General features: G+C 40.5%; 1 protein-coding gene, 1 long non-coding RNA gene and 3 pseudogenes across 6 annotated transcripts; 1 reads left to right on the forward strand and 4 right to left on the reverse strand.

Annotated features, from left to right (window-relative positions):
* The first annotated feature begins 22,791 nt into the window (after nt 1–22,791).
* Nucleotides 22,792–66,298, forward strand: LOC100347451 (uncharacterized). Of its 5 annotated transcripts, XM_051829754.3 has the most exons (7): nt 22,792–23,061; nt 23,674–23,828; nt 26,328–26,361; nt 56,768–56,825; nt 58,489–58,615; nt 58,858–58,950; nt 61,196–66,298. In XM_051829754.3, the coding sequence occupies exons 5-7, from the start codon at nt 58,489–58,491 to the stop codon at nt 63,061–63,063; spliced, it is 2,088 nt and encodes a 695-aa protein (XP_051685714.1). In that variant the 5' UTR covers nt 22,792–23,061; nt 23,674–23,828; nt 26,328–26,361; nt 56,768–56,825; the 3' UTR covers nt 63,064–66,298. The 5 variants fall into 5 exon arrangements, 4 of the variants coding, with proteins under 4 accessions (XP_051685714.1, XP_051685715.1, XP_008249486.1 ...); XM_051829755.3 differs by lacking the exon at nt 26,328–26,361 and having other exon boundaries at nt 23,674–23,851; XM_008251264.5 differs by lacking the exon at nt 26,328–26,361.
* On the reverse strand, nt 65,360–102,626 carry LOC149120028 (uncharacterized). Its single transcript, XR_016226666.1, has 3 exons — nt 102,488–102,626; nt 89,544–89,609; nt 65,360–65,496 (listed from the first exon to the last, which is right to left on the reverse strand). It is a non-coding gene; the product is annotated as an uncharacterized LOC149120028 (long non-coding RNA).
* Nucleotides 102,627–120,994: 18,368 nt separating this feature from the next.
* Nucleotides 120,995–122,759, reverse strand: LOC149120029 (nucleolar protein 56 pseudogene; annotated as a pseudogene).
* Nucleotides 122,223–122,340, reverse strand: LOC149120030 (small nucleolar RNA SNORA51; annotated as a pseudogene).
* Nucleotides 122,760–132,200: 9,441 nt separating the features above from the next.
* LOC100344037 (eukaryotic translation initiation factor 2A-like) lies at nt 132,201–133,388 on the reverse strand (annotated as a pseudogene).
* Nucleotides 133,389–144,179: the final 10,791 nt, after the last annotated feature.

The following is a 144,179-nucleotide window of genomic DNA, read 5'->3' on the forward strand; positions in this document are numbered from 1 at the left end:
AAGCTTATCCACAGCTTAACCTTGTCTTGACTTCTATCAACAGATCAGTTTTGCCTGTTTTTGCAATTACATACACAGACTCATAAAGCATGGAATTATTTTGTATCTGTTTTCTTTCATCAAAGTTATATTTGTGAGATTCACCTACACTGTTGCTTAAAATTGTACTTGATCATGAATTCTTCATATTTACTCTGTATGGTATGTTTGTGGATGAATATGTCACATTTTCTTCCTCATTCATCTCTTGATGGGTGATTGTGAGTCATCCAATTTTGGACTGTCAAAAATAGTGTTACTCAGGACCAGCACCATGGCTCACTAGGCTAATCCTCCGCCTGTGGCGCTGGCACCCCAGGTTCTAGTTCCGGTCAGGGTGCCGGATTCTGTCCCAGTTGCTCCTCTTCCAGTCCAGCTCTCTGCTGTGGCCCGGGAAGGCAGTGGAGGATGGCCCAAGTCTTTGGGCTTTGCACCCGCAAGGGAGACCAGGAGGAAGCACCTGGCTCTTGGCTTCGGATCGGCACAGCGCGGTGGCCATAGCGGCCATTAGGGGTGAACCAATGGAAGGAAAACCTTTCTCTCTGTCTCTCTCACTCACTGTCTAACTCTGCCTGTAAAAAAAAATAGTGCTACTCTATCATATTGTTTTGGGAAACATCTATGAATGACCAAGGATATGTGTCTGGGGAAGGAGCTAATGGGGCCTACGCACGGATATGTTTGTTTTTTTTTTTATTTAAAATTTTTATAGAGTGAAATATTTTACAAGAAACAGAACAGAATAAGATTTCAAGACAATATTTGTAAAACTTTATAGAAATAAGAGTCATTTTTTTTCATTTTTGATTCTCTTTATATACAGAGGATCAGTTTAGCATACATTAAGTAAAGATTTCAACAGTTTGCTCCCACACAGAAACATAAAGTGAAAAATACTGTTTGAGTACTAGTTATAGCATTAAATCTCAATGTACAGCACACTAAGGACAGAGATCCTACATGAGGAGTAAGTGCACAGTGACTCCTGTTGTTGACTTAACAAATTGACACTCTTGTTTATGGCATCAGTAATCACCCTAGGCTCTTGTCATGAGCTGCCAAGGCTATGGAAGCCCCCTGAGTTCACCGAGTCTGATCATATTTAGACAAGGCCATGGTCAAAGTGGAAGTTCTCTCCTCCCTTCAGAGAAAGGTACCTCCTTCTTTGATGACCTGTTCTTTCCACTGGGATCTCACTCACAGAGATCTTTTGCCAGAGTGTCTTGGCTTTTCATGCCTGAAATACTCTCATGGGCTTTTTAGCCAGATCCAAATGCCTTTAGGGCTGATTCTGAGGCCAGAGTGCTGTTTAGGACATCTACCATTCTATGGGTCTGCTGTGTATCTCACTTCCCATGTTGGATCATTCTCTCCCTTTTTGATTCTATCAGCTAGTATTTGCAGACACTATTCTTGTTTATGTGATCCCTTTGGTTCTTAGTCCTATCATTATGATCAATTGTGAACAGAAATTGATCACTGGGACTAGTGAGATGGCATTGGTACATGCCAGCTTGATGGGATTGAATTGGAATCCCCTGGTATGTTTCTAACTCTACCGTTTGAGGTAAGTCAGCTTGAGCATGTCCCGAATTGCAAGTATCCTGAAATTCTTTTTTCAATTATTTTTTCAAATTCAAATTCTTACTGGAGCTAAATTAGATAACTCTTTGTTCAATAAAATCATAATAATGTTGCATTTTACATATTCTAATTCATATATAATGTTAACACCTTCAGAATATGATGTTAATTTTATTGTGACTAATGAAGTCAGCACCTATATGGAATGCCAGCACTGCAGGTAGAGGCTTAGCCTTCTACTCCACAGCATCACTCCAATGTCAAAATTTTACATGTTTAAATAAATTTGCAAAATGATTCTTGGTGCAACAAAAAGGTAAGTATCACATTGTTTCCTATAATTTGTATAATTATTAATAAAATATGTTAATTAAGAATAAAATAAAATTATGTAATTCAGATGATTAATGATTATACCAAATGCCCAATCCTTCTTATCCTTTTAATTGAACATAACATAAGACTCCATTTGCTCTCCATTCTTAAGATATCAAGCATTTATGTCTTCTAAATTTCTGTTTGGGTAACTTCACTGTAGTTGGCAGTACACATTTTCAAATAATCTGTGGCCAATTAAAAAACGTTATTTCTTGAGAAGTTCCAATAGTTTAAAAAGAATATTATCAGCTCTTTTATTTCGATCCTGCATATAATTTCTGTCATTCTTTTTAGCTATGAGAAATTGTAACAATGCTGTTAATTATTTTTTTTTTTTGACAGGCAGAGTGGACAGTGAGAGAGAGAGAGACAGAGAGAAAGGTCTTCCTTTGCCGTTGGTTCACCCTCCAATGGCTGCCGCGGCCAGTGCGCTGCGGCCAGCGCACCGCGCTGATCCGATGGCAGGAGCCAGGAGCCAGGTGCTTTTCCTGGTCTCCCATGGGGTGCAGGGCCCAAGCACCTGGGCCATCCTCCACTGCACTCCCTGGCCACAGCAGAGAGCTGGCCTGGAAGAGGGGCAACTGGGACAGAATCCGGCGCCCCGACCGGGACTAGAACCCGGTGTGCCGGCGCCGCAAGGCGGAGGATTAGCCTAGTGAGCCGTGGCGCCGGCCAATGCTGTTAATTATTGATATTATCATTTTAATAAACACATATCTATTAGATCACATGGAAATAAAGAAAGTAAATATTTTATTGTACCTTCATTTGCTTTCAGCCTTTCTCTAATATGGTCTGACATCCAAAACTATATTGCTCTTTCTGTTTGATGAATTCTTTTCTTATTTTACTTCAGAGAAAGCAAGGGACACTGAGAGAAAGAATTCATATTCACAGGTTCACTTCCCAAATGCTCACGACTTTCAGGGAGAGATTAGGTCTAAACCTGAGAGCTGGTAACTCAATGCAGGTTTTCCGTGTGGGTCTTGAGCCATCCCAATGGCTTCCCAGAGTCTGCTTTAATTGAAGTTGGAGTCAGGATCAGAACCATGAAATGAACCCAGGCCCTCCAATGTGGAACACATGATTCTTAATTGCTACACTAAACACATACTCCAAGCCTGTTTTTTTTTAACTGACATACATGGATCCAAAGTTGAACACTGTTCCTGAAATTTGACAGCAGTGTAACAATGAATAAAATAGTATAAGGGGGTGGGATTTTATGCAGTGAGTTAGGCTAACATTTTGTATGCCTGCATCTCATGTTTATGTGCCTCATTCAATCCTGGCTACTCCAGTTCCTTGCTAATGTGTCTGAGAGGTATTGGATGATGGCCTAGCTACTCATGTACCTGCCACCCACAGTGAAGATGCAAAAAGAGTTCCTGTCTCCCAGATTAATCCTGACCCAGACCCAGAATTTGCAAGCATTGGCAAGTGAACAGTAGATGGAAGATCTCTCTGTTTACTTCTGTCTCTCTTCCTATCAAGTAAATAAATAAATAGTAGAAATTGTATAACTAATCTTGCATCAAGGTTCAAGGATAGCTTTATAACAATGGCATTCATATAACATCAGAAAATCTGATTGTAAATCATATAAGGGCTGAGTTGAAAGGGAAAGACAAGGCCAGTGCCGCGGTTCAATAGGCTAATCCTCTGCCTTGCACACCGGGTTCTAGTCCCGGTCGGGGCGCCGGATTCTGTCCCGGTTGCCCCTCTTCCAGGCCAGCTCTCTGCTGTGGCCAGGCAGTGCAGTGGAGGATGGCCCAAGTCCTTGGGCCCTGCACCTGCATGGGAGACCAGGAGAAGCACCTGGCTCCTGCCTTCGGATCAGCGAGGTGCGCCGGCCGCGGCAGCCATTGGAGGGTGATCCAATGGCAAAGGAAGACCTTTCTCTCTGTCTCTCTCTCTCACAGCCCACTCTGCCTGTCAAAAAAAAAAAAGAAAGAAAGAAAGGGAAAGACAATTTTGATTTTTAAATTATAAGGTTTTATGTATTGAATAACTGTTTTCTTATACTTTATAAGTGAGATCATTTTCTTAATTTATTTTTGCAGATAGCTCATTATTATATCCAGAAGCTTCTGATTTTTAAAATTTTATTCAATCTTTGCTTACTACATGCTACTTCTATATTATTTAGGATACAGTGTAATATTTGAGTACATACACAGCATAATTTAATCAATCTAGGAAACTAGGCTTTCTATTTACTTTCTTTGTGTTTAGGGCCTACCAGCTCTTCCATTCCAGTTTTTTATACAGTATGTCTTATTGTGAGCTACAATCACTACACTGTGTTATGGAACACTGCTTCTTTCTAACACTCATTCTGTATCTGTTATCTTACCTCCCTCTATCTGCAGTAATCACTCTTCCCATCCTCAATTAAAAACAATTCTAAATTTATATCCATTGCAAGTGCTCAAAGGGGAGTGCGTGCCACACAGACAACAGTGGAGAGACTTGGGACGTCCAGGGCTCCGAGTCCACACATCGGCGCTGGAAGGGGAGCGGACCTGCGAGGAGAGCCTGGGAGCCCACAGTTCGGGACACCAGCGGCAGACTCAACACACCAGCGCTGGAACGCGAGGTGAGCCGACCTCAAAAACCCGAGACACCGGCAGGCAAGCGGAGAGAGGAGACTAGAGGGAACGACCCCCGGGGTGGGGGACTTCACCAAGCTAACTGGAAGAGAGAGAGAGGGAAAAAAAAAGGTGACTGGTACAGACACGGGTTTCTCTCTCTCCGCTCACCTCTCAAGGGCGAGCAAGACAAAGAGCAGGCGCCATCTTGGACATACGTCATAAGCTGAGCGACCTCAGGTCTGCACCGGCCCTGAGCCTAGCAGAAAAACCTGACTCTGGGCGGGGCGAATTAACAGCAGATTAGGACCTAGTAAATTGGTGGTGCTACTGAACTGAGACTGAAAAAAAAAGAGACGGTGGGGGAGAGAACTCACGGAATTCACGTGAGCACTCTCCAGAGACGCTACAATTGCGTAACTTTGGCAACCCAGTGGGAGACTGAAGGAGACTTTGAGCCCACTCTGAGGGCTGAACAGATTCCCTGTGTGGTCCTTGGGAAAGAGCTTCCGATCTCTGGCTCCTGTGGGTATATCATTTGCCTGCTAACTACCTCCAACTTCGTTCAGCTGTGCAGAATAACTTCCCTTTTGAATCAAAAAGAGAGAGAGAGAGAGAGAGAGAGAGAGGTTTACCACGCCTAACCTGGGAGTGTCACCTTTGGCACACCAAACAGAGCTCTCAGGCCACACCCATCTCAAGCCCTAAGGCTCCATCAAAAACAGATAGTCCACTTAATCTAGAGTCATAGTATAACAAGAAAAAGCACCACAGCGAAGAAACCAAATATCTCCAATATGACAAATAACAAATGCAAAAACCAAGGTAATAAAAACAAGGAAGTCACCATGAAGCCCTCAAATGAAAAAGACACCCAAATTCAAGATTATGAGGATGATGACATAGAAGAAATGCAAGAAGCAGATCTCAAAAAATTGATAAGAACATTAAGAAGTTCTCAAAAACAAATTCTTGAACTACAGAAATCCTTAATGGACAAGATAGAAAATCTCTCTCGTGAAAATGAAATATTAAGGAGGAATCAAAATGAAACGAAACAACTAGTACAACAGGAAACTGGGATAGTGACTGAAGTGAAGAATTCAATAGATCAAATGAAAAACACAATAGAGAGCCTTACAAACAGAATGGGAGAAGCAGAAGAGAGAATATCGGACTTAGAAGACAGAGAACAGGAAAGGATACAGTCAGACCAAAGAAAAGACGAGGAAATTAGAAACCTAAAACATATTGTCGGGAATCTTCAGGATACTATTAAAAAACCCAACATTCGGGTTCTAGGAGTTCCTGAAGGCATGGAGAGGGAGAAAGGATTAGAAGGCCTTTTTAGTGAGATATTAGCAGAAAATTTCCCAGGTTTGGAGAAGGACAGAGAAATCCTAGTACAGGAAGCTCACAGAACCCCTAATAAACACGACCAAAAGAGATCCTCGCCACGACACGTAGTAATTAAACTCTCCACAGTGAAACATAAAGAAAAGATCCTAAAATGTGCAAGAGAGAAACGTCAGATTACTCTCAGGATCTCCAATCAGACTCACAGCTGACTTCTCATCAGAAACTATACAAGCTAGGAGGGAATGGCGAGATATAGCCCAGGTACTAAGAGAGAACAACTGCCAGCCCAGAATATTATATCCTGCAAAGCTATCATTTGTGAATGAAGGTGAAATAAAGACTTTTCATAACAAACAGAAATTGAAAGAATTTGTTGCCACTCGTCCAGCCCTGCAAAAGATGCTTAAAGATGTGTTACACACAGAAACAAAGAAACACGGTCATCAATATGAAAGAAGGTAAAGGAAGGAAACCAAGGAAGGAAAGCTCACAGCAAAAGATCACAGGGAATTCAAAGCATATATTAGAACTTATCTTTGGCAAATGGCAGGGCAAAGTTACCACTTATCATTAGTCACACTGAACGTGAATGGCCTGAACTGTCCAGTTAAAAGACACCGTTTGGCTGATTGGGTTAAGGAACAAAACCCATCTATTTGCTGCTTACAAGAAACACATCTTGCCAACAAAGATCCATACAGACTGAAAGTGAAAGGCTGGAAAAAGATATACCATGCCAACAGAAATGAAAAAAGAGCAGGCGTAGCCATCTTAATATCAGACACCATAAACTTTACCACAAAAACCGTTAAGAGAGACAAAGAGGGACACTACATAATGATTAAGGGATCAATTCAACAGGAAGATATAACAATTATCAATGTATATGCACCTAACTACAGGGCACCGGTTTATCTAAAAGATTTGGTAAGGGACTTAACGGGAGACTTAGACCCCAATACAATAGTACTGGGGGACTTCAATACTCCACTCTCAGAAATAGATCAATAGGCCAGAAGATCAACAAGGATACAGTAGATTTAAACGACACTATAGCCCAAATGGATCTAACAGATATATACAGAACTTTCAATCCTACAGCTAAAGATTTTACATTCTTCTCAGCAGTACATGGAACCTTATCTAGGATTGACCACATACTAGGCCATAAAGCAAGTCTCAGCAAATTCAAAAGAATTAGAATCATACCATGCAGCTTCTCAGACCATAAAGGAATGAAGTTGGAAATTAGCAACTCAGGAATCCCTAGAGCATACGCAAACACATGGAGATTGAACAACATGCTCCTGAATGAACAATGGGTCATAGAAGAAATCAAAAGAGAAATCAAAAACTTTCTGGAAGTAAATGAGGATAACAGCACAACATACCAAAACTTATGGGACACAGCAAAAGCAGTGTTAAGAGGAAAGTTTATATCAATAGGTGCCTACATCAAGAAATTGGAAAGGCACCAAATAGATGAGCTTTCAGCGCACCTCAAGGATCTAGAAAACCTACAGCAAACCAGACCCAAATCTAGTAGGAGAAGAGAAATAATTAAAATCAGAGAAGAAATCAACAGGATTGAATCAAGAAAAACATTACAAAAAATCAGCCAAACGAGGAGCTGGTTTTTTGAAAAAATAAACAAAATTGACACCCCATTGGCCCAACTAACTAAAAAAACAAGAGAAAAGACCCAAATCAATAAAATCAGAGATGAAAAAGGAAATGTAACAACAGACACCACAGAAATAAAAAGAATCATCAGAAATTACTACAAGGACTTGTATGCCAGCAAAGAGGGAAACCTATCAGAAATGGATAGATTCCTGGACACATGCAACCTACCTAAATTGAACCAGGAAGACATCAAAAACCTAAACAGACCCATAACTGAGACAGAAATTGAAACAGTAATAAAGGCCCTCCCAACAAAGAAAAGCCCAGGACCAGATGGATTCACTGCTGAATTCTACCAGACGTTTAAAGAAGAACTGACTCCAATTCTTCTCAAACTATTCAGAACAATCGAAGAAGAGGGAATCCTCCCAAATTCTTTCTATGAAGCCAGCATCACCTTAATTCCTAAGCCGGAAAAAGATGCAGCACTGAAAGAGAATTACAGACCGATATCCCTGATGAACATAGATGCAAAAATCCTCAATAAAATTCTCGCCAATAGAATGCAACAACACATCAGAAAGATCATCCACCCAGACCAAGTGGGATTTATCCCTGGTATGCAGGGATGGTTTAATGTGCGCAAGACAATCAATGTGATACACCACATTAACAGACTGCAGAAGAAAAACCATATGATTATCTCAATAGATGCCGAGAAAGCATTTGATAAAATACAACACCCGTTCATGATGAAAACTCTAAGCAAACTAGGTTTGGAAGGAACATTCCTGAATACAATCAAAGCAATCTATGAAAAACCCACAGCCAACATCCTATTGAATGGGGAAAAGTTGGAAGCATTTCCACTGAGATCTGGGACCAGACAGGGATGTCCACTCTCACCACTGCTATTCAATATAGTTCTGGAGGTTCTAGCCAGAGCTATTAGGCAAGAAAAAGAAATTAAAGGGATACAAATTGGGAAGGAAGAACTCAAACTATCCCTCTTTGCAGATGACATGATTCTTTATTTAGGGGACCCAAAGAACTCTACTAAGAAACTATTGGAACTCATAGAAGATTTTGGCAAAGTAGCAGGGTATAAAATCAATGCACAAAAATCAACAGCCTTTGTATACACAGACAATGCCATGGCTGAGGAAGAACTTCTAAGATCAATCCCATTTACAATAGCTACAAAAACAATCAAATACCTTGGAATAAACTTAACCAAGGACGTTAAAGATCTCTACGATGAAAATTACAAAACCTTAAAGAAAGAAATAGAAGAGGATACCAAGAAATGGAAAAATCTTCCATGCTCATGGATTGGAAGAATCAATATCATCAAAATGTCCATTCTCCCAAAAGCAATTTATAAATTCAATGCAATACCAATCAAGATACCGAAGACCTTCTTCTCAGATCTGGAAAAATTGGTGCTGAAATTTATATGGAGGCACAAGAGACCTCGAATAGCTAAAGCAATCTTGTACAACAAAAACAAAGCCGGAGGCATCACAATACCAGATTTCAGGACCTACTACAGGGCAGTTGTAATCAAAACAGCATGGTACTGGTACAGAAACAGATGGATAGACCAATGGAACAGAATAGAAACACCAGAAATCAACCCAAACATCTACAGCCAACTTATATTTGATCAAGGATCTAAAACTAATTCCTGGAGCAAGGACAGTCTATTCAATAAATGGTGCTGGGAAAATTGGATTTCCACGTGCAGAAGCATGAAGCAAGACCCCTACCTTACACCTTACACAAAAATCCACTCAACGTGGATTAAAGACCTAAATCTACGACCTGACACCATCAAGTTACTAGAGAACATTGGAGAAACCCTTCAAGAGATTGGCACAGGCAAAGAGTTTCTGGAAAAGACCCGGGAGGCACAGGCAGTCAAAGCCAAAATTAACTATTGGGATTGCATCAAATTGAGAAGTTTCTGTACTGCAAAAGAAACTGTCAGGAGAGTGAAGAGACAACCGACAGAATGGGAAAAAATATTTGCAAACTATGCAACAGATAAAGGGTTAATAACCAGAATCTACAAAGAGATCAAGAAACTCCACAAAAACAAAACAAACAACCCACTTAAGAGATGGGCCAAGGACCTCAATAGACATTTTTCAAAAGAGGAAATCCAAATGGCCAACAGGCACATGAAAAAATGTTCAAGGTCATTAGCAATCAGGGAAATGCAAATCAAAACCACAATGAGGTTCCACCTCACCCCGGTTAGAATGGCTCACATTCAGAAATCTACCAACAACAGATGCTGGCGAGGATGTGGGGAAAAAGGGACACTCAGCCACTGTTGGTGGGAATGCAAACTGGTCAAGCCACTATGGAAGTCAGTCTGGAGATCCCTCAGAAACCTGAAGATAACCCTGCCGTTCGACCCAGCCATCCCACTCCTTGGAATTTACCCAAAGGAATTTAAATTGGCAAACAAAAAAGCGGTCTGCACCCTAATGTTTATTGCAGCTCAATTCACAATAGCTAAGACCTGGAACCAACCTAAATGCCCAGCAATGGTAGACTGGATAAAGAAATTATGGGATATGTACTCTTTAGAATACTATACCGCAGTAAGAAACAACGAAATCCAGTCATTTGCAACAAAATGGAGGAATCTGGAACACATCATGCTGAGTGAAATAAGCCAGTCCCAAAGGGACAAATACCATATGTTCTCCCTGATCGGTGACAACTGACTGAACACCAAAAAGGAAACCTGGTGAAGTGAAATGGACACTATGGGAAACGGTGACTTGATCAGCATAGCCCTGACTGTTAATGAACAACTTAATACATTATCCCTCTTAGTAGTTTTTTTTTGTCTCTTCTACTTAATATGACTGGTTTAATTCTATAATTAATACACAGTTATTCTTAAGTGTTAAAAATTAACTGAAATGTGATCCCTGTTAAACATAAGAGTGGGAATAAGAGAGGGAAGAGATGTATAATTTGGGACATGCTCAAGCTGACTTGCCCCAATTGGTAGAGTTGGAAACATACCAGGGGATTCCAATTCAATCCCATCAAGGTGGCATGTACCAATGCCATCTCACTATTCCAAGTGATCAATTTCAGTTCACAATTGATCATAATGAAAGGACTAGGAGTCAAAGGGAGCACATAAACAAGTCTAGTATCTGCTAACACTAACCGATAGAATAAATAAAGGGGAGAGTGATCCAACATGGGAAGTGAGATACTCAGCAGACTCATAGAATGGCAGATGTCCTAAATAGCACTCTGGCCTCAGAATCAGCCCTAAAGGCATTCAGATCTGGCTGAAAAGCCCATGAGAGTATTTTAGGCATGGAAAGCCAAGACACTCTGGCAAAAGATCTCTGTGAGTGAGATCCCAGTGGAAAGAACAGGTCTTCAAAGAAGGAGGTACCTTTCTCTGAAGGGAGGAGAGAACCTCCACTTTGACTATGACCTTGTCTAAACAAGATAAGAATCGGAGAACTCAGAGGGCTTCCATAGCCTTGGAAACTCATGACTGGAGCATAGGGAGATTACTGATGCCATAGACAGGAGTGTCAATTGGTAAAGTCAACAACAGGAGTCACTGTGCACTTACTTCTCATGTAGGATCTCTGTCCTTAATGTGCTGTGCATTGAGATTTAATGCTATAATGAGTACTCAAACAATATATTTCACTTTGTGTTTCTATGGGGGTGCAAACTGTTGAAATCTTTACTTAATGCATACTAAACTGATCCTCTGTAAAAAAAAAAAAAAGGAAAAGAAAAAGAAAAAGAAACTATCAACTCCCAACTTGACTCTCACTGGGATTAAACAGGACAATAGGTCTGATCTGATTTCATCATCATTTAAAAAAAATCATCTATTATTTTTCACTTCATGTTTCTGTGTGGGAGCAAACTGTTGAAATCCTTACTTAATGTATACTAAGCTGATCTTCTGTATATTAAGATAATCGAAAATGAATCTTGATGTAAATGGAAGGAGAGAGGGCATGGGAAAGGGGAGGGTTGTGGGTGGGAGGGACGGTATGGGGGGGAAGCCATTGTAATCCATAATTCGTACTTTGGAAATTTATATTCATTAAATAAAAAAAATTTATATCCATTGTTTTTAGACTCCTATATATGAGAGAGAATATGTGATATTGATTTTTTTCTATGTCAGTCTTATTTCATGTTAAGTCTTTCCACTTCCATCCATTTTTCAGCAAATAATTTTTCATTTTTAAGATTTATTTATTTCAAAGGCAGGGTTACAGAAAGGGAGAGGCAGAGAGAGAGAGAGAGAGAGAGAGAGAGAGAGATCTTCCATCCGCTGGTTCACTCCCCAGGTGGCCACAATGGCTGACACTGCCCTGATCCAAAACTCGGAGCCAGGAGCTTCTTCTAGTTTTTCCACATGGGTGTAGGGGCCCAAGGGCTTGGGCCATCTTCTACTGCTTTCCCAGGCCACAGCCGAGAGCTGGATCAGAAGTGGAGCAGCAGGGATTCGAACCGGCGCCCATATGGGATGCCAGCACTGCAGATGTCGGCTTTACCCACTATGCCACAGCACTTGCCCAATATTTTATTCTTTTTTCCATCACTGAATAATGTTCTGTTAACCCTTAACCCAGTGATGGACACTTAGGTTGGCTACTGTGACTAATGATGTAGTCAACACAAGAGGATAGATATCTATGTGACATGCTGATGTTATCCCCTTCTGATAGATACACAGAGGTTGGATAGCTTCATATTTTTTAGGTTTATTTAAGGACTGACCATACTTGTCTCCATAATGCTCAGATTTATTTGCATTCTCATTAACTGTATTGATTTTTCCTTTTTTTCATATCCCATCAGCATTTGTTTTTTGGAGTGAGGTCATACCTAGTATATTTTGATTTACATTTGGTAATTATTAGTGATATTGCACATTTTCTCATGTATCCGTTGGCCATTAATATTTCTTCTTTGGAGAGATGTCTACTCAGATTCTTCCACAATTTTTCACTGTATTTGTTGGTGTTGTACAGTTTTGGCAGTTCATATATATTCTGCTTTTCAGTTCTTAATCAGATGTAGAGTTTGCAAATATTTTATCCCATTCTATTGGGTTTTTTACATTTGATCTTAGCCAAAAGGCCAAGAAGTGATGGGTTTTTTAAAATAACTTTTTATTTATATAAAGTGAACAAATTTCACATATAAAGATTTAAGAGTGTAATAGGAGCCAGTGCTATGGCATAGTGGGTAAAGTCACTGCCTGCAGTGCCAGCATCCTATATGGGCCCTGGTTCAGGTCTTGGCTGCTCCACTTCCAACCCAGCTCTCTACTATGGCCTGAGAAAGCAGTGGAAGATGGTCCATGTCCTTGGGCCCCTGCACCCATGTGGGAGACCCAGAGGAAGCTCCTGGCTCCTGGCTTTGGATTGGCACAGCTGTGGCCATTGCTGCCATTTGGATAGTGAACCAGCAGATGAAGACTTCTATCTCTCTTTCTCTACCTCTGCCTTTCTGTAACTCTGCCTACCAAATAAATAAAATCAATATTAAAAAAAGAGTATAATAGTACTTCCCAGCTGTCCTCCCTCTCACCCATGCTCCCATCTCCATTCTCTTTTTTAATTTTTTCTTTTAATTTTACAATGACACACTTTAAACTTATAATTACAATCTTAACATACCACCAAATAAGGAGTTCAATAATTAGTAATTAGAAAAACCACTGTTTCTCAAGAGTATAGACAAAGGCTCTAAACAATCAAATATCAAAATGACAAGTTCACTCAACTACTTTACATTTTTGTGCTAATTAATTGCAGCAAATCAGGTAAAACATGTGATATATTCTTTTGGGGACTGGCTTAGTTCACTGAGTAAAATAGTTTCCAGTTGCATCCTTTTGGTTGCAGAAGACAGGTGCTCATTCATTGTTGGGGGAGAAAGAGGAATGACTGAAGGGATACTTGAGGAAGGAGACCAAGTCATCAAAAGCAATCAATTCACTTCTACACACAGACACTCATTGAGTTCTTCATATGGATAACAGCATTATGTCAGAGAATGGACACTATTGTGACAAGCCACTGTTGTAACCTATATTGCCCTGTCATGTGGCAGAGAGACACATGGGTAAGGGGGATGGGAGCTCATGTCAACTAAAACCTACTTTGTTGAGTGCTAAACCTGCAGGACCTCATTTACTTTTTGTAGTAACAACATAAAACTACAAGTCAAGAAAAAACTATTACAGAACAAAAATGAATCAAAAAAGAAATCAAAGAGGAAAATAAAAAATGTCATGAAATGAATAAAAATGGGAATACAACATATCAAACCCTAGGGGACACAGCAAAGGCAGTACTAAGAGGAAAATTTTTATTAACATATGCAACAACAAATAATGTAAAATAAAGAATTTATTACTGTATCTCAAGGAACTAAAAAAATAAGAACAAATCAAATCTATAATTGGTAGAAGGAAAGAAATAATAAAACCTCAGAGCACAAATAAGTGACATAAAATAAAAAAATACAAAAACAAATAAGAAGCTCGTTCTTTTAAAAAGATAAATGAAATTAAAAACCCTTTAGCTAAGTTGAATAAGAAAAAAAGAGTCAAAATATACAAATGAAAATGGAGAGAATCCAAGATAGCTAAATAGGATATAGCCACACCAGCTTCAGATGCTTGGGGATATGAAAAGAACAAAGGGAGGACCATGTTTCCAGGGACCTGACTGAAGTTTTTGGCAAAGAATTGAAAAAAAAAAACAGCCAAGATCCCATGGGACAGGGACAACGTTCTAGCCAGTAGCCAGCTGTGAGCTGCCATCACACCACAACAAAGTAGGAAGAAATTGTTGTGCACTCTGCACACTGCATTGCTTGCATTTTCAGCCTAGTGGGAATTCCACAGTCATCTGCTGACTTTTAGTTCAGCTTGGGGAACTGGCTGAGTTCTGAGCATCTGCCAGGTTTGGAGCAAGGAAGCTGACCTGCTTCTTCCCCACCCCCACTCCTCCTCAGCACCACATTCAGTAGCAAAAAGTTAGGCAGCGCTCTTCTGCTCCACTCCTGCCAGTATCAGAGTTGGCATCAGGAGATGCAATCTTCTTAAAGGGAAATGAGAAGAGACTGCAGCAGCCAGTGTCACTGGTGATATAGCCTGAGAGAGAACCTTGCAGACCACATGGACATTGCATGTGGCCTGGAGCACTCGGAGTGGGCAGGGTGCCCACCAAAATCTGTGAAGTAGGAGCACAATGCCTGCTTCTCATCAGCCCCACAAGGGCTCTCAGCAAATAGCAGGGAGGATGTGCCATCTTAAAAGAAGAGTACAGGCTGCCATGGCTTGCATGTATGTGACTAGGGAATTTTATATGAGAAATAAATCCGTGGTCCCCACTGACTTTGAGTCTGGCCTGCAGAGTTGGCAGGGAGCAGGATGCCCACTTAAGCCTGTAAGGTGCTCCCCTTCCTCCATACCACTGGCACCTGTACTCAAACTGCCAAGACAGATCACTGACAGGCAGTTGGCTCTGGAAATGCCTCAGCTCTCTCCATGGACAGAGCAGCCTTGTGGGGCTTAGAGTAGGTCCCCTACTCCCTGGAACTGTGGGAGTCCTCTCACTATGACTGTGGGATACTGTGACTTCACAATAGGGTGTGGAGTATAGTTGGGTCTCTGGGTGATCACTGTGCTTGGCTTCATAGGCTCAGATATCACTGAGTGTCTGGGGTGGGTCATTGCAGAGGGTTCTGTGCACACACAGAATTAAGGATCTAAATCTATGATCTGATACCATCAAATTACTAAAAGAAAACTTTGGGGAAACTCTGGAAGACATTGGCATAGGCAAAGACTTCTTGGAAAAGAACCCAGAGGCACAGAAAATAGAAGCATAAATAAGCAAATGTGATTGCACCAAGATTAGAAACTTCTGCATTGAAAAAAAGACCAAACAAAGCGAAGAAGCAAATGACAGAATGGGAGAAAATATTTGCAAACTATGCAACTGATAAGGGATAACATCCAGAATCTATAAAGAGCTCAAGAAACTGAACAACAAGAAAACAAACAATCCAGTTAAGAAATGGGCAAAGGACTTGAACAGGGATTTTTCAAAGGAGGAAATTCAAATGACCAACAGACACATGAAAAGATGATCAGTACCACTAGCCATCAGGGAGATGTAAATAAAAGCCACAATGAGGTTTTGCCTTACCCCAGTTAGAATGACTATCATACAGAAATCAGTAAACAATAAATGTTGGTAAGGATGTGGGAAAAATGTACCCTAATCCACTGTCAGTGGGAATGTAAACTAGTATAGTCATAGTGTATATATATCACATTTTCTTTATCCAGTCATCAGTTGATGGACAGCTATTGTAAATTGAGCTATAATAAACATGGGGGTGCAGATAACTCCTTCATATGTTGATTTCATTTCATTTAGGTAAATTCCCAGGAGTCAGATGGGTGGATATTATGGTATATTTATTTTCAAATTTCTTAAGAATCTTTATGCGGTCTTCCAAAATGGCTGTGCCCAGTTGGAAGAAGGATCCGGCAAACAAGCCTGACTGTCATACGTATGCCTATATATTCTTGCTGAATGCAAGCATGCAAGAAAAAAAATATTTCTCTCTCTATATATATGTGGAATGGATTTTTAATAATAATTATCAGAGTAATATCATTAATGGACAAATATACTGCAATGTATTCCCAGCTGTTCCATAAATGTCAAGGTGTGCAACAATATAGACTTTTCTTATTTTTTCCACTCTTTTAAATCAGTATCTTCAAATTTTTATTTTAATTTGATAAGCAACTGACCCACAGGAAAATATCTTTGAAATTTTTTTGTATTCCAATGAGTCTAGACTATAAATTCTACATACATTTACCACAATTTATTTCTATATGGTCATTACCTTACAGCCAAATTTAACAATGTGTATTAAGTAAAGAACAAATTACAGGCCATTTTTAATTTGTTTTCCCTATGGGGAGAATCCTTTTTAAAATCTTCCAATTTTTATTATAGCTTTTTATTTTAAATTTCAAGTGTTTTTCTACACAAAATCTGCCAAAGTGGAGATTATAATTTGTGATTTATAATAAGCATTAGGCAATTTGAAGTTTCCTGCTAGCCAAAGAAATTGATGAGGGAGTAATCTTAATGGTATATGTAGAAAGATTGGCAGTAGAGCACTTCTATGAGTTTTGTTCATGAAATGTCTGTTTTCTGGAGTTGTGGCTTGGAAACTGCAAAAGCTCAAGCTTCTCATATCTCACAGGATAGAATGTGTTGAAATCCGCTTCAAGGGGGAACTTTGATATAGGAACAGTGCAAGCCACATCATGGGGCTTGCAGCTTAGAGTTAGGAGGCTCTTTCCAGGGGTCTGTTGGATGCCCAACTTTTGGCTGTGCTCTCAAGTAGGATGTCTTTAGAACATCTCCTGAACAGGCACATGAAAATGTTCATTAAGAGCTACTGCTACTTTTTATGTTAAAGAAGTCACAATAACTAGGTAGGTATTTTTTTAAAGATTTATTTATTTATTTATTTGAAATTCAGTTACAGAGAGGCAGAGGCAGAGAGAGAGGGGTCTTCCATCTGCTGGTTCATTTCCCAAATGGCTGCAATGGCCAGAACTGGGCCAATTTGAAGTCAGGAGCCAGGAACTTCCTCTGTTTCCCACATGGGCACAAGGGCCCAAGGACTTGGGCCATCCTCCATTGCTTTCCCAGGCACATTTGCAGGGAACTAACTGATTTAGAAGTGGAGCTGCTAGGGCTTGAATCAGTGCCATATGTGATGCTGGCATTGCCAGTGGTGGTTTAATCTGCTACACCACAATGTAGTCCTGAAATGGCATTTTTAAAAATGATTTATTTTGCTGGCGCCGCAGCTCACTAGGTTAATCCTCCATCTGCGGCACCGGCATACCGGGTTCTAGTCCCGGTTGGGGCGCCAGATTCTGTCCCAGTTGCTCCTCTTCCAGTCCAGCTCTCTGTTGTGGCCCGGGAGTGCAGTGGAGGATGGCCCAAGTGCTTGGGCCCTGAACCTGCATAGGAGATCAGGAGAAGCACCTGGCTCCTGGCTTCAGATCGGTGCAGCGTGCCGGCCATAGCAGCCACTTGGGGGGTGAACCAATGGAAAAAGGAAGACCTTTCTCTCTGTCTCTCTCTCTCACTGTTTAATTCTGCTTGTCAAAAAAAAAGATTTATTTTATTTAATTGAAACACAGAGTTACAGAGAGAGAAAGAGAGGAAAAGACAAAGAAACAGGGTCCATCCACCCTCTGGTTCACTCACCAAATGGCTGCAATGCCAGGGTTGGCCCAGGCCAAAGCCAGGAGGCAGGAGATTCTTTCAGTATTCTCACATGGTGGCAGAGACCCAAGAATTTGGGCCATCTTCAGCTGCTTTCACAGGTGCATTAACAGGGAACTTGATAGGAAGTGGAGAAGCCAGGACTCAAATTGGCACCCATATGGGATGCCAGTTTTTCAGGCAATGACTTAACCCACTATGCCACAACATTGGTCCCTGGAGAAATCTTTAATCAGGCCCAGATCCTGGTAAATTGCATGAACTAACTTGGCCTAGATCTGGATTTAGGCCTTGATGCTAAATCTTAGAATGAAATTGGTGATAAAGGTCTTTAAAATATGGACTACATTATTCCATAAGCATTTGAATGAATAATTAAATAAATAAGTAAATATCCTCGAGAGAGAGTGATGCAAAATGGCCACAATGGACCAAATTGAGATACAGATGAGGCTTTACTTTCAGGAATATGGATGAGAATATCTTCAATGGAAGATAACAAAGATCCTTAATTATCTGAGTTTACTCATTTCACTGAGTAAACTCATTTCAAGCTTAGAAACATCCATACATAAGCAGGTGTTAATAAAGCAGGAGGCAGTAAATGCCATAACGGAAGTACCACATGATGATGAGAGTTCAGGTTCATGTGCAGTAGATATGTGTGGAGTTTTAGTCTCATCACCCACTAAGGTTTACTTAGTGACTGAAACCTATATCTGTAAGAGAAATATTATGGTTTATTAATTTATAAATACTTTATTCCCAAACTGGGAGAACTTATATCATCTAATTCCTAACCCACCAACCAGGCACATCCATAATGCCAGAGAAACTAGCAGTTTGAAAACATAGAGATGACTCTACAACACCAACAGGAACAAGAAGCAGAAAAAGTATGGTCTGGGCAGCTCCTAAAATGATATTCCCTTTCACCTGTAGTTTCTTTCTCCAAGGTTTCTCTTTATCCAGATCCTATCTTCCTAGGCCTTGGAAGTCCTGACTCCAATGCCCCAGTGGCAAACCGCTTATTGAATGAAGAATAGGATAGAGAATAAAAGGAAGAGTAAAGTGGTTGTGGTGTCTGGTATAGGTAAAATATGCTACTTTTATTTTTTTAATGTGTTTACTGATGTAGAACTGATCTTTTTGTATCCCCTGAACTCTCCCTGCTATAGATCATCTGTTACTTGTCTTTTTCTATTTTTTAAAAAAATTTTTAGACTAAGGAAGAGAGAGAGAGAGAGAGAGATCTTCCATCTGCTGACTTACTCCCCAGATGGCTGCAATGAGCAGAGTGGGGGTGATCTGAAGTCCGGAGGTAGGAGCCACTTTTGGGTTTCCTGCATGGTTTCAGGGACCAAGGTACTTGGGCCATCCTCTGCTACATTCTCAGGCACATCAGCAGGGAGCTGGATGGGAGGCAGGACAGCAAGATCATGAGTTGGCTCCTGTATGGGATGCCAACACCACATGCAGTGGCTTTACATGCTGTACCATAGGACTGTCCCCTAATATATTACTTTTGCAAAGATAGGCCCTGGAAAATCAACCACAAGAAATGAGCCCAATGTCTGATATTGAGACACAGTTGGTTGAGACAGCTCACAGTGCCAGCATCTCATATGGGTACCAGTTTGAGTCCTGACTACACCACTTCTGATCCAGCTCCCTTCTAATGTACCTGGGAAGGCAGTGGAGGTTGGAACAAATGTTTTAGCTCTTACCATCCATGTGGGAGACCTGGATGGCTGGCTTCTGGCTTTGACTTGGCCCAATCCTAGCTATTGTGGCCTTTTAGGGAGTGAACTAGTAGATGAAAGGTCTTTCTCTCCTTTCTTTCTCTGTCTGTAAATGTCTTTTAAGCAAATAAATTTAAATAAAAAGAACGCATTAAAAAAAGAAATGAGTCCAGTTTCTTTTGAATGTGTCCTTTTCCTCCCAGTCTCCCAAGTGCCCAGTGCTGAGGTTCTCTTCTTTCTCTCCTGATTACTATCGAAACTGCTCCCACAACAATAGGTTTATGCAGCCCAATGGTGTAGCCCTGCAGGATAATCATAACCCTAGAGCCAGACACAAGCAAGGTATCCACAATACAATAGCTGCCACAGCTGCCCCCAGTTATCTCCTCCAAGTAAACACTTCCGGATCATAGTGCACATGCCTCTCTGCTGATACTCCATGATTTTAGGAGTACTACTGCATGAGGTGAAAGGTCTTAGAGCACAACTGGTCATAAAGGAAAATGAGCAAGCCAAGAAATTTTCTATGTGTAATTTGATAGCCTATGTGTATTTTGACTATTTTGGAAATTTTTTTCTTGTTTCTTGCTTCATTGTGTTTTGAGTACCTAAGTTTGGTGGACACATGCATTCGTGAGGTATTCTAAATTCAGCTTTGAATTATACAATTTTGTGGGTTTTTGAATTTAACTTTTTAATTCAGATTGTTCTTAGAGACACTGATTATGTCTTCTAGCTTCTAAGTAACTACATCATGACAAGAACCATTGTGTATGGTAACAGTTAAAAATGTTTGGCTTGATGATTGACATAGAGCTTATAGATACTATCTATGAGATTGTTTCCTGGATTTATGGGGATTTTATAAGTTGATTGGAGATAGGTAGTCCTTTATTACTGATGAATATTAATGTACTGAAAATACCATGTCCTTTAAATAATAAAAAAAAATTACACATGAGTTCCCTGCTGCCTTCATCTACCATGGTGAAGCATTGAAATCCTGTTGTTTCTACCTTTTAGATCTCACTGTAGTGTCTGGTCTCTTCTTCATTCCCACTGCCACCATACCTTGGTTCAGGTCCTACAAAATTACATTTAGCATATTTTTAATTGATCTCCCTGCTTTTTGTTTTCCTTACCCTTGTGTCCAAAGTTTTTTGTAGTTCAGCCCCCCTTCCCCCCAGCCTGTATATGTATATGGTTGCTCAGTACCTCTTACTCCAATTTCTAGGGAAATCAAGTGGCTGGTAGTTCTTTCAATACACACAAAAGAATGCTCAATAAATGCTTACTAAATAAATGAATGAAATGCCTTCATAGCTAGAGTGAATATTTAACCTCCTTGGCTTTGGATTGTTCCTGTTTATACATTTCAAACCTGTGCAGTTGGTAATATGTCCCTTTTATTATCAAACTTGTCCCAGAAAACAAATTATTTATTTACCTAATTGTGGCAGTCATCAAACAGGTTTCTATTTCATTGTCTCTTCTAGTAGATAGTTTTGGGGATCAGAAATTGTATTTGTTTATTTTTTTATATCCTCACTTATTCATTCAACTAAGACTGATTGTCAAGATGCTGAGTTTTAATGTCAAAACGAACATGCTTCTTGCTCTCATAAAGTTTTCAATCTGGTAAGAAAGAGCAATCCATCTAAAGAATATTGCCTGAAATAGTAAATACTAGTGTGAAATGAATGGATAGATTTAAGCATTCCTTTTTTTTAAGGATTTATTTTATGTATTTGAAAGACAGAGTTACACAGAGAGGTAGAGGCAGAGAGAGAGAGGTCTTCCATCTGCTGGTTCACTCCACAGATGGCCACAATGGCTGGAGCTCTGCCAATCTGAAGCCAGGAGCCAGGAGCCTCTTCTGGGACTCCCATGTGGGTGTAGGGGCCCAAGGACTTGGGCCATTTTGCACTGCTTTCCCAGGTTATAGCAGAGAGCTGGATTGGAAAAGGAGCAGCTGGGATTAGAACCCATGCCCATATGGGATGCCGGTGCTTCAGGCCAGGGCTTTAACCCACTGTGCCACAGTGCTGGCTCCGATTTTAGCATTCCTAATCCAGAAACTCTAATTCCATGAATTATAAATGACAGAAGTAATCACATAGAAGTCCAGCTATCCATTTGTGTTTCTACTTAAAAACTTAAAAAATCAAACAACACACATTATACCTAAAAATGCAAAAAATATGTGGTTTCTTGACATTAAACATAAGAAAAAATAGCCATGGAATAATAGCAACTTTGAATCTCTTTCCTTTTTTAGGCAAGTTATAATCCTATATGGTTCTCCACAATGCAGATTATCATTGTAGATACTCTTCTTCTCTTTCACTTTTTTTTTTCCAAATGAGAAATCCGGGGTTTTAGAAATTGAGCCCAAAGACAAAATAAAGATTTCTAAAACCAGTATTTCATTTTGGTTGGCCTTTAACTTAGGCTTTTTAACCATATTTCCATGTGTAAATTCAATTCTAAACTCTTTCCACCTAAGTTTCCTCTTTGAAAATTGATAATACTATTTCCAGAACTTACCTAAGGTATAAATGATACAATGTAAGGCATTTAGTCCCTTAACCTGGCTCCTAGAAGCTACTCGGCGACGTTAGTTCTGTATCCAGTTTCCCTGTTTGCTTGTGTACTTGGTGTATTAGAGGATGGTGGAAAATGATTTTAAAAGAACAATAAAGACAAGTAAAACACAAATAAAAATTGTATTTTCAAATCTGGATGCAAAACTCTGCTAAAAGCTACATTGAATTCATAGTCATTTATTATTTGAGCAGCTTTCCAGGAACAAGGCAGCCAGTAAGATTTTTTGAGAGAAGACAGCTTATGAAAGAACCGTGATGTTGGGCCCAATTAGCAGCAGTGGGTGTCACTTTTCAAGATTTTGGTTCAAGAAAGGAAGAACACCAATGGCTCTTTCAGATTTGGCGGTGGGAAGGAAGGGAAGGAGGGACATACACGAAAGCAAACGCCATCTGGTTTCCTCTGTCTCCACCCACCCCACACTGAAGCCCTCAGTCCGGGCCAGCTGGTTTTTCTAGGAACGCCCCGGCCTGGACTCCATTTCCCAGAGGCGCCGGGCGCTCTGACGTCTTCCGTGCGCCGAATGCCTGTGCGACCGCGTGCGCGTGCTTGCCTGTGTGCTCGGGGCTGGGAACGGAGGAAGTTCACTTTGTCCTGAGTGGGCGCTCAGAGACCCGGGTGCTCTGTCTCCCCCACGCGCCGCCCGTCTTGCCCCGCAAGTGGAACGCAGACAGTTTTCGAACAACCGCTGCTTCTGTGCGTCTGCGTCTGGCGCCCGTGGGTCCCACGTGCCGCGGACTTTCCCTGTCCCCCGCTCTCCGCTTTGCTCCACGGCAGGTACGAGAACGGGAAGGGGCGCGGATGCGTGAGGGAGAGGGTCGGGGGCGAGGGCGGCTGGCGGCTCCCAGCCGTGGGTCCTTGCCTGTCGGTGACCCTGGCGGCGTCCTCGGGCGCAGTCAGGGCTGGGCCCTGGGGTGTCGTGTTTTCCACGGCCGGTCCCGCGTGCTACCTCGCTCAAACGCTCCTCACTGTGCTGTAGTTAGTGGTTACAAGAGCGAGGTCACCATGTGTGGGCACTGCACAAGCTGCAGGCGGGAGCACAGTGAACCGGTGAGACCGCCTTCTCTATATTTAAATGACCCGGGTTCTCACTGCGTGGCCGCGGGATGCTGTCTGGCCGGGCCTCCTGCAGCATTCCGCGGCGGTTCCGTCCGCGTGGGGCTCGGTGGCGTTCAGCCGGGAGCCCGAGGCGGCAGAGGGGCGGGGAAGGAGGATCAAACTAGGATCTGCCCCCTGCCCGCATCCTGACCCTCGCCGGCCCCGCGGGATCCCCGCGGACACATCGGGCAGCTGGGTCCCTGTGCGTTTGTCCAACTTTCCCAGAGGGACCAGCGTGAAGGGTGCACAGTAGCTCTGTGGATTGATCCCTCTTCTGTGTTTAATTTACAGACTTTTTTCAATTTCGAGCTTGAGGCCATGGAAACGTAGCTGATGATTTCTTTTGCTGATGATTTTTCTTTTTGAAGACGATTTCTGTCTTCAGCCCTTTTCTTCTGCTAGCAAGGATGTCAACTGTTACTGCCTGCTGCTGATGCCTTTGCTAGGTGAGACTACTGTGTGAGTCAAAGTGAGTCTGTGTGAATCAATAATGAGCTATTTTAATTTGGATTTACATAAAGTGGAAAACTATGAAAACATAAATACAGAAAATAACAATTTTTCTCTTCCTAGTTCTTTATAGTCTCCCAGTGCTCCACCAAGCTGATTATCTTACAGTCCATACTGTGTTAATTAAGAGGGCCAGTTACTTTTCTTATTCTAGGTTCTGTGTTTAAGTCCAAGACATTTTTAACATGGGAGGATTTTAGTTATAGATTTTCATAATGACTATGGTCTGTGGAAGCCTTTGTACAAATTGTTAATGTGAGGAGGAGTAAGAAAGAAAAAAGAAATGAGTGCCCCTCGCCCCCACAGAGATGCCCACAAGGTACAGTAATAAATGTGGCCTTGAAAACTATTGCTATAGATTAACTTTCAGTATAATGAAGTTTTCACATGAATAACTGTTTAAGTGATTCACATGTTCTGTTAGAGTGGTGTTGTCACAGATTACTAACTTATGAAACTCATTTAGCATAATGAGGTTATTTAGGAAGTTAAATAGAAAGTGATTCCTGGATAGAGGGTATTATAGTGACAGCATTTCTCCTCTCAACCCCAGTGTGTTGTTTTTGACCTTGTCTATCACAGTGCTTGTGAATGGACAGTACGTATTTCTGGTGGGAAGAACTGCTTCACACCCATGAAATGACTGTAAGACAGTCTTCTACAGTTTATCAAAGGTTTCTCTGTGTGAGGGAATAGCCAAAATACTACATTGTATAGGTTTTTTTGTTTTTTAATTTACTTGAAAGGCAGAGTTACAGAGAGAGAAAGAGGGAGAGACAGGTTTTCTATCCATTGGTTCACTCCTCAAATGGCCACAATGGCCTGGGGTGGGCCAGGCTGAAGCCAGGAGCTAGGAACTTCTTCCTAGTTTCCAACTTGGATGCAGTGGCCTAAGCACTTGGGCCATCCTCTGCTGCTGTCCCAGGTGCATTAGCAGGGAGCTGGATTGGAAATGGAACAGACCGGTCTTGAACCAGTGCCTGTGTGGGATGCCAGCATTGAAAGTGGCTACTTAACCCACAATGCCAGCCCCAAGGTGCATTTTTTTCAAAGGAGGAGGGGTAAGTTTTTTCTGATGTGACTCAATATAAAGGTTATAATCTGTAGTAGAAAATGATTTTGGTTATATTTTGACTTTCATTAAATTTCTTTTTATATTTTTGAAGTTAATGAGTCCTAGTATTTATCTCATGTTATCCTTGCTTTGATAAATAAGCTTTCTTCCATCTCTTATTTAAAATACTTTTTAAAAAAGATTTATTTTGTGTATTTGAAAAGCAGAGTGACAGAGAGAGAGAGGGAGGGAGGGAAAGGTCTATTTTAGCCCCCAAATGGCTGCAGTGGCCAGAGCAGGGCCAGACAGAAGCCAACAGCCTAGAACTCCATTTGGGGCTCCCATGTGGGTGGCAGGGACTCAAGTGTTGGGCCGTTTTTTGCTGCCTTTCACAGGCATATTAGTAGGAAACTGGGTTTGAGTGGAGCAGCTGGGACTTGAACTGGTGTTCATATGGGATCTGGCATTGCAGGTGGTAGCATAACTCAGTGTGCCACAATACTAGCCCATCAATAGTACATTTTTAAGTGTAACCAGTGGCTATGAAAAATGTTCAATCTAAATTCACAAGGGAAACTGAAAGAAGTTTCGTCTAACTCCAATTGGTTCCACAGGCCTTTATTGGACATCAGCTCTTACTGGGCCAATAAGCGAAACAAAATAAGTCAGAACTTTAGTTAAAATTTTGCTCTAAATCATGGGTGGGGAACATCCAGCCTGTGGTCCCTGTAAGGTCAATGAAATCGTTTGTTCTGGCCCAGCCAAGGGAACTGCAAGTGGGAGTGGATGATCAATCTACAAGTACTGTCCATGAATGATATAAATATCCAAATGAGCTTGACAGAAAAACTTTCCCACCCCTGCAAAGTGTTAATGGCAAATCCAATGCAATTTACTAATCTGTTTATGAGTGAATGAATAGGAGCTGATGCTTTGCCCTAGTAGGTTAAGCCTCTGCCTGTGGCTTTGGCATCCCATATGGGCACCGGTTCCTGTCGCTGCTGCTCTTCTTGTGATCCAACTCTCTGCTAATGGCCTGGGAAGTGGAAAATAGCCCAAGTGCTTAGGCCCCTGCACACATGTGGGAGACCCCGAGGAAGCTCCTGGCTTCAGATCAGCCCAGCTCTAGCTGTTGAGCCATTTGGGGAGTGAAACAGTGGATGGAAGACCTCTTTCTCTGTCTCTCCCTTTCTCTTTAAATCTGCCTCTCAAATAAATAAATAAATCCTAAAAAAAAAAAAAAAGTGGATGAATAGCTACAATTACCAAAATCCTGTGGAAGCCAGACACTTCTAGGCAACACATGTCAGATACCTATTGTGTTTCTAAATACTGTCAGAGATGCCAGGCATGTTGATAAAATGGCTTTATTCCTTCTCAGAACATTGAAATTGGAATCCTGTGTGACGAGAGAGGTATGTGCATCAAAAATAATGCTGCTGCTGTTGGCTCACAGAGAACCTGTTTCTTGAAATGCATGTCTATGGCCAGTGTGCATGAGGTATCCATGTGTACAGTTGGTACTAACTCATATGCAAATGTTCTTTTCTAGATGTGCATGATGTAGGGATTCTCCAGTGTCTGGTCCTTGTTGGGGGAGATGAAGAGAGGATACATATTTGGGGAATTGCATAGCTCAAAATTGGTTTCTGAATATCAAATTTGCCATGAGTAGTGCTGCTTAAAAATATAGAACCCCCACATGCTCTATTGGGTGACTTGGTTTTGCCAGATCAGTAATGGCAAATCTCTCTCTCACTCTCTCCCATTCTCTCTGTATCTCTGCCTTGCAAATAAATAAATAAATCTTTTTTTATTTTTTTGACAGGCAGAGTGGACAGTGAGAGAGAGAGACAGAGAGAAAGGTCTTCCTTTGCCGTTGGTTCACCCTCCAATGGCTGCCGCTGCCGGCGCACTACAGCCGGCGCACCGTGCTGATCCGATGGCAGGAGCCAGGTACTTATCCTGGTCTCCCCTGGGGTGCAGGGCCCAAGTACTTGGGACATCCTCCCCTGCATTCCCTGGCCACAGCAGAGAGCTGGCCTGGAAGAGGGGCAACCGGGACAGAATCCGGTGCCCCGACCGGGACTAGAACCCGGTGTGCCGGCGCTGCAAGGTGGAGGATTAGCCTAGTGAGCCACGGCGCCGGCCAAATAAATAAATCTTATAAAAGAGATAGATCTTCCATCTCACCTGGCTGCAATGGGGATAATGTATTTCCCAGGAAATAATGTATTGAAGGATTTGGTAAGTCTTTTTCTTTGCTTGACTCAGGTGAATTTCTCCTGAAAAGTGAAAAGTCAGCTATGAGTAGACCACAGGAAGTTGTCTTTTGATTTCTCTGAGTGACCATGGTGTACTGCTGCTGCCCACTATTCCAAAGGCCTGTGGTGCTCTCACCTGACCATCTGTAAGCCAGAAAGACGGAGTCTCCACCATTGGAGATTCCATTTTTTTCCTCCTCTTTGTCTCCCGCTTTTTCTCTTGGCTGCTTCTGCTGGTCTACAAAGGAGATGATTGCTCTTCATCCAAGATGCCACTTGGCCTCTCTTCCTGGGAAGACTGCTTCTTGTGTGACACTGGTCATAGAAAGGTTCTGATGGGCTCACATGGGACATCTTCAAGGTGGACAACTTGTCCTACTTTCCAACCCTCTAGCAGTGTAGTGAATGCCACTGTATCAGCAAGTGTAGCTTTCTAGGGAATTTGATGGAGAGAAGGGCTGAGGAAACTCATCATCCCTCATTTCATTGCTTTTCTCATTATGCTTCTCTGTTCTTGGTATTATTTCCCAGCTTTTCCATTGGTTCACATCCAGCATGTGATTCTATTTTCACAGCTGTCAGCCCTTTTCCACTTCAAGCTATTTTTCAGAGAAGGACAAAGATGTTATCAGTCACCATAAAGTACTTCAAGTAATTATGTGGCTTTTTTTTTTTTTTTTTTTTTTTTTTAAGATTTGTGTATTTATTTGAAAGAGTTAAACAGAGAGAGAAGGAGAAGCAGAGAGAGTGAGGGATTTTCCATCCGTTGGTTCACTCCCCAGATGGCTGCAATGGCCAGAGCGGGGCTGATCTGAAGCCAGGAACCAGGAACTTCTTCTGGGTCTCCCATGTGGGTGCAGGGGCCCAAGGACTTGGGCCATCTTCTGCTTTCTCAGGCCATAACAGAGAGCTGGATTGGAAGTAAAGTTTCCAGGACTTGAACCAGGGCCCATATGGGATGCTGGCATTGCAGGCAGCTTTACCCGCTATACCACAGTGCTGGCCCCTAAGTAATTATGTTTTCATTGTGACTGCAAGATTGGAAAACTGACTTCTCTTGGCACTTAACAGATTTGATGGGTGCTTATCCTGGGGCTCACTTTGAGTGCTAGACACAATTGTTCTGTGTGACTACTTCATATTTCAGATTCTTGCTCTTTATTTTCTTAAGAAAACCATATCTGAACTTTGCTCCCCCTTCTAGAATTTTTGTGCTTCAGCCTTTTTATAACCATGAACATGAGTACGCTTTTTCCTTCTCTTTATTATGCTAGAAGAGCAATGGAGACATTGCAACTCTCCCCTGTCAACATATCTTCCTCAGTCTGTCTCTGACTTAGGCATTGGATTAACCTTGCCACACTAAAAGACATCCATCTAAACTCAGTGTACATTTTCAATAAAAGTCATCATAAAATCAACTTGCCTTCTATACTTCTTATCATTTATTTTGAAACATGTTCTGAGTGTGTCTTTTCTGTCAGTGTCTGTAAGCTGGAGAATTCCCTCTTAAGGCAGAAGGCTGTTGAGGGACAGCACAACTGTAGCCTTGCTCTGTTACTTGACTGTGGCTCCTCTTTTCACCTGTTGCCTTTATTTTTTTTTTTTTTAAGATTAAAAAATTTTATTTTAAAGGCAGGGTTACAGAGAAAGAGACTGGGGAGAAGAATGGGGATCTTGCATCTGCTGGTTCACTCCTCAAGAGGCCATAATCAACAGGACTGGCCCAGGCCAAAGACTGGAGTCTGGAAGTCCATCCAAGTCTCCCATGTGGGTGCAGGGGTCCAAGTACTTGTGCCATCTGCTTCTGCCTCCCCAGTTGCGTTAGTAGGGAACTGGATCAGAAGTGGAACAACTGTGACTCAAACTGGCACTCATGGGGCTGTCATTGTGGCACAATGGGAAACGCCACTGCCTGCAGTGCCAGCTTCCCATATGGGCACCAGTTCATGTTCCAGTTGCTCCACTTCTGATCTGGCTCTCTGTTAATGGCCTGAGAAAAGCAGCAGAGGATGGCTCAAGTGTTTGGGCCCCTGCAATCCACATGGGAGACCCAGATGAAGCTCTTGCCTCCTGGTTTCTATCTGGCCCAGCTCTGGGCATTGCAGCCATCTCAGATGAAAGATCTCTCTCTCTCTTTTAGGATTTATTTATTGATTTGCAAACAGAGATATGGAGAGAAAGGAAGAGGATGAGAGAGATAGTCCATCTGCTGTTCTATTCCCTAGATGGCTGCAATTGCCAGGGCTGGACCAGGCACAAGCCAGGAGTTAGGAGCTTCATCCAGGCTTCCCATATGGGTGGCAAGAACCCAAGTACTTGGACCATTTTCTGCTTTTCTAAGGCCATTTGCAGGGAGCTGGATCAGAAGTGGAGAGCCAGGACATGAAATGCTACTCTACAATGCTATTCCGTCTGTGTCTCCCTCCTCTCCATAACTCTGACTTCTTTTTTTTTTTTTTTTTAATTATTATTATTTTTTTTTACTGTGAGAGGTAGAGTTACTGTGAGAGGTAGAGACAGAGAAAGAGAGGTCTTCCATTCACTGGCTCACTCCCCAAGTGGCCACAGTGACTGGAGCTGAGCTGATCTGAAGCCAGGAGCCAGTAGCTTCTTCTGGGTCTCCCACATGGATGCAGGGGCCCATGGACTTGGGCCATCCTCTCCGATTTTCCCAGGTATATTAGCAGGGAGCTGGCAACCAAGACCCAAACTGGTACCCAGATGGGATGCTAGTCCTGCAGTCCAGGGCCTTAACCAGCTGTGCCACAGTGTAGGCCCCCATAAGTCTGACTTTCAAACAAATAAGTAAATAAATCTTTTAAAAAAAAATGGACACTCATAGTAAATGCCAGCATTTTATTTGGTGGTGGCTTAATCCATTGTGCCACAAAGCCACCCCAACCTTTATTCTCCTGTTGACTTGTCTGTCACGATCTTGATAATATCTGCTGAACAGATGTTGGCCTTATGTTGGACTGTTCTGTTTTTATTTTGATTCTCATCTGTTGAGTTTATTTTGGTTGTCATTTTTGAGTAGGTAGCTATAATGTCTTCACTGGCTAAAGCTGCCATGTGCTAGGCTGGAACAGATTTTTTTTTTAAGATTCATACAAATTTTTTTATTCTTTTTTTTTTTTCTTTTTTTTTTTTTTTACTGCCCACTCGGGCCAGGCCTTCCCCCAGCCCTGAAGCGCCTCCCCAAGGGCCCCTGTAGTCTCTGACCAGAGCCCTGCGAGGGGTCCTAGCCTCCCTCTCGGCCCAGCCACTCTGGTGGGAGGGCCGGGGGCTTCTGCCACAAGCCTGCTGCCCACGCACCCTCCACTGCCCAGTGCCCGGTCCTTCCTGGGCTCTGAGGGGCGGGTGCAGGGCAGGCTGTGGCACAGCCCCCAGTGCTCCTCCCCTTCCAGGCCAGGTGCACGAGGCCGTGGAGTGAGGGGCATGGGTCGGAAATTTATTTATTTTTAAAAACAGATTATTTATTTGAAAGAGTTACAGAGAAAGGCAGAGGCAGAAAGACCCCCCCCCCCCCTTTTTGAAAATATTTATTTATTTGAAAGGCAGAGAGAGGCAGAGGCAGAGAGTGAGGTCTTTCCACTGGTTCACTCCCTAAATGGCTGCAAGGGCCAGAGCAGTGTAGATCCAAAGCCAGGAGCTTGGAGCTTCTTCTGAGTCTCCCATGTGGGAGCAGGTTTTTTTTTTTTTTTTTTTTTTTTTTTTTGACAGGTAGAGTTAGACAGTGAGAGAAAAGAGATTCAGAGAGAAAGGTCATCCTTCCATTGATTCACTCCCCAAATGGCCTCTATGGCTGGCACTGTGCCTATCTGAAGCCAGGAGCCAGGTGCTTCTTCCTGGTCTCCCATGCGGGTGCAGGGGCCCAAGCATTTGGGCCATCCTCCACTGTTAGGCCAACTTTTACTGCTTTCCCAGGCCATAGAAGATAGTTGGATCAGAAGTGGAGCAGCCAGGACTTGAACTGGTGGCCATATGAGATGCCGGCACTGTAGGCGGAGGCTTAATCTGCTGTGCCACAATGCTGGCCCCTCAAACTGATTCTACCTTTTTTTTTTTTTTTCTTGAAATACAAGTGGAAAATGAAATCCTCTTGAAACTAATATACTACAAAGTAACAATTGAAGATCAAGCTTCTTTTCTTCTCACCTAAGAGACCCATCTGGTCTCCATGATTCTCATTTTAGCCCAAACCTGTGTCAGACTCCTAGAACAGGAGGAAACTTGTTTTTCAAGTCAGAATTCATAGATGTGGTTGTCCATTCACCTCTGAGAATCTGCTTTTTGCCTGATTTGGAATTTGTGGTGGTACCATCTCCCACAAGGAGATGAATTCCTCACATAAGAATATACCTAGGTGGAGAAAATATGGAGTCTGTTTTCCAAAGAGAAATAGAATTCTGGGCTGGACATTCTTGAGATTGTGATCAGCAAGGTGGGGAAATTCTTAGCTATATACATTCATATCCTTTCCTTTTTGTTCAATGTATTCCTCCCCTATGGAATGCTCTGTGTTCTTCTGTTGCACACACAGGGAGGCTGTTATGATTGAGACTCTACCACTCCAGTATCTGGAGTTGCCTTTGTTAGCATCTCTAACCAGAAATTCTGGTGCAAAGTGAGGATGGGACTGGCACCCTGTAGCCACTCAGGGTTTGGGCCCCTCACTCCTTTTCTTTTCTTCAGTGCTGGAGCAGCCTTGAATGGAGTTGTACTGAGTGGCATTGGATCTTTTGGATTTGAGTGCTTGGTTAGCAAGAGAAATAGTGTTTGTTTTCTATCAGAAAGGATTGAGGAGGCACTACACAGGCAGCAGCAGATTTCTTGGCTCCTGTCATATATCAAGATGAGTCAGAATATTTAGGGCCATTTGTTAAATTAAAAAAATTAAAAATATTTATTTATTTGAAAGAGTTAGAGAGAGAGGGGGAGGCATAAAACATTTACCCACTGATTCACACCCCTAATGGCCACAACAGCTGAGGCTGAACTAGATTAAAGTCAGGAGCCAGTATCTCCTTCCAAATTTTCCTATGTGAGAGCAGTGGCCATCCTTTGTAGCTTTCCCAGGCACATTAAGGAGTTGGATCAGAGGTGGAGCAGCTGGGACATGAACTCATGCACAATATGGGATGCCAGCATCACAGACAGTGAGAAGGCCATTTAGGCTCTCTCTACAAAATCATTTTGAAATAATGACTGAGTGGCAGTCTGCAAGAATGATTCCAAAGGGAGAGAGCTGCAGGGACAGAGAGGGCAGTGATTTAGAAAGGGTGTGAGGGACAAGGGAGGAGGGGAAGGCCAGAAAAAATCTTAGAAAGTATTCAAAAGCACAAAGTAATAGGACACATGTTATTTGTGCAGCTTGCCAAAATTGCCTATTTATATTTTAGGGTTTATTTTTTTTTAAATTTAGGAATGATTTCTAACATAGTTTCTTTTATACTTGACTCACTTTTCAGTTTTCTTCATATAGATATGCTTTTAAGGTATAGAGAAGTGGTGTAATTAAATGCAATAATAAACTCCTAAATATGCAGTTAGTATTAAAATTTTGTTGAGAAAGAGATGAGCATGGCTTCATGTGTGTCTCTTCTTAAATGACTGAACTTGAGGTCATTAAAAATCTGTTTTATAATTGAAACACCATTTTTCCTGCTGCAGCCTCCTCTTCACCCTCTGTATCCCTATGCAGATAGTCCACAGGAGAGCATAGCAGAAAGAGGCCTGCAGATGTGGAGTAATGCGAGTATGCCCTTTGCTTAAACCAGGGGATTGAGCGACTGGAGTTCTTTTTGATTCAGTTTGCATTTTTCTGTAGAGTGAAATATCATGATTTGGGTAAAGTATCTTGTCTCCTAGTAGATGATTCCAGTTGGCTTTCTTACCCATCTACCTGGCATCACAGGTGATTACCAAGGCTGGTGTTGGGCTCTATGGAAAAAAAAAAGTAGCCTCTTCAGGGTTGACTTATTTCTCCTGGAAATAAGTTTGTCTCCCTTTCAAAACTTTTAATAACCTTTGGGATGGGCCGGCGCCACGGCTCAATAGGCTAATCCTCCACCTGCAGCGCTGGCACACCGGGTTCTAGTCCAGGTCGGGGTGCCGGATTCTATCCCGGTTGCTCCTCTTCCAGGCCAGCTCCCTGCTGTGGCCCAGGAGTGCAGTGGAGGATGGCCCACGTCCTTGGGCCCTGCACCCACATGGGAAACCAGGAGAAGCACCTGGCTCCTGCATTCGGATCAGCGCAGTGCGCCGGCTGCAGTGTGCTGGCCGCCGTGACCATTGGAGGGTCAACCAACGGCAGAGGAACACCTTTCTCTCTGTCTCTCTCTCTCACTGTCCACTCTGCCTGTCAAAAACAAACAAACAAACAAACAAACAAAAAAAAACAAAAAAAAAACCTTTGGCATGGTGAATGCTAGTTTGAGGGACTGATTAAATCATACACAAACAAAAGATGTCTTAGAATGTTTTACTGATAATTTAAGTTAGATACTATTGGGAAATTCTAAATTATTTTGTGGATAAATTGTAGATCCTTTTCACAAGTGCATATGAGTAGAAACATAAACTTACATAATAAATTATTTATGTTTAAGCATATTCATATATATTTTGTATGAAAAATAACATTTTATAAAGTTTAGATACATCTTGTTCTATAAAAGCCTCATTTTTTTTAAGAACAAATTCTTACATTCACAGAAAAACAGTTAAAACTAGCCTTACTTTTGTAAAAATAATTAATTGGTTACAGATTTTTGCTTATACAACATCTAAAATTGCTCAATAAAATACTCTGTAATTTAAAAAATATTTATTTATTTATTTGAATTGCAGAGTTATATATGGAGGTAGAGGCAGAGAGAGAGAGAGAGATCTTCCATCTGCTGGTTCACTCCCCAAATTACTAAAATAGCCAAGGCTGGGATAGATTGAAGCCAGGAGCCAGGAACTTCATCCATGTTTCCCAAATGGGTGCAAGAGTCCAAGCATGTGAGTATCCTCCATCTGCCACATGGGTGTAGGAGCCAAGGACTTTGGTCAGCCCCATGCATATATATTTTCATGAAGGCATTTCAAAAGGTTCATGGAAAACAGTTAATAGATGACATTTTGGTGCAAAAATTGAAATTCATTCAAGGAGCTAGAATAGTGGGTGAAGCTGCTGCCTGCGGTACCAGCATCCCATATGGGCGCTGGTTCAAGATCTGGCTGCTCCACTTCCAATCCAGCTCTCTGCTGTGACCTGGGAAAGCAGAAGATGGCCCAAGTGCTAGGGTCCCTGCACACATGTGGGAAACCCAGAAGAAGCTCCTGACTCCTGGCTTCAGATCGCTCAGCTGCAGCCATTGCAGTCATTTGGGGAGTGAACCAGCAGATGGAAGACCTCTCTCTCTGCCTCTGCTTCTCTCTAACTCTGCCTTTCAAAGAAATACATAAATCTTAAAAAAAAGAAATTCTTTCAAAATTTTTTTTAATAATACACACCCTGTACAAACATTTTTAAGCCTTCTAGTATACATGGACTTCAAAATTTGTTATAGCAAAGCAAACTTTTTAAAAAAAAATTTTTGTTTGTTTGTTTGACTGATAAAGTTAGCAAGAGAGAGAGACAGAGAGAAAGGTCTTCTTTCCGTTGCTTCACTCCCCAAATGGCCGCTACGGCCGGAGAACACCGATCCGAACTTAGGAGCCAGGTGCTTCCTTCTGGTCTCCCCATGCAGGTGCAGGAGCCGAAGTAACTGGGCCATCCTCCACTGCCTTCCCAGGCCACAGCAGAGAGCTGGACTGGAAGAGGAGCAACTGGGACTAGAACCCGGTGCCCATATGGGGTGCCAGCGCTGCAGACAGAGGATTAACCAAGTGACCCATGGCGCCAGCCCCTCAACGCAAACTTAATTATTTAAATCCAGTTTTTCATGATGCACCAAAGTACCTTTATATATATGCATATGGAAGTTTCAGGAGAGAATCTATGAAAATTTCAAGAGTAGTTTGTTCTCGCAAGTATGACTATTATAAAAAGAAAGGAGTAATGCTTTTATTTTATGTTCTTCAGTATTTAATAGTTAATATGTACAACATTATTGCTGAAGATACATTCTTAGAAGAGCCTCAGAGAGAAGGAGAGAGCGGGGAGATAAAGAAGACACTCACACACACACACACACACACACAGGGTTCTCCCATGTACTGGTTCATTCCCCAGATGACTGCAACATGTAGGTTGGGGCAGGATAAGGCCAGGGACCGGAAACCCCTTTGGAGTTTCTCACATAAACGGTGGGGATCCAAACACTTAGTCTAATCTTCTGATTTCCCATGTAAATTACCAGGAAGCTGGAAAACAGAAGAGCAGCCAGGACTCATATCAGGCTTTCTGCCCTGGGATGCTGGCCTTGCAAGCAGTAGCATAACCTTCAGAACCACAATGCTGTCCTTATGCATTATTTTTATAATTAAAAGATTTATATTTTGATTTTAAAATGATAACTTAGTTACTAGAACTGAAAAAGGATATCATATAATAACTAAGAAAATGCAGATCAAATATAGACTTTAGTTAATAATGATACGTCAATATCAGGGCCAGGGTTCTGGCACAGTGGGTTAAGCTTTCCCCAGCACTTCTGATTACTCCTTTTGAATTCATTTGCATTCTTTTCTGCCTAAAACTAAATACCCATATTGCTCAAATATTTATCATTGCAATGCTTGTCTTCATGCTTCACAAATATGTGTAGTGCCTGGGTAATCTCATCTACTCCTCATGACCTCATACGTTATATTATATTAAACGAATTTACATGTCTCCTAAGTATAGAATTCATATATGCAAGTGTGACCTTCACAGGTTCCTCAGAATCAATATGGGGAAAATTAAAAATAAACTTGATTCCTTTGGAAAACCTATTTCAAAATATGTCACCAACATCCAGCCTCCTATTCAAGGCAAATATTTGGGAATCATCAGTTCTACCCTTTTTGTCTTTTAATTATCCATGGATGGCCAGTTCTATTCCTTGGATGTTTTTCAAATCTCTTCATTCCATCTGCCACCTCCCTGGGCCTACCTTCCTTATATCTGCTGTCTCCTACATAAGTGGAATTATAATAATTATCTAACATGGCTTGCACTCTTACTCTCAACTTCAGTTCATTCACAAGCGGAAAGTAAAACTCAATAGCTGTCACCTTGCTTCATTGTCATACCTTCACCTAAGTCACATGACTTTCTCATCTCACTTCTGCCTATTTCTCCATCTTCATCTTTGTCAGTGGCTCTTAACTCCCAGCTCTGCTTTAATTGTTCAATTCCTGGCCTATGCCTTGCCGTTAACATACCACTTGGCTTGTAGTAGCTCATGAAAACTGCAGACTGCATAGATGAATGAATCTTTTGAGGGTAATTCCTTGGAGGAACTTAATAAGAGACAGAAGAAATAAAACAAAATAAAAAAGTATCCTCAGTATATAGAAGATATACTATTTTTTGTAAGCCATAGAGAAGAGACTAAATAGGAGTTTAGCAGAAGGAAAGTAATGAGACCCAAAAGATTATGGTAAAGAATAACAGGTGCTGGTCAAGATTCTAACAAGCCCATTAGGAAAAGAGTAACGTTTTCTTTACCCCCATGTAGAGTCTGATCTCCAAAGGTGAACAGGGTACTATAAACCCCGTTGTGCAAAAACCTGAGAATTGCATTCTTGCACAGGTGTTGGAGGCTGATACTGTATTTTGATTTACATTTACCTAATGGTTAGTGACAGTGTATTCATGTTTGACCATTTATGTTTCTTCTTCTGAGACATGGCTATTTAGATCCTTGCCAGTTTCATAACTACTTTTTGTTTATTGTTTTGGAGTTTTTCCAGTTCTATATATATTCTGGATATCAATTGTTTGTCATATTCACAGTTTTCAAATGTTTTCTGCCATTGTATTCATTGTATCTTCATTCTGTTGATTACTTTTGTGAAGAAGTATCTTAGTTTGATATACTGAAATTTGTCTGTTATGATTTTTGCTACTTGTGCTTTTGGAATCTTACCCAAAACTGTTTTCTATGCCAATGTTTTACAATTTTCCCTATGTTTGCTTGGTTTTGGTCTTATATTTGGATTTTTAATTTACCATGAGTTGACTTTTACATAGTGTAAGATGCAGAGGTATATTTTCAGTCTTCTACATATGGATAATCAGTTTCCTTTGGATTATTTGCCAAAGAGATTCTTCTTTCTCCAGGGTATTATGGTTCCTTTCTTAAAGATGAATTGCCTGTGGAAATGTGGGTTTGTTTCTGGGCTGTCTATTCTGTTCCATTTTCTGTTTTTATGCCAGTGCTTACACTGCTTCTACAATATATCTTGAAATCAAATATTGTGGTGCCTTCAGGTTTATTATGTTCAAGATTGCTTTGACTATGTGGGGGTTTTCTGATTTCAAATGAACTTCAGGTTTGTTTTTTCTAGTTCTGTGAAGAATTTATTTTCTTTTAAAAATGATTTATTTATTTAAAAGGCAGAGTGACAGAGAGTGAAAGAACTTTCTCATTTGCTGGTTCACTTTCAGAGTGGCAACAATGGCTGGGGCTGAACCAGGTCAAATCCAGAGTCTGGAACACCATCTAGATCTCCCACATTGGTGGCAGGGACCCAGGCACTTGGCTCATCTCCTGTTTCCCATGCATGATAGCAAGGAGTTGGATAAAAAACAGAGCTATCAGGACTCAAACAATTGTTCAGATATAGAATACCAGTATTGTAGGTGACAGCCTAACCCATGTGCTACAGTGCTATTCCCTCTGTGAAGAATTTCATTCATGTTTTGATGCAGATTACATTGGACAATATAAAAACTTCAATCATACAAATTGTTTCAATCTAGGAAACTGAGACATTCTTCCAATTTTTATATATTTAATTTCTTTTATCAATGTTTTGTGATTTTATTGTAGAAGGCTCTTGTTTCCTGGGTTAAATTTACTGCAAGGTATTTTCTTGTAACAATTGTACATATGTTTGTTCTTATACTTTATCTCCTACTGAGTTAACTATTATGTACAAAAGTGCTACTGATTTTTTTTTTTAAATTTTGTGTTGTCAATTTTAAATTTTAAATTCATTTATCAGTTCCAGAATTCTCTTGATAATGTTCTTAAGTTTCTCTCCATATAGAACCAAGTTACCTGCAAATAAAAATATAAATTTGAGTTCTTACTTTCCTGTTTGAATAGATATTGTTTCTTCTCTTTTCTTTGATTTCATTCATTTGGATCATTTCTTGTTTTTCTTAGTCTAAGTAGGGAATTATTTTTTCAAAGAATCAGCTCTTCATTCTGTTAATGTTAATATTGCTTAAGATTCTTCTTTATTTATTTCTGCTGTGATTTTTTATTACTTTTTTCTACTGCCCTTGGATTTGACTCATTCTTGTTTTTTCTAGGTCCTTGAGAATGATAGTAGGTTGTTTATCTGACATCTTTCTGTGTTTGTAGATGTTTGGCCATCTGATGTCATAGTTTTTAGTTAGATAACTGTGGGCACATTCTAGGTGACTGCAAGGAAATGCTGGCAGAAATGAGGATGAATTAATTAGCAAACAAAATACCGTAGATTATATGATTTAAGTCACAGAAATTTATTTCCATAGTTGTAGAGCTTGACCTGGAGGAGGCTCCTGGCTCTTGGCTTTGGATTGGCCCACCTCCAGCAATGGGGCCATTTGGGGAGTGAACCAGTGGATATAAGACCTTTTTCTCACTCTCTCCCTCTCTTTGTCTGTAACTGCCTCTCAAATAAATAAACAGATCTTTAGAAAACAAAAAGAAAAAAAATTTCGACACTCAAATCTAGCACAGGACTACATTTCACTTAGGAAAGATTAATTCTGAAAATCATAAATCTGGTGCAAAGCAGAACTATTTTTTTCTTTTAAAGATTTTATTTAGGCAGAGTCACAGAGAGAGAAAGAGACAGAGAGCAGTCTTCCATCCACTGGTTCACTCCCCAGATGGCTGCAACAGCCAGAGCTGTGCCGATTCGAAGCCAGGATTCCAGAGCTTCTTCCAGGTCTCTCATGTGGGTGCAGGGGCCCAAGTACTTGTGCCATCTTTTACTGTGAAGCAGAACTTTTAATAAATACTTTTGATTTTCTCATAATTATATACTAAATTAATGATAGAGTGAGTTATTGTGGGTTTTTCAGCTCTTTGACAGGCACTTACAGTACTTAACAGCTACAGAAAGAGACCACATTTGTGGTGACTTTAGATTGGAAGATTGGGGATAGAGATATTTCTTTCTCCCTCTCCCTCTCTCTCTATTTCTCTCTCTCTCTGTTTTTTAAATAAGTAATGTTATTTAAAAAATAATCCCAGTCTCCAACATGTTTAAAGACTTCCACCTTCCTGAGCCATTGCTTCCCAGGTGATGTTTTGCAGAGTGTGGCTTCTGCAGGAAACTGAAGTTGAATCAGGAGTGGAGCAGGCACTCAAATCCAGGCATTGTGGAATGTGGGTGTCTAGCAGCATCTTAACAACTCAGCCAAATGCCCACTTCCCAGCTTTATGAATGGATAAAAACATACTGTTATTGAGAGTGGTAATATTTACACATAATTGAAAAATAATGAATTGTATAGACATTCCTAATGGATAAATTATAAGGTATGTTTATATCATTTTTATTTAGGAAAATTATATGATTCCTCACATATTTTGAAAATAATACATTTAATTAATTCAGATTGTAAGTAATACTTTATATTGTACTGCTCCAAACTCAAATCCACTTAATTATGACTTCCCTTGTCTAGGGTACATTGCATATTTTTAAGATGATGTGGATATAAATTCATGAGAAATTAATAACATAGTAGAAACTGAATAGATAAGAATGACAGATTCAGGATGGGTTTGTTAGGAATGATGACAATTTTATGTCTCTTTTTAAAGTATATACTTATAGAATAAATAAATATAACCAAACATGGTCAGACACAAGTGCAGACAAACAATTTTGTTAGTGAGGAATCAGTAAAGACATCTCAGCTCTTTTTTTCTAGTATTAATTTTATATTTTTAGAATTTATATATGGTTAACAAATTTCATGTAATTCATGTATATGGATTTTTTTTAAACTTTTATTTAATGAATATAAATTTCCAAAGTACAGCTTATGGATTACAATGGCTACCCCCCCATAACGTCCCTCCCACCTGCAACCCTCCCCTCTCCCACTCCCTCTCCCCTTCCATTCACATCAAGATTCAGTTTCGATTCTCTTTATATACGAAGATTAGTTTAGCATACATTAAGTAAAGATTTCAACAGTTTGCTCCCACACAGAAACATAAAGTGAAAAATAATAGATGATTTTTTAAATGATGATGAAATCAGATCAAACCTATTGTCATGTTTAATTCCAGTGAGAGTCAAGTTGGGAATTGATAATTTCTTCTTTTTTTTTAACAGAAGATCAGTTTAGTATACATTAAGTAAAGATTTCAACAGTTTGCATCCCCATAGAAACACAGAGTGAAATATACTGTTTGAGTACTCGTTATAGCATTAAGTCTCAGTGTACAGCACACTAAGGACAAAGATCCTACATGAGAAGTAAGTGCACAGTGACTCCTGTTGTTGACTTTACAAATGGACACTCTTGTTTATGGCCTCAGTAATCTCCCCATGCTCCAGTCATGAGTTTCCAAGGCTATGGAAGCCCCTTGAGTTCTCCGACTCTTATCTTGTTTAGACAAGGTCATAGTCAAAGTGGAGGTTCTCTCCTCCCTTCAGAGAAAGGTACCTCCTTCTTTGAAGACCTGTTCTTTCCACTGGGATCTCACTCACAGAGATCTTTCATTTAGGTTTTTTTTTTTTTTTTTTTTTTTTTGCCTGAGTGTTTTGGCTTTCCATGCCTGAAATACTCTCATGGGCTTTTCAGCCAGATCCGAATGTCTTTAGGGCTGATTCTGAAGCCAGAGTGCTGTTTAGGACATCCGCCATTCTATGAGTCTGCTGAGTATCTCGCTTCCCATGTTGGATCACTCTCCCCTTTATTTATTCTATCGGTTAGTATTAGCAGCTACTAGACTTGTTTATGTGCTCCCTTTGACTCTTAGTCCTTTCATTACGATCAATTGTGAACTGAAATTGATCACTTGGACTAGTGAGAGGGCATTGGTACATGCCACCTTGATGGGATTGAATTAGAGTCCCCTGGTATGTTTCTAACTCTACCATTTGGGGCAAGTCAGCTTGAGCATGTCCCAAATTGTACATCTCTTCCCTCTCTTATTCCCACTCTTATGTTTAACAGGGATCACATTTCAGTTAAATTTCAACACTTAAGAATAACTGTGTATTAATTACAGAATTAAACCAGTCATATTAAGTAGAGCAGACAAAAAAAACTACTAAGAGGGATAATGTATTAAGTTGTTCATTAACAGTCAGGGCTATGCTGATCAAGTCACCGTTTCTCATAGTGTCCATTTCACTTCAACAGGTTTCCTTTTTGGTGTTCAGTCAGTTGTCACCACCGATCAGGGAGAACATATGGTATTTGTCCCTTTGGGACTGGCTTATTTCACTCAGCATGATGTGTTCCAGATTCCTCCATTTTGTTGCAAATGACTGGATTTCGTTGTTTCTTACTGCGGTATAGTATTCTAAAGAGTACATATCCCATAATTTCTTTATCCAGTCTACCGTTGATGGGCATTTAGGTTGGTTCCAGGTCTTGGCTATTGTGAATTGTGCTGCGATAAACATTAGGGTGCAGACCGCTTTTTTGTTTGCCAATTTAAATTCCTTTGGGTAAATCCCAAGGAGTGGGATGGCTGGGTTGAATGGTAGGGTTATCTTCAGGTTTCTGAGGAATCTCCAGACTGACTTCCATAGTGGCTTGACCAGTTTGCATTCCCACCAACAGTGGGTTAGTGTCCCTTTTTCCCCACATCCTCGCCAGCATCTGTTGTTGGTAGATTTCTGTATGTGAGCCATTCTAACCGGGGTGAGGTGAAACCTCATTGAGGTTTTGATTTGCATTTCCTTGATTGCTACTGACCTTGAAAATTTTTTCATGTGCCTGTTGGCCATTTGGATTTCCTCTTTTGAAAATTGTCTACTGAGGTCCTTGGCCCATCTCTTAAGTGGGTTGTTGGTTTTTGTGGAGTTTCTTGATCTCTTTGTAGATTCTGGTTATTAACCCTTTATCTGTTGCATAGTTTGCAAATATTTTTTCCCATTCTGTCGGTTGTCTCTTCACTCTCCTGACTGTTTCTTTTGCAGTACAGAAACTTCTCAATTTGATGCAATCCCAATAGTTGATTTTGGCTTTGACTGCCTGTGCCTCCCGGGTCTTTTCCAGAAATTCTTTGCCTGTGCCAATATCTTGAAGGGTTTCTCCAATGTTCTCTAGTAACTTGATGGTGTCAGGTTGTAGATTTAGGTCTTCAATCCACGTTGAGTGGATTTTTGTGTAAGGTGTAAGGTAGGGGTCTTGCTTCATGATTCTGCACGTGGAAATCCAGTTTTCCCAGCACCATTTATTGAATAGACTGTCCTTGCTCCAGGAATTGGTTTTAGATCCTTGATCAAATATAAGTTGGCTGTAGATGTTTGGGTTGATTTCTGGTGTTTCAATTCTGTTCCATTGGTCTATCCATCTGTTTCTGTACCAGTACCATGCTGTTTTGATTACAACTACCCTGTAGTATGTCCTGAAATCTGGTATTCTGATACCTCCGGCTTTGTTTTTGTTGTACAAAATTGCTTTAGCTATTCGAGGTGTCTTGTGCCTCCATATAAATTTCAGCATCATTTTTTCTAGATCTGAGAAGAAGGTCTTCGGTATCTTGATTGGGATTGCATCGAATCTATAAATTGCTTTTGGGAGAATGGACATTTTGATGATATTGATTCTTCCAATCCATGAGCATGGAAGATTTTTCCATTTCTTGGTATCCTCTTCTATTTCTTTCTTTAAGGTTTTGTAATTTTCATCGTAGAGATCTTGAACATCCTTGGTTAAGTTTATTCCAAGGAATTTGATTGTTTTTGTAGCTATTGTGAATGGGATTGATCTTAGCAGTTCTTTCTCAGCCATGGCATTGCTTGTGTATACAAAGGCTGTTGATTTTTGTGCATTGATTTTATATCCTGCCACTTTGCCAAACTCCTCTATGAGTTCCAGTAGTCTCTTAGTAGAGTTCTTTGGATCCCCTAAGTAAAGAATCATATCGTCTGCAAAGAGGGATAGTTTGACTTCTTCCTTCTCAATTTGTATTCCTTTGATTTCTTTTTCTTGTCTGATGACTCTGGCTAAAACTTCCAGAACTATGTTAAATAGAAGTGGTGAGAGTGGGCATCCCTGTCTGGTGCCAGATCTCAGTGGAAATGCTTCCAACTTTTCCCCATTCAATAGGATGCTGGCCGTGGGTTTTTTATAAATTGCTTGATTATATTGAGGAATGTTCCTTCAATACCCAATTTGCTTAGAGTTTTCATCATGAAAGGGTGTTGAATCTTATCGAATGCTTTCTCGGCATCTATTGAGATAATCATATGGTTTTTCTTCTGCAGTCTGTTAATGTGGTGAATCACATTGATTGATTTGCGAATGTTGAACCATCCCTGCATACCAGGGATAAATCCCACTTGGTCTGGGTGGATGATTTTCCTGATGTGTTGTTGTATTCTGTTGGCGAGAATTTTATTGAGGATTTTTGCGTCTGTGTTCATCAGGGATATTGGTCTATAATTTTCTTTCATTGCTGCATCTTTCTCTGGCTTAGGGATTAAGGTGATGCTGGCTTCATAGAAAGAATTTGGGAGGATTCCATCTTTTTCGATTGTTCTGAATAGTTTGAGAAGAAATGGAATTAGTTCTTCTTTAAATGTCTGGTAGAATTCAGCAATGAATCCATCTGGTCCTGGGCTTTTCTTTGTTGGGGGGTCCTTTATTACGGTTTCAATTTCTGTTTCATTTATGGGTCTATTTAGGTTTTCTATGTATTCATGGTTCAATTTAGGTAGATTGCATGTGCCCAGGAATCTATCCATTTCTGATAGATTTTCTTGTTTGCTGGCATAAAAGTCCTTGTAGTAATTTCTGATGATTCTTTTTATTTCTGTGGTGTCTGTTGTTATGTTTCCTTTTTCATCTCTGATTTTATTGATTTGGGTCTTTTCTTTTTTTAGTTAGTTGGGCCAATGGGGTGTCAATTTTGTTTATTTTTTCAAAAAACCAGCTCTTCGCTTGGCTGATTTTTTGTAATTTTTTTTTTGGATTCAATCCTGTTAATTTCTTCTCTGATTTTAATTATTTCTCTTCTCCTACTAGATTTGGGTCTGGTTTGCTGCAAATTTTCTAGGTCCTTGAGATGCGCTGAAAGCTCATTTATTTGGTGCCTTTCCAATTTCTTGATATAGGCCCCTATTGCTATAAACTTGCCTCTCAATACTGCTTTTGCCGTATCCCATAAGTTTTGATATGTTGTGTTGTTATCCTCATTTACTTCCAGAAAGTTTCTGATTTCTCTTTTGATTTCTTGAATGACCCAGTGTTCATTCAGGAGCATGTTGTTCAGTCTCCATGTGTTTGCATACTTTCTGGGGTTTCCTAAGTTGCTGATTTCCAGCTTCATTCCGCTGTGGTCTGAGAAGCTGCATGGTATGATTCTAATTCTTTTAAATTTGCTGAGACTTGCTTTATGACCTAGTATGTGATCAATCCTAGAGAAGGTTCCATGCACTGCTGAGAAGAATGTAAAGTCTTTAGATGTAGGGTTGAAAGTTCTGTAGATATCTGTTAGATCCATTTGGGCAATAGTGTCGATTAAATCTGCTGTTTCCTTGTTGATCTTCTGTCTGGATGATCTATCTATTTCTGAGAGTGGAGTATTGAAGTCCCCCAGTACTATTGTATTGGAATCTAAGTCTCCCTTCAAGTCCTTTAACATATCTTTTAAATAGACCGGTGCCCTGTAATTAGGTGCATATACATTGATAATTGTTATATCTTCCTGTTGAATTGAACCCTTAATCATTATATAGTGCCCCTGTTTGTCTCTCTTAACAGTTTTTGTATTAAAGTTTATTTTGTCTGATATTAATATGGCTACCCCTGTTTTTTTTTTTTGGTTTTTGTTGGCATGGAATATCTTTTTCCAACCTTTCACTTTCAGACTGCATGCATCTTTGTTAGAGAGATGTGTTTCTTGTAGGCAACAAATAGTTGTGTGTTGTTCCTTAAGCCAGTCAGCCAGTCTGTGTCTTTTAACTGGACAGTTCAGGCCATTCACGTTTAATGTGACTATTGATACGTAGTGACTTTGCCCTGCCATTTTCCCGGAGATATTTTCTAGTATATGCTTTGAGCTTCCCATGCTCTTTTACTGGTAGGTGTTCTTCCTTTCCCTTCTTTCATATTGATGGCCGTGTTTCTGTGTTTCTGAGTGTAGCACATCTTTAAGTATCTTTTGAGGGCCGGACGAGTGGCCACAAAGTTTTTAATTTCTGTTTGCTATGAAAGTTCTTTATTTCACCTTCATTCACAAATGAGAGCTTGGCAGGATATAATATTCTGGGCTGGCAATTTCTCTCTCTTAGCACCTGTGCTATGTCTCGCCATTCCCTCCTAGCCTGTAGTGTTTCTGATGAGAAGTCTGCTGTGAGTCTGATTGGAGATCCTCTGAGAGTAATCTGACGTTTCTCTCTTGCATATTTTAGGATCTTTTCTTTATGTTTCATTGTGGTAAGTTTAATTACCACGTGTCGTGGTGAGGATCTCTTTTGGTCATGTTTACTGGGGTTTCTATGAGCTTCCTGTACTAGGATGTCTCTGTCCTTCTCCAGACCTGGAAAGTTCTCTGCTAGTATCTCACTAAAAAGGCCTTCTAATCCTTTCTCCCTCTCCATGCCTTCAGGAACTGCTAGAACCCGAATGTTGGTTTTTTAATGGTATCCCGTAGATTCCCAACAATATTTTTTAGATTTCTAATTTCCTCTTCTTTTCTTTGGTTTGACTATGCTTTCCTGTTCTCTGTCTTCTAAGTCTGATATTCTCTCTTCTGCTTCACCCATTCTGTTTTTAAGGCTCTCTAATGTGTTTGTCATTTGATCTATTGAGCTCTTCATTTCATTTTGATTTCTCTTCACTATCACACTTTCCTGCTCTACTAGTTTCTGCGTTTCATTTTGATTCTTCCTTAAAATTTCATTTTCACGAGAGATTCTCAATCCTGTCCAATAAGGATTTCTGTAGTTCAAGGATTTGCTTTTGAAAACTTCTAAATGTTCTTATCATAAATTTTTTGAAATCCGTATCTTGCATTTCTTCTATCTCATCATCTTCATAATCTTGGCTTGGGGTGTTTTGTTTATTTGGAGGCATCATATAATGTCATCGTTGATCTTGTTCCCTCGATTTCTGTGTTTATTGCTTGGCATGGTTAATTCTGTTTCCCTCACTGTGAAGTGTTTTTTGTTTTTTGTTTTTTTTTTTAATTATACTATGTCCCTGTTAAGTGTACTGCCTGCTGATGGAGGAGCCTTGGAGGCTTGAGATGGGTGTGGCCTGAGAGCTCTGCTTGGTTCTTCAGGGTTACAGGTGTGCAAAGGTGACACCCTCAGGTTATGCGTGGTAAATCTCTCTTTATTTATTTATTCATTTATTTATTTTATTTTATTTTATTTTATTTTATTTTATTTTTTGTTCAGGAGGTAAGTAATACTGCAAGGCTGAGCAGAATGGATGGTATTTAGCTTTGCTGGCTTCTACCCAAAGAGTCCTGCGGACTCCCACTGGGTTGCCTAGGCTACTGAATTGTAGTCTTAACTCTCCCCTTTTATTATGTATATCCCAGCTCTTTGTCTCTTGCTTGCCTTTGCAAGGTTGGCAGAGAGTGGAACTTGTCTGTACCAGTATGCCCCCACCTATTTATTTATTTATTTTTCCTTCTCTCCTGTAGTCTGTTGGACTTTCCCGCTTCAAAACCCGCGTCCCTCTAAAATTCTGTCCGCCGTTTCCCCGCCAATGTCTCCGGTTACTAAACTCACCTCTGCTTCCAGCGCCGATGTGTGGACTCGGAGCCCTGGGCATCTCTCCTCTCCCCGCTGGTTTCTTTGTCACATAGACTGCCCTTCCCGCACTGGCGCTCAGACTCTGCGGCTCCCGCGGTTCAGCTTCCGCGTGGTGGGCGACCCTGCTCTCCCAATAGGTCCTTTGAGTCACAGCAAATAGCTCCGGAAGAGTTTCCTCTGCAATTTTTTGCTGATCCTTTTTCTGAGGCTACCATAACTCCGCTTTCATTAAACTGAATTTTCCCGGACTATCGATGCGCGCCCTCACTATTCCGCCATCTTGGCTCCGCCCCCATGTATTTGGATTTAAGATCTAAATGATGCTTCCTACCCTATCCTTCCTCCTGCTCATAATCCCACACTCACTCCTTCTTTTCTTGATTATTCTCTTAATTTTAATAGGAAGCTTTTAGTTCATTTTATAATCATAAGCTTTAACTCTCTACCAAATAAAGAATTCAACAAGTAATAAGCAGAGAAATCAGTGTTCCTCAGAAGTATAGACAAGGGCTATGAACAATAACCAAATATTAGGATGTCAGTTTCACTCATATGTATTACTTTTTTGTTCTCTGTATATTAATTACCATAAATCAGAGAAAACGTATGATATTTGTATTTTGGGGACTGGCTTCTTTCACTAAACATAATGGTTTCTAGTTGCATCCATTTTGTTGCAAAAGACAAGATTTCATTCTCATTGATGGCTGAATAGTATTCCACACTGTTTGTATACACCTCATTTTCTTTATCCAGTCACCAGTTGATGGACATCTGAGTTAATTCCATATCTTAGCTATGGTGACTTGAGCTGCAGTAAACATTAGGGTACAGATAATTCTTTTCATAAATTGATTTCATTTCTTTTGGATAAATTCCCAGGAGTGGGATGGCAGGATCATATGCTATATCTGTTTTCAGATTTCTAAGAAATCTCCATACTGTCTGTCATGATGGCTGCACTAGTTTACATTCCCACCAGCAGTGGATTAGGGCACCTTTTCCCCCACATCCTCACCAGCCTTTATTGTTTGTTGATTTTTTTAAAAAAAGATTTAATTATTTGTAAGGGGGAGTTACAGAGAAGGAATACAGAGGCAGAGAGGGTCTTCCATCTGCTGGTTCACTCCCCAAATGGCTGCAATAACTGATGCCAGGCCAATCTGAAGCCAGCAGCCAGGAACCAGGAGCATACTCTGGATCTCCCAAGTGGGTACAGGGGCACAAGACTTGGGTTATCTGTAGTTTTTCCAGGCACATTATCAGGGAGCTGGATCAGAAGTGTTGCAGCCTGAACTCAAACCAGCACTCATATGGGATGCCAGCACTGCAGGCAATAGCTTTACCTGCTATGCCACAGTGCCTGCCCTGATTTTTGGTTTCTGTATGATAGCCATTCTTACTGGGGTGAGGTAAAAGCTCATTGTGGTTTCTGTTAGCATTTCTCTGATGGCTAGTGATCCTGAATATATTTTCAGGTGTCTATTGGCTATTTAAATTTCATCCTTGGAAAAATGCCTATTAAAAGTGCCTCTTAATATAACAGGAAAAATGCCTGTTGCCCATTTCTTGATGGGATTCTTTGTTTTATTGTTTTTGAGTGTCTTGACCTTATTAGAGATGCTGGATATTAATACTTTTTCAATTGTATAGTTTGCAAATATTTTCTTCCATTATGTCAGTTGCTTCTTTTGTTGAGTGTTTACTTTGCAGTTCAGAAGCTTCTTAGCTTGATGTAATCTCTTTTGACCATTTTTGTTTTTATTGCCTGTGCTTCACTGTGTCTTTTCCCAAAAGCCTTTGCCTATGCCAGTGTCTTGGAGAGTTTCCCTGATGTTCTTCTCTAGTAATTTGATGGTCTCACATAGATTGATTGGTCTCACATAGATGATTGATCCAATTATAGTTGATTTTTGTATAAGTTGCAAGTAGGGATCTACCTTACAACTACATGTGAAGATCAAATTTTCCCAGCACCATTTTTGAAAAGACTGTCCTTTCTTCAGGGATTGCTTTTAGTTTTTTTACCACAAACTAGTTGGTTATAGATGCATGGATTAATTTCTGGGGATTCTATTCTGTTTCATAGGTCTGTATGTCTTTTTGGTGCCAGTACCAGGCTATTTTGATTATAATTACCTTGAAGTAGATCTTAATTTCTGGAATTGTGTTGCCTCCAGCTTTGTTTTTGTTGTTTGATTGCTTTAGCATTTCATGCAAATTTGAGCATCATTTTTCACTAGCTCGAGAAGAATGTTGTTGGTATTTTGATTGGGATCACATTAAATCTGTAAACTGCTTTTGGGGGGCTGGCCCTGTGGTGTAATATGTTGAGCCTTGGCTTGCGGCATTGGCATCTCATATAGGTGCTGTTTTGCATCCTGGCTATTCTTTTGATCCAAATCTCTGCTAATGGCCTGGGAAGGCAGTGGAAGATGGGCCAAGTGCTTGGGCCCCTGCACCCATATGGGAGACCTGGAGGAAGCTCTTGGCTCCTGAGTTCAGATCATCCCAGCTCCAGCCATTTGGGGAATGTCAGGATGGAAGACATCTCTCTCTGTCTCTCCCTCTCTCTGTTTCTAACTCTGCTTCTCAAATAAATTAATTTTTAAAAATTAAATTAAAAATTAAAAATATTGCTTTAGGTAGCACAGGCATTTTAATGATATTAGTTCGTCCAATTTATGAACGTGTAAGTTTTTCCTTTTTGTATGTATTATATTTCTTTAATGACTTGTAATTTTGCTTATAGAGATCTTTCACAGCCTTGTAAAATTTATTCCAAAGTCATACAGAATTTTGTATCTATTGTGAATGGTACAGATCTGATAAGTTCTTTCTCAGCCATGGCGTTTTTTTCTGTATATAAAGGTTACTGATTTTTGTATGTTGATTTTTATATCTTGCAACTTTACCAAACTCTTTTGAGTTTCAGTAGTCTCTTAGTGGAGTCTTTTGGTTTCCCAATATAGAGGATCATGATCATGTCATCTGCAAACAGGGATTATTACACTTTCTCCTTTTTAATTTGTATTCCTTTGATTTATTTTTCTTGTATTATTGCTGTGGCTAAAACTTTTAGAACTATATTGAATAGCAGTGATGAGAGTGAGCAACTTAGGCCGGCACTGCGGCTCAATAGGCTAATCCTCCACCTGCGGCGCCGGCACACCGGGTTCTAGTCCCAGTCGGGGTACCGGATTCTGGCCTGGTTGCCCCTCTTCCAAGCCAGCTCTCTGTGTGGCCCGGGAAGGCAGTGGAGGATGGCCCAAGTCCTTGGACCCTGTACCTGCATGGGGGACCAGGAGAAGTACCTGGCTCCTGGCTTTGGATCGGCGCAGCGCACCGGCTGCAGCAGCCTTTGGAGGGTGAATCAACGGTAAAGGAAGACCTTTCTCTCTGTCTCTATCTCTCTCACTATTCACTCTGCATGTCAAAAAATAAAAAGAGAGAATGAGGAACTTCATCTAGTTTGATATCTTAGTGGAAATCCTTCCAAGTTTTCCCACTAAATAGGATGTTGGTTGTAGATTTGTCATATATTGCCTTGATTGTGTTAAGGAATGTTCCTTCTAAACCTAATTGGCTTAAGGTTTTTATAATGAAGCATGTTGTATTTTATCAAATGCTTCCTTTGCATCTATTGAGATAATCATGTGGTTTTTATTCTTCATTTTGTTACTGTGATATATCACATTTATTGATTTGCATATATTAAACCATACCTAGATACCAGGGATAAATCTCACTTGATCTGGTGAATGATCTTCCTGATATGTTGTTGGATTTTATTAGCTAGTATTTTGTTGAGGATTTTTGCATCTCTGTTTATCAGAGCTCTATAGTTCTCTTTTCTCTATTGTATCTTTATTGGTTTAGGAATTAAGGTGATGCTGGCCTAATAGAAGGACTTTGGAAGTATCCTTCCCTTTCAATTATTTTGAATAGCTTGATGAGAATTAGAATTATTTCATCAAAAGTTTGGTAGAATTCAGCAGTGAAGCTATCTGGTTCTGGGCTTTTTAGGAGGGTGTGTGTTGCTGATTTAGTCTCTGCCTTGGTTTTTGGTTTGTTTAGGTTTTCTGTGTGTCTTCATGAGTCATTTTTGGTTTACTGTATGTGTCCAGGAATCTGTTGATTTCATCTAGGTTTTTCCATTCTGTTAGCCATCACATCTGATGCCTACATTCTGTATTGCAGTGCTAATCTGAGTTTTGGTTGCTGTACTTCCAACTCAGTTTCTTGTTTAATATCCCTGGGAAGCAGTGGATGATGGCTCAAATTCTTGAGTTCCTTTCACCTAAATGTAAGATCCATGCAGAAGATGGCTCAAGGCCTTGAGCTTCTCTACCCATGTGGGAGTCCCAGAAGAAACTCCTGGATCCTGGCTTCAAATTGGCTTAGCTTTGCCATTGCAGCTATTTGGGAGTGAAACAGAGGATGGATGATATCTCTGTGTAACTCTGCCTTTCAAATAAATAAATAAATCTTTAAAAATATTTATTCATTGAAAAGCATATTTTTACAGTCAGTGATCTTCCATCTGTTGGTTCACTCCCCAAAATGTCTGCTATGCATAGAGTGGGCCAGGATGAAGCAAGGAGCTTCATCTGGTTCTCCCACGTGGTTGGCAGAAGTCAATATACTTGGGCTATAAACAATCATCGATTCTCAAAATTTCTATTTCATTCCAATACATTACATTTCAGGCATTATATTGTTACCTCAGATCAGGAGAAATATATGATATCTGTCTTTTTGGGACTGGCTTATTTCACTCAGCATAATGATTTCCAGTTGCATCCATTTCATTGCAAAAGACAGGATTTCATTTTTTTAACAGCTGAGTGATTCTCCATAGTGTATATATGCCATAATTTCTTTATCCAGTCAACAGTTGATGGACATCTATGTTGATTCTATATCTTTGCCATTGTGAATTGTGCTGCAGTGAACATGGGGGTACAGTTAACTCTTTCATATACTGATTTCTTGTTGGTTTGGGTAAATTCCAAGGACTGAGATGGCTGGATCATTTGGTAGGTTTATATTCAGATTTCAGATGTATCTCCATACTGTGTTCCACAGTGGTTGCATCAGTTTACATTTGTATCAACAGTGGATCAGTGTACCTTTTTCCATACATCCTCTCCAGCGTTTGTCATTTGTTGATTTCTGTACAAGAGCCATTCTAACTGGAATGAGGTGAAACCTTATTGTGGTTTTGATTTCATTTTCCTGATGGCTAGTGATCCTAAGCATTTTCGCAAGTGTCTGTTGGCCATTTGAATTTTCTCTCTTGAAAAATGCGTGTTCGGATACTTTGCCTATTTCATAACTGTACTGTTTGTTAAATTTCTTGAGCTCTTTATAGATTCTGGATATTAACCCTTCATCAGGTGTGTACTTTACAAATATTTTATCCCATTCTATCAGTTGCCTCTTTACTTTGCTTCTGAGGTTGATGTAATCCCATTTGTTCATTTTGGTTCTGAGTGCCTGTGCTTCTGAGGTCTTTTCTAAGAAGTCTTTGCCTATGCCAGTGTCTTGCATAGTTTCCCCAATGTTCTCTCGTGATTTGTTGGTATCAAGTTGTAGATTTAGGTCTTTGATCCATTTTTAGTGGATTTGTGTAAGGTATAAGGTAGGAGTCCAGTTTCATACTTATGCACATGACCCAGATTCCCCAGTACTGTTTGGTAGAGAGACTGTCCTTGCTCCAGGGACTGATTTTAGCTCCTTTGTCAAGGACAAGTTGGTTGTAGATGCATAGATTGATTTCTGGAGTTTCTGTTGTGTTCCATTGGTCTACACATCTGTTTTTGTGCCAGTACCACGTTATTTTGATTACAACTGCCCTTTAGTATGTCTTCAAATCAGGTATTGCGATGCATCTGGCTTTGTTTTTGTTGTATAATATTGTTTTAGCTATTCAGGGTCTATTGTGTTTCCATATCAATTTTAGCATCATTTTTTCTAGATCTGCAAAGAATGTCATTGATATTTTGATTGGGATTGCACCGAATCTGTAAATTGCTTTTGGTAGTATGGGCATTTTGATGATGTTGATTCTTCCAATCTATGAACTTGGAAGATTTTTGCATTTTTTAATATCTTCTATTTCTTTTGTGAATGTTTTATAATTTGCATCATAGAGATTTTTAACATCTTGGTTAAATTTATTCCAATGTATTTCATTCTTTTTGGAGCTTTTGAGAATGGGACTAATCTTAAAAGTTCTTTCTCCCCCATGACATTGTGTATGCAAAGAATATTGAGCACCAGCTCTGGAGTGAGGTAAGACCAGTCTGCAACAGCCTAAGCCACTGGCAATAAAGCTGCAGGAAGAGCCTAGTGGGAATCCAGCTTGGAGCCTTGTGGGGGCCAGTGTACTACCAAACTACAGAGGAAAAAAAGCGGGGGGGGGGGCTCATTTCACTTACTGACCACCCTTAAACCAGCATCCTGTAACAAACCAGTAGATGGCCAGTGACATTTTGGACATATATAACTGTTGATCCAGCTGGTGTCTGTGCACCCAGCAATCAGTCATGCAGGGATTCCTGATTCTGGCTGGGAGAATTGACAAGGGGCTGGGTGATTGTGACTGTGAAAGGCTTGTGTGCTGAGACTGTGAAAACACTGGGTGTGTGGGAGGGCTCAGGATGTGGCTGGGACTTTGGGCAGTAATGTGGAAGGCTCTACATGCTCAGGGCACCCTGATTCCCTCGAGAGGGTCATTGCTGTGAAATTTGGGCTTACACCAAGGACAGCAGAGATACTTAGTGTGGTTCTTATAGCAGTGTGGATGAATATTATACCCACTGGGGCAAGCACCCTGGCACTGGTCTCCTTTGAGAAGGTGAGGTGAGCTAAAAGTGTATCAACAGATCAGAACAAGATTCCTTTCTGAAAGAAAAAAAGATTTACCATGGGGCCAGCCCTGTGGCATAGCAGGTGAAGCTACCACCTGCAGTGCCGGCATGCCGTGTGGGTGCTGCTTCAAGTATTAGCTGTCCCACTTCTGATCGGTCTCTTTGCTGTGCCCTGGGAAAGCAGCAGCAGATGTCTCAAGTCCTTGGACTCCTGCGCCCATGTGGGAGACCTGGGAGAAGCTCCTGGCTCTTGGCTTCAGATCTGCACAGTTCTGGCCATTGCGGCCAACTAGAGAGTGAACCAGTGGATGGAAGACCTCTCTGTCTCCCTCTCTGCCTCTCCTTCTCTGTGTAACTCTGAATAAATTTCTGGAAAGAAATGAACATGACAACACAACATATCAAAACTTATGGGATATAGCAAAAGCAGTGTTAAGAGGAAGTTTATAGCAATAGGTGCCTACATCAAGAAATTGGAGATTTGAAAATATACATATAGAGAGGGAGAGACACAGAGTGATCTTTCCATATGCTGGTTAACTCCCCATATGGCTGTAATGGTCAGGGCTGGAACAGGCTGAAATCAGGATCCAAGAGCTTTATCTGGGTCTCCCACATTGGTAGCATTTACTAGCAGCAGCTGGATCAAAAACAGAACATGAACCAGTACCTATATGGGGTGCTTTCATTGCAGGTGGCAGCTTTGCATGCTATGGGACAATGCTGGCCCTATTTTATGGAAACTTCTACATGAGATTTTGAAGTTGTGTTAATTGTATTTTGCATATAATTCAAGCTTCTCCCTTACTCACCAGTATGTATCAGCATTTGATGTAGGACAAATCATAAAGCACAATGGCTTAACAAATAGCCATTTGATTTGTAATTCTGACTCAGTATTATAGGATAGGCTCAGCGGGGCAGTTCTTATGATCAGTCTGGGATCAGAAATGAGGGATTAGTCATCTGATGCACTGATTTAGGCCATGCCTTAGAGATGGCTTCACTTAAATGTCTGGTGATTTGTGGCAAGTTTTGGCTAGATTCTATTTCTTCAACAGGCAGACGCCATGGTTTTCTAGAAGATAACTGTGTCAAATAAGGAATATCTGAGAAGGGAAATACTTTACATACTACATATTTTACATTTCTGTCACATTTACTAATACCTCATGTGGTAAAGCAAGTGAAATCCAGGGTCTTGTGTGAAGGGATGGATACAGGGAATGGTGCTATTTGGAATCATTACTTGAAAAGTGTACTATATTAAATATACATTTTATATATATATATATATATATATATTTTTTTTTTGTTGTTGTTCCAGTGCAATTTTGTCCAAGAATGTGAAACTATAAGTCACATACTTTCTTTTTTATTTTATTTATTTATTTATTTTTGACAGGCAGAGTGGACAGTGAGAGAGAGAGACAGAGAGAAAGGTCTTCCTTTGCCGTTGGTTCACCCCCCAATGGCCACTGTGGCCGGCGTGCTGCAGCCAGCGTACCGCGCTGATCCAAAGCCAGGAGCCAGGTGCTTCTCTTGGTCTCCCATGTGGGTGCAGGGCCAAAGGACTTGGGCCATCCTCCACTGCACTCCTGGGCCACAGCAGAGAGCTGGTCTGGAAGAGGGACAACTGGGCTAGAATCCTGTGCCCCAACCGGGACTAGAACCTGGTGTGCCAGTGCTGCAGGTGGAGGATTAGCCTGTTGAGCTGCGGCGCTGGCCAAAGTCACATACTTTCTATAGAATTCAGGTCTAAAAAAATAAGTGTTCTAAGTGTACATACAAATATGGAATCCTATGTGGTACTTTGCATTAAGAGAGAAATAGTGAATCCAAAATAACTTACTTTAGTATAAATTTTAGTGGCAACATAATGTTTATCTCTTTGATAGTCTCATTTATTTGAACAATCACCCTTAAATTTTTATTTTTTTTACTGTTATCATTTTACATATTTGTAGACAATGCTTTCTTTTTATTTTTTATTTTTTTTAATTTTTTTGACAGGCAGAGTGGACAGTGAGAGAGAGAGAGAGAGAGAAAGGTCTTCCTTTTGCCGTTGGTTCACCATCCAATGGCCACCGAGGCCGGCGCTGTGGCCGGCGCACCGCGCTGATCCGATGGCAGGAGCCAGGTACTTATCCTGGTCTCCCATGGGGTGCAGGGCCCAAGGACTTGGGCCATCCTCCACTGCACTCCCTGGCCACAGCAGAGAGCTGGCCTGGAAGAGGGGCAACTGGGACAGAATCCGGCTCCCCGACTGGGACTAGAACCCAGTGTGCCGGCGTCGCAAGGCAGAGGATTAGCCTAGTGAGCCGTGGCGCCGGCCCGACACTGCTTTCTTAAACCAGTGATAACTTTTTTTTTTTTTAATCTCTGGTGCCTTTCCTATATATTTCCATGTTTAAAGGTTTATTCTTCCATAGTGAAGCTGATGTTTTCTCGGTTAATATATTATTTATTACTTTTTTTCATTATTATCATATTCTTTTTTTCTTTCATACTTCAATGTAGCAGCAAACCAGAAAAGATTTCTTTTAATCCCTTCTATTCATCTTCTCTTCCAGGTATGAGTCTGGGCACCTCCACATATTTCCAAGAGCAGAGAAAATTAATACATTACCTGTAAGTGGTTTCTTGATTATTCTCCAGCTTGTTGCCAGTTTTCCTTTTATATTTGTAATAGTTTATTAATTGAACTGGAAGAATAGACAAAAATATATTTTCAGGGAATATACAGAAACACGATGAATGATAAGTTTGGCATGATTATGAAACATTGCTCTCATCCAAGGTAATGCAGTTTGTTCTTGTCTTTCTGTTGCCATGGCAAAATATATATTTGTTACATGTTTTGAGTTGAAACTTAGAGTACAGTATGCTAAATTTTTGGGGTCATGATATTTGAAATAGTATTGTCATATACATGATGCAGTGAGCAGTGTTTTAGTGCTACCCTGAAATAAACGCTTAGCATTCTACAAGGTTAAGACTTGTCTAGTACTAAAACACAAATCAGCTAAGTTTGTTTTTGAATTGTTAGAGTAATGTAGTCCTTAATAGTTTTGTGGAGCTGAACTTGATTCAGGGTTAGGATCAGGAATGTGTGGGGAAAAGAATCTACTGCAGGTTCTTTTATTTTTTTAAGGTTTACTTATTTATTTGAAAGGCAAAATTACAGAGATTTGGAGAGACATGGAGACAGAAAGAGATATCTTATACATACTGGTTCATTCCCCAAATGGCATATTAGGGTTGAGCTAGAATGGAAGTGGAGCAGCAAGGATTCAAATCCTCTGTTCACACAGAATGCCAGCAATGTGCATGGAGTCTTAACCTGCTGCACCATAATGCTGGTGCCTATTGCAAGTTCTTAAATCTGTAGGCATTTCTCTCAGTCACAAATGCAGATTGTACTGCAGACTTTCCCAGGTTCTGGTTTTGGGTAAATAATTCCATTGTTTTAACTTTAATTTGGTGTAATGTTATTTCAGTTCTTCAAATTTTTATCAATTGAGTATTCATAGACAAAGCCAAAAGCTATTTTTCATTCTTTGTCTTACTTGAATCTTCTCTTTTATTTAAAAATATATGAGCATGATAGTGAAAGAAGTTGATGAACTCAGAGAGACAGCTCCCATGCAGTTATTAATTCCCAAATAAGCATACCAAGCATAAGTGGGCAGGATTGAAGCCCAGAGTCAGGAATGAAGTCTAGGTTTCTCTTATTGGTGGCATCAGCATCACTTCTCCAGGTCTGCCTTAGCTGGAGCTGGCACTGGAAATCCAACCTAGGCAATCTGTGGTAGAAGTAGGGTATCTTAGCTGGCATCATAAACACTGAGCTAAAACCCTGCCATCTCATTTAAAATATTTTTTCTTTGCCATATTTCAAGTGATTGTGCCTGTTTTCCTGGAAATTCTTCTCTGTTCATTCCCATCATTGCTTCACTGATGGTTTCTTGTGTTCTTCCCTGAGTACTTCTACAATCTTGTCCTTAACATTGCTCATTCAAGAGTCAATATTGTCCTTCTTTAAGCCCCCTCAACAGATGTGGCCCCTTGTGACCTGAAACTTCTATTTCTCTCTAGCTTGGGCATTTTTCATATCCTTTAGACCATAGATTTTACTTCTTGTTGAATGCTTCTGTGGCTTTCCAAATGTTCAACAGATCTAACATGAAATCACATCCTTCCTTCTTCCTTCACACTCACATAGAAGATACAAAACGGGCAGTGTTTGTTTTGTGACAGAGTTGATACGTTGACCAGAAGTGTTCTATTACAGATGATGATAGCATTTGAAGACCTTGCTGTGTACTTTACCTGGGAGGAATGGCAGAACATGAACCAAGCTCAGAAAACCCTGTACAGGGATGTGATGCTGGAGACCTACAGCAGCCTGTTCTCCTTGGGTGAGTGACACCCATCATATGCTCAGTGGTAATATTTTCTTGGTGCTTGACAAATAAATGAACACTTTATAGTTTATTGATTGGCAGGTATAGAATTTGAGCCCATGAATAAGCTGATTGTCTGCCATCTTGGAAAGGATTCAAATTGGTACATTTGTTGCATAGCACGTGGATGAGGCTGTAGTCCTTTAAATAACCCAAGATAGTGATTTCATAAAGTCTTACATTGTTTCCATTAATAGGGCACTGCATGACCAAACCTGACTTGATCTTCAAGTTGGAGCAAGGAGCAGAGCCATGGATGGTGGAAGAATTCCTGAATCAGAGTTTTCCAGGTCAGTCTGCACATAATGGGCAGGGAGGCCAAGGCAGAAAAAGAGCAGTAGATGCTGTGGTGTTCTTTCCATGGATTTTTTCCAAATTTTACTCCTGATGACAACTGGTTTTGTGCATTAGATGCAAGCATTCTAGATATCTAGGGATACCAGGATCTATCTAACTCTTTTGTTCTTGTTGAAGGTATTCTTTGATTTAAAAAAAAATTCCAATCCTTTTATCACGTTACTAAGGTGTTTTTCTAAGTTAGATACATTCCTCAAATTATCTTTTCCTTCTCTACACTTTCATACCTTTTCCTTCATGCACCTATTAGTTCATTCAGTGCTAGTTAGTTGAACAATTTATAGAAACTTGTTTCTTACTCATCGTTTAATTTGTGTTCCCACTCATGGTTTTGGCCAGCCCCACCCTGCATTGCCAGCATCCCATATGGGCACTGGTTCAAGTACCAACTGCTCCTCTTTCCATCCAGCTCTCTGCTAATGTGCCTGGGAAATCAGTGGAGGATGGTCCAAGTCATCGAGACTGCACCCGCATGGGAGACCTAGAAGAAACTCTTGGCTCCTGGCTTCTGCCTGACCCAGCCTTGGTTATTGTGGCTATTTGGGGTGCAAACCAGCAGATGAAAGACTTCTCTCTCTTTCTCTGTCTACTTCTTTCTGTAACTCTACCTTTCAAATAAATAATTGTTTAAAAAATCATGAAACTAAGCATGAACTTATAAGAACATGAAAATAAGTGATCCTAGAACCACCAAGAAAGTCTGGGATTCTGAGTCCCAAGATCAAGTAACATTGTGGTTTTTTGTAGAAGTGCTTAGATTTCTTTGAATTTGAAGTATGAATTATTTTAGTGTTGTTGAAATAACAACAAAAACAAAAAGATAAGAAATGCATAGGAAATGAAGTTTTCTGTGAAAATAAGGGAAAACTGATCAAAAGCCTTCAGAAACTCAAATTATCACAAAAAAATGTTTATAGAATGAATTGAGAGGAGATAACCAGCACTGATGATATAAGGATGACATAGAAAACACTTTTCAAAGAAGCTGAACATACCCTGTGTTGCAAAAACAAATGCTTTAAACTGATTGGGAGTGTATACCCAAGATGGTATGTTGGGATGTTTTTGTATCTGTTGTAGTTCTGAGACACTGAAGATGTTAGATTTCCCTGTGAATATTGGGAAGCTGTCATAGAGTGCAGATAAAAGCAGAATTTTTTATTTGAATATCCTACCAATGCTGTTTCCCTGGGAAGACTGAACATAAGACAACCATAGATTAAACAGGATCACATTAAGGAAAAAGATTTTAGAGTACAGACACATATCATTCTTTATCTGCAAATAAATGATCCAGTAAAACTCCAATATTTATGGTTGAAATATCAGAGATGCACAAAACATACAATTTTTAATGAAAATTAAATGAAAAAAAGGGACAGGGAAAAAACTGGTTGTTAGGCAATGAGTGAATGCCTTCTCTGGTGTATCTCAGGATCCAAAACACATGAACCATCATTTGCTGCCTCCCAGGTGACATAAGCAGACACCTATATTGGAAGCAGAGTAGCCAGGGCTCAAACTGGCGTTGTTTTGAGATGCAGGCATCCTAAACAGTGATTTAACACATCTTACCACAAAAGCCATTCTACGTACTTGAAAAAAATTCAAGTAATAAACAGGATCATGATTGAACATTGGAGAATCTGTTGGTACAATTTAATTATGAGAAAAATCATATAATGCTTATAAATAAGTACTGATTTTGTTAAAATCTTATGCCACTAGGTAAGAAGTAACTTCATTCCCATCACATGAATATGCCAAGAGAAACATTTATATGTGATTCAATGAAATGGTTATTTTTTTAAAAAGATTGTATTTATTTGAGTGTTAGAGTTACAGACAGTGAGAGGGAGAGACAGGGAGAAAGGTCTTCCATCTGCTGGTTCATTCCCACAATGTATGGTGCAGTGCCCTGAGCCAAGCTGATCTAAAGCCAGGAGCCAGGAGTTCTTCCAGGTCTCCCACATGGCTGCAGGGTCCCAAGTGCTTGGGGCATCTTCTCCTGCTTTTGAAGGCCATAGCAGAGAGCTGGATTGGAAGAGGCACATCTGGGACTAGAACCGGTGCCCATATGGGATGCCTGTGCCACAGGCAGAGGATTAACCTACACAACAGTGCCAGCACCAACATAGTGTTTTTTGTTTGTTTGTTTGTTTGTTTTTCTCATTACAGTTGCCATGAAAAGGGATGACCTGATTGGGACCAACCAGGAAAGTCGGGACAAAAATCTGAATCAGGATGTTATGAAAAATAAGAAGACATTTGCTCCCAAGGGAGTTGAATTAAGAAAACAACCTAATTTAACTTCTAGCCCTATTCCAAGACTGATTATGCAAAAGGGAAACTATTCAGGAATGAATGTGTATAATGAATGTGGAGAAACCACTTATCAGAATTCAAATCTCATTAGACATCAGAAAATTCACACTTGGAAGATGCCTCATGAATGTAATGAGTATGGAAAAGCCTTTTTCCAGCAATCATACCCTATAACACATCAGAAAATTCACATAAGGGAGAAAATTGCTGAAAATAATGACTGTGGAGATGTTTTTCACCATAATGTAGACCTCATTAAACATCAGAGAATTCACCTGGAGGAGAAATCTTATGAATGCAATGATTGTCAAAAAACCTTTTACCATAAATCACAACTCATTAGACATCAGAGAATTCACACAGAGGAGAAAGCTCATGAATGTAATGTCTGTGGAAGAGCCTTTTGGTATAAATCACATCTCATAATACATCAGAGAATTCACACAGGAGAGAAACCTTATGAATGTGGTGACTGTGGAAAAGCCTTTGGACATAAGTCAGGTCTCAATAAACATCAGAGAATTCACACTGGGGAGAAATCTCATGAATGTAATGACTGTGGAAAAGCCTTTTACTGTAAATCACGACTCATTAGACATCAGAGAATTCACACAGGAGAGAAACCTTATGAATGTAGTGACTGTGGAAAAGCCTTTGGCCATAAGTCAGTCCTCATTAAACATCAGAAAATTCACACAGGGGAAAAACCTTATGTATGTAATGACTGTGGGAAAGCCTTTTTTTGCAAATCATATCTCAGCCAACATCAGAGAATTCACACAGGGGAGAAACCTTATGAATGTGATGAATGTGGAAAAGCTTTTGGCCATAAATCAGACCTTACCAAACATCAGAGAATTCACATGGGGGAGAAGCCTTATGAATGCAATGACTGTGGAAAAGCCTTTTATTATACAGCACAACTCATTAGACATCAGAGAATTCACACTGAGGAGAAACCTCATGAATGTAATGTCTGTGGAAAAGCCTTTTGGTATAAATCACATCTCATAAAACATCAGAGAATGCACACAGGGGAGAAACCTTATGAATGTGGTGTCTGTGGAAAAGCCTTTGGCCATAAGTCAGGCCTCATTCAACATCAGAGAATTCACGCAGGGGAGAAATCTCATGAATGTAATGACTGCGGAAAAGCCTTTTTGTGCAAATCAGACCTCAACAAACACCAGAGAATTCACACAGGGGAGAAACCTCATGAATGTAATGACTGTAGAAAAGCCTTTTTTTCCAAATCAGACCTCAAGAAGCACCAGAGAATTCATACAGGGGAGAAACCTTACGAATGTGCTGAGTGTGGAAAAGCCTTTGGCCATAAGTCAGTCCTCATTCAACATCAGAGAATTCACACTGGGGAGAAACCCTATGAATGTAATGAATGTGGGAAAGCCTTTTATAGCAAATCAGACCTCAACAAACATCAGAGAATTCACACAGGGGACAAACCTTATGAATGTAATGAATGTGGAAAAGCTTTTGGCCATAAATCAGAGTTCACCAAACATCAGAGAATTCACATGGGGGAGAAACTTTATGAATGCAGTGACTGTGGAAAAATCTTTTTTTATAAATCAAAACTCATTAGACATCAGAGAATGCACACAGGGGAGAAACCTTATGAATGTAGTGACTGCGGAAAATCCTTTGGCCATAAGTCAGTCCTCATTAAACATCAGACTTCACACAGAGGAGAAATCTTATGAATGCTATGGAAAAGATGTTTTGTGCAAATCAGATCTCAGAAAACAGAATTCACACAAAATAGAAACATTATGAATGTAGCGACTGGAAAAACCTTGCACCACAAGTCACAACTCAGAATGGATCAGAGAATTCACAGAGGGGAGAAACATCATAAAAGCCCTTTTGGGCAAATCAGACCTCAGCAAACATCAGTTTACACAGGGAGAAACCTTATGAATGTAATGACTGTGGCCTTTGCCCATAATTCACAACTCAGAATGCATCAAAGAATTCACACTGGGGAGAAACCTTATGAATGTAATAACTATAGGAAAGCCTTTGGCCTTAAGTCAGACCTCATCAAACATCACACAATTCACACAGCAGTGAAACCTTATGAATGTAATGACTGTTGAAACACCTTTTGCTATAAATCACACCTCATAAGACACCAGAGAATTCACACAGGAGATAGACTTCATGAATATAACAACTGTGGCAAAGCCTGTGGCAATGATACACAACATACATCAGAGAATTCATACAGGGGAGAAACCTCATTTATGTAAAGACTGGAAAAGCCTCTTTGTGCAAATTAAATCTCAGCAAACATCAAAATTCACACAGGGGAGAATGTTTTGAATTGAACAAATGTGGACAACTCTTGGTGCAAATCATTATCAAACATAAGAATAAACATTATAAATGTAATGATTTGGAACACCTTCAGCCATAATTTAACCCTCATTTGAGATAATCAAATTCATATTTGAAAAAAACCCTTTGAATGTAATGCATGTGGAAAAGCCTTTATCCAGAAATCAGAGCTTATAAGAAATCAAAGAATTCATATGGCAGAGAAACCTTATGAATGTAATGAGTATTGGAAAGCTCCTTGTAACATCAGAAAATTCACAAGGCAGAAGTGTTATGAATGTAATGAATGTTGGAAAGCCTTTTGTCAAAAACAGTGCCTCAACACATTATGGGAGTCAAACAAGGAAGAGAGTTTAAGAATATAATGAATGTGAAGTGCTTTTTCCCAAAATCAGTGTACTTAGTGTGACAAAGCCGTTCCCTTGAAATCATACCCCAAACAACAGGGACCCATGGAAGGGAGAAAGGTTATAAATATTATAATGTGAAAAAAAGCCATTTGTCAGAAATCAGTCATCAAAGAATTCACATAATGCGTTTCTTAAGATTGTAATGAATGTGGAAAAGTATTTTCCTGTAATTAAGGCCTGCATAGATACAGAATTCACAATAGCTTATATCCTTCAAATGCAGTAAATTTGAGAAAACCTTTAGTCAGCAATTAGACATCAGCAGATGCCAGGGAATTCATAAAGAAAATAAATCAATTTAATGAACATGAAATTCCTCTTCCATAAATCAGTCATCAGCTCACATGAAGAGACTCAGAACTTAGAAAACATGTATTCATCGAAAAGTTTTTGTATCATAAGTCATCTCAGTGGGTAACTGAAAGCTCACACTTAGGAAAAATCCTGTCATTGTAATGTGGTTGGAAAAACCTTTATTGTAAGGTGAACTTTTGCAAAATTTAACAAGATTAGAGAAGTCCCTTAAATATAATGTGTCTGGAAGAACTCTTGGTGGAATCACACCTCAGGAAGTATTAGACAATTCACATGATGAATTGTGACAGAGTCTTGTTAACCGTTCTTCCTTTACACAACCTATGTTTTTGGTTTCCCATTATTGTGAGTGGGACCAAGTATATGAACTGTACTTACATATATAAATTTTGCAAAGAAATATCCAAAAATTACAACAGTTAGTACAGCAGTTATTTGGTATCCCATCTTCATCAATTACAAAGTTATTTGTTGTATAGCAATTTTGTCCACCCAGTGTTCTTTCTCCACATTATTGTGCATACTGGTGATGTAACCACAGGCATGTCAATTAGCATATATTCCAGCCATAATACTGTACTCCAGCAGTGGATGGTGGGTGTTGTGTCTAGCTAAAGGGAATGAGCTTATGGTGATCTATATACTCATGAGGATTTCCAGCTCATCTGTGTTAAGAGTACACTATCTGGATTAGAGTACACTATGTGAGATCAATTTGAATATTCAAATAGGTGTTGTCCAGCACATTATTCTCGTTCCATAGACTACCTCAAATCCTATGAGTTGGGGCCAGCACCGTGGCTCACTTGGTTAATCCTCTGCCTGCGGCCACAGAATCCCAGATGGGCCCCGGCTTCTGGTCCTAGTTGCTCCTCTTCCAGTCCAGCTCTCTGTTGTGGCCTGGGAAGGCAGTGGAGGATGGCCCAAGTCCTTGGGCCCCTGCCCCTGCATAGGAGACCAGCAGGAAGCACCTGGCTCCTGGCTTCAGATCAGCATAGTTCTGGTTATAGTGGCCCTTTGGGGGGTGAACCAATGGAAAGAAGATCTTTCTGTCTCTCTTTCACTGTAACTCTGTAAAAAAAAAAAAAAAAATTTAAAAAATCCCATGAGTTGTAACACTCATCTCCTGAATTTTTCTTTATTAATGAGCATACAATCCCTTTTAAAATCTTTCATTCATTATCCCCTTTTCCTACTTTTCTTCCTTCACTTCCTTCTTGCCCAGAGACAAGAACTTGGAATGAAATCTGGGTGGTACCCATTGCAACAGAAGTGGTGACTCAAATGTAGTACACTTTTGTGTTAATGTAACTTTACAATGATTTATTTTGTTATAATCTTTTTGGTTGTATTACTCCTTACTTCTACCAGACTCTCAGTTTGTTGAAAATGTATGTTTTCATCCCTTCCCAGTTTTCACAGACCTTTTTGGATTTTCATCATCTCATTTACATTTACATTCATCTCAGACCTCAGGATATACTCAGGATGAACAGTTTATCCAGGTTCCATAGCGACTGGACTAGAAATGCTGTGATGATCATCTAGCTGCAATAGTTCTTTTATTTCCCATCCAGAGGACAATCCTGCAAGTCATTCCTTCCACCTCCATTACTACCTGTTGGCAATAGCACATTGTCTTTGTTCAAGTCCCCTTGGCTTGTTACAAGTGTTCATCAAATCAAATCTCAATCAGAAATTTAATAGAAAATGCATGGTGTATCTGTTGACAATTTCATGGAGTTGAGCAATTATTACCTTATCATTATTGGAATGTGGTGTGCCTTTAAGAGCCATTTTTTAAGTCTAGATGGAGTGTTCTTTCTGCTTTTCCAATGTTTGTAATTACTAAATAAATTCCTTTCTTCTAAAACTCATTGGCATATATTTTATTTAAAAATAATCCTGAGTGACAGGGCAGTTATTTTTAGAAATCCCCTAATTCCTCTGAATTTTAGTTTTGGTGTTTGATTCCTACATGAATTATGGGTTCTGTTGAGTGAGGCACTGATTACATTGCTAACTGATGATGGCATAATCTCTTGCAACAGGTACATTTACCAGATTGGAATCTTGTTTTCCTTTATGAATTTCTGCTGAGTCAGTGGCTAATGTGAGCCAGCTGGCCTCCATATCACTTTGAATTCTATAGAGCCAATAAATTTCTGTTGGCTAATTTGAGATTTGGAATCTGAAGTCATTGTGTATCACTGGATATTGTGTCTGATCTTTTTATTAACCCTGTTAACTTCCCTGTTAACTTGAGTGAGCTTTAAGAGAGGCTGGCATACTCAATCCAGATGAATGAAAGAGCTTGGTAGGTTTGTTATAGCAAAAAGTACCTGGCAATTAAGAACAGGTCATACATATAGCTACTCAGTAGGAACACAGGTGGATGCAAGACTGAGGGGATAGAACACTGTGGACAAGCATTATATTATGGATTCAGGTTTAAAGTTAGTTGATTTGCAGAAAGGTCTTTGATACAGTGCTTATTCATGCACTTGAGATGTCCACACCCCAGTCTGAAAACCTATATTTGATATCATCTCTGATTCTAGCTTTCTGATAATGCACATATTGGGAGGTAGCAAATGATAGTTTAAATATCTGGATCTTGCCATTCAAATGGGAAAAGCAGATTGGGTTTTTGCCTTCTGGTCTTAAGCTATCCTGGTCCAGCTGTTGTGAGCCTTTAAGAATTAGACCAGTAAATAGCAGTTCTTTTTCTGCTTCTGAGGGTCTCTGCCTTCAAAATTAGAAACGCTAGATTGTAATCTATTCTTATTCCACTTAGGGTAAAGGATCTGTCCATGGTTTCTTTTGTGTCTGCCTTATAGGCAGGTATACAGTGGCTCAGCAGTGAGGACCCAAGAGAGAAGACACTTTGGTTGGGTTCAACCCTGGATTTTCATAAATGGCAATGAATGACAATAAATCCATAGACTAGATATTGAATAATCATTTAAAAATGTGTACTACAATTTAACCCTTTATATCTTCCCATGAGTTTTAGACTAGAACATTTAGGATATTTGAGTGGCCTCAATACCAGTGTAGGCTTATGCCCTACTCTAATCTCTATGTGCATAAAATAATTTATGATTATAATAAAAAAGAGATAAATAAGTTTCTGTTTTTAAAAAAATTTTGAAGTATATAAACTTCATGTACTTCATATGTACAGATTCAGGAATGTAGTGATATTTTCTAACTTGCCCTCCCTCCAGCCCATCCCCACACTTTTCTTCCTCCTGACATATACCCGTACTTATTTTTAAAAAGATCATTTTCAGTTTATAAGATTAACCCTACACTAAATAAAGGGTTCAACAAATAGTGTGAAGAATAAAAAAAAATTGTCCAACCATCAAGGAGCTCCTAAAAATGATCACATCCCAAAGTGTAAATTTCACTCTTCTAGATTACCTAATTGACCACTGAGTCGCAATTTAAATGGGGATACAGATCACTCTCAAATGCTGATGTCATTTCCCTTGGTTAAATTCCCAGGAGCAGGATGGCTGGGTTATATGGCAGGTCTAAATTCAGATTTCTGAGGTATCTCCAAACTGTATTCTACAGTGGTTATATGAGTTTACATTCCCACCAAAGGTGGATTAGTGTACATTTTTCTCCATATCCCTGCCAGCATTAGTTGTTGATTTCTGTATGAAAGCCATTCTAATGGGGGTGTGATGAAACCTCATTGTGGTTTTGACTCGTATTTCCCTGATGGCTAGTGATTCTGAGCATTTTCCCATGTGTCTATTGGTTACTTAAATTTCCTCTTTTGAAAAATGCCTTTTTGGGGCCAGTGCTGTCGCATAGTAGGTTAATCCTCCACCTGCAGTACCTCTATCCATATGGGTGTCGGTTTGAGTCCCAGTTGCTCCTCTTCTGATCTAGCTCTCTGCTATTGCCTGGGAAAGCAGTAGAAGATGGCCCAAGTGCTTGGACCCCTGCACCCTCATGGGAGACCTGGAGGAAGTTCCTGGCTCCTGGCTTTGGATTGGTTCAGCTCTGGCCATTGCAGCCATTTGGGGAGTGAACCAGTGAATGGAAGACCTCTCTCTCTGTCACTCCATATCACTGTCTGGTAACATTACCTCTCAAGTAAATAAATAGTCTTTTAAAAATTGCCTATTTAAGTCTTTTGCCCAAAATTTGATGGTATCAGGTCATAGATTTGTCAATGAACTGAAGACTGGATGAAGAAATTATGGTATATACACACCATGGAAAATTACATAGCAGTAAAAAAAAAAAAAGTGAAGTCCTGCCATTTGCAACAAAATGGATGAAACTAGAAAACACATTTAGTGAAATAAGCCAGGCCCCAAGTGACACATATCATATGTTCTCCCTGATTTGTGATAACTGATAGAACATCTAAAAGATAATCTATAGAAGTGAAATTGACATTTTGAGATACAATGACATTGAACTGCCCTAGTCTCGACTGCTGAGGAAGAGGTTTTTTTATTATTATTATTACTAAGTTTCTGTCTTAGTAATTAGTCTGTTTAGATTTTCTATGTCTTCATGGCTCAATTTAGGTAGGTTATATGTGTCCAGGAATCTATCCATTTCTTCTAGGTTCCCCAGTTTTTTGGCATACAGCTCTTTGTAGTAATTTGTGAGGATTCTTTTTATTTATGTGATGTCTGTTGTTACATTTCATTTTTCATCTCTAATTTTACTGATTCACTTCCTTCTCTCTCCTTTTGGGGGGGGGTTAGTTGGGGCATTTTTTTTTCACTGTGGTCGCTTTTATCTTTGGGTTAAGTCTTTGTGGACTAGTGGAGGGCCTGATTTCAGGGAATGCCTCAAGGCATATGGAACTGTTTTCTTTTTTTATACTATTTGTTGAACTTTTTACTTAATATAGAGTTAATCATATGTATATTAAGTTAATTGAAAATAGATTTTAGTCAAAATAAGAATGGTAATAGGAAAGCGAGGAAGAATAATGGTGGGAGTGTGGGTAAGAGGATGGTTATGAGGGGAAGCATTACTAAGTTGTATTTATGAAATGCCTGAAGTTTGTATTCCTTAAGTAAGTTGCAAAAGAATTCTGTAGCACTTACTGTGGGTTCAGTCAGGGCTGCAGTCAAGTGGCCTTGATGATAGAGTGTGATGCTATTGTTGTCTTAGTTGTAGTATTCAGTGGTAGAACAAAACATCTAGAATGGCACTGGAGGGTCATGATTATCCTTTAGGGCTGTGGCAGATGGCTGAAGGGCTGGATCCTTAGTACTAATACACAGAACTGACTTTGTTCTTCTTGAATTCGTTCTCTTACCTTGTGTTGTACCTTCCCTTTTTTCTTTCTTTTCTTTCTTGGTTGCTTCCCCTGCCATCTGCCATCTGCCATCTGCCACAGCCCTAAAGGATAATCATGACCCTCCAGTGCCATTCTAGGTGTTTTGTTCCATAAATGTTAATATTTCTTGATATTTCTTTCATCTCTTTCTTTGCTGTGTTTTCATTTCACACATTTGCACTTCCCAGGGCAATCCCTGCTTTTCCAGAGATTTGACCATCCTCTATATGCTAATGTCTGCTCACTTTTATTGGAGAAGTGGAAACTGATACGGCAGCAGAGCTCTCCACAAAGAAAAGATACCTACTCTTTGTGTCCCCTGAACTCCACACCTGAACATCCAGCTACTATTCTATACCTCTACCTAGATATCTACAGACTCAGACATTGTCTGTCTGCCTACTGCCTGTCCCCAACATCCTATCAAGTAATGACTGGTCCCATCCACTCAGTTGCTCTGTCAGAAACCTGAGAGTCATCCTTTTCCTAGCCATAGCTAATCAGTTGTCCAATACTAGTGACTCTGCCTCCCAGAGGTTTCTCTAACTCATTCCCCTCTGCCCATACATTTTGTCATGTTTTTGAATGAATACAAAAATTTATATCTGTCCCTTTGACTTCAGTCTTGCTACCTCTAGTGCCTCCCTTTAGTTGTTGATTATGTCACACACTTCAAGGCTTGCCCTTGTCCTCAAGGTATAACCCTCCTTGTCTATTGGGACTCTCAATCTTATTGCTTGCCAGCCTACTTTAACTTCTCAATACTCTCTAAATTTCCTGCTGTCCCAGCCATATGCTTCAGCTGGCCAATTTCTAACAGATCATCTTAACATCTTTCTCCAGGTCCCTTCCTTTGTTTTCCTAGAGCATATGTGCTTTGTCATATGTGAAATTGTATTTTAGTTGCCTATAGTCTCTCTCTCTCTCTCACTAAATTGCAAGCACCATTTTACCTATGGGGCAAGGCTCTAAATGCAATAGTTCCTCAATGGATATATGTGGAATAAATGACCACTAAGCAGTGGAGTGCTTCTATCACATCCTTGCTTAGAAAGAATGGCAGAGGATTCACACGAGCATTGGTAAGGAGCATAGTTATTCAATTTACAGGCCAAAAGGACACAACAAGAAATCATAGATCTTGCTCTGCCAGTCTCAATATGAAGAATTTGAAGACTCAGGCACCACTGACATGAAGCCTCTGATTCTCACTGTCAGCATTGTGCTTTGGGCCTTCCATGGTGGGGGCTGGGAGACATGGCCTGGGAAGGAGATGCTTCATCCTCGAAGCAGCATAATGTGCTACCTCTAAGAGTCTTTGCCTCTAGGACTAAAATCTAGGACTCCTTTGTAAGAGTTAACATCAGAGAGTAAAGATGGTTAATGTTCATTGAGTACTCATTACATATCATGAACCCTGCTGTGCCATTTACACTCATTATGATACTTAACCTTCACCACAATAATATGGAATAAGTCCTTTTATAACCCTTTTTAACAAATGAGAAAACTGGCAGGGAGGGATCTGAACCCAAGCCTTCTGATTCTAGAAGCCACACACTTAAACTGTGGTGTTGTCTGATCATCTGCTTGTTTGACCCATGGACATGTGATCTTGTGGGAATGTCCTTGCTGCATTCCATTATCCTCAAGATGTCCTTTGACACCCTTGACTATTGGGTCATGTTCTGATATTTGTGGAAGTCTGGACTCTTATTTCAATATGGGGACATGGTTGGTCTGGGGACACTGTGGGGGAATGATTTGGGTCTACCTCAGTGCCTCTCCTTGCTGGTTTATAAACTAATGGATGTTAGGTCATTTTTTTTTAAAGGAAACCACAGAGAACGTTACTTTGGACATCTCTCCTAGGTTTCTGTGTGAAAGAACATGGGGTGTCTCCTCATGTCACTAAGCTCCTAAGAGCCTTGACCTTTGCCTATGGTTCTGCCACTTGGTCCCAGTACTGAACCATGTTATCTTTAGCCATATGCTGAAGGGATATGCTAGAGTCAGAACTCCCTGCCAGTACTGGGTTGTCATTTTCTGTGATAATTATCTGTCACTGCAAGTGTTTCTCCCCCTCCCCCCACTGTAATTCAGTGTGCATGGTTTAGACACATGGCTAAATAGGGCTTCACAAAGTGAAACTGAACTACCTTTCTTTCCGTGTACAGAAGGAAGGGTAGATAAATGGTCCTCACATGAGCCAGGATGAAGCATGGATGATAGGGAGTGAATGCAGGTGATAGACATGTGCTCTGGCCTCCCTAGGGGTGCTGCAGGCTTGCAGAGAAATATTCTGATTGTTGAGCCAGCTTTGTTAGTGAATAACAGAAAGAGAGCAGAATCTCAAGTATGATTTTCTCCCATGCATAAGCACAATTGAAAGTCAAGTTTATCAAGTATTATATCTGAAGTTTGTAGGACCCTATGTGTTTTCTATTAGTATGAATGCTCATTGCATGATTACAACCACCTGAGGGACTACCAGGGTGCAATGTGGTCTTTTTGTCTAGGTCTGTGTAGAGTACATGGGATATTTGGACAACTGAATGCCCAAGTTTTGACTTTTACCTAGAAGTTCCAATTCTCTCTGCTCAGTCTCCTATGATCCAAGAGATATTAATCCAGGAAGTGGTGCAGGGAAGAATAGTGTTGCCCACTATCTCCCCACCATGAAGAGTGGACTCAGCTTAACAGATCTCCATAGTGATGTGATTTTCAGATTGTTTTTGCATTAGGCTTATACATACCTTTTCCCTAGTGTAGCATGGTCTGAGAACTGAAATTCCCTATGCCAGAGTGGGATTGGATCTGATCAAGACAATAGTTACTGGTTCAAGCCCAAGTGTAGACTCCTCCGATGTGAAATGTGGTGGTAATGCTTGGTTCAGAAAGCACAAGAGCCACATAAAGGTAAGGACAGGCTCAGTCCTACAGCTATAAAACTACTGTATCAGCCCGCTGGCCACAGAGCCTCCTTATGCAAAAGATTGGCTCAGATTCAGCCCAGGCTACCAGTGCACAGTGTCTAGAGTAGGGGAGGAAGTTTAGAGGTTGAATAGAAATACTGGGCCTTAGAGTTGTGGTTTAAGCTCAGTGAGGACAAAAGCCTGAAATTCGCCCTCCCTGAAGTTTCCCCAGAGCCCTTATCACAGTACAGGAGCAGGGGGTTAGCCCCAAGAAGACAACTCGAGCGATGGAGTCATGTTTTAAAAGCAGCTGATATAAGCCACATAATATAAATCCCCGCTGCTTCTCCCTCCCTCCTGTCCCCCAGAACTAGACAGAGGAAATGAATACTGGCCCTCATCTGATTACAACATCACAGGCTTACCTGTAATGAGAGTGCCATTCATTGTGGGTTGAAGCCCCATGCAGAGCCAGGCATGCGTTACTGAAAGAATTACCTCTGAGGCAGTCATGCTGTGCAGCCAGACACACCGAGATGGAGTGGCCTCATTAGCATGACAGTCCTTTGCACTGAGTTGATCTAAGAGGAGTAACATACCCTCCTGCTCCTTCTCCTGGGAGCTAAGTTGTCCCTGTGGCCAGCCTATTCACAAACATAGGAAAGCCCCCTCTTGCCCTCATCTGGAGCCTTGCTTTATAAAATTGGTGTGGCATTATCCATTTTTTGTCTGCAGGCTAGAAGATGGAAGGCTTCAAGTGGAGCCAGAGTAGGCTCCTGACTCCCATCCTTCATTCCCATCACATTTTCCCATAGGGTCCTGGAGCTGCAAGCCAACAGGCATCTCACCCTTCCTCCTTTCCTGAGAACTCCAGTTTGTGGTAGCCCTTTGGAAGGACCTGGTGCCTGCATAGGCAATGGGAGTGAAGCTCTGTGGTGTGGTCAGCAAGCACAGCTCCTCCCTGGAAGAGAGAGCCTCTGGTTTACCCTATTCAGAGTATTTGTAGGGTGAGGTTCCAGTGGCAGCTTCATCTCCTCACCCTCAGGAAGGCATCATATGGTCTAATTCATGTTGTGATTATAGGAACAGTTGAGTGGGTATTGTGCCCAGTTAAAACAGTGAATAAAGTCAAAGGTACCTTCTTCATGACTGCTTAGACTCTGAGAGCTTAAGGCAGTGAAGACCTCACACTTTGGCCTGCTACAAGACTGGTGACTGAATGGTTCTTCTTAGAAGCAAGCTTTCCTGTCTATGTTCTGAACCCCACATCTGATAAAGCTCTCCTTGACTACCTATCAGAGTCCAATCACCTCTTTCTTGCTGGTAGGGTGCTGCATGCACTGAGACCTTTGCCTTAGCCTAGTGTTGTGCTGGCTCACCTGTCTCTGGCTTGTGAGGAAGGTTGAATCTTATGCCTGTGTCCTCTTCCCGGTTTGTGACAAAGACAGATTGGATCGTGTGTCTGTGTCTCTGCAGGACAGTCTCTGGAAGTCTGGTTGTATGGTCTGTGGCAGAATCTGATATGCTGCTTCAGAACTGGATAGAGCTATTGCTGGACTGTGAACCTTCTCTGCTTATGTAGGAGCTCACCTGGCATGGGGTAGACATTGCATGCAGCCTCTCACCAGGCACAGCCACCTAAGCCAAGGACTTGAGCTGCAGATGCACATTTGCATTTTGAACATTCTTCATGTTTCCAAGATTTAGCTATTTGCTTGGGTCCATCTGTCCTGTAAGTCAAGAGTGTAGGCAGGAGAATCTTGACAACTAAGCCCCAAGAAGGAATTGCTGTTGCCCCTAAAAGTATTTTCCTTTGTGTGAGATGTTTTTAGGTCACTATTTTTACATTGTGTGGTTCTTTAGAATCAATGTTTTCATATTTTTTTAAATTGAGCATGATTTAGGCATAGTAAGGCTCATAAAATATACAATGTTGCTTGTGTATTTTGATAAATTTTTTATACAAGCACACACCTGTGGAGCCACTACCCAGATCAAGATCAGAATCTTTCCAGCATCCCAGAAAATTCACTGTTCCTCTTCTCAGTCAAAATGTCTTCCAGCCATCTTGCCATCTCCACTAGGTAGCCATGGATCTGATTTCTCTTACTTTGGCTTAGTTTTCCCTGCCATTGGCTTTAATGTGAATACCAGGTACTTTTTTATGTCTGAATTATTTTATATAATGTAACACATGGGAGATTAATGTATGTTGCATGTCTCAGTAGTTTAGCATTTTGTGGCTGTGAAGTATCTTAGTGCATTATGCTCCCACTTACTCATCTATTCTTTTCTTGGACCATCTCCCTTTGTTAGTTGTCCAGCATGTCTTTTGAATGAACATGTGAGTGCTTAATCTGACATGAGAATTTCCCTTGGCTGATCAGCCTGTCTCAGTTTCCCTCATTGTTTAATACTGATTGCCAGTCATTGGATAATAGGGTCCTCCCTATGTGTTCTGGAACCTATTGTGGCCTTCCTCTTCTCTAAGGTCTGGGCTAGAGAGAGGCTGGCACCAGTCCTGCGTAAATGCCCTTGGTACCCTACTGGCTCATTTCTTTTCTTTTACTTTTTTTTTTAAGATTTATTCATTTATTTGAAAAGCAGAGTTACAGAGAGACAGAGGCAGAGAGAGAGAGGTCCTCCAACCTCTGGTCCACTACTCAGATGGCTGCAATGGCCAGATCAGGGCCAAACCAAAGCTAGGAATCAGTAGCTTCCTCCAGGTCCCATATGCAGGTGCAGAGGTCCACACACTTGGGCCATCCTCCACTACCTTCTCAGGCCACAGCAGAGAGATGGATCGGAAGTGGAGCAGCCGGGACTTGAACCAGCACCCATATGAGATGCCAACTCCACAAGCAGCGGCTTCACCCACTATCCCTCAGCACCAGCCCCATGGCTCATTTCTTTATTTCAGCAGATGAGTGTTGACTCTCCTCTCTTTGTCCTGCAGTGTCATAGGTATTGAAAGCACAGCAGTGAACCAGGAAAGCATGATTCCCAATCCCCTGCCCTCATGGAGTTTACATTTCACTGCAGCTGGTGCTATTCTCTGCTTATTTTCTCCAATGCCAGAAGAACCGTAGGCTTGCCCAGGCTCTTCTGTCCTGTGGGGTTCTGCAGGACTGAGGTGGCAGTGGCCCTGGTCACCTTCTCTCAGGCCTGTGGGCCTTTTTATCCCTTTCCAACTGATGCTGATAGAGGTGGTATCAGAAGCTACTGATGCCCTTGCTGTTGAGCAGTGGAAGTCTTTCCAGTCTGGCTGCTTCCCTGCCACTACCCTAGAGTCTGACTCCCTCTGTGAGAGGAGAGAATTCATCTCCAAGTTTTTATCATGTAGAGTGAAAGACTTTAGTTTTGTCAGTGCTAGCCAATCTGTCCTCTGCTTCCCAGTTTGCAATTTGTACTAGAGCATCCCACCAGTTCTAGTGCTGCTGTTTATGCAGACCCCGGCCTGGGAAAGGCAAGTCAGCTCCATGGAGACCTCCTTGCAGGTGCACAGGCACATGGAATATAGAACAGTGTTAGCACACGAGCTGCTCACCCAGAACTGTTACTGGAAGATTTCAGGAGGAAGGAGACCCTGCTAATACATTCTCCCTACCCCTCACCCATGCCAGTAGTGAACCATACTGCTTCAGCTGAGTGTGAATTTGGTTTCTATTGTCAAGTTCCTAAGAGCACACAAAAGGCTATGAATATCCTAGTGCGGAAGATGTGTCAGAGAACAGGGGTCTTAGAAGTTGAAATCCAGTCAAGGTCTCAAGCCAGGTGGGCTGCCTCACCCTTAAACTAAAACCCTGACCAATTGGAGGTCAGAGACCTAGAATTTAGCCTCAGGGAAGAAGGGATTCGAGACAGGGCTCCCTGAATGGTTTGCGGAGGCATGGAGAAGTTATAGAACCTACTGGAGTCCCATAATGCCAAGCTAGGGCTCCCACCCCATCCATCTCCAGACTTCCTTCTCTCCCTTGATGTCTAGGTAGCTCAGACTTCCCAGGCACTACAACCCCAAGGATGCAAATGTCAATCCTTGCCCCACAGTCACTCTCCCAACTTGAGCTTGACACCTTTACAGATAAAGGTTGCAACACCATCCCCCCAGCCAGTCTCCTGTGATAGACACCTGAGGTCATGATGAAGCCCCAGTGAAGGCTGAGGTGAGAAAGGCAGGGGCGTTTCCAGACTCAGGGCCACTTATCAGCCAAAAATCCTTTCTTTCCACTGCACAGGCACTGCCTTCACACACTAAGGCCTGATGGGCATATGTGGCATCTCAGGTGGCCTCTAGAAAGGTACCTGGATCCTCTCTAGGAGAATCATTCTGGATCAACACCCAGAAGGAGGGAAGGCCCCAATACTCTCCAGTCTTAGAATGGGATACACAACTCCTCTTAGGAATGACCAGGAGAACAACTTAGTGCCAAGGGTAGGGATGCAGGTATCCTTGGTGTCAGTGCCCAAACAGTGATTATTGGAGGCTTTTCCCTTGTACCTTTGTACCTCCCTGGTCAGCTGAGGGTGGGGTCTCACCCCAAGCACCTGCATGCTCAGTGAGGCATCCAGCATGAATGTGGTCGGGATCCACATGGTGCACAGTGCTGGGGACCATAGTGCACAACTTTTGTGTCACCCTCATCACATCCTCATTGCCCACCCAGCCCAAATAGGAGGTGCTGATTAGAGTCAAGTTGTGGAATCAGGATCAATCAGACCCTTGATGCCACCCCTCATATGAACACATGAGCCCAGCAAAGGGCAGAGGGAGCCTTTCTGAAATTTGGAGGTGGACATACCCCTCTCTGTTAGACACCAGGTGCAAATGTGGCTCTGGGGGTGAGGGTATGGCCAAGTTCACAGAGTGAGTAAAGGATCAAGGTCAGATCAGACTCTGGTTCCCCAGGAGAACACCTCAAAACACCTCCTGAGGGGAGGGTTGGCCAACATCCCACTTTATTCCATTCCTAGAAGGAACATCTGAGAGTACCAGGGCCTCCACCCTCACCAACTGGGGGCCTGGCTCTATCTGCGCTCTTCCCTGTATATTCAGGGGCTCCATCACCTCACCCTTCCCAAATGATATCTGTCATCCAGCTGTCCTCTGTCACCAGCTGAGGGCATAGGGTCAGTGTCCACAAACTAAGGTAGCCCATACAGGAACTCACAGAGGGCACAGTGAGACTTAGAGGGGTTTAATGTCCCCAAAGGGGACACTCAGGAAGCAGGGCAGATCTGGGATTCACACAAAACCACCTGCCTTACCTAAGGACCTAACATCTGGTCCTGACCCTCACCCTCCTGCCCCAAGACCCTAGTAAGTGACATAATCCACAGGGCAATATTTATGCTTGGAGTCGCAAACACATAGGCAGGGGTAAATGATTTTCAAATGGGGAAACTTGAAGCCAGAAGCTTGGGTCATATGCTGCTTATTCTCACAGTTGGGCAGAACCACACTCTATTGTTCCAGGTTTTCTCCCATCCCAAGCCACCCTATCCTGCTCTTCCCTCATTGTCCAGGCCCAGGGAGCCTGTGGCTGCAGTGAGGGATGGCACCAGGTAGCATGGCTGACACTGGTCTACCTGTAGGGCCTTCTCACCTGGTATTCCCTGTCATTCTACTACTTCCAACTGTCACTGAGTTATTCAGGAAATGGCCTCCAGCGCTAGGGGACTGGTCTGATGATAGGTATCTAGCAGGGTGGGGTGCTGGGGAGGGGTGTAAACTCTAGTTTCTTTCAGGAAGGATCCAGGGAGCAGGGACTCCTGGGTTTTGCCTCAGGGGTGGGTTCTTGTCTCACTAACCATGAGCAGAATAGCAGCAAACCAAGGTCCACACACAGTTCCTAGCCCTGTACCTTCCTTGCACCAAGTGTTTTGGGGGACTGCTGGTTGCCATAGGAACTCTCCCCTTTTCTGTAGCTCAACATTTCTAGGTAGATGTCACAGTGCTCACTCTGTCATCTCCTCTGTACCTCCTTGTTCCAGCTTAGCTAACTCAGGTAGAGACACGGGGTCCATAAGCTCACCTTCTACCCCAACAAGGGTCCACCCCATCTAAGACCTTTTGAGGCTTAAAATCCATAACTTAGCCAGCGCCATGGCTCAATAGGATAATCCTCCGCCTTGCGGCGCTTGCACACCAGGTTCTAGTCCCAGTTGGGGTGCCAGATTCTGTCCCGGTTGCCCCTCTTCCAGGCCAGCTCTCTGCTGTGGCCAGGGAGTGCAGTGGAAGATGGCCCAAGTGCTTGGGCCCTGCACCCATGGGAGACCAAGAGAAGCACCTGGCTCCTGCCATCAGGTCAGCGTGGTGCACTGGCCACAGCGTGCCGGCCGCGGTGGCCATTGGAGGGTGAACCAACAGCAAAGGAAGACCTTTCTCTCTGTTTCTCTCTCTCACTGTCCACTCTGCCTGTCAAAAAAAATCCATAACTTGAGCAGAGGCAGAGGCCAGAGTCCAAAGCCTCCGTTAAAGGGATAAGAAAGCAAGCTCATTAGCTCTGTTTATGTCTCCAGTCCCTCTTTTTAACCACTACCTCCAGGGCATCCAGAGTTGTTCTGCCCAGCCCCATTCAGCCCAGCCCTGACCAATGGAAGTTTACTATAGTTGCAAGGAATTTGACCCAAGTCTCATCAGCTGGCCCTTCCCAGGCTCATCTTGCACACTGCAATGTGCCCCTGCCAGAACTGCCACTACCAAGGTTGGGCGGGTCTCCCTTCCAAGGCCTCAGTTTACCCACCTATAAACAACCATAAGGAATCATGGCAGTGGTGCCAGACTGTGCAGCACAAGGGCACGCATAGGAAAAGCATGGATGGGGGCTGAGTCTCAATACGACACTCCTAGTCCCCAACCTTGGACCAAGGCTTAGGAGTGGCTTCAGGAGAACCGCCATGTGCAATGGCGACCAAGCATGGCACTGATGGCAGAGCTTCCAGATGCCTAAGCTCCTAGCCTGTTCTATCCCCTGCTGATGAATTTTCCATACCATCTCCCCTGACAGAGGAGTGAGGATGAGCGACATGGACCAGGCACTCAGCATGGGCCAGGCATTCTCAGGATCACTCCCAGGAGCTCATTGGCTGAGGTAGTAGAAGAAGTCTTATGGAATTAGAAGTGCTGGGAGTGAAGGTGAAAATAACAGGTGTCCTCAATTGCTGGGCACTCGATCCAATTTCTTTTTCTTTATCTCTTTCTTTCTTTCTTCTTCTTTTTTTTTTTTTGACAGGCAGGGTGGACAGTGAGAGAGAGAGACAGAGAGAAAGGACTTCCCTTTCCGTTGGTTCACCCCCCAATGGCCGCTGTGGCCAGCGCTCTGTGGCCGGCACGCTGCACTGATCCGAAGCCAGGAGCCAGGTGCTTATCCTGGTCTCCCATGTGGGTGCAGGGCCCAAGGACCTGGGCCATCCTCCACTGCCTTCCCGGGCCACAGCAGAGAGCTGGCCTGGAAGAGGAGCAACCGGGACAGAATCTGGTGCCCCGACAGGGACTAGAACCCCGTGTGCCAGCGCCACAGGCGGAGGATTAGCTTATTGAGCCATGGCACTGGCCTCCACCCCATTTCATAAGGTACTCATGAGCCCATTGCCTGAGGGACCACCCAGCTCCTCATGCCTAGTAGGAGGACTTAGACACCCACCACTGGGTGTCTAAGAGGACCCTGCCAGACCCCTGCCAGGTGCAGTACAGTGGGCTTAGACGCAGAACCCTTTTGGGCAGGATCTCTCTCTCAAGGGCCACCCACTGCACAGACAACTCCCTGTCCCCACCAATCCCTTTTGTGTGCACCCAACCAAGGACGTGGGGCCACTTTGCAGTAATAGGAGTGTGGTCTGGAACCTGAAGGTGTAATAAACTGCAGGGACCCTGTAAAGGTTTAAAGGGGCCAGCTCAGCTTGCAGGCCAAGCACAAGCCAGAGTACAAACACTTGACCCTGGGCGGGGGACGGGGAAGGTGGCAACTGCCTGCCTCCTTTGTTCTTCTTCTCCATGTGTGCCTTCCTTTCCGTTCATTCATCTGACACCTGCTCTGTGCCATCCATGTCATTTTTTTTGATGAGCTACCCTCCTCCTATGGCTGCCCAGTGCCAAGTTGCCACCCCATCTCCATGCTGCAGTTTCACCTGTTTTTTTTTTTTCTTGTGTGTCACCCATGAAATGACTGTGCTCCTGTCCTGTTTACTGTTAGGTGTCTTCAACTCCTGGCAACCTCATGGTGAAAACTTTGTGCATAGCAGCTCATTGCAGCTCCGGGTATCTGCATGGGAGGTCCTTTGGGCTCCATGATGGTCAAGCCAGGAGATTAAGCCCCTCAACCTCCCACAGCCCACACTACCTAGCAGGGGGCTTAGTTCCTGCCACATCCTTGTACCCTCGGGGGTATCTGAATACCTGACTTTTGGGAGATGTATCATGCCCAATACACATAGTAGGGGTTGAATTGTGACCTTCAAAAGAGTATGGTCTTTGATATCATGGCCTAAGGACTGCTATTTAAAAGAAAGCAGGGAGAACTGGACAGACCCATAGAAGCAGCTTTGTGAGGGTAGAGGGCAAGTCCAGAGTTGTGCATCTAGAAGACAAGGAACTAATTCTACAGGTTTCCAGCAGACACCAGAAGTAGAAAGAAGGAAGGACCCCATCCTACATCTTTGGGAGAGTACCTGGCCCTTCTGACACCTTAGTTGTGGACTTGTGGCCTCTACACTGTGACAGGATTTGCTGTGCCAAATTACCCAGTTTGTGGGACTTTATAATAGCAGAGCCAGGGCACTAAACAACAGACATGAGCATCTAACATCACCTTCCTCCAACCTCCTGACCACAGGACACCTGCAGAATCTCTGTGCTCACCCAGTCTCTACATGAAAACTGCCCCTCCCACATCAACTTTCTATCCTAATTGGCAAAATCTGGGCCCAGGAATCCCTGCAACAAAGGAATGAATTGGTGGATTCCTTTGTGTGCTGTATACAGATGTTCATAAAAATCAAAGTACAGCTAAACATGGGAAACAAGCAGGGTGATGGAGGTGAGGAAGGATGGCCCAAGACAGGACCTTCCAGGTGTTCACAACCACCCTGTGAGCTAGAACAGCCAACTCAGCTCCAAATTCCCAGCCTCTGAAGCTTAGCAGGTAAAAGTCACAACTCTCACTCAGCTCCCACACTTATAAATTCCACAACCCTGGACTTGTCACTGTGTCTCTGTAAGCATGTTGAATTTCCCCTCCTGTTCAGTGGGAGTCATCACATATATGCGAGGTAATACCTTTTCAACCCACAGGCTGACATCACCTGTAGTTACAGACATTTTAGAGATGGACAGATCACAAAAATTTGCGGATGGCATGGACCACAACTCAAAACAGGCCTGGCTCCAGTGCTTGGCCTTATTTGCTGGTCTTTACCATGAGGACCAGCCATTACCTCCACACACACTATCTGCCTTACTCATGGGGAAACAGGCCCCTTCACATGGACACAGACATAATGAAACCTCACCATTTCCCTAGGGCACACTAAAGACAGTTCATATTCCATAACAACTGGTGGATTACATCCCTTACAAAATTATGTCTTACTACGTAACTCTGCCTCCAGTACCTACACCCCCCAGACAATTGTCAGGGGAGGGAATAGCATATCCCCATTTTGAACATATGTGGGAGCACTCATGTCAATGCTAGGTGCAGGTTGCTGCATTTCTCAAACATCAATGTCGTTGGACCACACGGGTTGTGTCTTGCTAATGCTTATTGTGATAACAGGTTTTTAATTTTTTTTTCTGACAGTGTTAGCATTTACTGGGTATAATGTCCATTCTTAAGGCTGCAGCCCCCGGTCCCCTCCCTTTCAGCTCAGACAAGAAGGACTGTCTGCTTGGGGATTTTTAGGAACATTTTTTGCTTGGCTGTTCAATCATACACGTGTCAGCAATTCCCAGAGAAGGCTGCTTTGCAGAAAGCCCAGCTACATGCTTGAGATGGGTATCTCTATATGTTTAGGTGCCTCATGAAATAACCCTGTTACTGTAATTTCCTGATCTGTGTGTATAAAAGCAAAGGAGAGCTAGGGAGTCAGGGCTTAACACTTGTGACAGGAGTCCTGTCAAATCCACATACATAATAAACTGCGTGTCTTTCCTCCCAAAAGTCTCAAGGGTGGCTTGGTTTCCTTTGTCTATTGTCTGTAATACCTGGTTCCCTGACTGGGTAGCTGACCATGCTAGCCCCTTGTGCCATTGTTTTAGGAAACAAATGGGTAAGAGGTGACCACTGCTGGATGGATGACTAAGTACCATTCCCAAGACTTTCAGGGTGGGAGTCCTCCTAATGGTGAGGATCACTGCTACAGCTAATTTGGACCCCGAGGCTTGGGACAATCAGATTTGGGAACATCGGACAATCTAAGAGTCCCTGGAGACGAGAGTCTGAGACAGGCCTGCCCCTGCAGGCAGAAGGGGGACTTGATCACTCCCTAAAAATCTTTATTTTAGATTTCAAGATGGGTCTAGCCCTCACAGGGAGGGAATGGTCAGACAGGCATCCGATTGGTCTCTATTGGGGACACCTCTCATTTGTTTGCCTTATGTCTCCCTTCATAGGGTGGTTACATAGTGGGTGGGTCTCCTTCTAAGACCACTGTGTGTACAACATGCTCAAAAATTTCAAAAAGTGTCTTGGAAAGGATTATGGACTCAAGCTTACCCAGAATACACTTAGGACCCACATTATCCACATTTCTGTAGGTTTCAATGGCCCACTTTCAACACTGACTGGTTCTCAGAAGGAACAGGTGTCGCTATAGCTCAAGTAGTCTGCAAGTGCTTATGAAGCATCTAGGACAACAAGATCAATTTCCCTACATCAACTCATGGCTGTCCATCCTTCAGACAAGGCCATGCTGGGTTTGGCCTCTTTTGCTCTGGGATGCAAGAATTCTCATTCTGACTTTGCCAAAATCCTCATCAAAGATTTTCCAGGGCAACACAGTGGAGAATAAAGTCCTGTGGCCATCTTTTCAGATTTCAGTATCCATTGCTGTACTGGCAGGGCTGTCATACACCCACCAATCCTCTGATCTGCCCACAAGAAATTATACCTTCTCAGGCTCAATGCCTCCCAACTCCATTTGAGTTTGTACCAGCAAACCCTCCAATAACCCAACATCTACAGTCAGCTTAGACCAATCCTCTGCCAGCCCACCAGATGCTATTGAGAGAGACCAGGCTACCCCCGATCATTGAGGCAGATGGCACTCCAGCTAGGGGTCATCATGATGCACTATCAGCCTTTCATCACTACTGACCCTTTAAACAGGAAATGCAATACACCCTCCTACTCAGAGAAGCTGCAGGCCCTTGTAGAGCTGTTTGGGTCCATTTTCCACACCCATCATCCGATGTGGAGTGATTTCCACTAACTCCTCCTGATGCTTTCCAATAATGAAGATAGATGGAGAATTCTCCTCAAGGCCCACAAAATGGGCTCAAGAACAGGTCCCAGCTGGGACATTAGATCCTGCTGCATGGGGAGCCCAGGTTAATCCTGACCAGGCTCCAGATTGGGATCTTTTACCAACCAGAATGAAGATCCCTCCTGGGTCATTACCAAGAGGTACACAGGAGGGGTCTCTGAGGAGTATCCAGAAAGCCCACCAACAGGACTAAAACCATGCCAGTGACACAAAAGAGTGAAGAGGGGCCAGGAGATTTCTAAGGCAGCTTATGTGAGGCATCCAGAATTCACACCCCTTTCAACCCTTGAAGCCCCAGAAAACCAATGGATGGTCAATAGTGCTTTTGTGGCAAAAAGTGCCCCTGACATTCATTGAAGGCTCCAGAAACTTCAGGGCTTTGCTGGAATGCACACTACTCAACTCTTGGGAGTGGCAAACAGTGTCTATGTTAACCAAGGCCACACAGAGAAAAGAGAGACAGACTGCCAAAGCAAATGTCAAGCAGCTTTGCTGGCATCTGCCATTACACAGATGCCTTCACTCTCTCAAAACAAATTCACCAACAGAAGCAGAGGGCCACCTAATCAAAAATCAGGGCCATTGAAAAAATGATCAATGCACCTATTGAGAATAGATAGGCCACTGGAAAAACAAATGCACCACCATGATCCACAAGCCTCAAGATGCAATTTCAGGCCGGCGCCGCGGCTCACTAGGCTAATCCTCCGCCTTGCGGCGCCGGCACACCGGGTTCTAGTCCCGGTCGGGGCGCTGGATTCTGTCCCAGTTGCCCCTCTTCCAGGCCAGCTCTCTTCTGTGGCCAGGGAGTGCAGTGGAGGATGGCTCAAGTGCTTGGGCCCTGCACCCCATGGGAGACCAGGAGACGCACCTGGCTCCTGCCATTGGATCAGCGCGGTGTGCCGGCCGTGGCAGCCATTGGAGGGTGAACCAACGGCAAAGGAAGACCTTTCTCTCTGTCTCTCTCTCTCACTGTCCACTCTGCCTGTCAAAAAAAAAAAAAGATGCAATTTCAAGCCAAAGCCAAAGAACTGATGCTCATCACTTTTTTGTCAAAGAAGACAGACACACCAGGTTAGTTCGCCATTGGCTCCCATGAACCTATGATTTCCATGGAAGCAGGGGACAAATCTCTAAAGTTTGTGGTAGACACTGGAGCTGAACATTTGGTCATGACTCAACCTATAGCCCCTTTAGGAAAAAAAAGACTGCTGTCTTCATGAGGGTTAAGAGGATTCAAGCTGAAAAACCATTCTTCTAAACATGAGTCTGTACTCCAGGTGCTCACCAGATTGATCACAAGTGTCTCCACATTGCTGAATGCCCAGTGCCACTCTTAGGATGAAATGTCCTCAGAAATATTGGGGCCCAGACCATTTTCTGCTCCACAGGACTCTACAATTTAACTCTGCCTGGCAACCCAACTGATGGCCATGTACCCTCTTTCATCTTGATGGTATCAGTTGGACACAAATATGAATATGAGAGGGACCGCTCAGATTAACTCAGAAGATTTTCTGTATTTCCTCAGATCTGGGCTGAAATAACCCAGTAGGCCTGATCAAAAACCATGCACCTCTGGTAATGACTTCAAGCTTGGGGCAGCTCCAACTCAACAATGACAATAACCTCTGCCTCAGGATACTCAACTGGGAATAAAACAACACATCACTTACCTGCACGAGGCAGGTATCCTAACTGAGTGTGTGTTCCAGTGGATCACTCCACTGCTGCCAGTCAAGAAACTAGGAGGAGCAGGATATCAACCAGTCCAAGATCTGCAGGCCATAAACAGGGGTACAGTACCATTACACCCTGTGATTCCCAACCCATACACTATCCAGATTCTGCCAAGGACTTCCTGGTACACCTGCCTATACTTGAAGGATGCTTTCTTCTGCCTGAGAGTGACTCCCTCAGTCAGCTGCCATTTACCTTTGAAAGGGAGGACCAGACATGGGCAGGAAAACACAGCTGACCTGGACAAGGCTACTGCAGGAATCCAAAAACTCTCACTCTGTTTGAGGAATCCTTGGCAACAGATATGGAAAAATTTCCTGTGGATTCACTAAATTGCATTAGTCTACAACATGTCAGTGACCTCCTACTGACAGCAGAAAGGCAGGCCAACTGTGACTGGGGGACATGGGTACCCCTGACTCTACTACAAGAGCAAGATATGAAGTATAATGGAAAAAGGTCCAGATCACCAAGAAAACTGTCAAATATCTAGGGTTCAGGATCTCTCAAGGAATTTGGGCCCTGGGGCCTGAAATAAAATTGGTGGTGTGCAACATTCCAGGACCCAAGACCCAGACACAAGTCCATGGGTTCTGTGGAACAGCTGGTTACCACATTCTACCATCATGTAGAATGTCAGGAATTCAGGGCCGGTGCCGCGGCTCAATAGGCTAATCCTCCGCCTAGTGGCGCTGGCACACTGGGTTCTAGTCCTGGTCGGGGTGCCGGATTCTGTCCTGGTTGCCCCTCTTCCAGGCCAGCTCTCTGCTATGGCCCGGGAGTGCAGTGGAGGATGGCCCAAGTCCTTGGGCCCTGCACCCCATGGGAGACCAGGATAAGCACCTGGCTCCTGCCTTCGGATCAGCGTGGTGCGCCAGCCGCAGCACACCAGCTGCAGCGGCCATTGGAGGGTGAACCAACGGCAAAGGAAGACCTTTCTCTCTGTCTCTCTCTCTCACTGTCCACTGTCCACTCTGACTGTAAAAAAAAAAAAAAAAGAATGTCAGGAATTCAGGAATTCAATGCAGAATGTGATAAAATAATCTAAATGTGTTCTAAAGTTATGATAAAATTTCACTGAAGGAGGTAGGAATGGTGCTAATAACTTATGTAATTACAAAAGTGTTGTGGTACAGCAGGTTAAGCTCTCACCTGTTATGCTGGAATCACATGTGAGCACTGGTTCATGTCCTGGCTACTTTATTCCTAATCTATCTCCCTATTAATGGCCTGGGAAAAGCAGTGGAAGATGGATGAAGTGTTTAGGCTCCTGCCAACCATGTTGGAAACCTGAATGAAGCTCCTGGCTCCCGATTTTCACATGGTCCAGCCCTGGCATACAATCATCTGTGGAGTGAACCAGCAGGGGAAACTCTTTCCTCAGTTCTGATTTTCAAATAAGTAAATAAATCTTATAAAAAAGAATGTGACTGCAGTCTGGCAAACTAAGGCAATGGCATTGTGCCCTGTGTTAGGAAGAATTTCCCACCACAGGTGGGGGTTCATAATTTTGACATGGTTAATTTTGTGTACTAAAGTGGAGTAAGTGGAATGAGAGAGATTTGTCACTATTGGAGTGGGACTTTATAAAACAAGAAAATCACCCAGAATGGTATATATGTTGAAAATCAGAGTTGAAGACATCAGTGTGAACCCATGATCAGTTAATCATAGATGCAGAATGTTAGAGACACATTTATAGATCCATGACATTCATAGGTTTCCTTGTTATCAGCCTAAAAGAGCAGCAGAAACCCCAATGTGAAGAAGCATGCCCAGCTGAATTGTCTTTATTTGGAGCTGACTACCTCTTTTGGAATCATTTCACATCAATTTTGAAACCAAATGAGGCACAAGGGGCTCATGACTGAAAAAGTCACTGATACTACTCAGAAACTTGCAAGGGTAGATAATCTCAGGATCAGGACAAAGCTAGAGATAGCCTTTATGCCCAAAAGATGCAGATAAGTACTATTGAAGAATTTGCAACAGTTCTTAGACATGTATTACAATTCTACATTTTTACATAAATAAATCTACACAAATTTTACAATTTTACATTAGGTAAATATGCAGAAAACCCAAGAGCAACTTCTAGAGGTAAAAAGCACAATCTCTGTAATTAATAATTTCTCCAATGGAAGTCGGACAGATGAGACATTTCAGAAGAGTAGATAAATGGACATGAATATAAAGCAACATAATCCATCACAACAAAAGTTGGGGAGAAGAAAAGACCAAAAAGGGTGAACAGAGGATAGAGCATCAGTCCAATTATATGTTTAAGTAGCGTGTCTCAAATGGTTAGGTGGAAGTTTGGGGAAATTATGGCCAAAGTTTTCAAATTTCACAAAAATACAAATCTATAATATCGAGGCAATCATTGCATTCTAAGCCCATGAGGGGAAAAACTCAATATACCAAGGGAGATCATAATAAAATTTCATAAACCCAGAAATAAAGTTAAAACCTGAAAACACTACAGAAGAAAAAGGTGTCCTATTCACAGAGGATTATACAAGGATAACAGATGTGTTATTGGTATAAATGCAAATTGTATGACACTGACAAAGAAACATCCTTCAAGTATTGAATAAGCTCTTTCTTTTCAAAGAGGCAGACACACAGTTATGCAGATCCTTGTGAAGACACTAGTGGGAAGAAAATCACTCTTGAGGTCAAGTCCAGTGACACCACTGAAATTGTCAAAGCCAAAATTCAAGACAAAGAGGGTGTCCCCTCTGACCAACAGTAACTGACATTTGTGAGCAAACAACTAGATGACAGTGACACTGCCAGATTACAACATCCAGAAAGAGTCTTCCTGCACTTAGTGTTCTGCCTGTGAGGTGCCATCACTGAACCCTCCCTCTAACAGCTTGCCCAGAAATACAACTCTGACAAGAAGAGGCACCACAAGGGGTACACTCACCTGCTCCTTCATGCTATCAGCTGCCATAAGAATAAATACAGCCACCAACTTCTGCCCCAAGAAGTTCAAATAAGGCCTTGCCCTCACAGGTTGGCCCCTTGCCCAAGCCCAGTTGCCTCACAGCAATAAAGTGGCCCTTTCATTGAAAAATAAGCAGTATTAAATGAATGCTGTATGCACAAAACATTTTTCACATCGCAAACTGTTTTTCAAAACCAAATAAATAGATGCTCATGTTATATTTTATGTGATTATGTAGGCAAAACTGAGTAACACGGTATAAGCCATAACACAGTGGTAAGCAGATATAAGAATATTTGGTGGATAAATACTCCACTACATTTTAAAAAGTAAAGTAAAGAAAATTTTCCAATATCTTGAATCAAGTAATAATCAAGTCACTTTGGAAAGTAATCTTAAAGGAATCGTCATAGCATCTTAAGCTACAAATTAGAAAATTTATAAAACCAAAGGTTAATATACATTTCATAAAATATATATTAAAATTAGTTAGAAGACAATTTGGTGAAAATAGTTACTTACAATTAAATTTGAAATGAAAGTAAAATGTAAAAATCAATGAATGTAAAACAAATAAAAGCATTCCTCCTGTTGGAATAAGTTTTAGGGAAAGTACCTAGAGGTACACTTGGAAAAATTCAGGGAATGATAATTGTTGAGTCATAACTATCAAGACTTTGCAATTGTGAAAGATGAAACTTACCCTAGATGAAGCAGAGATACCATGTACATTAATGCCACCAGCATAACTTTCCAAATTTAGAGTGACCTGATGACAACACAATAAAAAGTAAACCAAGTTAGCCATAGGTTTATAATCCTAGGACTCACTTAAACTATGATGTGGAATTGTGTGTGTGTGGGGGGGTGGGTAAAGAGAGAAAGACTAGATAGTTGTAAATTGAAAGCTACAAAACGAAAATGGAGGTTTATGATATAAAATATATTTCTAATACTATAAGTAAAACTGAGTAACTTGTTAGGAATAATAAAAGAATAAAAAGCAGATATAAATACATTTGGTGAAAGAGTTTATTACAACAAAGTTTGATTTTTAATGGAGTGTCTTAAATGATAGGTCATTCCATTGTACACAGTATATTACAGGAATTATGGCAGTGTCTAGAAATACATAATAGGAAATTTCATACACCAATGTTAAAAACATAAAGGTAAAATATGTTGCCTGGAAAGGGAGAATGTAGACAACTGACTTAACACCCTGAACAACTGTAAACATGAAATGCTCAGGAGAACTTACAGAACTTGAGCAAGCTGATGGTTTCACAATAAAAATGCAAGTCAAGATTGGCACAGGCTCCTAGTATGACCATCTGCTCACTAGGATGTTAGTGATACACACAGGTCATATTAATAGATTTAAAGACAAAACCAAAATAAAAATGGAAGCATGTGTTATAAAATGAGATGGGATGTGATTACTCTGAGAAGTAATGAGTAATTTTAAATGGGCTATGAAAAGCCAGCATAGGGAATTTTCTGAATAAGGAGTTCATTATAATTTCATCAATGTTGGAAACTATTTTTAAAAATCCTAGAAAAATAAAAAAACAAGGAGCATGCAATTTTCTACAATATATGAAAGTTTAGATTAATATATCTAGAAATATAGTATAGAAACTTTCAAAATCTAAGGCAAATTTAGAGTCCCACTAACATCCAAAAAGAGTAGAAACATGTTATCTGCAGTGGACTAACATGTCTCTGAGAAACAGTGTACATGACAGTTGCCAGGAAACATACAACATTTTGAGTAAGTTGATTAATTCACAATCAAAATGTGAATCAAGCTGGCTACAGATTCATAGTTTTTGAGTTGGCTCCAACTAAGATATTGAAAGCATGCATGGTGTTGGTGTAGTGGTAAAGCTGCCACCTGCAGTGCTGGTATCCCATATGGACACCGGTAAAAGTCCCCGCTGCTCCACTTCCAAATCAGCTCTCTGCTATGGCCTGGGAAAGCAGTGAAAGATGGCCCAAGTCTTTGGGCCACTGCACCCACATGGAAAGACCTAGAGGAGGCTCCTGGCTCCAATTTGGCACAGCTCCATCCATTGTGGCCAATTGGGGAGTGAACCAGAAAATGGAAGATCTCTCTCTCTCTCTCTGCCTCTCCTTCTCTCTCTGCATTATTCTGACTTTCAAATAAATAAATCTTAAAAAATATGCATGGGCAATAATCATAATTTCAAAAAATGATAAAGATTTATAAAGCAATGTAACTCTGAATGATCTATTATTACCATAAGAAAAATGAATATTTTGTTTTGGAAAAATAATAGAAAAATGCATGAATATAGTCAGAGCACTTGAAGAATAGACAATTGCATTAAAAATGAATATAAAAGTTTTTCACAAAGTTATAACAAAGACCATACCATCTACTACAAAGTTAAAATAAAGATGCCAGGGGGAGGTGTTGAGTCGCAGTGGATTCAGCCACCGCTGGGCATGTCCTCATCCTACATTGCAGTGCCTGGGCAGAGTGCTGTCTTCCTGTCCATGTACTTTGTAGGTAGCAGACTCTGCTCAAGTCCCTTCCTGACTCAGAGACTTTGTTTCTCTAACTACTACAACCTTGCATCTAAATATAATGAAGGGAAAAGAGAACAGAGGGAACCCAGGGCTAATTATGGTGGATAAATAATAATGAGAGGAGGAGATGCAGCTGCATCGGCACAGAAAAGGGCTTTGGAGACTTTATCCATCCCATTCCGCTCTGTCATATGAGGGAGAGCTGGGGATGGAGCAAGTTCTGTTATTTGGAGACAATATGTGTGTTTTTATTATTATTTTTAAAAAAGCCACCAAATAATCAACCAAGATTCACTGTAAGGCCTCCATGGAATACTTCTCAGGAGAAGAGTTTCAGAAACTTCTGGGGCCCTAATGAATACCACAGTACATGCTGAAGTCCTTAGACCATGTTTCACCATGCAGACACCACAGCTCCCTGGCCCACAGAGCCTGGGCTTGGGAAATGCTCCCCAACACTTAACAGCCTTGAAAAGGAGGTAGGAAATACTATGGACACCAAAGATCATTGTGGAAGTACTCAGGTGTCCAGGGAAAAACTAGGCCCTGGGGCAGGAGTCTGCTTATAAACATTCCTGGGGACACCAACGCCTATGCCCTCACCACCCCCAGCAGGCCCTCCCTGATCCCTACACATTATGTGCTCCTCCCTTTCCCATATACCACCTGCACCTTCCCAAGCCCCCAACACCCCGAGGTCATGTGGTCTGACCACTACCTCACCTCTGGTCAAACTCTCCTATCCCTCACACTCATCCCCCACCCTCAACCAAAAATATTTAATGGAGTCGCTGGTCCTGAGGCATAGTGGGTTATACCACTGCATGAATTGACAGTATCCCAATGGGCACCAATAAAGTCCTGGCTGTTCCACTTCTAATTCAGCTTCCTGCTAATGCACCCGGGAAAAAATCAGAAGATGACCCAAGCACCTGGGCTCCTGAACCCACATGGGAGACTCGGAAGAAGGTCTTGGCTCCTGACTTCAGCCTGCCCCAGCCTCAGCCATTTTGGCCGTTTGGGGAGTTAACCAGCAGACTGAAGATCTCTCTAACTCCACTTTCCAATAAATAAATATTAAAAAATACAGACTGGATATTGACCCAGGGCTGAGTCCACAGGACAACCTCAGATACAGGGATGAAGGGCATGGTGGGGTCACAGACCCTCCCACTCCTGGTTCTGGGCAAAGAACTCTCTCACAACCTCACAAGCTACAGAGACACAGTGAGGTCACCAACACCTCTGAAAGCACTTTCAAGCCTCACAGGGGCAGATGTTTAGGGGTGGGGAGGGTCCTTGGCTGGCAAATATATGGTGACCCTCCATGGCCTTGCCTCTGCTGGCTGCTCCTGGCACTCTTTGTGTCCATTCCTAAAACAATCGATGTCCAGCCATGCTTCTTCCCAGCTTTGTTGTACATGGCAGGCAACACTGAGCAAGCAAAGGCCAGGATCACTTCTGCATGACAATTGCCAAGAGGTAGAAGGAGCAAGTAGGGCAGGCACAGCACCAGGACCACAGGGCATAGTGCCAAGTAGTACAGCAGTTCAGCTATCCAGAGTCCAGCCACTGGCCACTGGCATGTAGGGCCAAGCCAAGCTAGACCAGATACACTGTAGCCACCAGGGACTGTTCCTGTTCAGTCCAGTCCCTCATTAACCATGCAGATATTTCTTCATTTACACAAGACAAACGCAGAGGCATGAAAAGGAATATCCGTGACTGTGTAGGTAGTAAATAGTGAGAAGCCCCCCCCCCCCACATCACAGGAGCTTGTGCCCCTGCTCTGGAGATGGAGAGGAGAAGAGAGACTCAGAAAGAACATGGAGTAGATGAGTAAGATTAAGGTTAGGTCTGTGCAGTCAGGGCAAAGGGATGGGCTGTGTTCTGGATTTGCTATCCCTTCATGGTGTTCTTATGCTAGAGATGCAATCCAGAAGTGGGGCCTGGTGACCTCATCACTGCCTCACTCTCCCCAGCAAAAGCAATTCTCCTGAAAGCCCAGAGTAGTGTCTCTGCCACTACAGCCTCAGAGAACTTGTACAGTAACTGCTTATCCCCCAACACCATCAACCCGATGTCTGCCAGGCTGCCCATGACCTGGATGGGCTCAGCTGATTGTTAGGACATGGGGTCCTAAATGGTACTTGTTTTTATAAAGACGCTTCCCAAAGTACAAAATACTACCCCCTACTCAGAGCTTTTCATACCTGAGAAGGATTTCTCAAAAATATCACAGATGAGGAGCTGGCACTGTGGTGCAGTGGGTTAACACCCTGGCCTGAAGCACTGGCATCCCATGTGGGCACTAGTTGGAGACCTGGCTGCTCCACTTCCTATCCAGCTCTCTGATATGGCCCGGGAAAGCAGTAGAGGATGGCCTAAGTCCTTGGGCCCTTGTTCCCACGTGGGAGACCAGGAAGAAGCTCCTGACTCCTGGCTTCAGATTGGTGTAACTCAGGCTGTTGCGGCCATCTGGGGAGTGAACCAGCAGATGGAAGACCTCTCTCTCTCCTTCTGTAACTCTCACTTTCAAATAAATAAATAAATATTTTTAAAAAATCACAGATGAAATCAAAGCAGGTATTTTGAGAATGCTGTGAGCCACTGGGTTTTATGCATACTGGAGAATCTGCCTGATCATGGGGAAGGTCATGCAAAAGAGGGCCAAGCAAACCACTTAGGACCTGTGCCCTGTGTCCATCCCTGGGGTGAGTCAGAATGCAGGGCCAGTCATGGGCAGCTTTGGGCCCCTTTCACCTAGAGTGAATATGCACTCCAGGCACTCCAATGTAGGCTAAGTGGATAGACTGTAAGTTGAGCCAAAGGTTGTGTCACCCAGGCAGGAATTTGGACAAAGGGGGTGGCCTAAAGAGAATTATCAGGTAATGTATATAATAGGAGCCAGTGTATCATGTAGGTAATAAATGCCTAGATTATAGCTCAAGTTGCAGACAATGCCTGTCTTCCTTTTTATTATTATGTTTCTTTACTGAGGAAATCTTTATTTTAAAGGCACTGAGAAACTTACCTGTAGGCATTTTATAAGTAAGACACAAATGGACTATTTATAATTGGTCCATAAATTTTAGGAGCTATGGAAACAGCTCAATGAGTGACAATGAAATGAAATTACTTCAGAATCCTCCATGAACTGCTTCTAACAAAACACTTCTCCCACTTTCCGGGGGAAATAAGTCAGCCCTGTAGAGACTTCAATTTTTTCATACATTCCAAAACCTTCTGTGACAATCACTCGTGATGCCAATGTGGATGGACAGGCAAGCTGACTGGAGTCATCGACCAGGAGAGATGATATTTCACTAAAACTGTGATATTTCATTCTACCAAAAAACCAAACTGAGTCACAAAGAACTCCATCTTATCAGTCCACAGGTTTAAGCCAATGGTGTAATAACCTAGGTCTGCAGGTCTCTGTTTCCAGTGTGTGCACCTGTGGACCTGTCTGCCTAGGGAAGAAGAGTGTGAGCAGGGGTTGGCTGCACCAGGATAAGTGGTCAGTGTTTCAATTACAAAATTGATTTTAGTGACCTCAAATTCAGTCATGAAACTTCCAGTCTAAGCAAGGGAAACACAGACACATGTACCTCTCTCCCAACTTTTGACAAAATTCCAAAAACAATTGCTCATTTAGGAATTTTGGAGAGAGGGGAGAGAAAGGGGGGGGGAAGGGGGAGGAAAGAGATGGAGAGAGAGAGATAGAGAGAGAGAGGCCAAGAGAGGTCTTCCCTCTCCTGGTTCACTCCCCAAATGTCCACAATGGCCAAGATTGGCCCAGGCCAAAGTTAGGAGCCAGGGTCTTCCTCCATGTCTCCCACATTGATGCAGAGGCCCAAGCATGTCCCTAGGCACAGGGAGCTAGATTGGAAGAGGGGTCGCTGGGAATAGAACCAGTGCCCGTATGGGGTGTCAGCACTGCAGGTGGTTACTTAACCCATTTTGCAACAGCCCTGGCCTCTCATTTGAACACGTTCTAATCTCTCTTGTTGCCTCCCCAAACTTTTTCCCCCTCACTCCCAGCCCATATCACCAACGCTTCTGTTGCTGCAGCTCTCTTCCTTTGGAAACACTCTTGATGACTGCCGCTAATTATGTGAGAAATGTTACTCAATTCAAATGGTTCTGTAAACAGGGCCTGAGTGTCATCTAAGGGGGATACATATGCATTTCCATAAAACAGACCCATAAAGATTCTGAAATGTTGCCATATCATAAGAGCCAAAAAGAAGCTGCAGCTGGTTTTTTCTAGTGCCTCCTCAGTCCTTTCCTACAAAAAACTATTTGTTTTCTAATCACTCAAAATCAAAAGCATCAATGCTACCCTTACACTTCTCTAAAGGCTGCTCCAGCACCCAAAGAAAGAAAATAGCAAGGAACACAAACTCAGGATGCCTAGAGGGTGATAGTCTCCTCATCACTTTGCACTTTTGTTTCTGGTTAAAGATTATTCAAAAAGGAAGCTGGATACTGCAATTGTTAGCAATACCCTCAATCACAGACACCCCCAAAGGCAGCACATTTGTGCAGCAGAAGGGAAAACAGAGCACTCAATAAAAAAGAATATTTTGACAAGAGGAAAGGATGCCAATTCATATGCACACAAACTGAAACAAAGAGCTTTCCCCACACTTCTGATCAGGATCTCATCAATTTCCAGGTCAAAGTCCCCTTACACTTTGGAAGGCAGACTCATTGAATTTTTCTCCACCCTGGTGTACCTCTGTGTGAAGGATGCATCTCCATGGGGGACTGCACCACCACAAACCAGGGAGAACATAGTTATGGTTTTGACAGTCTGAAAAGAATGGATATCCACATCTATTGGTTCTGACTTGGCTAACAAGTTTCCTTCTGCTCCAGGAACCTGGTGCAAGTTTGGGGTAAAAAGATAGAAACACAAAGAAAAGCTGGATCTGTTTGGTGAAAAGAAAGGAATCTTGATATCTGGTTAGTATTGTGTTTAGAGAGTTAGTATTTAGTTAGTATTTAGAGAGGATTTCACTTTCCACTTATATTTGAAGAAATAAATGGGTACAATCAGCCATATCCTAACCCAGGACAGCTTTAGTCAGAGGATAGATTATAGCTAGCCTGGATCATTTATGCATCACTCAGTAAATGACAATCAAAATGAAATAGAATACTCTAAAACAATGTCAAACCTGTTCAGTATATATTTCTAAGAAGAATAATCAGAACATTCATCAGTCAGCAGAAAGAGAAGCAATGAAAGTGGAGTCACAGTGAGAGTAACAGAGAAATGATAGTGGCTGTGTCACCCCTCAGCAGCTTTCGACCTTAAATGGTCCCCAGCATACAGACACTGACAGAAAAGACACTCAGGACATATTTCCAAACCGAAGATGAGAGATTGCATGGCGGGTTGATCTTATGATGATTTTACTGAAAAATTTTGCATTTAGGCAGATATGTTTTAATATGGCAAAGTTAACCCAGTGCCTAATTCATGGAGACAGCCTGAAGAAGCACTGCTGACAAGGGAGAGAGCTGCAATATCTCTATAACTCTTCTTAGCATCACAAACAGAAGAGAAAAAGTGTACTCATGTCAGTGGTTATAAAGTAGATGGAAGCACAAACATTTCAGAAAAGAGCAGAGCAAAACTCAGGTACAGATTTCTTAAGAAAGTAAATTAAGAAATGAAAGGTTCCAAGATGGCAGAGCAGGGAGGGAGCTTACTGCTCTAGCCTAGGAGAAGATAGTTTTAAAAAAGTGGAGATAGTGTTGTCTCAGGGAAGAATTAGGGGAAAACAGCAAAGGAAACTCTACCAAAATTAGAGGGACATGGAGGGCATGGACGCCCATGGCTCAGGACTCCAACAGCTGAGAGCCTATGCACCAGCTCTAGAAAGAGAGGTGAGACAGACAACAGTATCCCAGCCACTGGCAAAAAAGCAGCAAAAAGAACATAGAGAGAACAAGGCTTGCAGCCTGAGGTGGGGTGGGTGGGGGAGTGTACCAGCTAAACTATAAGAGAAAAAAAAGTATGGGACGGACACGTTTCTCTCTCTGATCCCTTTACAAAGGTGTACTGTAACAAGCCAATAGAGCAGGTGCCATTTTCGACATACGTGACAGCTGTGCTAACTCGTCTGCACCCGGCAATCAGCTGAGCAGAGACTCCTGACTCTGGTGGGGAGAAATAACAGAGGGCTATGAGCTTGAGATTGTAGAAGCTTCCAAATTGGGACTGTGAAAACAATTGGGGGTGTGTGGAAGAACTCACAGTGTGGCTGGGATTTTGAGCAGTATCAGTGGGAGATGCCACAAGCTTGGGGGTTCCTGGTACGTGGTGAGAGACATTGCTGGGGAATCAGCTTACACTGAGGACAGAAAAGATCCATTGTGTGGTCCTTGGGACAGAGCAGATGAATATTATACCTACTGGGGCTAGCATTCATGCACTGGTCTCCATTGAGGAGAAGAGCTCAGCTAAGCAGATTATACTTCCCATCTAATAAAAAAGAGAGAAGATTTACCACACCAAACCTGGGTTTGTCACTGTAGGCATACCCTTAACCCTGGAGAACTGAACAGCGCTCTCTGGCCACACCCACTACAAGCATATAGAGATTCACTGAAGGCAGACACTCCACTGATCTACAGAGTCATAGTACAATGCTAAAAGCTGCCACAGCAAAAATAAATAAATAAATAAACAAACAAACAAAAAAAGAAGAAACCAACATCATCTCTCTAAATACTAGATTATGAATATGGTAAGATAGAAGAAATGCAAGAAATGGAACTCAAAAAATGATCATAGCATTACATAAAAGTAACCAAAAACAAACACACAAACTACTGAAATCCATGCAGGACATGAAAGAAAATCTGTCTCATGAAATTGAGATCTTAAAGAAGAATCAAAATGAAATGAAGAATTCAACAGAATGTGAAATTGAGATCTTTTAGAGAAATCAAAATGAAATGAAGAATTCAACAGAACAAGTAAAAACTTCAGTGGAGAGCCTTAAAAACAGAATCAGTGAGGCAGAGGAGAGAATATTGGACACATAAAACCTACCTAAATTGAGCCAAGAAGACACAGAAAACCTAATAAGACCCATAAACAAGACAGAAATTGAATCATTAATAAAGACAGTCATAACAAAGAAAAGCTCAGGAACATTCACTCTTGAATTATAACAGACATGTTAAGAAGAATTAACTCCAGTACTTCTCCAGCTTTTCAAAAACAATTGAAAGAGAGGAAATCCTCCCAAGTTCTTCCTACAAAGCCAGCATCACCTTAATTCCTAAGCCTGAGAAAGATGCAACAGTGAAAGAGAATTATAGACCAATTTCCCTAATGAACATAGATGCAAATATCCTCAACCAAATTACAGCTAATAGATTCTGAAACACATCAGAAAGATCATCTAAGCATGAAAACTCTAACAAATTGGTTATAGAAGAAACGTTCATCAACACAATCAAGGCAATTTATGAAAAACCCATGGACAGCGTCATACTGAGTGGAGAAACGTTGGAAACATTCGCACTAAGATCTGGTACTAGACAGGGAGGCCCACTCTCAACATTGCTATTCAATATAGTACTGGAAGTTTTAGCCAGGGCCATTAGGCCAGAAAAAGAAATCAAAGTGATACAAATTGGAAAGGAAGAAGTCAAACTATCCCTATTTGCAGATGACATGGTTCTATATATAGGGGATCCAAAAGACTCTACCAAGAAGAATTTGGTAAAGTAGCAGGATATAAAGTCAATACAAAAAAATCATTAGCCTCTGTAGACACAGACAACGCCACAGCTAAGAACTTCTGAAATAAATCCCATTCACAATAGCTACATAAAAATCAAATACCTTGAAATAAACTTAACCAAGGATATCAAAGATCTCTACAATGAAAATTACGAAACTTTAAAGCAAGAAATTGAGAAGATACAAAGAATAGAAAATCTTCCATGTTCATGGAATGGAAGAATCAATATTGTCAAAATGTACATATTTCAAAATGCAATTTACAGAATCAAAGAGGTACAAATTAAAATACCAAAGACATTCTTTACATATCTGGAAAAAATGATGCTGAAATTAATATTAGGCACAGGAGACATCAAATAGCTAAAGGAATCTTATATAACAAAAAGAAAGCTGGAGGCCTCACAATACCAGATTTCAAGACATACTACAGGGCAGTTGTACTCAAAACAGTCTGGTACTGGTACAAAAATAGATTGCTAAACCAATGGAACAGAACAGAAACACCAGAAATCAATCCAAACATCTACAACCAACTTATATTTGATCAAGGAACTAAAACCAATTCTTGGATCAAGGACAGTTTAATCAACAAATGGTGCTGGGCAAACTGGATTTAAACATGCAGAGGTATGAAGCAAGACCCCTACCTTACACCTTACACAAAAAATCCACTCAACAAAGATCTAAATCTATGACCTGACACCATCAAATTATTAGAGAACATCTGAGAAACCCTGCAAGATATTGGCACAAGCAAAGACTGCTTGGAAAAGACTCCAGAAAAAGGCACACTAATCCACTGTTTGTAGGAATGCAAACTGGTAAAACTGTTATGGAGACACTTTGGAGATAACTCAGAAATCTGAATATAGCCCTACCATACGACCCAGCCATCCCACTCCTCAGAATTTATCCAAGGGAATCTAAATTGGCAAATCAAAGAGCTATCTGCACCTCAATGTTTATTGAAGCTCAATCAGAATACCTAAGACATGCAATCACCCTAAATGCCCATCAATGGAAGACTGGATAAAGAAATTATGGTATATGTACTTTATGGAATACTACACAGTGGTAAATAAAAATGAAATCCAGTCATTTGCAACAAAATGGAGGAATCTGAAAAACATTATGCTGAGTGAAATAAGGCAGTCACAAAGGGACAAATATCATATGTTCTCCCTGATCTGAGACAACTAACTGAGCACCTAAAAATAAACCTGAGAAGAATAACTCGATCAGCCCTTGTCCTGACTGTTGAGGAGCAGCTTACAATTTTATTCTTTTTAGTATTTTCTTTTTCTACTTAATACCATTGGTTGAACTGTTTACTTAGCAGAGTTATTCTCAGGTCTTTAAATCCAGTTGAAAATCCATCCCTTTTAAAAATAAGAGTGGGAATAAGAGAGGGAGATGTACGGTTTGGCACACGTTCCCTATGACTTACCCATATGGGTAAGTATGTCTGTGTGGGTGCAAATTGTTAAAATCTTTACTTAGTATAGGGTTGATCCTCTGTATATAATGATAATTAAAAATGAATCTTAATGAAGAATGGAATAAGAGACCAAGTAGCAGGTGGGATGGTTTGGGGGTGGGAGGACAGGTATGGAGGGAAGAACTGCTATAATCCAAAAGTTATACTTACAAAATCTGTATTTATTAAATAAAAGCTTTCTATAAAAATCATTGAGGCTCAAAATGTCGATTTCACCTCGATTTATTACATTTTAGATGCTCTATTACTTACCACATATCAGGGAAAAATATTGTATTTATCTGATTTGGACTGGCTTATTTTACTAAGTGTACTGGTTTCCAGTTGCATCCATTTTGTTGTTTTACAGAGAATATAGCCTTGTCAACATGTTAGAAAATAATTTGTAAATGGTTAGGAGTAAAAATCTGACTAGAGATTAAAATCTACTATATGTTGGACATCAAATTCCCAAAACCAAATATTACATAAAATAGGGACTCTTACTTAAAACAAGCAAATTGAATCACAATATGAAAACTACCAACCAACCAATTAAAACCTTACAGAAGCAAAACATTTGTAAAGAAATACAAAATATTCCAGGCCCAGTGCTCTGGCATAGGGGATAAAGCTATTGCCTGTGGTGCCAGCTTCCCATATGAGTGCTGATTTGAGTCCTGGCTGCCCTACTCCTGATCCAGCTCTCTGCTGATGGCCTGGGAAAGTAGGAAAGATGGTCCAAGTGCTAGGGTCCCTGCACCAGCATGGGGGAGCTGGAGAAAGCTCCTGGCTCCAGGCTTCAGATCAGCTCTCTCTCTCTCTCTCTTTCTCTCTGCCTCTGCTTCTCTGTAACTCTGCCTTTCAAAAAAAATCTTTTGCAATAAAAGAAATACAAAATATTCCAAACACATCTATGTTTCCCAGATGTACCAAGGTAGAAATAAGCAGAGAATATTTTCAAATATTTGGAAACCCAGCATTACACTAATGATGATGCAAGTTGACCAGAACTTCAAATATGCATGAAGCATAAGCCTCTCATTCATAAACAGATGCATATATCCTTAGTATTCTTATAATAAATTAAATCAGATATGAAAATACAATAACAAGTGAGTTATAAGAAAAAAGGCAAGAGGCGGTTAACATTTTAAACAATCCATTTAAATTTTCCAAGTAAGTGAAAAATTCAAGAAGAAAAATCCCATGACCATTTAGATTGAATGTTGAAAAGCATTTAAAAAATCAGCATGAAATTTAAAAAATAAAAAACTGTTAGCAACATAGTAAGAATGTGGCTTCCTTACTCTGTTCAAGATTGTTTAAAAAGGATCCTATAACAAACAACACAATACATATAGGATCAGTGACAGCTTTTACCCTGGAAGTAAGCCTAGACCAGGCTGCCTCCACTATCTCCAACTTCTTATTGGAGGAATAGTGGGGGGAGGGGAGAGCCAAAAGAAAAAATAAGCTATAAAGATTTTAGAAATCTTTAAAATGTCAATATGTTGGTGATATTTAGAGCGAATCCATAAAATCTAAAACAGATACAACCAATAAATGAATTTAACAAGACTGCTGGAAAGATCAATATTTTTAAAATCCACTAGATTACCATACACCAGCAAGAAACAAATAGAAAATATTAAAGGTGAGTATGCAGAGAAGAAACCAAATACTGACAGGAGAAACGGGAAATAATGATTAAATCATGGGATGTCTTTCAGTTTCTTCCAATCAATATTAAACAGTAACACAAACGACCCAACAGGAAAATGAGTCACAATACGAAGAAAATGAAGCCCAGAGGCCGACGCACAGAACTGTGACTCACTGAAGCAGTTACTGCACCGAGAGCTCCAGCAGGGACCCATCAGGGAGGGCAGGGCCACAGGAGGGACCCGGCGGGTGCAGGAGCAGAGGGGAGAGGCCTCCCGCCTGGGGAGGTGGAGTCCGACCTGCAGCCAGGCCTCGCCTCCTGCTCTCCCACCCAGCACAACCTGAAGTCAGGGGCCCATTGCCGTGGAGGATGTTGATGGGCTGCGTCCTTTGTGACGTTGTGTGCACTCATGGCCATGCACGCTGTCCAATCAGGCACGACGACGTCCACGTCACGTCATCACGCGGGGTCCTGACGTCACAGTCATCTTACAGTTCTGGGCAGGAGCGAGGTGCTAGGAGACGGCTCTGCAGGCGCGAGGCTCCCAAAGCAAGTCGGGCTCCGTGGCCTCCACCTTCATCACCGGGGGACGCTGGACACCTGGAGCTGAAAACCGCGACGTGGTGAGTGTGTGCGCCCAGGTGTCGGGAGAGGCGTAAAGCAGCCGTGGAAGCTGCTGAGAAGCTGGCAGGACGTGGGCCTCCCAGAGGTCGTCTCCGAATCTGTGGCACCATATTGCCGCTGGCCCAGCGCTTCCCTTGGTCCCCTCAGACCCGGGGGTCGGGGTCTGGACTGGCACCCGGGACCCCTGACGCCCTGCCCCTTCCCTGCTCTCAGCGACTTCTCATCCCCAGAGCCTTCCCCAGGCAGCTGTGTGGCAGCAGCCCCGCGTCTCCCCGACTGTGCAGTGGGCACGGGGTGGTCATTAGGGAGAATGTGGGCTCCGTGTGTGGGGTGTGTGTGGGACAGGAGCTGTAGTTTGTGCTGCCCTGGGCTCCTCCATCCTTCCCTGCCGGGACCTGATTCCCCCCAGTTTTCTAAATATGTGGGCAGCAGGGTCTCTTCCAGGATGCTGGTCTCTCAGCACAGCTGTTTCTAGGGGTCTCTCCATTTTCTGTTTCCAATAACATAGTCACCTGGGGTGGGTAAGGCAAAAACAAAAGTTCTGTTTGACAGGTTTTAGAGGGGCACATGTACCCTGGAATTTGACACTTGGGTTTCATGTTAATTACACTTACACTTTCCCTTGATGGACTGCCATCTGCATTTGCACTTTCAGAATAGAAATTTTGTCTGCTCAAATTTATGTGTATTTTTAAAAATTATTCTGTTCCATGAAAACCGTCCCAATCCTGAAGATAGTCTACTGAGTTATTTTGAATTTATATTTTTATATGAGTTTCTGGTTATTTTTGTTTGTTTTAATTTTTTCAAGATTTTTGGATATGAGTGACAAATTTTGTGTATATTCAAGACATGCAACATGATGTTTTCAATGTGAGGAAACAAAATTTATGGAAAATTCACATTTTTTTGAAACATCAACAATCCTTTATTAGCAAGCCTGTGCAGGTTAACTTGCTGACCTGGCTCAAAACAGCATTGCTAACAAGATCAGGGATGGAGGTGCACAATCAGAATGCAACTTTTGGATTACAGTGGCTTTCCCCACCACCCCATAACCTTCCTCCCACTGCAACCATCCCATCTCCCACTCCCTTTCCCATCCCATTGACATCAAGATTTATTTTCAGTTATCTTTATATACAGATCAATTTAGTATATACTAAGTAAAGATTTCAACAGTTTGCACTCACACAGAAACACAAAGTATAAAGTACTGTTTGAGTACTAGTGGTTTTTTTGTTTAAAGATTTATTTTATTTATTTAAAAGAATTACACAGACAGAGAGAGACAGAGAAAGAAATGTCTTCCATCCACTGGTTCACTCCCCAGATGGCTGCAATGCCCAGAGGTGAGCCAACCCAAAGCCAGGAGCCAGTAGCTTCTAGCTTCTTCTGATTCTCCCATGTGGGTACAAGGGCTCAAGGACTTGGGCCATCTTCCAATGCTTTCCCCAGGCACATTAACAAGGAGATAGATTGGAAGTAGAACAGCTGGGACTTGAACTGGTTCCAGTATGGGATGCCAGCACTGCAGGCCGGGGCCTTAACCTGTTGTGCCACATCGTCTGTGCCAAGTATGTGTGTACTTAATATCCTTGTTTAACTAAATCCTTGTATTGTAACATTCTTGTTTGATTTTCTTTCACAATGATGTTATCAGATCACTCAAAATTCTGTACATTAATGTACAGTCTCTCTGAACTCTGTTAGGGTAAGTTCAATCTGAGACACTTTAAAGTCATACATTTTTTAACTTTCTTAATTTTTATAACTCTAAAGTTATTGTTCACTGAATTTTCCCAAAATGTAGCTCTAGATATACTTTCTTAGAATTTCTCTAATAGGTGGAATGAGTTTTATATTCATTGATTTTTACTTCTCACTTTATATAATTACAATTAAGCATTTTTCACCAAATTCCTTTATTTTTGCATTTTATAGAATTTAGCAAATGTAAACTAACCTTTGATTTTAGAAATTTTCTGTAGTCTATATATCTTTAGATATTTGGATAATTCCTTTAAGATTATTATCTAAAGTGGCTTGATTAAAGATATTAGGATTATTTTAGTTTTCTTTTCAAATATAATAGAATATTTTTTGACAGGCAGAGTTAGAGAGAGAGAGAGACAGATACAGAGAGAAAGGTCTTCCTTCTGTTGGTTCACCCCGCAATGGCCACTATGGCCTGTGCGCTGCGCTGATCTGAAGCCAGGAGCCAGGTGCTTCCTCCTGGTCTCCCATGTGGGTGCAGAGCCCAAGGACTTGGGCCATCCTCCACTGCCTTTCTGGGCCACAGCAGAGAGCTGGCCTGGAAGAGGAGCAACCAGCACCCCAACTGGGACTAGAACCCGGGGTGCCGGTGCTGCAGGCAGAGTGAGCCACGGCGCCAGCCAAATATAATGGAATATTTTACACCAAGTTCTCAATATGCATGTCAATCTCAATCAAATAAAATATTTGTAGCATGAACATCCTTTTTGTTTTGTATTTTGAAAGATATATTGTCCATATGAAAAATACTACATGAACACTATTTTCATTCAATACTTGAAGGAGGTTTCTGAGAGTCATGTAATTTGTACGCATGCCAACAATGTATGCTGTTAACCTTCTATTTGACCTTCTTTTTAAAAACACCCATTGTTTTCTTTACAGGGCTTTTAAGATTTATCTTTATTTCTGGGTTTATGCAGTTTAATTATGATCTGCCTCAGCATGGTGATTTTTTTTTTCATCCTATGATTGGAGTGCAATGACCTGCTTCATTCTTTAAATTCATAGTTTTGACAAAAGTTTATAATAATTCCTGATGAATCTTTTTATTTCTATAGTATCTGTTGTTACATATCCTTTCTCTTCTCTGATTTTAATGATTTTGGTCTCCTTCTTTTTTTGGCTAGTTGTTCCAATGGTGGATCTATTTTGTTTATTTTTTCAAAAAACCAGCTCTGCATTTCAATGACTTTTGTATTGTTTGTCTGGTTTTATTTTTGTTTATTTTTTCTCTAATTTTTTGACAGGCAGAGTTAGACAGAGAGAGAGACAGAGACAGAGAGAAAGGTCTTCCTTCCACTGGTTCACCCCCAAATGGCCACTACAGCGAGCGTGCTGTGCCGATCCAAAGCCAGGAGCCAGATGCTTCCTCCTGGTCTCCCATTGGGTGCAGGGTCCAAGCACTTGGGCCAACCTCCACTGCCTTCCCAGGCCACAGCAGAGAGCTGGACTGTAAGAGGAGCAACCAGAACAGTACTGGCACCCCAACCAGGAATAGAACCCGAGGTATTGGCGCCGCAGGAGGAGGATAGCCAAGTGAGCCATGGCGTTGGCCTTCTTCTCTAGTTTTAATCATATATTTTCTCTTATTAATTTTGGGCTTGATTTTTTGTTGTTTTTCTAGGTCATTGAGATGCACTGATAGCTCATTTGTTTGATACCTTTCCAATTTCTTCATGTAGGCAATAATTCACCCTTAACACTGCTTTTGCTGTATCCCATAAATTTTGATATGCTGTATTGATTTCTTTTATGACCCACTGTTAATTCAAAAGAATATTGTTCAGTCTCAGCATGTTTCCATATGATCTAAAGATTTCTGAGTTGTTGATTTCCAGCTTTATTCCAGTTCCCATCTGAGATGATGCATGATATTATTTAAAAGTTTTTGAATTTTCTGAGACCTACTTTATGACATAGCATATGGTGTATGCTTTAGAGTACCAGATATATCAAACTAAGATGGCATCTGGAATTAAATTTATTTATTGTCTGGGAACAGTCTCTAGCCTTCATTATTGTACAATTATTGGGTTATAATTGCTGAAATTTTATTTTTACTAATGAGAAGAGTGAGAGGGATAAGGCACATTGTTAGAATTTTAGTACTGTTGATAACTGAAAGTATTGGCTATTTATGTTTATAACTCAACAATTGAAAAGGAAAATTATGTGAACACACTTCATAAAAGACCACATACCAATAAAAGTGCATGAGGAGCCAGCATTGTGGCAGAGCAGGTAAATCCTCTGCCCATGATGACAGCATCCCATATGAGCACTGATTCTTGTCCTGGCTGCTGCACTCCCAATCCAGCTCCTTGCTAATGGCATGGGAAAACAGCTAAATACAGTCTGGTTCAAAGAGAAAGCATAGAACTTTGATATCCCTTTTTTGGTTGCATTTTACATATTATCTAATGCTGAGCACAATATGATAAAAAGACTTTCTTGAGGAAAAAACAGGCAAGTCACAGGGCAGCATAAAATACATGGTCACAATAGAATTAATCATGTTTTTAATAATTTAAAGAGAACAGATTTCATTTTTATTATTCTGTAATGTAATTTTATGTTTTATATTCATCTATGGCATCTCTATATGATTGTGTCTGTGTTTCTACTGAATTACTAATTTGTACACCATATAATCCATATTAACTGTCTTATTAGAGTGCAAATCTCTAATTTGTCTTAGAATTTACCACTGACACCTGAATGTGTAATATAATAACCTGATTTATAAGAATACCAACACAGGGAAACAGTGGGTTTCATGGTTTATTTTATGATGCTGTGAAAATAAACTCAATTTTAATGCTGAAAGTTGTCCTAGAAACTGTCATGAGTAAAGGATTTCAGCTCATTATAGGGTTATACCATCATGGTCATCAGCATGGGATACTACATCTTTCTGGATGTTACTGGAGCTGTAAATTATTTTCTGCTTTTGGAAATTTTCCAGAATACATGTACCTGGCATACTACAATTTTTCATTTATTTTGGACCCTTTTATAAAAACACCCATCCCCATATCTGTCCTTTAATATGGCTCACACAAAAATACTCATTGTTACTTAAGGCAAAGCTACCTTTTCCCTTGCCCTGTGCATTGGATTTATTTTTTTTTTATTTTGACTTTCATTTGGTTATTTTAACCTGTGTATATCACTATCCACTTGAAATCTAATCTTAGCACTGCCAATATATGGTCATTTTTTTTTTTTTGACAGGCAGAGTGGACAGTGAGAGAGACAGAGAGAAAGGTCTTCCTTTTCCATTGTTTCACGCCCCAATGGCCGCTGTGGCTGGTGCGCTGCTGCTGGCGCAGTGCCAAGCCAAAGCCAGGAGCCAGGTGCTTCTCCTGGTCTCCCATGCAGGTGAAGGGCCCAAGCACTTAGGCCATTCTCCACTGCACTCCCAGGCCACAGCAGAGAGCTGGACTGGAAGAGGAGAAACCGGGACAGAATCTGGCGCCCCAATCAGGACTAGAACCCGGGGTGCCAGTGCCGCTAGGTGGAGGATTAGCCCATTTAGCCGCAGCACTGGCCATATGGTCATTCTTTAGGGCATTTACATATTAATGCTATGAATTTACTCAAAATTGTTCAGGTAGTATTGGTAACCTCCATCATCATGTTCTTTAAAATCACTTTTGGACATTACATGTTTCACTGTCAAGGACACATGTGTTTTATAGCTTCTTTATTTTTAGGGACTCAAAATTGGCCATTCACATTAAATTTTCCATGCAATAGGTTGAGACACTGTTATCTTAGCTCTAAGATTATTGAATTCAATGGCATACAATTTCCTTGATTTAAGAGAATACAGATTTTCTGTAGCTTAAATGTGCATTTAGGGCTGTTTTTATCTATATCTGTTACATCTTCTTGTGGCCTTATTTCTGCTTCTACTAAATTTGCCATGGGTACACCCACTAGTCAATATACCACATATATAAAATTGTCCCATTTCTCTATTTTTCATATTTTATTTGAATTTGTTTACTATAGCCTGAGTACATAGTCAATAATCAAATTTGTTCCAATTCTAGTGCAGGAAACTTCAGGGTACCATGATTTTCTTTATCATTGTTAGGCTATGAACTCTCTGAGTTCTGGAAGCTCTCCTAACAAATTTTATGATCATAGTACCTGAGTACAATCTAGGGTTGTTCCATCAGTCTCATTAGCTGGGGAGTTCATTTTTAGCCTTACATACATTCATGGAACATGAAATTAACCATTTTCCTTGAAAATTTAGGTAAAATTTTTGGTCCTTAAATTCATTGAAGTCACTCTTTTTCACAAATATTCTAGTCTAGGCTAATCCCAGCCCTGTGAACCTGTGGCCATGGTGATTTAAATTTTTATTGTGAGATCACCATCACACCCAACATTCTCTAAGTTGTCCTGGAAACTTTCAGGTATACCGTGTCTCAGAGCCATCTTAGCCAAGCATAATCATTCTCTCTTCTCAAGGTAGTATATATATATATAGATGAAAAAAATTAACTATATACAATGTATGTATATACACAAATATAAAACTTCTGGATTTTTATAGAACTCTAAATTATTGTTTGATTATTCAGTTTTTTGATTATTCAAATTTTCCACTGTGTTTCTCGATATTGGTACATTTCCTGACAATTATCTGGGTAAGTGGCAGGATCTTGATGTGGTTTTGATCTTAAGATTGTATATGTTTATCTAATTTTAGAGGTTGGTGGAGAGGGAGAGACAGAAACTATGAGCTACATCTGGTGCCTTGCTCCCCATTCTTGTAATGACCAGTATAATGACTAGATTATTATAGAACTCTAAACATACTTTTTAGATAATAAATTTAATATGTATATATAAGTTTTGAAAGTTTTGCTCTGTATATGAATATATAAATAAATAAACTCCCTCTCTCTCTCCCTATATATATAAATGCATGGGCTATTTTTCACAAAAATCTTTTAAATGTACTTGTCACATTATTATTCTAACTATCAAGTAATTGAATTCTACTCACATATTGAAAATGTAATTTATATTCTAACCAATATACCTCTTTTGTGTATTTTGTTTTGTCTTTGAGTGTATTCTTATCACCTGTGTAAACTATTAGTAGTCTAATGAAAGCCCATCCTAGAACTAAACCTATCCATATGTTGCTTGGATTTTATATTGGAAGATCATAAACATATTCAAAATTTTGTTAATTTTGTTGGCCACTTTTATGTATATAGTTCATCAGAAGCACTTTTGGGTCATATTCTCATTCTCTCTTCCTAGGTAATCTAATTTTTGAGGTTTTTGTGAATGTACATAAATCTTTGATTATTGATAATTTTCACAGTGTAACTGTAGATGCCAGTATCTTTCATATAAGGGTGGTTTTTTTTATAAATGGCATAATTTCCTTACTCATCATTGTTGATTTCTTCTTTTATTTCTCAAGTTTAATGCAAATTTAATACATGTTAGTTGACCCAAACCTGTTGTATATGCTTGTTATGCTATTATTGCTCCTATATTATTGCTGTCACTACAAGTAGTCAGAATATGGTTTATATCCTAACAAGCACATTACTCTTAATCTTTGTTTTATTTCTATGATATATAGAAATAAAATGTAGTGTATGCTGATCCTAGTATAGAAAACTGTAGCTCATCCTGGTTAACTTTTTCATTGTGGTTTCATCAATTGGATGAATTTTTTTTGTGTTTTCTTTTCAAGGTTCCTCATATGATTTTTTTGAACTCTTTTACTTAAATTAGGGCTAACTTTACAAACACTAATTAAACTGAAAGTAGATCTTTGTAAAAATTAACAGTGGTAATGGGAGAGGGAGGAGGAAGAAGGGTTGAAACAAGGGCGAGAGGGAGGGTAGCTTGAGAAGTATCACGTTATTTATAAATCGGTATATATGAAATACATGGAACTTGTATAACATAAAATTTTAGAAAAAGAAGGAAAATAAAATTATCAAGATTGTGAAGAGAGACATTCCCAAGGATATTCACTTGTTACTTCTCATAGAAACAATAGAAATAAGCCAAAAGCTGAACAATGAGTGAATGAATAAAGAATTAAGGCACCAAAAATATTCCTTGATTTTAAAATTTTTCTCATAGTAAAAATACTTACTGGATTATTGTTCACCAAATTCCTTTATGTCACTGATCACTCTATTATTTATCCTATAATTTACAATCATCAAAATGTAATTCATATGATAAAATGTGCATTGTTTTGATTATTTTTATTGACTAATTGACCTGTTTATATCCTCACTATCCTACATGGGTGGCTATTTCTTATGATATCAACATGATGGAAATTATCTGAATTCCCTTTTTCATTGTATGTTTATCTGCCCCATGGAAATTTTCTAAGTTATCTTGGAATCTTTCATGTACACAATATCTCTGAATGGTCTAGCAACAATATGCTGCTTCATGCTATCAAAATCACACAATTTTTTGCTATATGTAAGTTTTTAGGGAACACAAAATTTATCACTACTGTTGATATTTTCAATTGTATCATTTTACATGAGGAAATCTCTCTGTCAGGGCTTTTCTGTAGGGTGACATTATCTTAATTCTTGTGATATGCAATCACTTAGACTATTTTCACTAAATCTCCTTGTTTAGTTGCCACTTGGTGATTATTCCTACCAAACTGCTCAGTTCTATCCTAATCATGATTTATACAGTGGTATGAACATCATTTTTCATTGCTTTTTATTTGATTTTATTACTGTCACCAGTGTAAACCATCAGTCAGTACCCAAGTTGTAGGCAAGTGTTAGCATTGTGGGTTACTGTTTTTACTGAGAGGTTATTAACTCAATGAAAGTATCTTAGCATTCCTGTCCACTTTCAAGTGCACAGTTTTTTCAGTACAACCTATGTCCAGTATATTCTTTAACAATTCAAGTTCATTTCCCTTCACTGTATCTGGATTGTGATGAGATTCAATTTAACATCTGATTTGGAATATTTCACAGTGAAATTCTAGACACAATTGTATTAAAGTTTTTTATTGACTTCAGGAGTGATGTTTTCTTGATTGCAAATCCTGAAGCTCTACATTTAGTCTTAGACAAAATTTTTATTGTTTCTTTTTCTTAAATAATTTGAAATTCAGAGGGGGGTGGAAAGAGAGAGAGAAGGGAGAGAGAGAGAGAAAGAGATATCTTCCCACTCACTGGCTCACTCCCCAAATCACCATAGTGACCCAGACTGGATCAGGAACCAGGAGCTTCTTTCAGATCTCCCACAAGGGTGTAAGTGTCTAAGCATTTGGACCTTTTCCACTGCTTTCCATGGTGCATTATAAAGGAGCTAAATCAGAAGTGGAGCAACCAGACTCATTCTATTATGGCTTCTACCAAATTACTCAATTCTGTTGAAAGTAATCACATTATATATATTTTAAGGGAATGTGATTTTTTTTTTACCTTTGTTGTGTCCTAATTACTACTGCCTGTGTATACTATCAGTATCACACTTTTTGCCAATATTAACATTGTGAATGTGTGGCCATTGAGGTTGGCTTTTTCCGTGTGTGATAATGAAATCATGGAAAATTGTGTGATTTACAATGACATCTTTCATGAACAGTTTATCAGATTTCTAGACCTGGTGTAGTAATTCATCCTATGAAACTCATATGTTGCTTACAGTCAAAAGATAATAGCTGAGTCATACTAACTTATTTATATCTTTTTATAACTACTATTATTGCTATTTAGTTTTAAATTTACAGTATGTAAATTTACATTGTTATAATATGTTTATTTTGTGTTTCAAAATATTACCATCACATGTATATTATTAATAATTTACTGTCTACCAATGCTAGCATAGTGAACCTGTGACCATCTTGGATGGGCTTATCATTGTGACCTCACCAACCAGAAGGTATTTCTCCACATTCTCCTGAAATTTTCATATTCACATTTTTTTAAGATTTTATTTGAAAGTCAGTTTACACATAGGGAGGAAAGGCAGAGAGAGAGAGAGAGAGGTCTTCCATCCGCTGGTTCACTCCCCAGTTGGCTGCAGTGGCTGGAGCTGTGCCAATCCAAAGCCAGGAGCCAGGAGCTTCTTCCAGGTATCCCACGTGGGTGCAGGGGCACAAGGATTTGGGCCATCTTCTACTGCTATCCCAGGCCATAGCAGAGAGCTGGATCGGAAGAGTAGCAGCTGGGGCTAGAACTGGTGCCCATATGGGATGCCAGTGCTTCAGGCCAGGGCATTAACCTGCTGCGCCACAGTGTAGGCCCACACATTTTCTTTTTATTATTTAAAAATCAGAGAAGAATGTAGGGAGAAAAAAGGAGGGGGAGAGAAAGAGAGAGAGAGGGAAGGAGAGGGAGAGAGAGAACTTCCATCTAATGGTTCACTAACCATATGACTGCACCATCCAGGGCTGGACCATACCAAGTCCAGGAGCAAAGAAATCCATCAGGCCTCCCATGTGGGCAGTGTCCGGCAGTTAAGAATTTTAGTATCGTCTGCTCCATCAGAGGCACACTAGAAGTGATCTGGATCTGAAACAATGGAGCTAGGACTCAAAAGGGCACTCTGATATGTGATGCAGGCCTTGCAAACAGTGGGGTATCCCGATGCTTCAGGATACCAACCTGTACACATTTTCTTAGACCAATGTAACTCTTCTCCTTTTCAAGGTGATGCATGCTTTGCCTTCTCTGTAGTTTTAAAGGACCGAAAATCATCTTTATATTTTGAAATTAGCAAGTATAATTATTGATACACTTTTCTTTAATATTTTGTGATAATTATACTGAAGTTTCCTGAATTTAACATTTTGACCTTTTGTAATCATCTAATTATCATTTAATTGTATATTTTTAAAGATTTATTTATTTATTTGAAAGAGTTACACAGAGAGAAGGAGAGGCAGAAAGAGAGAGAAAGGACTTCCATACTCTGGTTCACTCCAGAATTGGCTGCAGTGGCTGGTGCTGTGCCGATCTGAAGCCAGGAGCCAGGAGCTTCTTCTGGGTCTCCCACAAGGGTGCAGGGGCCCGAGGACTTGGGCCGTCTTCTGCTGCTTTCCCAAGCCATAGCAGACAGCTGGATTGGAAGTGGAGCAGCTGGGTTCAAACTGGCGCCCATATGGGATGCTGGCACTGCAGGTGGCAGCTTTACCTGATATGCCATAGCGTCGGCCCCGAAAGTTTTATTTTTATTCCCTCTTGAAAATCATGCGGTGGCACACCCTGGAATATAATACCTTTAAAATGAGTAATGACATGTATCCATGATATTCTGAAAAGGAAGAATCACTACATTACTAGTTCCTGTGAGCTAAATACAGCTCCTTTCACTATTATGAATATGCCATCAATTGCTTATTGGCCTCCATGGTTTGGGATAAAAATCAGCTCATAATTTTATAAGGATCAGTATTGTCATTGTGCTTTCAAGATTGTACTTTTCTCATTATATTTTAGCAGCTTGACTATAATTTGTCTAAATGTGGATCTCTTTGACTTTATCTCACTAGGAGGCTGTTTTGTTTCTTGGGTGTTTAGATTTATGTTTTTCATCAAATTTGGGAGATTTTTAGTCGTTACTCTTTCAAACATTCTTTCTACTTCTTTCTCTCCTTTCCTTTTATGGAATAACCATTTGTATCTTGTTATGCTTGATGATGTTCCACAGGTCTCCTACGCTTTGTTCATTTGTCTTTATCCTCTAATTCTATTCTTTAGATTAGGTGATGCCAATTGTCCTTTAGTTTGCATCTTTTCATTGATATTCTGAATACATGGACACATTAACATAGTACTTTGTTATTATTGTTAAGACATGAATTTCTCTAGTTTTTTGTATATATTTAAATCAACTGATTTGTCTAGTAACTTTAGCATCTAGACTTCCTCAAGGATACTTTCTGCTGACTGCCTCTTTCTTGTGCAGGGGTCATTCTTATATCTTTACCACATTTCTGCTTCTGTTATAATACTTCTCTTCAAAACTAAACATTAAATTATATGAAAATGGGAAGAAATGTGGGAAGTCAGATTCTCCCCTATCCCTATGGTTTTGTTGTTGTTGTCATTGTTATTGTTTGTTTAAACAATTTCCTGAACGAATTCTGTATTCTTTGTTATATGTGTCCACTAAAGCTTCTGCTTGCCTAGTTTAGTTGTGAGCTAATAATGTAAAAGAAATTCCCTCAGATATTTGGAAACTGTGAATTGCCTAGCTGTGCCTAGAGCTTTTCTGTATGTTTTGGAAACAGGCAGGTAGTTTACAACTTTGCATTAGGTTTTAATTCCAGCATGCAGAGCCTCAACAGAAGCCAGAAGTGAGAGTTGGGCCCTTCAGTGCTGGTGCTGTGGCACAGTTAACTCCCTGGCCTGAAGTGCTGGCATCCCATATGGGCACCAGTTCTAGTCCTGGCTGCTGCCCTCTCAATCCAGCTCTCTGCTATGGCCTGGGATGGTAGTAGAAGATGGCCCAAGTTTTTGGGTCCCTGAACCCACATGGGAGACCCAGAAGTACTCCTGGCTCCCAACTTCAGATCGGATCAGCTCCACCCATTGCAGCCATCTGGGGAGTGAACCACTGGATGGAAGACCTCTCTCTCTCACACTGTCTTGCTCTCTCATTCTCTCTCCCTCTCTCTCTTTCTCTTTACCTCTCTAAAACTACCTCCCCAGGAAGGTCCCCTGTCCTCAATGAGTTGTATTGAGAGTTAACTGTAAAACTAGTTCTCAAACTGTTTTCTCTGTGTGTATGTGTGTGTGCACACGCGCAAATTGTTGAAATATTTACTTAGTATAGAGTTGGTCTTCTATGTACAAAGTTAATTGAGAATGAATCTTAATGGGAGAATTGGCTTGGCAAGGGGAGAGAGGGGAGGAGGAGGAGGAGTGTGGGTGGGAGGGCTGGTATGGTGGGAAGAATCACTATATTCCTAAAGTTGTATTTCCGAAATTTGTATTCCTTAAAAATAAATTTTAAAAAAACTTTGAAAAAAGAGTTGGGGGCTTCTAAATTCTTCCATGGGACCATGCATAGCATTCAACATGTGTTTGGCTGGATTAACAGGAATGGTTTAGAACTTTTCAGAGTCCTCTATAGGCATTTGTGTAGTCTTCTCAGGCTACCAAAAACAAAATTATGATAGACTAAGTGGATTAGACAACAGAAGTTCATTTTCTAATGGTCCTGGTGGAGTCACTCTCTGGTAAGAGGTCTTTTACTGGCTCGCACACAGATCTTACTTGTTATGTCCTCAAATGACATTTCTTCCATGAATGTGTGAAAACAGAACAGACAAGCTCTCTGCTCTCTCTTCGTAGAAAACTACTAATCCTATTGGATTCTGGCCGCATTCTTATGACTTATTAGTTTTTAATTACTTCTTTAGAGCTCCCTTATCCAAACACAGTCACACTTGGGGTTAGGGCTTCAAAATGTAAATTTTGAGGTAGATTCAAATATACATTCCCTAACATCACATTATCCAGCTTTTCTTTCAAATTTTTTGTCTATTGCATATTTTCCCCAATGGTTATCATCACCCCAGGTAGATTCAGGGTTAAGATATTGCTGCTTCTTGTTTTTAATTAGGTTTCCTGGGGGAAAATTGTTATTACAAGGTTAGCTGTGGGTTAGGTCAAATAAAGATGGAGTTTCTTACCAGAATTTTTTCACAGAAGAGCCAATCTGGCTAAATAATGGCAACTCTGTTAACATTTCTTTGTAATTGGTCTATCTGCTATTTTCTGCAGGCTAGAATGGCCATTGTGGAACACAGTATGGAAATGCCTCAGCAAGCTGAAAATAGATCTACCATATCATCCAGCCATGTCACTACTGGGAATTTATCTTTTTATTTATTTATTTATTTATTTTACAGGCAGAATGGACAGGGAGAGAGAGAGAGACAGAGAGAAAGGTCTTCCTTTGCGGTTGGTTCACCATCCAATGGCTGCCATGGCTGGTGTGCTGCAGCAGGCGCACCGTGCTGATCCAAAGCCAGGAGCCAGGTGCTTAACCTGGTCTCCCATGGGGTGAAGGGCCCAAGCATTTGGGCCAACCTCCACTGCACTCCCTGGCCACAGCAGAGAGCTGGCCTGGAAGAGGGGCAACCAGGACAGAATCCGGTGCCCCGACCGGGACTAGAACCGGTGTGCCGGCGCCGCTAGGCAGAGGATTAGCCTGTTGAGCTGCGGCGACGGCCGGGAATTTATCTTAAAAAAATAAAATCAGCATATGAAAGAGTTCTCTGTACCACTCATTTATTGCAGTTCAATTCACAGTAACTAAGGTGTGGAATCAACCTAGATGCTCATCATCTGATGACTGGAGAAAGAAAATGTGCTATGTGTACATTGTGGAATATTACTCAGCAATAAAAAATGAATTTCTGTCTTTCACAACAAAATGGATGCAACTGGAAACCATTATACTTTGTGAAATAAGACAGTCTCCAAAAGAAAAAAATTATATGTTTTACCTGTTCTATGGTAACTAACAGATGTTCTTTCTATGAAAAATTTGCTACAGGTTTTGATTGAAAGATACAGAATACCCAAAGTCTTCAAAATTGCATGCTATTTTATATATGATATACACTCAAGTTTTTTGAAACATAACTTTCACTTTGCTTTATAAAACTCATATTTAAATTACCCAAAAAGTGACATTTATCCCCTGGTAACATATTAAATTAAACTGAGGTTTATGATATCACAATGGTAGTTTTTCACATCCCAATTGATAATGACATCACAATGGTTTTGGCAATATCACCATGGATTATGACACAATTGTATTTTAGGACATACAGTGATGTGGCAATTGAGATGACACACAATGGTAGGTTTCTGAAGTCAGAATGGTTTTTATGACAAAAATTCATAATGAGAAAACAATGGTTGCCTTGTAAACTCACAATTTCATGAATATGTTATCACAATATTGGCATATGTCATAATGCTTTTATGACATCATAATTGATTATAAAATGATAATAGTGATTTATGAAATCACAATTGATTATTATCACAATTATAGGTTAAGGCACTGTAATAATTTTTATGACTTCACAGTTGGTCATGACATCACAAATTGGTTTATGATACGACAATTTTTGTTTTTTTGCATAAGCAATCTTATACAGCAAAAAGAAAGCTGGAGGCCTCACAATACCAGATTTCAAGACATACTACAGGGCAGTTGTACTCAAAACAGTCTGGTACTGGTACAAAAATAGATTGCTAAACCAATGGAACAGAATAGAAACACCAGAAATCAATCCAAACATCTACAACCAGCTTATATTTCATCAAGTAACTAAAACCAATTCCTGGAGCAAAGACCTTCTAATCAACAAATGGTGCTGAGAAAACTGAATTTAAACATGCAGAGGTATGAAGCAAGATCCCTACCTTACACCTTACACAAAAATCCACTCAACAAAGATCTAAATCTATGACCTGACAACATCAAATTATTAGAGAACATCTGAGAAACCCTGCAAGATATTGGCACAAGCAAAGTCGGGCTCGGTGGCTTCCACCTTCATCACCGGGGGACGCTGGACACCTGGAGCTGAAAACCGCGACGTGGTGAGTGTGTGCGCCCAGGTGTTGGGAGAAGCTGGCAGGACGCGGGCCTCCCAGAGGTCGTCTCCGAATCTGTGGTGCCATATTGCCGCTGGCCCAGCACTTCCCTTGGTCCCCTCAGACCCGGGGGTCGGGGTCTGCACTGGCACCCGGGACCCCTGACGCCCTGCCCCTTCCCTGCTCTCAGTGACTTCTCAGCCCAGAGCCTTCCCCGGCAGCTGTGTGGCAGCAGCCCCGCGTCTCCCCAACTGTGCAGTGGGCACGGGGTGGTCATTAGGGAGAATGTGGGCTCCGTGTGTGGGGTGCGTGTGGGACGGGAGCTGTAGTTTGTGCTGCCCTGGGTTCCTCCTTCCTTCCCTGCCGGGACCTGATTCCCCCCAGTTTTCTAAATAGGTGGGCAGCAGGGTCTCTTCCAGGATGCTGGCCTCTCAGCACAGCTGTTTCTAGGGGGTCTCTCCACTTTCTGTTTCCAATAACATAGTCATCTGGGGTGGGTAAGGCAAAAACAAAAGTTCTGTTTGACTTGGGGTTTCTGTTCAGGTTTTAGAGGTCACAAGTGCCCTGTAATTTGACACTTGGTTATCATCTTTGCCCTTACACTGTCCCTTGACAGCCTGCATTTGTACTTTCAATATAGGAATTTTGTATGCTCAGAATTATGAATATTATAAAAATTATTCTGACCATAAAAACCTTCCCAACCTAAAGATATGTCTACTGAGTTACTTTGAATTTTTATTTTTATATGAGAGCCTAGTTCTTTTTGTTTGTTTTAATTTTTTCCAAGATTGTTGGATATGTGTGACAAAACTTGGGTATATTCAAGGCATGCAACATGTTTTGATATATGAGGAAAATTTGAAAAATCCCCAGTATTGCAGAAAAACATCACAAAGTGATTTCAGTCCATGAAAAAAACAGCACTTGGCATATATATATTTATATATATATGATATATGTGTATTATAAGGTATGTATAATATATAAAATAAAATACATATTTGTAATATTGAGAAAAGATGATAAAAGTGTAATTGGAAAGATATATCCAACCATGAATGGGACAACTCACTGTGGCACATTGATCAATTATCCTTAAAATTAATCTATAAATTTAACACCTTCTATCCCAAATTAAAGAGTATTTGTGAAGTATATAACAAGACAGACATAATGGCCACATGAAAAAAAATTTGCAACATTAGCCTCAAGAATATTTCTAAATTTAGCATTCAAAGAAAAACATAGTGCAACCTATCAAAACATACAACATTCACCATATTAAAAATATGAAGCTTCTTGAAGAAGGAAAAGATGTCACTAAAGCGTATTCAGTGTTCAAATAGAATGTTTTATGTGAGGATTTCGTGTGTTTTAAAAATTAGCAAAACAATTGGAAAGTCCCAGTGGAAAGGAGGAGAAAAGGGCAAGTGCAATTAAGCATAAGTAGCAGGCAAATTGAAGTCCTAATCAGAGGAACACAAAAATCTAAAGGAAATGGAGTACTGATAAATACAGGTACAGGTTTGAGTGTGTCTCCAACAGCTTTAGAGGAAGAAATGCCATTTGTACCTTGAAATAAATGCCATATTGCAATATATGAGTGTGAAAATAGTGTAGCTTGGTCTTCAGGCCCAGTATTTTAGCAAATAGACAAGTTATATGTTAAGGCTTATTCTTTTTCAAATGTGCTTTATTCTAGAACACATGCAGTGAATTTCTAACTTCCTTTACCAAAATAAGGTAGCACTTATGGAGAAAATGTAGCCCAGTAGCCCTGCAGTGGAGGCCAAGATGGAAATACCTGCAGAGTCAGCCTGACATTTCCATTGGTCCTGTGATGCACAGGCAGGAAAGTGACTCCATAAATGCAAGATGCCACCATGCAGAATGTTAGGAACTTGGTTTCATTAAATTTAACAAGGAGGTCACTGGGAACACAGGCCATTGTCACTTCTTCCAGTGTACATAAGCGGGGCCCTGGGTCAGCTGTGGAGAATAGATGAGACTTGAGTCTCAGGCACTCTCATATGAGATGAGGTCATCCCAAATGCTGGGTAAATCCCACTGCACCACAGCACTGCCCCAGGCATCCTTACTCTAACTTGGTAAGAGCTGCTATGATCTTTGTTATGTTTGCTGAAATTTTTTCTTTTAAATTTTTAATATAAATGTAATGATCTACTTTTCAGCCACTTCACCTGTATTCACTCCTTTTGTGATGTTTCATCCACAAAATTATCCATTTTTGAGGTAATAACTAGTTTTTCATGACAGCTGAATGCATTTTAAGTCTTTATATTTTTCTTTGAAATTATAGCTATCAGAAGTGCATATTTGTAGTATCTTAGCCTTAGTCAACTCTGGTACTCTTAACCTTTGATCAGAGTACTTAACTTTTTGATTGTGAAGTCATCACCTATCTCAAAATTCTGTAAGTCTCCTGGAAACTGTCATGTACAGGTTCTCAGAGACATTGTTAGTCCACTGTAATTATTCACCCTTTCTAGGTAACATTTTGTATTTACTTTTTTGGATGTTCATGCGACTAACTTTGAGTTTAATTTTTAATGGTTTTTTTTTTAGCATTTTGTGATCTTTTTATTGGGGTGAGGACACAGGGCAGGTAAGGGTACCCCTGAAGGTGCAGGAAATGTCCGGGCTAGTCAGTCTTCCTGGGATGCTTTATGGAGCTTTTTCTCTTGGCATTGCTCTTGCTGGTGGCGGCCTCTGCTTCCTTCCTGCTTGGCAGAGAAGTTCCTCTTTTTTTGGGGGGACCTTCCTGGTGTCCACCTCTTTCACATCATTTGCCATTTCCTCCTGGGCCGACGGTTTCTTCTTGGAAGGGCTTACGCCGCTCCCTCTCTCCTCCAGATCACTAACCAACTCCTCTTTGGAAAAATATATCTTTTTCTTGGGGTTGGAGGAAGAGACAGACGGCTCTTCTATCCCATTCTCCTGAGAAGCCTCCTGGGATTTTGCTTCTTCTTCTTTCTGGGTTTCTCCTGCGCCTCCCCGCACTTCTCCGGGGTGCTGCTGCTGTTCTCTGAAGATGCCAGGGTGAGCGCCACCAGGGCCTTCTTTTCCTTCTTCAAGCATTTCTTCTCCTGCTTCTCCAGCTTCCTCCACAGCCGCAGCATCTGCCTGATCCATGGCTTCCTTCATGACATCCAGATTCTTCCGTGGAATCTCTCCCGTCTCATAGAAGGACAGCTGCTTCTCAATTTGTTGGAGAAGCTTCTCCCCAAATACACTTGTGGGTACCTCAGAGAAGCAATCTATTTGTGAAGCAATACTGCATTTGTTGGCCAGGTATCAGGAGATGCAGCCTTTGTCCTTCAAGGCGGCTCAGCCAATGAAGGTGGGGTGGAAAATAAGTCCGTATTTTGGTGTGTTACCCCGTGTCTTCAGGACTCGCTTCCCCAGTGAGAGCTGACAGACTGGGGGCCACCTGGCTCATCTTGGAGCGCAGGTAAGTGTGTAGGAGCTGGAGCTGGTGGTACTCAGACAACGACACCATGTGGCTGGAGAAGCTCTTGATGTTGATCAAGTCGATGGAAGAGATGTCCATGCCCATGGAGGACCGTGAGGCATCCAGAATGGCCTTGGCCTTGGCACCATCCATTGTTAGCTCCTCCAGCTTTTCCAACTTGTCCTCATTCAACTCCTTTTGGTTTCTGATGAACTGGGCGAGGCAGCATTATGTGGCCTTGTCATTGATGATCTTCACCACTTCTGGAAAGTGATAACCATACCACTCCCTGCAGAGATGCAGTCCCGCCCTGCCCTGGCTCGGCTGCTGCAAAGCCACAAAGCACCTACTTCAGCCCTCGTGGCCCCCACTCAGCCTGGAGGAAACAGGGACAAGCCAGATGCCAGTCCCCTCAACTCCTTGTCCCCCCATTCACAATACAGCCCAGGCAAGATGAGCCCTGAGGGAGAGCCTGCTCTGCCTCCTCTTTCTATACAGTCAGTGTAAGAACAGATTGTGGTAAGCACCAGGAGGCTAATTTTTAATGTGTCTCTAAGCATAATCTAGATATGGAAATCTGTGCTTTCATATATGGTAGAACAAGGCATAATCTTTTTTCAATCAGGTTTTTGGTTTTTTTTTCATATTTTCCAATATAGATGTAATTGCAATGAAGTACAACAGAAAGTTCTCTATTGCTTTTCACAACATTGTTATTCATTTCTTGTTGGAGTAATCACAACATACATTATTCCATAACGTGTACCTTTCTTTTCATTGCCTTTGCATCTGTTGTTATACCCTGTATTGTTCACAAACATCATAGTAAGCCAATGGTGATAATATGAGCTGTGGCAATCTTGGTTTGCATTTTCATTGTGGTATCACAAACTTGCTCAAAGTTCTGTAAATTCTGGGAAGTTTCATGTCTACAATTTTTCAGAGTACTTGCCATGGTGTACTCGATTCCACATATCAGTTTTAACTTTCTGGAATTTTGCCATTGATGTGTGAAATTTTCCATTATGCATTTCATTTTTTTTGTTGTTGCTTTTTCTTTTTTCTTTATTTTTTCTTTATTTAATTGTTATTTCTTTTTTATTTTTTTTCCATTATGCATTTCTAAACACTGGCAACTTTCTTATAATATACTGTAAGTAGAATGATTCCTTCATGATGTAAGACACTTTTTACAAATAATTTTAAACCTGATTGAAATGTATTCTTTTTCACCAAACTCCCTTATATCTTCTAGTGATTTTATTGTTACTCCTACTAAGTTATTTACTTTTACTTACAGCATTAGCAATCTATTTTATATTGTGAGCTCCTTTCTGCTTTTGTGATTGAAGTTATTGATATATGTGGGTTTTTTGTTTAAAGAATCATTTATTTGAGTTACAGAGAGAGGTCAAGACAGACAGACAGAGAGAGAGAAAGAGAGAGAGAGAAATAGATATAATACATATGTCTTTCATCCACTGGTTCAGTCACCAAATGGCTGCAATGGCCGGAGCTGAGTCGATCCAAAGCCAGGAGCCAGGAGCTTCTTCTGGTTCTCATAAAAGGTGCTGGAACCCAAGGATTTGGGCCATCCTCCACTGCCTTTCCCAGGCACATTAAGATACATTGGGAGTAGAGCAGCCAGGACATGAACTGGTACCATTATAGGAATCCAGCACTGCAGGCCAGGGCCTTAACCTGTTGTGCCACAGCACCGCCCCCTGGTATGTGTGTCTGTAGTATCCTCATTTAAGTCATTCTTTGCTCTGTGACATTCTTGCTTGATTTTTTTTTTTTTTTTACTGTGAGGTCATCAGATCGCTCAATATTTTGTAAGTTTTGCTGGCAACATTAATGTACAGTCTTTCTGAACTCTGTTAGGTTAAGTTTAATCTTATACACTTTAAAGTCATAAATTTTTAAACTTTCTTAATTTTTATAACGATAAAGTTATTATTCACTGAAATTTCCCAAAATGTCACTCTAGATATATGTTCTCAGAGTTTTTCTAGTAAGTGGAATGCATTTTATATTCATTGTATTCTACTTCTGTTTCTGTATTTATAATTATTTTTCACCAAATTCCTTTACTTTTGCATTTTATAAAATTTAGCAAATGTAAGCTAACGTCTGATTTTATAAATTTTCTGAAGTGCGTATACCTTTAGATATTTGCATAATTCCTTTACAATTATAATCTAAAGTTGCTAAAGAGATTAGAAATATTTTAATATTCTTTTTAAATGTAATGGGATATTTTACACCAAATTCTCATATGTGCATGCTAATCTCAATCATAAAATACTTGTAACATGAAAATCCTTTTTTATTTTGGATTTTGAAAGATATTTTGCCCATATGAAAAAATACTACATGAACTCTATTTTCATTCAATACTTGAAGGATGTTTCTCAGAGTCGTGTAAATTGTATGCACCCCAACAATGTATCCTTAACCTTCAATTTGCTCCTTCGTTAAAAAAAAATCATCTTTTTCTTTTACTGTGCTTTTAAGATTTATCTTTTATTTCTGGGTTTATGCAGTTTAATTATTATCTGCCTTCTCATGGTGAATTTTTTGCATCCTGTTATTGGAATGCAATGACCTACTTCATTCTTTGAATCTATAGTTTCGTCGAAACTTTGTAATAATTCCTGATAAGTCTTATTTCTATGGTGTCTTTTGTTACATATCCTTTCTCTTCTCTGATTTTATTGATTTGGTATTCTCCCTCTTTTTTTGGTTAATTGCTCCAATGGTGGGTCTATTTTGCTTCTATTTCAAAAAACAGCTCTTCTTTTCATAGGTTTTTTGTATTGTTTTTCTGGTTTCATTTTTGTTTATTTCTCCTGTAATTTTAATAATTTCTCTTATTAATTTTAGGTTTTATTTGTTGTTGTTTTTCTAGGTCATTGAGATGCACTGATAGCTCATTTATTTGGTACCTTTCCAGTTTCTTCATGTAGGCACTGATTGCTATAAACTTCACTCTTAACGTTGCTTTTGCTGCATCCCATAAACTTTGATATGCTGTATTGATTCCTTTTATGACCCACTGTTAATTCAAAAGTATGTTGTTCAGTCTCCATGTGTTTCCATATGATGTAGAGATTCCTGATTTGTTGAATTCCAGCTTTATTCCATTTGTCATTTGAGTTGATGCACGATATTGTTTCAACTTTTGAATTTGCTGAGACTTGCTTCATGGCCTAACATATGGTCTATGCATTTAGAGTACCAGATACAGCAAACTAATATGACATCTGGAATGAATTTATTGTTTGGGAACAGTCTCTGGTCTTCCTTTACTGTATGATTTCATGGGTTATCATTGCTGAAATTTTATTTTTACTAATGAGAAGAGTGAGAGTGATAAGGCACATTGTTGGAATTTTAGTACTGTTGATTACATAAAAAGTACTAGCTATTTATGTTTATAACTCAACAATAAGACAAATGAATGAAAAAGGAAACTTATGTGAACACAATTCATAAAAGCCCACATACAAATAAGAGTGCATGAGGTGCCAGCATTGTGGCAGAGCAGGTAAATCTTCTGCCCATGATGACAGCATCCAAAATGATGACTGATTCCTGTCCTAGCTGCTGTACTTCCGATCCAGCTCCTGGCTAATGGCATGGGAAAATAGCTAAATACAGTCTGGTTCAAAGAGAAAGCACAGTTCTTTGATATCCCTTTCTTGGTTGCATTTTACATATCATCTAATGTTGAGCACAATATGATAAAAATATTTTCTTGAGAAAGAAACAGGCAAGTCACAGAACAGAAGAAAATAACCGGTCACACTCCAAAAATGGATTATATGTTTTTAATAATTTATTTTTATTAATGCAAAGAGATCAGATTTCATGTAATTCAAAGGTACAATTCTAAGGATATAGTGATATTTATCTTCTTCCCTCTTCCTTTCTTTTCTAATTTTTGTGATAACATTTTTATTTACTTTATACTCATAAGCTTAATGCAACATTAAATGAAGAGTTCAGCAAGTCAAAAGTGTTCCCAGGAGTATAGACAAGCACTATAAATAATAATCAAATCTAAACATGACAGTTTCTCTCATTTATAATAAACTTGTTTTGTAGTCTGTATATTAGCCACTACACATCAGAGAAAACATGATGTTTTCACTTTTCATTTTGAGATCATCAACTCTGTTTATATTTTGGATGGTTTCCTGGTAGTTATTATGTTCATAGCTCTTCAGAATCTTCTAGCCCTTGTGTCATCATACTCATTGCCAGGAAATTTATATTTACTCTTGTGAATATTTAAAGAACTAAAAATTAAACTATCTTAGATTTCTTAAATTGTCCAAAATGTAGTTCTCTATGCCCATATTTTTCCTATAAATTTAATAATTGAAATTACTGAATTATATACAATGGTATACTTAATTTAACATCATATCCCTGAGTGCAATAAACATTTCTAGATTAAGTTCCAGAAAGTGAACCAGCAGATGGAAGACCTCTCTCTGTCTCTGTTTTCTACCTCTCTGTGTAACTCTGTCTTTCAAATAAATAAAATAAATCTTTAAAAAAAAGAATTGACATGGATTTATATTCCTGTAATTGTGTACTCTTTTGTAAATATAATTTTAGGAGTTTTTTAAAAAATTTACCCAATGTATGATTAAAAAACTATAAATAAAAACCAATTACAAGTTTCTACTCACAGTAATCAAAAGGTAATATGTCATGCCATATATGGGTAATTTATTTTTAAAATTACACTTCAGTTGATCACAATCATCTGTTTATATCATCAATAACATTACTTCATTTCTGTTTCTGAATTCATTACTATTGCCTTAGTTTTTTTTCATTAATAGTGTACCTCATGTCAATGTTAGAACAAGATATCTGCTGTAAACTTGGTTTACTTTATCTTTGTAATGTAATCAACTTAACATAATTTTTTCCAGTTTTATACATTGTTCATGCACAACATTGCATAGAATCATTTTGCATGAGTGTCATCATTCTCCTTTGCAGGTCAGATATTTTGTTATATTTCATGGACTCTTTTGGAACTACACACTTTCACTTGATTTTGGAAATTTTTTTTTTTTATTAAAATATATTTTTTTTTACTTTCATTTTTTATTTTTTTTTAACTTTTATTTAATGCATATAAATTTCCAAAGTACGACTTATGGATTACAATGGCTTTCCCCCCATACCGTCCCTCCCACCCACAACCCTCCCCTTTCCCACTCCCTCTCCCCTTCCATTCACATCAAGATTCATTTTCGATTATCTTAATATACAGAAGATCAGCTTAGTATACATTAAGTATGGATTTCAACAGTTTGCTCCCACACAGAAACATAAAGTGAAAAATAATAGATGATTTTTTAAAATGATGATGAAATCAGAGCAGACCTATTGTCATGTTTAATCCCAGTGAGAGTCAAGTTGGGAATTGATAATTTCTTTTTTTTTTTTTTTTTTTTTTTACAGAGGATCAGTTTAGTATGCATTAAGTAAGGATTTCAACAGTTTGCACCCACATAGAAACACAAAGTAAAATATATTGTTTGAGTACTCGTTATAGCATTAAATCTCAATGTACTGCACATTAAGGATAGAGATCCTACATGAGGAGTAAGTGCACAGTGACTCCTGTTGTTGACTTTACCAATTGACACTCCTGTCTATGGCATCAGTAATCTCCCTATGCTCCAGTCATGAGTTTCCAAGGCTATGGAAGCCCTCTGAGTTCTCCGATTCTTATCTTGTTTAGACAAGGTCATAGTCAAAGTGGAGGTTCTCTCCTCCCTTCAGAGAAAGGTACCTCCTTCTTTGATGGCCTGTTCTTTCCACTGGGATCTCACTCGCAGAGATCTTTTGCCAGAGTGTCTTGGCTTTCCATGCCTGAAATACTCTCATGAGCTTTTCAGCCAGCTCCGAATGCCTTTAGGGCTGATTCTGAGGCCAGAGTGCTATTTAGGACATCTGCAATTCTATGAGTCTGCTGAGATTCTCACTTCCCATGTTGGATCACTCTCCCCTTTATTTACTCCATCAGTTAGCGTTAGCAGGTACTAGACTTGTCTATGTGCTCCCTTTGACTCCCAGTCCCTTCACCATGACCAACTGTGAACTGAAACTGATCACCTGGAACAGTGAGATGGCATTGGTACATGCCACCTCAATGGGATTGAATTGGAATCCCCTGGTATGCTTCCAACTCCACCACTTGGGGCAAGTCAGCCTGAGCATGTCCCAAATTATACATCTCTTCCCTCTCCCATTTTTACAAAGTAATTTATTTATATCAGTGTGAGGTTTCAAATATATTATGTTAAGATACTTGAAATATTTTTAAGTTCTGTTAAATTTATTTTTTCATAGCTGTTTTATGTATATATATACACACATATATATATATATATATTTCTTTTTCACAATATTCCTGTGTACTGTTTTGTCACTAATACAACACTATTCCCTACTACTTCCACAAAATTATTCCGTACTACTCAATATCAAAATACATGTCAATCATAGCCCTGAAAGCATTTGCTCAATTCTAGTCCAGATTCTCTTTTTGAAGTCATCAACTGGCTCACATTTCTCTAAGTTGTCTCACTCCTTCCATGTACATGATTTGCAAAATTGTGTCACTACAGCAGACTTGTTCAAATGTTCAAGTTAATGTATTCTCTTTACAATTTGTTATTTTTTAGTACTCAAAATCAAAATTTGACCATAAACAATTATTGGGTCAAGGTACTTGTATGCTTGCTAAAATTAATATATTAACATCCTCTTTTCTAATTAAATTCCTGACATTTTTATTAATCTATGTAATTCTAAGTTTTGTATTCCTCTATGCCATCTCTATGTGATCATGAATCTGTTTCTACAAAATTACTGATTTGTACAGCATATAATCAAAATTAACTTTTATATAGAGTGTATATATCATTATTTTGTCTTAGAATTTACCACTGCCACATGAATGTGCAATTAATAACCTGATTTATGAGAATGCTAACACAGGGAAACAATGGGTGCCAGGGTTTGGTTTATGATTCTGTGGTTATAAACTCAAATTAAATGCTGGAAGTTGTCTAGAAACTATCATGAGTACAGGATTTCAGCATGTGACAGGGCCAGTACCATGATGGTCATGAGCATGGGATACTACATCTTTCTGGATGTTACTGGAGCTGTAAATTTTTATTATTATTATTATTATTATTGTTTTTGACAGGCAGAGTTAGTGAGAGAGAGAGAGAAACAGAGGGAAAGGTCTTCCTTTTTCTATTGGTTCACCCCTCAAATGACCACTACAGCCAGCACGTTGCAGCCAGCGCGGTGCGCCAATCCAAAGTCAGGAGCCAGGTGCTTCTCCTGGTCTCCCATGCGGGTGCAGGGCCCAAGCACTTGGGCCATCCTCCACTGCCTTCCCAGGCCACAGCAGAGAGCTGGACAGGAAGAGGAGCAACCGGGACAGAATCCAGTGCCCCAACCAGGGCTAGAATCCGGTGTGCCAGTGCCGTAGCTGGAGAATTAGCCTAGTGAACCACGGCGCCAGCATGTAAATTATTTTCTGATTTTGGAAAATTTCCAAAATACATGTTCCTGAAATACTACAATTTTCCAGTTTATTCTAGACTCTTTTATAGAAATACCTATCCACATAGTTGTTCTTTAATTATGGCTGACACTAAATTAGTCATTGTTACTTAAGGTAAAGTAAGCTTTTCCCTTTCCATATGCATCAGATTTATATGTTTTATTTTGACTTTCATTTTACTACTTTAACCTGTATATATCACTATCCACATGAAATCTAACCTTAGCACTGACAATGTATGGTCATTCTTTAGGGCATTTACATAGTAATGCTATGAATTTATTCAAAAATTTTCAGGTTGTATTAGCAACCTCCATCTTCATGTTCTATAAAATCACTTTTGGACATTACATTGTTTCACTTTGAAGTACACATGTGTTTTTGTAGTATGTTTATTTTTAGGGACTCAAAATTGGCCATTCACCTTAAATTTTCCATGCATTAAGTTGAGACACTGTTATCTTAGCTCTAAGATTGTTGAATTCAATGGCATACAATTTCCTTGATTTAAGAGAATACAAATTTTCTGTAGCTTAAATGTGTATTTAGGGCTGTTTTTATCTATATCTGTTACATCTTCTTGTGGCCTTATTTCTGCTTCTACTAAATTTGCCATGGGTACACCCAATAGTCAATATACGACATATATAAAATTGTCCCATTTCTCTATTTTTCATATTTTATTTGAATTTGTTTACTATAGCCTGAGTACATAGTCAAATAATCTAATTTGTGCCAGTTCTAGTGCAGGAAACTTCAGGGTACCATGATTTTCTTTATCATTGTTAGGCTATCAACTCTCCAATTTCTGGAAGTTCTCTAAACAAATTTTATGTTCACAGTACCAGAGAACAATCTAGGGTTGTTCCATTAGTCTCATTAGCTGGAGAGTTCATTTTTAGCCTTACATACGTTCATGGAACATGAAATTAACCATTTTTTTGGAAATTTAGGTAAATTTTTTTATCTTTAAATTTATTGAACTCAGTCTTTTTCACAAATATTCTAGTCTAGGCTAATCCCAGCCCTGTGAACCTGTGGCCATGATTTAAATTTTTATTGAGATCACCATCACACCCAACATTCTTATAAGTTGTCCTGGAAACTTTCAGGTATACCGTGTCTCAGAGCCATCTTAGCCAAGCATAATCATTCTCTCTTCTCAAGGTAATATATACATATACATGAAAAAAATTAACTATACATAATACATAATAATTAACTATATATATAAAAGTTTATATATATGTGTATACATATATAACTTGCAGATTTTTATAGAACTCTAAATCATTGTTTGATTATTCAGTTTTTGATTATTCAAATATTCCATTATGTTTTTAGATATTGGCACATTTCATGACAATTATGTGAGTAAGTGGCAGGATCTTGATGTGGTTTTGATCTCAGAATTATATATGTTTATCTAATTTTAGAGGTTGGTAGAGAGGGAGAAACAAACTATCAGCTACAGCTGGTGCCTTGCTCCCCATTCTTGTAATGACCAGTATAATGACTAGATAATTATGAAAATCTAAACTGTGCTTTTTAGATAATAAATTGGCTGGTGCCATGGCTCAATAGGCTAATCCTCTGCCTGGGGCGCCAGCACCCCCCGTTCTAGTCCCAGTGGGAGTGCCGGATTCTGTCCCGGTTGCTCCTCTTCCAGTCCGGCTCTCTGCTGTGGCCCAGGAAGGCAGTGCAGGATGGCCCAGGTGCTTGGGCCCTGCACCCACATGGGAGACCAGGAGAAGCACCTGGCTCCTGGCTTCAGATCGGCATGGTGCGCCGACTGCTGCACTGGCCGTAGCGCCCATTGGAGGGTGAACCAACGGCAAAGGAAGACCTTTCTCTCTGTCTCTCTCTCACTGTCCACTCTGCCTGTAAAAAAAAAAAAAAAAAAAAACAAAAAAAAAAAACAAGATAATAAATTTTATATATATGCATTTTAAAATGTTGCTCTATATAGAAATATATAAAAATAAACTATATATATGTAAGCATGGGCTATTATTCACAAAAATCTCTTAAATGTGCTTGTCACATTGTTAATGTAACTATCAATTGAATTTCTACTCACAATATTGAAAGTATAATTTATATTTTAACCAATACACTTCTTTGTGTATCTTGTTTTGTCTTTGAATGTATTCTTATCACCTGTGTAAATGATTAGCAGTCTAATGAATGCCAATCCTAGACCTAAACCTATGCATATGTTGCTTGGATTTTATATTGGAAGATCATAAATATACTAAAATGTTGTTAATTTTGTTGGCCACTTTTATGTATATAGTTCCTCAGAAGCACTTTTGGGTCATATTCTTATTTTCCTTTTCTAGATGATATACTTTTAACAATGGTGGATTTTGTTATTGTAAATAAATCTTTGATTGTTGATCATTTTTAAAGTGCAGCTGTAGACGCAAGTATCTTTCATTTAAGGGTGTTTTTTGATAAATGGCATATTTTCCTTTCTTTTTTTAAATTTATAATGTCTTTATTCATTTATATGATAAATGCTGTTCCCTAATATAAAAATTTGTCTTTCAGTCACTAAGCTTCGCTGAAAAATTCATGTATCTTTGATACAGGATGCAGAATGTAAGTCAATTTAATACACATTATTAAATAATTTCTAGTGTGTGTGGAATCTTGCATGAATGATTAACACAGTAGAGCCACATTAAATGTGGGCTCACAGGTGCTCCATGTACACTACCAGTAACGCAAGAGGTGTTCACAGTGACTTCTGGTGAGCAGGTTGCCTTCGATGACTCCTTAAACACCCAATTCCACATCTTCCAGCTCCTGAAGAAGGGCTGTCTCTTTTTGAATGTTGTCCAACGGACTTTTTTCTAGCTGTTTTCCACTTGCTGCTTGTCCTTTCAGTTGTTCAATTGCTTTCAGTTTCTACTTTAGGTCCTAGATTTTTTTGTCTACCTCAGGGTCTCCAGAAGTTGACCGAGAGGTAATGTTTCATGGTGTGTTTTGTGGCACAGGAGTAGAGGGCAAATCTGGACTTTTGTCACTTCTTGCTTCCTACTTTGCAGCGTTCTTAGCTTCGTGCTTCCTTTGATTTTTAAGGGTTGTTTTTGATGGGTGCTTATCATTTCCTGATTTTGGTTTCATATTCTGAGGTGGCTCCTATTCATGCAGCTTGGAATTGGTGACTGGCTTGTTTCTTAAAGCAGGGGGTCTATACACAGTTGCAACTTTAGGTTCCTTCACTTGGAACTGCTTGGTAAGTTACTGCTTTTGCTGGAAATATTCCATCCAAAAATGGCTGCCATGAAACCAGCCATAGGTCTCCACTTGAGGGCACATCATACTTGTGCAATACAGAGCCAGCATAATGCCAAATCTCATACCCATTATTAACACGTAACCTGGGAGCACATGTGGCTGGTAAAATATGCTCACCATCTAGGCATGCAGCAAAATATGTAGAATCAGAAGCCACTGGTTTAGAAATGACCTTGTGGTTTTTAACATCCCATACTTCCATTTGTCCTCTCAGATTTCCCAATCCAGCTAGTAATAATATATGTCCTTGAGGGCTGTAGTAGCCTGCATTCTGAGGACCAGTTCCAAAGTCAAACACAGGATCACATTTCAAGTTGAAAAGTGTTGCTTTGGCAGGCTTAAAACCATAAACAGCACAAAATTCAGAAGAACTATAATTCCAAACTATGTCATAAATAGGGCCACCTTTTGGTAGTTGCACTATGGCACTTTCTCCATTTGTTGCAATGTAATGCAACATCTATTCCCCATAATAGGAAGCTCCTGTCTTATCAATGTCTCTACTAGCTATTACCAAGACCGCAGTAGCTTTTTTATTCCATAGCATTGTAACCTTATCAGCCTTAAAGAAACTTTTATTGGCTAAAGCTGCATGAGGTCCACCAAAGTTGGGGTACTGATACAATCTAACATACGAAGGTGCACCTTTGCTTCCTGGAACATAGACAGCCACCTTGTATGGCTGGGGTCCAGGTGATAACACCAAATCATTAATTTTCTGCAAATGTAATTTATTTGCAATTATGTTGAAATTGTTCTTTTCAAAGAAGTGAACTTCATGGTTAACATTTCAGGCACAGGCTGGCACCATGGCTCAATAAGCTAATCCTCCACCTGCGGCACCGGCACCCCGCATTCTAGTCCCGGTCGGGGCAACAGCTTCTGTCCCAGTTGTTCCTTTTCCTGTCCAGCTCTCTGCTGTGGCCCGGGAGTGCAGTGGAGGATGGCCTAAGTCCTTGGGCCCTGCACCTGCATGGGAGACCAGAGAAGCACCTGGCTCCTGGCTTCAGATTAGCCGCAGCGGCCATTGGGGGGTGAAGCAACAGCAAAGGAAGAACTTTCTCTCTGTCTCTCTCTCTCACTGTCCACTCTGCCTGTCAAAAAAAAAATTTCAGGCACAAATGCTTTCATCTTCTGACCAGGATAGACACCAATTTTGCATTTTTTTCTGGATGAAAGAATTCAGACATGTCTCAGTTTTCAAGTCATAAAGTTGAAGATTGAGTGTCCCAGCTACACCATCTTTAGAATTAGTGTAAGTTTGCCATGTTGCTAGAACAGTGTTTTTTAGCGAGAATTCAAGGCAAACTTTGGGAGGTCAAAGGAGTGCAGCTGTCCCTTGTTAATTACACTGATATTGTTTATTTTTCTCCACTGCACCAGGCAAACAAGGTCCCATCCTTACTAAAAGTGTAGACTTTGCAATTTTTCCCAGATTCCCTGTCAAAATCAGCATAGATGCCACCATTGTGTCCCTATATTTTCATTACTTACTATTGTTGATTTATTTCTCAAGTTTAATGCAAATTTAATACATGTTGGTTGACCCAATTCTGTTGTATATGCTTGTTATGCTGTTATTGCTCCTACATTATTGCTGTCATGTCCAGTAATCAGAATATGGGTTATATCCTAACATGCACATTACTCTTCATCTTTATGTTTTATTTCTATGACATATGTACATCATGATGTAGTGTATGCTGATCCTAGTAGAAAACTGTAGCTCATCCTCGTTAACTTTTTTTTAACTTTTATTTAGTAATATAAATTTCCAAAGTACACTTTATGGATTACAATGGCTTCCCCCCATAACTTCCCTCCCACTCACACCCCTCCCGTCTCCCACTCCCTCTCCCATTCCATTCACATCAAGATTCATTTTCAATTATCTTTATATACAGAAGATCGATTTAGTATATATTAAGTAAAGACTTCATCAGTTTGCACCCACACAGAAACACAAAGTGTAAAATACTGTTTCAGTACTAGTTATAGCATTACTTCACATTGGACAACACATTAAGGACAGATCCTACATGAGGAGTAAGTGCACAGTGACTCCTGTTGTTGATTTAACAATTTCACACTCTTGTTTATGGCGTCAGTAATCTCCCTAGGCTCTAGTCATGAGTTGCCAAGGCTATGGAAGCCTTTTGAGTTCACCGACTTTGATCTTATTCAGACAGGGTCCTAGTCAAAGTGGAGTTCTCTCCTCCCTTCAGAGAAAAGTACCTCCTTCTTTGATGGCCCCATTCTTTCCACTGGGATCTCACTCGCAGAGCTCTTCCATTTAGGTATTCTTTTTTGTTTTTCCAGGGTGTCTTGGTTTTCCATGCCTAAAATACTCTCATGGGCTCTTCAGCCAGATTTGAATGCCTTAAGGGCTGATTCTGAGGCCAGAGTGCTGTTTAGGACATCTGCATTCAATGAGGCTGCTGTGTATCCCGCTTCCCATGTTGGATTGTTCTCTCTCTTTTTGATTCTATCAGTTAGTATTAGCAGACACTAGCCTTGTTTGTGTGATCCTTTTGACTCTTAGGCCTATCAGTGTTATCAATTGTGAGCTGAAATTACACTTGGACTAGTGAGATGGCACTGGTACATGCCACCTTGATGGGATTGTATTGGAATCCCCTGGCACTTTTCTAACTCCACCATTTGGGGCAAGTCCGATTGAGCATGTCCCAAATTGTACATCTCCTCCCTCTCTTATTCCTACTCTTATATTTAACAGGGATCACTTTTCAGTTAAAATTTAAACACCTAAGAATAATTGTGTGTTAGTTACAGAGTTCAACCAATAGTACAAAACAAAATACTAAAAGGGATAAAGTATTAAATTGTACATCAACAGTCAGGACAAGGGCTGATCAAGTCACTGTTTCTCATAGTGTCCATTTCACTTCAACAGGTTCTGGTTAACTTTTTCATTGTGGTTTCTTCAATTTGATGAAACTTCTTTATATTTTCTTTTCAATTTTTCTTATACTATTTGTAGAACACTCTTAATTTAGGGCTAACTTTACAAACACTAATTAAACTGAAAGTAGATCTTTGTAGAAAATAACAGTGGAAATGGGAGAGGGAGGAGGAAGAAGGGTGAGACATGGGCAAGAGAAAGTTTAAGGTGAGAAGTATCACTGTATTTTTAAATAAGTATATATGAAACACATGGAACTTGTATAACATAAATAAACTTTTAGAAAAAGAAAGAAATTAAAATTATCAAGATTGTGAATAGAGATCTACGCACAAGAACATTTACTTTTTACTTCTAGTGGAAACAATGGAAATAAGCCAAAAGTTGACCAATGAGTGAATGAATAAAGAATTAAGGCACCAAAATATTCCTTGATTTACCTTCCTCGATTTTAAAATTTTTCTCATGGTAAAAATATTTACTGGATTATTGTTCACCAAATCCCTTTATGTCTACTGATAACTCTATTCTTTATCCTATATTATAATTACAATCATCAAATTGTAATTCATATGATAAAATATGCATTGTTTTAATTATTATCTTTATTCACTAGTGTGATCTGTTTATATCATAAATATCCTACTTGGGTGACTTTTTCTTATGACAGCAACATGATGGAAATTATTTGAATTCTCTTTGCAACTGTTTCATGCCCCACATTCTCAGGCTATCTTGACACAATCTTTTTGAGTTCACAGAAGATTTTTTTAGCTTTTCTGGAATTTCATAGAACTATAAAATTTTAATTTTAATTTTCAAGGGTTTAGATACAAATATGTTTCCATGAATGCTTATCTGGTAATTTCAGAATTTTTGTCTTATTTCTATTCATTTTCCCTTTATTTTTCATTTTAACGAGACTTCAATGGACTATTTTTTAAGAAATGATCTTATATGTCCTTATTTTAGTATCGCTCCTATAAAAACAGTTTTGGTCATTGTCATCACAACATATTTGTACCCTAGTAGGGAAAATTTTTCAACCTCTACTTTGAATTTATAACTGTTGTGCAATTATATTATCTAATCATAGTGTGTACCAATGCTAGTACTGTGAACATGTGGTCATATTTGTTGGCTTTGTATTGTGTTGTTAGTTCTCTCAAAATTTTGTAAGTAACCTAAGAAATTGTTATCTTCAGGACATCCCAGATCCATCTGACACCAGCTTTTTCTTTTACTCCTTCAAGGATGTTTTTAAGTTTTTATTAATTTTATGGATTTTCTTGTTGCTGGTGTTCCTTTAAAATCACTGTTAAACGATTCAGAATAATTGTGTGTTAATTAAAGAGTTCAACAAATGGTATTAAATAGAACAAAAGATACTAAAAGGAATAAAATTGTAAGTTGCCCCTCGACAGTTAGTACAAGGGTTGATTGAGACATTCTTTCTCTTAGTGTCCTTTTCACTTTAACAGGTTTCCTTTTAGGTGCTCAGTTAGTTGTCACCGATCAGGGAGAACATATGATACTTGTCCATTTTGGACTGGCTCATTTCACTCAGCATGATGTTTTCCAGATTCCTCCATTTTGTTGCAAATGACCAGATTTCATTTTTTTTTTACTGTGTATAGTGTTCTGTAGAGTACATATCCCATAATTTCTTTATCCAGTCTTTTGTTAATGGGCATTTAAGTTGATTCCATGTCTTAGCTATTGTGACTTGACCTGCAATAAACATTGAGGTTTAGACAGCTCTTTTATTTGCCAATTTAATTTCCTTTGGGTAAATTCCAAGGAGTGGGATGGCTGGGTTGAACTCTTTAATTAACACACAATTATCTGACTCATTTAAATTTAACTGAAAAGTGATCCCTGTTAAATATAAGAATGAGAATAAGAGAGGGAAGAGATGTATAGTTTGGCACATGCTCACTCAGACTTACCCCTTAATGGTATAGCTAAAAATGTGCTAGGGGTTTCCAATTCAATACCAATCAAGGTAGCATGTAACAATGCCATCTTACTTGTTAAAGTGATCAGTATAAGTTCATAATTAATCAGAAAGATAGGTTTAAGTGTCAAAGGGATTACATAAATAAGACCAATGTCTGCAAATAATTGATAGAATTAAAAAGGAGAGAAATATCCTACATGGGAAGCAGGATACACAGTAGACTCATAGAATGGCAAATGCCCTAAAGAGCACTCTGGCCTCAGAATCATCCCTTAAGGCATTCGAATCTGGCTAAAAAGCCCATGAGAATTTCACAGGCATGGAAAACCAACACACTGTGTCAAAAAAACAAATGACCTGAATGAAAGATCTCTGTGAGTGAGATCCCAGCGGAAAGAACGGGCCATCAAAGAAGGCAGTACATTTCTCTGAAGTTAGGAGAGAACTTCCACTTTGACTATGGCCTTGTCTAAATAAGGTTGGAGTTTGTGAACTCGAGGCTTCCATAGGCTTGGCAGCTCATGACAAGAGCCTCGGGTGATTACTGATGTCATAAATAAGAGTGTCAATTGTTAAATCAATAACAGGAGTCACTGTGCACCTGCTCCCCATGTGGGACCTCTGTCCTTAATGTGTTGTACTATGCAAATTAACAGTAAAACTACTCCCCAAACAGTACTATATACTTTGTGTGTCTTTGTGGGTGCAATCTGTTGAAATCTTTACTTAGTATATACTAAGTTGATCTTCTGTATATAAAGATAATTGAAAATGAATGATGGGAGAGGGAGTGGGAGATGGGATGGTTGCAGGTGGGAGGGAGATTATGGGGAAAAGCCGCTATAATTCAAAAGTTGTACTTTGGAAATTTATATTTATTAACTAAAAGTTTAAAAAATCAATATTGAAGGGAATTTATCTTTTCTGGATTTTAGTTTCTGCAAATTTTATACGGTTTTCACATGCAATATTAATGAATAATTGTTCACTAAAATTTTTTCTCACATTTTCTTGACACTAATTTTTTACATTACTCTATCCACTTACATTTGCCACAATATCATTGTCACCATAGTATTTAAATTCCTTTTTTATTTTGCCTCTGAATTTCATGCTATCACCTGATAAAATTTCAATTGTTAGGTATCCTGGTTCTTGAATTATGAATATGTGGCTTTTTCATTGTAGGTTTATCAGCCCCATGGAAATTTTCTAAGTTATCTTGGAATCTTCCCTGTACATAGTATCTCTGAATTGTCTAACACCAATGTACTGTTTCATGCTATCAGAATTACACAATTTTTTGCTGTTTGGAAGTTTTTAAAGAACTCCAAATATATCACTACTGTTGACATTTTCAATAGCATAATTTTACCTGAGGAAATCTTTCTGTGAGGGTTCCCCTGTAAGGTGACATTATCTTATCTTAAGTTCCTGTACAATCATTTTTTTTAAACTTTTATTTAATGAATATAAATTTCCAAAGTACAGAATATGGATTACAATGGCTTCCCCCCCATAATGTCCCTCCCACCCCCAACCCTCCCCTTTCCCACTCCCTCTCCCCTTCCATTCACATCAAGATTCATTTTCAATTCTCTTTATATACAGAAGATCAATTTAGCATACATTAAGTAAAGATTTCAACAGTTTGCACCCACACAGAAACATAAAGTGAAAAATACTGTTTGAGTACTAGTTATAGCATTAAATCTCAATGTACAGCACACTAAGGACAAAGATCCTACATGAGGAGTAAGTGCACAGTGACTCCTGTTGTTGACTTAACAAATTGACACTCTTGTTTATGGCATCAGTAAACTCCCTAGGCTCTTGTCATGAGCTGCCAAGGCTATGGAAGCCCCCTGAGTTCACTGACTCTGATAATTTTTAGACAAGGCCATGGTCAAAGTGGAAGTTCTCTCCTCCCTTCAGAGAAAGGTACCTCCTTCTTTGATGACCCATTCTTTCCACTGGGATCTCATCGCGGAGATCTTTCATTTAGGTTTTTATTTTTCCCCAGAGTGTCTTGGCTTTCCATGCCTGAAATACTCTTATGGGCTTTTCATCCGGATCCGCATGCCTTAAGGGCTGATTCTGAGGCCAGAGTGCTGTTAGGACATTTGCCATTCTATGGGTCTGCTGTGTATCTCACTTCCCATGTTGGATCATTCTCTCCATTTTTTATTCTATCAGCTAGTATTTGCAGACACTATTCTTCTTTATGTGATCCCTTTGGTTCTTAGTCCTATCATTATAATCAATTGTGAACAGAAATTGATCACTGGGACTAGTGAGATGGCATTGGTACATGCCAACTTGATGGGATTGAATTGGAATCCCTGGTATGTTTCTATCTCTACCGTTTGAGGTAAGTCAGCTTTAGTATGTCCCGAATTGCACATCTCTTCCCACTCTTATATTTAACAGTGATCACTTTTCAGTTAAGTTTCAGCACTTAAGAAGAATTGTGTATTGATTACAGTATTCAACCAAAAGTATTAAGTAGAACAAAAAAAATACTAAGAGGGATAACATATTAAGTTGCTCATCAACAGTCAGGGTGAGGGCTGATCAAGTCACTGTTTCTCATAGTGTTCATTTCACTTTAACAGGTTTCCTTTTTGGTGCTCAGTTAGTTGTCACCTATCAAGGAGAACAAGTGGTATTTGTCCCTTTGGGATTGGCTTATTTCACTCAGCATAATGTTTTCCAAATTCCTAACAGGGATCACTTTTCAGTTAAAATATAAACACCTAAGAATAATTGTATGTTAATTACAGAGTTCAACCAATGGTACTAAACAAAAAAATACTATAATGGATAAAGTAATCATTTTAAAAATATGATTATAAAGACTATTTCCAATAAATCTCTTTGTTTAGTTGCCACTTGGTAATTATTCCTACCAAATTGCTCAGTTCTAGTCTAATCATGATTTATACAGTGATATGAACATTACTTTTCATTGATTTTTATTTGTTTTTATTACTGTCACCATTGTATATTATTAGTCAGTACCCAAGTTGTAGGCAAGTGCTAACATTGTGGATTATTGGGGACTCAAACAAGTGCCCATGTGGGGTGCTAGCACTACAGGCAGCAGTTTTACCTGCTATGCCACAGTGCTGGCCCTGAAAGTTTTATTTTTATTGCCTCTTTATATAATGGTGTGACAAGCACTGGAATATAATATCTTTAAAATGAGTAATGGCATGTAAGCATGATATTCTGAAAAGTATGGTTCAGTGTGTTAGTAGTTTCTGTGGGCTAAATCCAGCTCCTTTCTGTTTTTGTGAATAGTTTTATTGAAATACAACTCCATCTATTTACCTACAGATTACACATATTTTAGATGACAGCAGGGATATTATGGTCTGTAAAGTCTAAAATACTTTCTACTTCACTCTTTATAGAAAAGTTTGCCAACTCTAGGTTAAGATAAAAATTTTTGAATATGTTTTAATAGGTTTTAGCCAACATTCAGAAAAGTTTAAACAGTATGTAACATTGTAGTCAAGCCCTCAATTAATTAATTTAAATGTATATCATTTGAGCATTTGTGCATTGGAAACAAAACCCAGAAATCTCATAACTAGTCTGTTATTTTGTAGGAACTACTCCCATTATGTTTTATATATGATACATTTAATACATTAGAAATGTCCTTATCATAGGTGTGCTTATGATTTCACAATATCCAGTATTTTGTGTAGGATCTAATTCCAGCGAAATTCTTACAAGATAAAAAGGATGCTATGTTTCAAATTTGAATATATCTTACTAAATTTCCATCTGAAGGAATGTATTCATTTCATTTACCAATAGTGTATGAGAATAACATTAACCTCATATTTCCAACTCTGATAATGTTTTTTAATAAACCATTATATATATGATTGGAAAAATAACTGTTGCTCATTGTATCCTTTTTATTAGGGTCTATTTATTTTTTGAAAGTTATAGAGAGAGGGAGAGACACACAGAGAAAGCTTCTACCTGCTGATTTACTTCTCCAATGGACTCAATGACCAGGGATGGGCCAGGCTAAAGACAAGAGGCAAGAACTTCCTCAGGGAAGTTGCAGAGGCCCAACCCCTGGGCAACGTTTATCTTCTTAGGCCATTAGCAGGGAGTTGAGAAGCAAGCAGCCAGGACACAAGCTGGCATCCAGAGGGTATCCTGGCTTCACAAATGGTGATTTTACCTGCTACACCACTAGTCCCTTCCTTTAGATTTTTTTTGATTATTTAAATCCCTGTAACTTTTTCAGAATTTCATAGTACAGATTACAAATGTCTCTAGATATTGTCATGCATTCGTTCTAGCTTCATTTACAACTTGGTAATCATGAAATAAAATTCTTAGAAATATGAGAGCCAGAATAAAATAAATGAAATTAATGAAATACATTATCTATACCAAATAAATTTCATATTTTTCAAGATTTTTGCAGCTGTTAAGCTGTTTATGTTTTTTGAGTCAAATAGTATCAAAATCATTGCAGTTCATTATATACTTTCCTTGAGCTTAGATAAATATATTTGATATTTCAGTGTGTTTTATATATTTGAACTTCTATGGCTTCAGGTTGTGGGGAGCAATCGGACTAGACTAAGTTACTGGAATTAAGACTTATTCTATGCATCTGCTCTCCTACAATATGGCGCTGGGAGAGGAGTAAACAACTTTTACACAGCTGCCTCCAGTTCGACCAGTAACCTGCAGGAGCTGATCCTGCTCTTGATTGGAGGAGAGCAGCATACTCAGCGTGTGGGTAGCAGAGTTGGGATTGGTGGAAGAGGACTATAAAGGAGGAGAGAGACAACATGCACCAGGAACATCTAAGGGGAACACCTGAGCAGCCCCCGAGAGAGCCGGCCGGCGGTGTGCCGCTCCCCCATGGAAGTGGGGAAAGTGGCAGGGGGAACTGCCCTTCCATGGAGGTGGAAGGACAGCAGCCAACCCGGGAAGAACCAGCAGCAAACCCGGGGAGGGCCGAGCAGACAAAAGAACAGTGCAGGGTCCTGTGTCATTCCTCCACGAAGAGGGGGAGCGACATAATGGTGCTGTGACTCGGATATGAAGCCTAGGAGGCATAATGGTGTCGTGACTCAGATAGGAAACCTAGGCGGGAAGAAGCGGGAAGAAGTGGGAAAATACTGGAGAGAGAGACTAGGGAAGAGCCTAGGGAAAAGCCGGATGGAAAAAGTGCCGGAAGAAGTTAGGATTGAAAGTGAAAGTGAAAGCTGGAAGAAACATAGACTCGGATATGGACTATGGCGGGGAAGTTAGGAGAAATCTCTAAGGTTGAAAGCGAAAGTGAAAGCTAGAAGAAACTTAGACTCAGATACGGACTGTTGGGAGAAGCCAGGAGAAATGAGAGGGGAATGTTGTTGGAAGAAAAGTTAGGAAACATACCGGGTAGAGAAAAATATGTTAGGGAAAGTGAAGCCGCAGGGGCAGGCCGAAGCGGAGACGTAAGCTAGGTTGGAATTCGTCAAGTTAGCCTGGGGAGCCAAAGACGGAAAGCCAAACCGGGAGCGGAGACGTAAGCTAGGTTGAATTTCGTCTGGTTAGCCCGGGGAACTTGGACTGAAAGCCGGTGGCGGAAATGTGAGCTAGGCTATGTGATTCGTGGAAGCCGCTGCATGCAGAGAGAGCGCGCGGGGCACAAGCGGGGAGAGCCCACAGGGCACGAGTAGATAGGAAGTGCGGGGCTGGCGTGGAGGCCGTGGTGCGGGCTTGAAGGGCGCAGAGACCGTGGAGCATGCGCGAAGCCGGGAAGCCGCGCAGATAAGAGAAGCGTGGCCTGAAGCCGGGAAGCTGCCTCAGGGCGGGCGCTGGGAAGCCACGGGGATAAGAGAAACAGAAGTATAGAAGTAAAATGAGAGAAATAGGAATGCTGGCAGATAGAAGTAAAATAGGAGAGATAGGAATGCCCGGAGATAGAGAAATAGAGAAAAATAAGGCCTCCCCACAACATGGCAATGAGAGGGCTTGGATTCGGTCTGCCTGATTAGTAAGACGATAAGCACCTGCAGGCAGTATGTGCCACAGGTCACCAAAGAAAGGCACGAATCAACATCAATAAGTCTCCCCACAATATGGCAAGGAGAAGGCTTGGATTCGGTTTGCCTGATTGGTAGGGCTTGTAAGCACCTGCAGGCAGTTCTAGCAGAGCAGAGCATGCGCTGCAGGGCACCGAACACAGGCACGCATCAGCGCCTAAAAACCTCCTCACAACATGGCGAAGAGAGGACCCGGATTCGGTTTGCCTGATTGGTAGGGCTTGTAAGCACCTGTGGGCAACTCTAGCAAGCAGAGCAGAGTGTATGCCGCGGGGCACCAAAGACAGGCGCGTATCAACGCCAAAAATAAAAAGAAAGGGGATCTGTGGGGAGCAACTCAGACTAGACTAAGTTACTGGAATTAAGACTTATTCTATGCATCTGCTCTCCCACAATATGGCGCTGGGAGAGGAGTAAACAACTTTTACATAGCTGCCTCCAGTTTGACCAGTAACCTGCAGGAGCTGATCCTGCTCCTGACTGGAGGAGAGCAGCATACT

This window comes from Oryctolagus cuniculus, chromosome 20, assembly GCF_051225735.1.
Source record: "Oryctolagus cuniculus isolate XC-2025 breed Fujian yellow rabbit chromosome 20, ASM5122573v1, whole genome shotgun sequence".
NCBI lineage: Eukaryota > Metazoa > Chordata > Mammalia > Lagomorpha > Leporidae > Oryctolagus > Oryctolagus cuniculus.

Bases quoted from the DNA above. Each gene is read 5' to 3' on its own strand.
- LOC100347451 (XM_051829755.3), top strand. From the start codon at position 58,489: ATGATGATAGCATTTGAAGACCTTGCTGTGTACTTTACCTGGGAGGAA. The intron at 58,616-58,857 runs GTGAGTGACACC...TTCCATTAATAG, and splicing joins CAGCAGCCTGTTCTCCTTGG to GGCACTGCATGACCAAACCT. The intron at 58,951-61,195 runs GTCAGTCTGCAC...TTCTCATTACAG, and splicing joins CCTGAATCAGAGTTTTCCAG to TTGCCATGAAAAGGGATGAC.